The following is a 144,179-nucleotide window of genomic DNA, read 5'->3' as shown; positions in this document are numbered from 1 at the left end:
CTTCCAATTTTGATAGCTATTGGAATGTCTCAAAGAATGTTACACCAGTCTACATTCCCCTTAGCAGTGTATGAAAGTAGTTACAGGCTGAAACAATGGATGTGTTCAAAGTCCGTTATGAATTATTCAGATGGAATGTTCAATTTATACAAAATCATATAAAATGTAACAGGTAAGCTTACAGAGTATTTTCTGAGCACTTTGCTCATATGCTCTTATTTAACCCTTGCTCCTGTGAGGAGGAGATTCTGATTTCCATTTCACAAGTAATAATGCTGAAGCTAAACAAGGTTAAACTGTCCCAGGTCACAGAGTTGTCAGTGGCAAGCTCAACCAGTCTAGTTCCTGCGGTCATACTCAGAACCTTGGACCCCAGGGCGCCACATGGTAAATGATTGCAAAGAAGGGAGGATTGTAATAAAATGGTGGTACTGTAAAAAAATAACTTCTCTTAAGAAAAGGTGTGGCTTTTGTGCAAAAAGCTCCTTATAATAAAGCATATGAAAGAACTGCCAACAATGTGTGGTGTATATAAGAAGAACAGCTAAATAAAATGTTTTCCAAAGCTTTGCATGAGACATCAGCTGGGTTTTGATGCTCGCTAGTTGTTTAAAATGTTTATTCATGTTGAACAATGTTTATTTATTGACGGTATCATCTATTTAAATCAAATTATCTCCATAACTGAATATTTACATGAATGCTTTATTGGATATTCCTAAACATTTGCCCAAACCAAACGATTTATTCAGTTATAAATTTCACCTTTTAAAGTAAAAAAATTTGTTTAAAAGGAACTGAAAGCAAATTGACATTTCTTAGTTTGAGAATATCTGCAACGTTTTCCTGTGCGTTAACTCTTAGATATTTCTGTCTTAGAAAATGGCTAGATAGTCTAATTATTTCTGTTCAATAAAATATTTAAAAATTTACATAGCATCTCTTTTATTGTGTCATATAACAGCAGCAGTTCTTGGCTCTGGGACAGGCCAGTAGAGGGATTTTGAGATTTTCCAAACATCTCCACTTTGCGCCAGCATTTAATTAGCTGAAACCCCATTTATTTCACTGTATGCACCAGTGACATGGACATTAAGCCTTAAATAACCCTGGGCTGAACAGATACCAGTATGAGCTGTGAGAAAAGCAATAAACAAAAGTGACGTAGTGCTTCACAGTTTTATTCATTGTACTGATAGTTCCAAAGAACCAGATTTGGAAACCTCCTGATGTCATTGCCACCATCCCCACTGATGGACACAACTGTGCACTTACCTTGCTTAGCGGTACTTGAGCAGTCTGGAGTCTGGAGGCCTAGGTGGGAAGCCTTGGCGTCCTTATCTGCAGGAATGGGGTGCTGGGGAGGTAAGGATCCACAGTGCTTGGGATGCTGACTTCCAGGAGCCCTTCCACCCTGCACCTATGATTCCATGACTGTAACCATGAGTCCTAAGGCTGAGAGGGACTTCACTGCTACTGTCCTTACTTTATTCTTGTCTCCGTGAATGCTATTTGTTCATTGAGGTTTTTTTGTTTTTTTTGAGACAGGACTGCCTTGGGAGCAGGAAAGTAAGAGTAGGTGCAGGTCCTGCCTGCTCATGCCAGGTTAAGGTGGTTGGTGACAGAGGTCTCACTGATTTTGCTGTGGCTCACCTTGCTGGGAGGTGTGGCTTTGCTCAGCCACACCAGAAACTGGCAGTTTCTGGGACTGAGTGGGTAAAGTTGGGATGATTGGTTGAGTGGCTGTCTTCAAAGGAAAAGTTAATCCAGGTGCCAGTGGTTCATGTCTGTAATTGTAGCTACTCAGTAGGCAGAGATCATGAGGATCTCAGTTTGAGGTTTGCCCGGACAAATGGTTTATTATGAGACCCTACCTCAAAAATACCCAACACAAAAAAGGGCTAATAGAGTGACTCATGTGGTAGAGATCCTGCCTAGCAACCATGAGACCCTGAGTTCAAATCCCAGTGTCACCAAAAAAAAAAAAAAAAAGAGGAAAAATTAACTGAATATTACCCTACTCATTTGTTCTTTTCAGCTATAAGGGAGTTGTTAACTGCATGACCCAAGAGGGAATGTTTTGATTTTGGATTGAGGTTTGAGATTTAGATTAATTGAGAAAAGGCACTTTTTGGATAATATCTTCCTGATTTTAACTCATGTTTTTCTTTGTTGTCTTATTTTTATTTTTATTTTGAGATGGGGTCTGGCTATATCACCTAGGCTGGGCTTGAATTTGTGATTCTTCTGCCTCAGCCTTTCAAGTTCTGGGATTATAGGTACCTTTCACTGTGTCCAGCTGTTATTCTATTTAATTAAATGCTCATAAAAATTATAATATACAAAAGTATGTCTAGTAATGATTAAGTATCTCCTATTCACCATCATCTCTCTATAGTTTTGTATTTTGTTTTATAGTTTTTGGATCATGCCTTTTCTTTCTTTTTTTTTTTTTTTGCGGTACTTAGATTGAACTCAGGGCCTACACCTTGAGCTACTTCATCTGCCCTTTTTTGTGAAGGGTGTTTTCGAGATAGGGTCTCTTGAACTATTTGTCTGGGTTGGCTTTGAACTGCCATCCTCCTGATCTCTGCCTCCTGAGTAGCTAGGATTGTAAGTGTGAGCCACTGGTGCACAGCTTCAGGCCTTGTCTTATTAGTACATCTATAATTTACAAATAATTTTATGATGAGGGATGGTATACATAACTATAATCCCTGCAGAGGCAGGAAGATCATGAATTTGAGGCCAGACTGAGTTACATAGTGAAACCCTATCTCAAATAAAAAAGATGATACTTGGAACAGAATTAATAATAAAAAAACTACAAACTCTTCTTTTTTTGGAGGGGAGTGTTAGAAATATTTTTATTTTATCTTATTTTTCAGCCTTATTGGGATATAACTGAAAAAATTGTATATGCTCAAGGTATAAAACATGTTTTGATGTATGTGTACATTATGAAATGATTATCGCAATCAAGTATCATATCCATCATCTCACATAGCTATTTTGCTTTTGTAATGAGAATACTTAAGCTCTACCCTCTTAGCAAATTTCAAATATGCAATACATTAACTTTAGTCACTATGCAGTACTGTAGGTCTCCAGAGTTTATTCATCTTCTAATTGCAAGATTGTACCTTAAATTTCAAAAAAAACCAGGGTCATGCGTGTGGCACAGACTGGCCTCAAATTCACAGTCCTCCTGCCCCAGCCTCTCTTGTGCAGCTCTCTTGTCCACTACAACCTGCTAAGATTGTACCTTATGACCAGCATCTCCCCATGTCCTGTGTCCCACCAGCCCCCACCACTCTGCTCTCTGTTTATTATTAATAGATTTTGGAAATCTGTGCCATATATTCAGGTCTATCTTATTTTTAAACAGCTGTTTAGACTTCCTGGCTTATGGGTACATCATATTTTTCAAAGGTTACTTCTCTGTTGATAGTATTTAGGGTTGTTTCCACCTATTCACTTTTCCTACCTTTCACATCCTTGTATATACATCTTCGTGTAAATATACAAACATTTCTGTAGGGTGATTCTTGTTCCCTCCTGGTTGTACAGTTTTACCTCCCATCCTAAAGTTAAGTGATGGTGCTTACCACTTTATGTCCTATGACTAGGAGAGATTTTATGACTAAGGAGAGAAAAAGCTGCTGGTTTTTCTTGTTCATGCCTTGCAGCAAGTATTGCTAACAACCCTCAACCCAATAATGTTCTTCTGCATATACTTAAAAATAACCCAGACTTTTGCTTTAGGCAATAACAGAACAGTGTAAGACTGGATTTCTCAGCCTTTCTTATAGACAGAGGACAGAATTTTGGCCAATATATGTGCAGGAAAGCTTTTCCTGATGAAAGGGAGAGATTTGGCGGGCACACATCTTTTACCTTTAGGTTTTTGCCTTTCCTCCTCCCTGGGAAGAAAGACTCAATGACTAGAGTATAAACAGTTATCTTTTTATCCTGAGGACAAATGCCACATGCTAAAGATGGAGAAGCAGGAAGTTAGAAGCCTAGATTAGTGATTTCCTTGAGCAGCTGTGTGGGCCATGAATTTTGGTGGCATAAGGAAAATAAACCCTAATTTGGGAAGACAATGGAGTCGGGTTCCTACTGCATGCAGCCAAACAGAGTCCTGACAGAGCCACAGCTTAGTTGCTGAGCAAACATAATTCAGCTAGCACTTGGGGTTTAGCTCAGTAGTAGAATGCAAGTTTAGCCATCCCAGCCACCAAAACAATCACCCTCGCCCCCCCCAAAATTCCACAAAGACGTAACTCAGCTCAAATTAATGAATTATCAAAAGGATTCCTATAGCTGACCTTCAATGACTAAGGTTTTCTTGCATAGTAAAATATTCTTTTTTTTTTTTCATTTTTCTTTTATTATTCATATGTGCATACAAGGCTTGGTTCATTTCTCCCCCCTGCCCCCACCCCCTCCCTTACCACCCACTCCGCCCCCTCCCTATCCCCCCCCTCAATACCCAGCAGAAACTAATTTGCCCTTATTTCTAATTTTGTTGTAGAGAGAGTATAAGCAATAATAGGAAGGAACAAGGGTTTTTGCTGGTTGAGATAAGGATAGCTATACAGGGCATTGACTCACATTGATTTCCTGTACGTGGGTGTTACCTTCTAGGTTAATTCTTTTTGATCTCACCTTTTCTCTAGTACCTGTTCCCCTTTTCCTATTGGCCTCAGTTGCTTTAAGGTATCTGCTTTAGTTTCTCTGCGTTAAGGGCAACAAATGCTAGCTAGTTTTTTAGGTGTCTTACCTATCCTCACCCCTCCCTTGTGTGCTCTCGCTTTTATCATGTGCTCATAGTCCAATCCCCTTGTTGTGTTTGCCCTTGATCTAATGTCCACATATGAGGGAGAACATACGATTTTTGGTTTTTTGAGCCAGGCTAACCTCACTCAGAATGATGTTCTCCAATTCCATCCATTTACCAGCGAATGATAACATTTCATTCTTCTTCATGGCTGCATAAAATTCCATTGTGTATAGATACCACATTTTCTTAATCCATTCGTCAGTGGTGGGGCATCTTGGCTGTTTCCATAACTTGGCTATTGTGAATAGTGCCGCAATAAACATGGATGTGCAGGTGCCTCTGGAGTAACAGTCTTTTGGGTATATCCCCAAGAGTGGTATTGCTGGATTACTTACATGTGTATACATTATTTGGGCCACATTCTCCCCCACCCCCCATGTCAAATCTTGTGATTAATTTAAGTTCCACACAGATAATCCAGGATAATCCCACCATCTCAAGATTCTTACCCACACCTGCAAAGTCTTTGTCATATAGTGATAATTACAGAGATTCAGGCCTTAGAGTGCATTCATTCAGATCACTACAGGTAATACATATGACAGACATACTTGGATCCTCTCCACACTGGGCTACCTGTCTCGACAGGCCTAGTCTGAGAGGGTGGATACTCTCCTTGTTATTCTGAAGTTCTCTAGCACTCCCCCGGACAGTGGTGTGTTAGCACAGAGAACTCAGGAGATTGGTCTTCAAGTTGCCAGAGTTGTCTGATCTTTAATAAAGCCATAGTTAGCAACGAATGGCAGCCCAGAGGATCTTGGTTAATTGGCTCAGCCCATAGAGGTGCACCGAGGGGTGTGTGTGTGTGTGTGTGCATGTATGTGTGTGAGAACAGTGTCTTTATTAAAGAGCAGTGTACTGTGTTCTCTCTTTAACTTTAGAATTTGCTCTGGACCCAAGGATAGCAAGGTACAATAAGCTCACCTTATCATCGATTAATTACATGCGGTTTTGACCAAGAGCAGTCAAAAAAAATTGAAAGATTTCAAAACCAAAAACTTTAAGTTTCTGCCATGCATCACACAGCTCAGCTGATGTGGAGAAGCTTTCATTCAGTCTCGAGTGATCATCAGTTGTGTTTAAACCCTTGTGTGATCTGCTGAGTATTTCTCTGCCCTTAATTTTGTGGAAATCCCCTTCCCAAAAAAGCAAAGAGTGCCCCATGTCAACACGAATATGCTTCACTGAAGTGATCAAGTGAAAAATTGAGATGTGTTGAAAAGCGGCCTGTTGTTAGTAAAGTTGGGCGGCATTATGGGAAAAAATGAATCAAGCATCCTCAGTGCAGCACTGAGCCCTATGCATCCTGAGCATGTATGGATTTTTCTCAATGGCAGTCTCTTGGAACCATAGACCCAAGTGTACCAAGGGGATGCCTGCTGCCTGGAGGCCACAGGAGGGAGGATGAGGCCCCAGTCAGGGCTCAGGATCTTTGCTCTGGCTCTGAGGGGTAACCTTAGTTCAGTGCTGTTCTCTGTACGACCTTGAGGGAGGTTTGACTTGGCTTTAAGTCTTCCTTGAGAACTAGTATGTCTTGTTGAAAGCCTCAGGGACAGTGTTTCCCCCATCTTGATCCCTGGAATTTCCAATGCTCTTTGTTATTGATAAGGTTTTGGGAAAGCGGTGTAATTTAACAATGGTTATTGGTTTTACTCTCCTGGTATTTTTTTAATTAGGCTGCTAACACCAAGCAAGGCAGGGATTGACATTAAGAACAAGGGTTAGAGCTGTAGTTAGAGCCAAACTTTGAGCCACCAAGGACTTAGGAGGTAACTTTCCTGTATCCAATTAGCATTTAAATTTGAATTAATCAATTTGGCTCTTGGTATGAAAGAATTTTCTCTTCATTTTACATTTTCAAAACAGGGACCTCAGTGGCACCAAGAGTTATCAATATATTAACTAATATGTTGTTTATATGTGTTAATATGTTGTTAATATACATTAACTATGGTTAATAAAACACACCTCTCTTGTTTTGTTTTGTGTTAGTTCTTAAAGCCTTACCCATTTTTTCTGACCTGTCTGGGTTCTTGATCTTTCCTCCATTCCAGGAAAGTCACTTAATCCTTTGTCCTAGGCTATGTTTACAATGTAGCTAATACATTACGCACAGGCAGATGTATTGTCTTTTGAGGGTGGCTGCATCTCTCCAGGTGTACCTCTTTTGGGTTAAATATGGTTGGTCATTGCCTTACTGCATTCTGGACATAGTTTCCATTTGAGACATGTACCAAGTGAAGACAGTTAGCACATACACAAACAGCCATTGCTGCCATGCTTTGATCCTGTGAGAGCCTGGTGCTTTACCTCTGACAAAAGGCAGTGACCACAATAAATAAGTGGCGGATAGGATTATCTCTGTCTTAAGTTCTCCACCTACAGTTCTTAAATCATTGACCTCTACTATTGCAAGAATACTCCAGCACATAGCAAGGGAGAGATGGAGGAGCAGGCAAATGCTGACGGGAGACTCTGGGATTGCTGATAGACTGGAAGCTGAGCACTGATTTTCCGATGGACCCAGGTACTCAGAGCAGTATGTCAATGAATCAAAACACCTGCTACTTATAATGTGATCGTTTGTTTTTCTGTTGATTAAAATTCCTAAGTTGTGAGATGGAATAAATACATCTCATGGTGTCAAAAGTATTTAAGTGACTGAAATAGAGGACAAAGACTTACTCAGCAGGTGTGCATCAGGGAGTGCCTAGGACCAGGCAACTCCCCAGCTGAAGCAGGGGTGGGGGTAAAGTCGAGTTGAGTAGAAAAACTGGATTGTTAAGGCCACAAGTTGACCTAGTGGTTTTAATAGAAACTTGAAGTTGGGGATCGTTCTTACTTTTATGCCCCTTGTTTTGGGGTATAAACATTGTAAAGGTGTTTCAGTATTTTCCTGGGCCTTTTCTTTGTTTTTGGCAAGTTGAATTTCATGGGGTAAGAGAGGTGGTCACAAAAAAAACGACAGGGCAGAGAATAAGAACCCTGTCATGTATTTGGCATTTGTTTTCCTTAGACCTTTATATGGTCTGCAAAGGGTTGATCCCCTTGAATGAGAATTTGATGTTCTCTTCACTTTGGCATTGCTTAGCCTCAAGTGAAGCCATTTGTAGAAAGCAATAAAGCAATTTGTTAGACCTGTTAGGGCTTAATAAATTGGTAATCAGCATTCCATATCGTGTTCCTATTGTTAGAAGTGCCATTCCCAAACGGTGATCAAAGAAACACTCGGAGTCATTCAGCAAGGCAGAAAGAAAAGTTTCACTTCTGCAGAAGGGTGCAGCCACAGACCATAGTGTGATAGGCAGAACACACTGAGTCAGGAGTCAGCTCAGTTTTTCATCTCTCTGCCCCTCACCTGGTGGACGGGTTTGGGTTCAAAATCTCGCTAGCTATTGTTTAGGGGTAAGGGTGAGGTTTTCCAATGCAAGGACATCTTTACAGCTCAGTGAGAAAGCGATTTCTCAAAGTCCCCTGAAGATAGGGGATAGGGAGGGGGGAGGGGGCAGACATTTTACTCATCAAGCAGTTTGAGATTAGGGCATCTGGTAATAAATAGCTCTTGGTCTGACTGCAAGAACCTTGCAGGGTCAAGCAATGTCTCACAAAGTATGTAGACAGCAATTCAGTGAGGTTAGGGGGTATCTACACAATGATAGTTTTACATGAACTCTTTTGATAAAAAAGACCTAACTTTAGTTGGTTCTCACACTATCACTATAAGAACTTAATAATAATGTTTACTGAACATCTTCTTTGTGCCAGGAAACTTGCAAATTTTCTTTCTCTTGGGGGGTTTGAACTCGGGGCTTCATATTTGCTAGGCAGGTACACTACCGCTTGAACCAAGCCTCCAGTCTGAATTTACATTTTTATATCTTAAAAATGACTTATATCTACATAGTAAAAAGCCTGATTTTTAAAAATTTGAACAAATATTCTACTTAGGTGCAGATGGAACAAATGGTTTGGACGTGCTCACAGATAACAATGTCCACCTCAAGTTGGTGTTCATAGTGCTCATGACCCTTGTTTCAGTTTTCTGTATTGCATAAAAATTTATATTATTGTACAAGTTATTTCATAATTTATGGGCTTATTTTTATGTATTTATGACAATTCTATTGCACATGTTACAACTCAAAAAGTTATGTTTCCCTTCTGGGTTTGACAGGACACAACTTAGTAGGCTGAGGGGGTGCAAGTTGGGGTCCAGTTCCTTCTTTTTATAACCGGTTCCCTGATGTTATGCATCTGCTGTAAAGTGTCCGCCAAGCAATTGTTATTTTCTAAAGAGACCCCCACGGAATCGGTGACACGCTTTTATTCTACTGCTGTTGTTGCCTAAAACATAATGGGAATTCCTAGTCTACCCTCAGAACTAGTATCACGAGCTACACATATTTAAAAATTCAGTCCCATTGCTTTAAGGTCATTTTGGGTAGAAAAAGTCATTTTAACAAGCTTTGTTGTTCACATTACTTACCCACTTTAACTGAATTCTAGTAGCTGTTCTCAGTCATGAAATTCTTTCTTTAAAGGAAAAAAATTCCCACTACTTGGGACAGACAAAAGGCCATGGTCCTTTAATGGCAGTTGCAAGAAAGAATTTCCACAGTGTTTTGTGCATCAGCGTGCACTATTGTTTGAATAAGCACATAGGCAGGCTGCTCTGAAGTTCATGTATTTTTTAAAAATCACAAATGTACAGTGAATGAGGCGGCACAAGGCATAACATACATTAGAAGTGCTGGGTCATAGCACAAAAGGTCAAGATCAGGAAGCAAGTACAATAGGTGCCATTGCTGTCTTTGGAGATAGTAAACTGTGGCTTTGGGGGAGGGGAAACTGGGAGAGGATTGGCAGAGAAACAGTAACCTCTTAGGAGTAAGGCTATCTGAGCATAGCTATGGTGGCTCACTACCATATTTGCAAATTTGCACATGTCTGCATGTGAAAAGATTTTGAATGAAAGGGACTATTTTGCCCCATATGAAAATTGACTAAAAAAGCCACTTTAATAAATGTTATTTGTTTTTATTTCTAGATCTCTAAAGGAAATGAATGTCAGACATAAAATTTGAATTGAAAAAAGTGTAGTTCCACCTTCTCAGGATAGGTTGGAAACCTGGCTGTGAAGACTATAGTTAGTAAAGAGTGGTGACCACTTGCAAGAAGTCTTTGAACCTGAGAGGAAAATCCTCATATTTAGGAAATATTTCTGATTAATAAAAGCATTTCTTTTCCCAATATTTTCTGATACTATTAGGGAATTATACAACAAAACCAGTTTTGTTTTTTTTTTTTTTTCTGGGTCTGCTAGTGCAGGCCTACAATCATAGCACTGGGGAGGCTGAGGCTGGAAGATTTTGAGTTTGAGGCCAGGGCCTCAGCTACATAGTGAGTTCCAGGACAGCTTGGGCTAATAGTGAGACTCTATCTCAAAAACAAAACAAAACAACAATAACAAAACAAAAGCACACCTAAAACAAAACAAAACAAAAACAAATCCCCCAAAACTCAAAACAAAACAACAACAAAAAACCTCCAGTGTTCTTAAAATCTATAGCTGTGGTTAAAAAAATTTGTACTTTATATTGAAACATTGTGGATTTACATTCAGGTATAAGAAAGAATGAAGAGAGCCAGGCATGGCAGCGCATGCCTGTAAGCTACTTGGGAGGCAGAGGCAGAGGGATCTTGAGTTTGAGGGCAGCCTGGGCAAATGTAAAAAACAAAAATATGAACAAAAGGCTAGGAGCACGACTTAAGTAATAGAGCAGGGAGGTCCTGGGTTCAAAAAAATGGGCTGAGATAGCCCAGAGTGCACTCTGTCCAGTTTCATTCAAAGGTAACATTTCATAAAACAGTAAATATTACAGTACAATATTATAACCAGGATACTGATAATGATTCAGTCTATCTGGTTGTACTCAGATTTCCTAGCTTTGCTTTTGCTGTGGTAGTTTGTGGCTGTCTGTGCATGTAGTTCCAAACATCATCTTCATCACCTTAGTCACTTTAAGGTGTGTGATTTAGTAGTTTCGGGTTTTCACAATGTTTTACAGCCATCACCACTGTCTAATTGTAGTTGTGTGAAATTTCAGCACATGTGTAGGTTAGTATAGCCACCAGCCAGTCAAGAAACTAAACACTCACACTGTGGTGTTGCTGTTTTATATCCATACCTATTCCTTCTTCCTCTAGTCTTAACTCCGCACCATCACTACAGCAGTTTTGTTTTTTAGTTCAATTTTTTTTGATAGGACAGGAGTTTGAACTCTGGGCTTCATACTTGCAAAGCAAGCACTCTATTGCTTAAACCGCATACCCTGTCCATTTTGCTCTGGTTATTTTAGAGATGGGGGGTGTTACAAACTATTTTCCCAGGCTGACCTTGAACCTCTATCCTTCCGATCTCAGCTTGCCAAGAAGCTAGGATTACAAGCGTGAGCTACTGGCATCTGCTGTTTCTCAGTTCTTAAAAGGTGAAATCTGAGTGATTATTAAGAAAAATAATTTCATTTCGGCTCTGATTCTTAGGAACATACCTATTTGGGGTCTTGAAGCAATGAGTCTGGGTAGGGCATTTTGATCAGAGCGTTAAAAAATCAGACTGGTTTTGTCGATAATTTTCTAATAGTATTAGAAAATTGGGAAGAGAAATGCTTTTGTTTTTATTAATCATTCATTAATCAGAAATAGTTCTTAAACATGGAGATTTCCTTGTCAAAGCTCAAAGATTTTGTGCTATCTCAAGTTGTCAGACCTCTCAGGGTCTCAGGCCCTTTTGGTTTTTTTTTTGGTGCTGGGATCAAACCCAGGGCCCCGTGCTTGCTAGGCAAACAATCTGCCACTGAGCCAGATCCCAGCCCCCTCTTTGCTTTCTTTTGCTTTTTTGTTTTTGTTTTTGAGATAGGATCTTACTAGAAGCACCAGGCTGGCTGGGAACTCGGTATGTTTCCCAGGCTGGACTTGAACTCACAATCTTCCTGCCTCAGACTCTAGAGGGCTGGGAGTACAGACAAGTACCACTTCACCTGGCTCTTTCATAGCTTTCTAACTGCTTCAGTACCATTAGGGCTGCAAATTACTCTCCCATGCTGTAGTGACTGAGTGGACAAAGTGTAAAATTGCAAACGGACCTGAAGTCCACTGCAGGGAAAACAGCTCCTGGGGAGTCAGGCTGGGTATCCCTCCTAGGTGTAGCACCATGCACAATTACCATTGCAAAATTGACTCTGAGTGTGTGATTCACTCTTGACTCATCCATTTGCCCCATTAAGACTGTAAGCTCCAGGAGGTCAGGAATGCATCTCACTACTTACCACAGTGCTGCTACATAATATTAATAATAGCTGTGCCAGCGTGATGCGATGTTTACCGAGCCACCACTGGATGTCAGGCACTAGACTAATTATATTTCACTCCTTCCAGCACTGAAATCCCAAATTCTGTAAGGTATGTATCACTTTTACTGATTTTATAGGTAAGAAAACTAGGGCTTGGCGATTAAGTCACCTCCCCAAAGTTACTTGGCAAACCAGGAAATGAACCAGATTTCATTATTAATGTTATGCATATGAGCTTTCCTTTTTTTGGGGGGGGGGAGCGGGGAAGGGACCTACAAATTTCTCTAGGCAACTGAGACTTTCTTTAGAAACTACTACTGTTTATGAAAGTTGAAGCACAGTGTGATTCAGTAGCATTTGGAAATTCTTTCAGTATTTTTTTAGAAACGAATTTTCTATTAAATGTGTAACTAGGTTTGTTGAATTTTGAAGTATGAGCTTTATAATGTCTGAAAGACCATTTCAATGTGAACATGAATTTAAAATAATATAAATCAATTGGAATATAGTTTTATTAGAAAAATAAATAAGTGACTAAATATATACATTAGCATCTCATAGACTGCTGCACAACAGAAATGTGTGCCCTTAATTCATTCAAGAAAAATTGCATGAAGTTCCACAGATAGACAGTAGGCGGTGCTCTTGTAAGGGAAACTCAGGGTTTTTTAATTAAAAATAATAGTCTGGCTTTTGCTGGTAAAGCATCGTCACTAAGTTGATTTTCTCATTTAATAGCAAGATGTTCAATCTGCTAAGCATGAGGAATGGAGAAGAAATGATTTATTCATTTGCTCTAAAAGAAATACTACAAGGAGCAATCTTGAGAGCCTTAGGAATATAGGACTTAATGGAGCACCATATTTTGTAGAGTGGACCCAAAACACAAGATATCATCAAGCGCTTTGGTGGAAGTGGTGGGAGTGTGTTTAAAATAAAATTTTCTTGTTTCCAGTTTGTGCTTCCACGTCCTCCCAATGCCGTTTGGATAGAGTAGGTGCAAGTGTGTGAGAGCGAGCACAGGATGTGGGCTGAGAATCTCCCTTTCCACCTACACACAGTCACACAATTCCCTATTTTTGGAAAAAGCTAGTGCTGTGTTCTACAGAGTGCTGCAAAGGTCAGGGGACCCTGGTCCTCGCCCAGCTCTCCAGCAGAGTTGTGTGTTCTTAGGGACCATGAGTCTCTGGGCAGATGAGGAAGGTGCTCATTTCCATTTTCCTTCTCCCTCCTGCTGGTCATCCATATCTACATGTCTGCTCTTTCCTCGCTCTCACACTTGCCTCAGGAGCTGTCTTGTGTCTTTTGCAGTTAAAAGGAATGGACTTTGATGGAACTGGACATCATCATGTTAGGTGAAATAAGCCAGACTGAGAAAGACAAATAGCACCATGTTCTTTACCATATGTAGAATCTAAACAAAAAAAAAAAAAACAATGAGCCCAGTAGCCCAGTATGGTGGCCCAAGTCTGTAATCCTAGTTACTTGGGAGGAGGAGATTGGGAAGATCAGGGTTTGACGCCAACCTGTGCAAACAGTTTGGGTGACCTCATTGCAACCAATAAAAGCTGGGCACAGTGGTGAGTGCTTATCATCCCAACTATGTGGGAAGCATAAATAGGAGGAACATGGTCCAGGCCGGCCCAGGCGTAATGTAAGATCCTATCTCAAAAATAACCAAAACAAAAAGGACTGAGGGTGTGACTCAGGTGATAGTTCACTGAAGCTGGAGGAACTGAGTTCAATTCCCTAGTAATGCAAAACCAAAACCAAAAACAAGATACCAGTATAAAATGTGGATGAGAAATACTGGAAGAGGGGAGGGTGAAAGAAGAGGGTGAGGGAGGTGTATGTGAAAATGGTTGAAATACTTCATAAGCATCTGTGAAAACAGGATAGTAAAACCCTTTCAAATTGTTTCAAAAAGAGGAGAGGGAGATAAGAAAGAGTAATAAGGGGTAAATTTGATCAAAGTACATTATATGCATGTATGAAAATGCCACAGTGAAACTCCTTTGTACAATTAATGAACTCCAATGAAAAGGAAAAAAGGGAATAGACTTTGGTTTCTATTAATGGACATGGAAAAATTGTTACGTATTCTAAAGGTATAAAAGCAGAAGAGGAAAATCACACTAAAGTAACCACACTAGGTCTCAGTTTGTTTTAACAATATTGCTCTGGTAGGATCCTACTTAATATGAGAGAGAATTTGGGGGATCTTTTAGTGCCAAGTAATTTTGAAACTCAGAAAGAATTTGTTGTGATGCTAAGGGGATGTGTCTCTTTTCCCTGTCTTCATATCTTATGTAATATGTTGAGGAGCCTGGATCTTTCTGTTTTTTTAAACTCTCACTGTTTGTTATTTATCATCTGTCAGTCCATCCGTCCGTCCACCCATCCATCCATCCATCCATCCATCTCCCTTACCTCAGTAAGGGAGGTAATGCCTCAGTATACCACATACCACCACTGCTCCAGGTGAGATCTTCTTTTTAAATTGAGGTAGGGTCTCAATATGTAGCCTGTGTTGGCCTTGAACTCACCCTTTGACATGTGCCACCATACCTGGCTGTTTTTATTTTTTTTTAGTTCTGGGGATCCAGTCCATCACCTTCACATGCTAGGCGAGCACTCTTCCACTGAGCTACTCCCAGTCCCAGGTGAGATCCTATTGAAACAAAGATGAGTCCCTTCTCTTTTTAACTTTACACTCAAGCTTCTGACCAAGAATTAGATTCCCTTCATTACCAAGTTAACCACCAAGAGATCACAGGACACTCACTTTTCCAGAATTAAAAGCAAAAAGTAGGAAAAAAATTGTGTGTATTGTAAAGAATCATTTCAGATACATAAAATTAGCTTTGGAACTCACTGGCCAAATTGCTGCTCATGTCTGGCTTGGGAAGATTGAGGCTGTCACATGCACCTTGCCCTACACCTTCTCCCCCAGTCCTGAGCTAGATCTGAGTCTGTGGGGAGTTCCCATGATTTCCAAGTAGAAATGAGCCTCGGCAGACAGGACTTGGATTGAAGTAAATGGGATAGCATCTTTACTTTCCTGCTCATTTCTTCTGCAGTACTGTAACCTCCACACAATACCTAGCTCATGAAACTTAAAATTCCATGAGGTTTTGCTGTTCTTTAGCTACTTTGAGGAGATGGTGCTCTGTAATGCTCAGGGGACATAAGGTGTCCCCAAGTTCATGCTTACCTTAGATTCTGGCTTCTGTGGGTGTTTGTGCCTCTTAATCTGAATAGGTACTTGCAATGCTGAGCATTTAAGCCACAGTTTTTGGTCAAGACATTGATTCTGGAAGACCCTGTTAATGTGCAAGTCTCCTACTTGAAGAAGTTATCTTCATTATCACCCTTAACAGAAATTAGTTGATTAGAAAAGCTTGCTGTTAGAGAACAAATTCCTGGGGTAAAAAACAAGCCCAAAGCATACGTTGAACAGAGAAGGGGAAACTCTTCAGGGGATGGGGGCTCTGTGGTAGAAGGCAGGCTCAGAAGGGAGTGAGATCTAGACAGGGGTCAACGACAAACCATATCCACCCAGGCTGCCTTGGCTCAGTCTCAGGGATGCTTGGCCAGGTTCTGGGCCAGGATTGGACAAGTGCTCAGTCTACCTGCAGCTCAGGCTTCTGGACTCCCGTCACGGTCCATATCCCCCCAGAGCTCATGCTTATTTTTGTCTCTCTCTTGAATTCCAGCAGTATTCATTAGCACTTCCCATTGCTTTGGGATTTAGACTCTGTGACAATGACAGGACGGAGATGCTCCAGCTGTGCGTGGGAGTCACTGTGCCTCCAGAGGTGCCTTTGGGTGCATGTGCCTGACTCAAATGAACTCTGCCCTGCCTCTTAGGCCTCCAACTGCAGTCGCTTCACAGGTGATTTCCTCAACAAGCCAAAGCTCCCCTTCATGATGTTATTTTTCTTTTGCAATTCTCTCTCTCGTAGCTCCACAACTAATTTGGTCCTGGGGCTTTTGGCTGGGCAAGACCTCTTCTGGCAGGCAAGGGCAGGTTTAATTGGAAAACTCTTGCCTATGGTGACAATACTTATACCTTATCAAGGGGCATGGTCTTGACCCAAGCCTGCTCCCCAATTTTGGTGCATTGCCACAGAAACCAGGCCTCAAATCGCTGTTGTGGGAGAGGTTTCCTAGCTGCTGCCCTGTGGTTTGAAGTGGAAAAGTGACTCTCTCCCCACCTCCATCCCTTCAGCTAAACTAAATGGTTCTGAGAAAGGCTTTGCACAGGCGTTAAAACCACTCTACAGCGCTTCAGATGAGGTCGGGGAGAGGGTTTTTAGTAAGGATTTTATTAGCCCAAACTTGGAGGCCTTTCATTGCATTTACCAGGAAACAGAGCCCTTGAAGAACACCCTCTCTGGGTGCCTCTGAGGTCACAGCTGTTGAAGTGCATGGAGCCCTGGCTCAGAATTCCTTCTTCTGATTAAATGTAGTTTGCTGAAGGCTAAACATTTCTAAGAGATGCAGCCTGTATGGTTAATGAGAAAGGCTGGGCTGAACAGGATAGTGCAGATGTCTCTGGGTTTGGAAACTGGAAGTCATAGGTCCTGCCTCAGTCTTGCTTTTGTGACTTACAGGTTGTGTGTTTGGCTTGGGTTTGAATTTTTTTTTTTAAGACTACATACAAATTGTTGCAAAGGCAACTGTCTGGCTGCCCGTTGGCCCAAGCCAAGCTCCTCAAAGGTAGCTTAACTTCCAGAGATGCATTCCCCCCATGCCCTAGGTAGAGAGAAGACTGACAGGCCAGGTTCCCAGTCCCCTGGTGGGAGCCAGGGAGGCAAAAGCTTCACTGTCTCTTTGTGCCTCTCATTTGCAACCCAGCTCTGCAACAAATCTCCATGTTTGTAGAGTAATAAGTCTACCCAGGCCTATTTACCTGAACCCAGTCCTTTGAAAAAAATAAGGAGAGGATGGAGATGTATGTACAGGATTCAGTTTGCCCCAGAGTTCCTGAGGTTCTGGATATCTGGATATCAGGACAAGACTTTCAATTTTGAACATTCAAATTTGTGCCATCACCTACTGTTGAAGGGTCTGTTTTTTTTTTTTTCTTCTTCAAGGAAAGTGTCAGTAGTTCTCAATGTAGCTGGTTTTCAGGAGGAGAGAGGTCCTTTCACTAAATATCTAAAAGACATGTTTATCCCTCTCTCCCTTACAGGAGCTTTCATTTGGGTAAAGGAATTGCTTATCTCTGGGCTCCCTTTAAAAAATTCTTAAACCTCTGAGAGGTAAAAACATGCAGCTATTGGTATTCATGAACACATTAGCCTGAATTAGTTTGGCTAATAACTTGCTAATAGTAGCTAGCTGAGGACTCTCAGGGGCAGAGTGGTAGTGGTGATGGTGGTGGTGGTAGTGGGGTGTGTGTGTGTGTGTGTGTGTGTGTGTGTGTGTGTGTGTGTGTGTAGCTGCGGTAGATAAGGAAGGTCCTGGCACCTGGGTTGCGGGGATGGGATGCTCCAAAGATAATTTCTTCTCTGCTGTAGTTTTCCTCAGAGCGTTAGTTCTGTGCTCCCCACCCCCAAGACCACAAGCCATTGCCATCTCCCTGCTCATAAGACCAATCCAATTATTGAGAAATGTATCCAAGAAATTAGAATGAGATCCAGTGGGAAGTATTTCACTGTGCCCACTCTCTGTACTTTAAAATGGACCTGAAAGGATACTGGTTGTATTATTTTCTCATGACTTTTAATGTTTTTTGCTTGTACATGAATCAGCTATTTTTTTTGTTTGGAGCCTTTTTTAGGAGGAGGGTAGAAAAAAAAATCTCACATCTATGAAAGGCTTTATTTTTTTCTTAGTCTCTTCCTTGGCATATTACCTAAACTCAGGATTCCATCCAGTAAGCAGGCTACTATTAGCTGGTACCCACCCGCATGGCTTTACCAATTGTTAAAATATTATGAACTTTCTATTCAGGATGCAGTTGGCTGCTGCCCTGGAGCTCCTGTCTGCCCATTGGCCCCTTTCTTGGAAGTCCCACCCGGCCACAGTTTAGTAATCAAATAGGTTAATACTGGCACCACAAGAGACTCTCCCCCTGCCCCAGCTCCTTGGCCAGGAAGTTTCTGGGGGTGAGGTTTTGTTACCTGACATTCCCTTGCTGAGCACTGCTATTTAAGTGCCACCCACATTATAACCTAGGGGTCTTCAGGACAAATCTCGTCCCTTCCTTATTTTTATTAAAAAGTTTTATTTTAACCAAGTCACATTCAGGTAGTGTTTCATAGTGTCATGGCTGCATTCATATTATAAGGTAGAGTTGAGTAGTTGCAAAATACACACCCTATTGCCCCAAAGCCTAAAATATTTATTAGCAGGTCCATTTGCAGGGAAAGTTCACAGACCTCTGCTTATCCATCCTTAGCACCAGTACCAGTCTGAGACGATTACTTGCCGACTGTTCTATAAACATGGCACCTATGACCTTGTCAAAGGACCTCTTGCTTCCTGACTTGGCTTCTCCCATGTCCTCTCCTACCCATGCTTCTTGCATCACCCTACTGCTGATAATAAATGAAAAAGGCATGAAGAAAGGGGCGCTAGTAATTGTCTTTTTAAAGTAAACAAATGTTAACCACCCCCCCACCATGAATATTCCTGACATTTAAAAAGAAATGTTGGTGGTTCCTTATTTGCATGGAGCATTATGTGATTCAGAAAACCCGTCTGTAATCCATTTGAGTTAAAGTCCCATTTGTCACTGCTGTCAGGATGGTAAAATATATTTGAAACCTTTTTGCTTTAAGGAAAATAGAAGGCTTCACTGCACTTGACATTGAGCTGAGACTTTGCCACTCTCAGAGAAATGTCAATTCTGAGAAAGACTTGTGCAAAATGAGAGTTGAACAAAATAATTATCCTTGAAAAGGGGTGTTGCTTTTTGCTTAAACAGGACCCATTTTCCTAAAAGCTCACAAGTTCCCAAAACAACAGGAAGATGTTGAGAAGCTTGTGGTCTGCTGTCTTTACAAGCAGCACAGACTTCACTTATCCACTTAGTGGAGGGTACAGAGCATGAACAATCCAAGATGACAGGGAACTCCAACCACAGTCATAGTCAGTGCATTGATGTATTTTGTATTTGTAAAGAATTCATTTGTTCATTTAAGTAAAAATGGTGAGGCAGGATAGATCAGGGAAATTGAGGCATGAGAAACATTAGCCAGGAATTTACAAATAAGCATTGTACTAATGAATAACTCCATTAAAAACATGTAAATACTGCTTTCTTTGCTTTAAGCCTTATACCCCCTCTAACAAGCTGCAATATTTAGTAAAAAGAAAATCAAAGGGAAAAAGAGCAGCTCTCTCTCCCTGACCTTGTCCACTTGCCCAAAAATAATTAGTATGCTCTGAGAACTTAGCAAGGGTATCTTAAAGAAAAACACTTATCCTGGGAAAGAACTCTTGAGAAAATGACTCCTCTGGGCACATGGGAAAAATTACTATAAAGAAACAAATATGTTACAAGGATGGACACCTGTCTTGAAGGTAGCATCTGACAGGACTCATCCTTTGTTTAAAGGGATGTTCGAACATCTATGTCATAGTGACTCAAATTTAATTAGTGGGTCAACCTTGAAGTCTCTGGACCCAATTGACAACACTGTAACAGCAAAAATGATAAAACATACCAGGTGTCAGAACAAAGAGGTGCACTCCATCCTAAGATAATTGAGTTAAACCCCTAACACACTTTTCCTTTTAGCCATAAATACCTCTGATGTTAGAGCACTTGTTGCACCTGTTTTCTGATGTGTCCACACCCATGTCTGGGTTGTGTACTCTCTTTCTACCTTTCCTTTGCTTTGCTTTACTAATAAACTTTCCTGGTCTCTACCTTGAAGTGTCCTAAAATTATTTTTTGCAACATCATGAACTCTGCATCCAAGGGCCAGGTGGAGGTCTTCTCCCTTTTGGAGACATCCCCCCTGGAGTATCACTGGCTCTGGTAACATTCCATATTTAAAACACAGCAACAGCAACAAAAACTCAGCTGGGCATGATGGTGCATGTGTGTAATCCCAGCATTCAGCAGGCTGAGGCAGAAGGATGATGAGTTCTAGGCCCAGCCTGGGCTATGTGGAGAATTAAAGGCAAGACCCTGTCCAAAAAGCCGAGAAACAAAATGGAAAAAAAAAAAAAAAAGAGTGCCAGGTGCCAGTGGCTCATGCCTGTAATCCTAGCTATTCAGGAAGCAGAGATTAGGAGGATCATGGTTCAAAGCCAGCCAGGGCAAATGGTTTGAGAGACCCTATCTCAAAAATACCCAATTAAAAGAGAGCTGGTGGAGTGGCTCAAGGTGTAGGCCCTGAGTTCAAACCCTAGTACTGCAGAGAGAGAGACAGAGAGAGAGAGAGAGAGAGAGAGAAGAGAGAACAATTTATTAGCAGCAAAGTATGAGTATTTAAAATCCCTCTTGCACTTTTGAGAAAGCATGTCTGATGTTTTTGTGCTTCCTTAAATTGGGGTCCTTTTGCAGGTCTGTTAGGAGGAGCAGGAAATCAGGCTACCTCACTGAGATCTAGTCAACATACTCCTTGGCCACCTTTTTCCCATTCTGAGTAGCAACTGTCACAGAAGCAACCTGGTTAGGAAAAGCATGTTCCCCTGCACACTTGCTTTCCCCAGACTAGAATGGCTGCTTTGGTTTCTAGGTTTTCTTTCAGACTTTCTGCTTCGTCAGTGAAAGAAAGCTTCTGTTTAGGTCCACCCAGGAGTTTAGTTACCTGGCCAGAAGACAATGAATAAATAGCCAGGTAACTTAGAAGACCCAGTTTCAGGGGAGATAACCTTACCAGGAAGATGAGGCCATTGTGCCTCCTCATTGCCCACAGAGTACAAAATGGTGGTCAGCTTAGGGTGTCCAGGCACAAATGCAGGATCAATAAGGCCTTAAGTGCCTTCAATTTACAGATAATCTGACTCAGCCCAAAGACTCTTCTCAGGCAATTATCACATAATTATATTATTGCTTCGCTAATGTTCCCTATCATTTTCTTTCCCCACTTGTTCCAATTCACCCACTCTCTTGTACTCAGATTCTACACATGTGGTAGGAAGAGTCACGAAAAAAGGGAAAAATCAAGAAGAGATGGATGGGAGGAACATGGGATTAGAAGTGTAACAAAATGGCTGTGACTATACAAATCACTGAGTCAAAAGGGAAGAAAAGAAAAAGAAAGAACAGAAAGAAGATGTAGCCACTACCATTTTAAGAGACAAAATGACTACTAGAAGTCCATGTGAGGGCTGGTGGAGTGACTCAACTGGTAGAGTGCCTGCCTAGCAAGTGCAGAACTCTGAGTTCAAACCCCAGTACTGCCAGAAGGAAAAAAAAAAAAAAAACCAGTCCATGTAGTAGTACACCACGGGTTTATGTCCTGTCCTGAGATAGTCTGACAGGAGCTGTATCAGAAGGGATGTTGGGGGCTTGCAGAATCTTCAGGGAAATATCAGAATAGGCCATTTTTATAGGTCAGTTTGTTTCCATGAATGAGTTTTTACATGGAACAGAATTAGCTGATTTTTTTTCTTCCTAGAGAGTGCAGAAACTAAAAGAGACGAAGGAAACAGGTGTGTGTGTGTGTGTGAAATGTGTCCTGGGAGCAGAGGCTGGAGGCAGAGGAGAGAAATGGAAACCACACTCTAATACAAGAACAAGACACCAGGAAAGATGGGCCTGGGTTTAAATTCTACTTTTTTTCCTTTTTTTGCTGTATTAATGTTGGTGTCTCAATTCTTTCACATCTAAAATGGGACTCAAAATAAATACTACCTTGCATAGGACGTTGTGAAGATTTAATGAAATAAGCTACTTATAGTAATCTGAAGTATTGCTTCTGCAAAATAATGTGTTTGTGTGTGGTGTGTTCTCCTCCTTTCCTGTTTCCACCTAGTTCTGCTGTTTTCCTTCCTGTCATACTCTCTCTCTCTTAGCACATGGCAGACAGTGGATGGGCTCAGATCTCATTCATATCATACATGAAGCCGAACTTTTTATTGGACACATATAAAGCTGGACTCAAACTGTGATCCTCCCATTCTCTGTCTCCCATTGTGTCCACCTGCACTCAGTTTTTAATTGATTGAGATTTTTTGTCCTAGCTGGCCTCAAACCTTGATCTTCATGATCTCTCTCTCCAGATTAGAGAGTTCAATAGGCATGAGTCAAAGAACACAGCTTGGACAAAGAATATTGTAAATGAACATTTCCTTAGCATCTAGACAAAAACTGTTCTAAGGTCACCATACCACTAACAGTTTTGGTCACTGTGAACTCAAGTAAAAATTCAGTATATTTGAATTTCATGTTAGGTTTAAAATGAATTTACTTACTCAAAAAAGTACAATCTGTTACATTTACTTATTTATTTAGCAGCACTGAGGTCTGAATTAAGGGCCTCCCACTTGTTAGGCAAGCACTCTACCACTTGAGCCATACCCTCAGGCCTTTTTTGCTTTAGCCATTTTTCAGATAGGGGTTTTGCATTCTTGCCTGGAACTCGGTTTGGACCAAAATCCTCCTAGCTCCACCTCTGGTGTAGCTGGGATTGCAGGGTGGCCACCACAACCTTGTTTGTTTAAATGAGGTCTTGCTAACTTTTTGCCTTGGTTGGCTTCCAATCACTATCCTCCCAGTCTCTCCCTCCGAGTAGCTTAGATCACAGGTATAAGACACCACACCCCACCAATATCTTATTTTAGTAACAATCGTTTACTATCAACTGTACCTTAGTGTGTCCCATTTGGTCTTTGGCCTTTGATCTTGAAATCCGTACATTACATGGAATAGCCTTCAAAAGTCAAAAAAAGATCAAGTTAAAAAAAGAATGAACTGGCAAAAGATCATGTCCATGTCTCATTATGAAATGAAGTCCCAGTTTAAAATTGAAGACACTTGCTAACTTAAATTCCTATTTTTTCTGGTGCTCCCTGAATTTAAATAAAAGCTAGTAATTTTGAAACTTACTCATATTTCTCAGTGAGGAAAGAGAAGAAAAAACTTCAATTCACATTTTCCAGGTATTATATGATTAGCTAGACATATGTAGGAAAGGGATGGAGGAAGAGGTTAAAATAGTACGATATTTTGCTTTCTGTTTATAAAAAGATCTCTTTAAGCTTACATTCCTAGTCTTCATAATTTACTTTCAAATCTCATAGTTATATATTTTTCCACTCTCAGTAAGAAAATGGAGATTTGACCTCAAAATCCAGAAAAAAAATCTCAAGAAAAGAAGACTAAGTAGAGAGTGGTACTGTCAACTCCAAAATTCCAGTCTTCTCTGGGTGAGAGGCTGTTTCAGTTCTTTAAATCTCAGCGAAAGACTAGGCTTTCCTCTAAAAGGTGCAAAAAAGAAGCAAAACTCAGGAAATGCCATTATCTAATAACAATAAAAAATTATTACTAAATCTTGTTATTTACACAATGATGTGCCTCTGTTTCCCCTACATGCAACACTTTTTAAGTAGTTGTTTATAGTTTACATGACTGGCATCCTACATATTCTTAGAAAGTCAAAGTCAAGTAGGAGGGAGGGGCACTAAGAAAGAGTAATAATAGACACAGTGAATTTTCTCAAAGTATATTATGTTCATGTATATAAATATCACAACGAAACTCCTTTGTACAATTAATTTATACTACAAGTTTTTTAAAGTGAAGCTATATCTTATCCCTTCCAAGAGGTTTTACTGCTCTTTTAAACAGAAATAATCTCCCCTTTCTCTAATATATATAGAACTTATTCATCTATATCTTTCTACCTTGAACTATATCTATTAGTTGTGACTTCTCCCATATTATTCTACGGCCATCCTGTACATGAAATAAATAACCAAAGATTTCTCAGGTGAATTACGAGATTCATCAGGTTCGAAAAATAGACAATATATTGGACCTTTATCTTATTTAAGTCTTATTTAAATCAGGAATGCATATACAAGGAGATCTTTTAAATAAATTATTTTATTTTATTGGTGGTCCTAACAATTGAACCCAGGTTCATACCAATTAAGCTACTCTTCCAGCCCCTATAAATAAATTATTTTCAATGAGATCTGTTCCATGTCTTAGGCAATCACCAGTGTTCATGTAATTTACAATCCAACTGCCTCTATTCAAGCTTCATCTTTCGGGACTGACTGATCATGCTTCTTTCTAGGTTACTCCTCTTTAGCTTCTATCATGCTTCACTGTTTCTGCCACTCTGATGAGGCCTCCTCACACTGGTGCTTGTCTTCTACTCACCTGAAGGTGCTCTGTAGCCCTCACACATTTTCATAATTGTAAATATTCTTATTGAAGTAGTTTCATTGGTCTCACAGCTTAAACTCACCTATACTCTTTATATCATATCCTAACTCCACATCTTAAGACCCATCTCCATCCTGTTTTCCAAATTTTTATTTCCAATTGCCTGATACTAGATGGCCAAATAAGTTAAAAAAAATTTATAGGCATGCACCCACTCAAGCCTGTTCTGTTTCTAGTTCCCTCATCTCTTTTTGGTAACAGCATAAGTTACATGGTTGTTCAAACTAATAGAATCAGCATGATCATATCTCTGACTCTTAATCCCTTCACCCTTTCCCACCATTTTAGTCACCAGCCCAATCAAACATATACGGTTTCCTTTTAAAACCCACTTAGCTCACCTCTTGAATCATCTTCCTATCTATAAGTACTTTCCTTTCAAACTATAATCTCTAAAGACAGTGCAATTTTTCTGAATCATTAATTTGATAATGGCACTATGTCATCTGTAAGGCTGCCTTAACTCTCCAAAACTTACAGGATTAATGCCAAATCCTCTGGCATGGCATGGTTTGACCTGGCTCTGCCTGCTCTCTTTAGTTTTATCCTTTCTCTATTTATGTATCAAGAAACTTGATTTTCATTCCCCTGAGTTACTGTTAAGTCATTCCCACCTCCTAGCAACCAGTTAAATGAATAAAGGGACTAAGAGGAAAGGGGTAGTTTTACTCACTTAATCACATAAGCAACATTCAGTTAAAAGACATTTTTCCTCTGTTTCAAGTTAGGATCGTAAGTTTACCTTCTGCCGCTCAACTTTCATAGCATTCTGATTTGTTAAAAGAAAGTGAGGTGTATCAGGTCTATACACACCTATTTAAAATACTCCTTGTTTAGCTTCTTCTGTGTTCTTTCAGTTTTCTAAGTTGCTTTTCTTCTTTGTATTTTTGGAGCATTAGTTTTCGTTGATCACTTGCCATAGTTTTCTTTGACTCTAAACAGAAAGAAAAATCATCAAAACAGTATATAAAACATTTCAGATAAAAAGTATGGCAAATGTCTAAAACAACATGTTTGTGTACTTTGTGAAGAAATGTTTACTATCTTCTTGTTAATTCCTTAACACTCAAATCACAAGTTATTTCGACCTCTACTCTTGTTAAAATGTCTATTCCTTGTTTGTACCCTGTTGTTCAATACTAACTGCTTGTCATGTACTAGGCATTATTACTTCACTTTTACATCTACTAACTTGTATGACAGCCAGCCTCCAAGCTGACTTGTAGTGATTTTTACCTCTTGGTAGTAACGCCTTGTGTTTTCCCGCCCATACTGAATAGGGCTGGCCTGTGTGACCAGGAATAGCATTATGGAAATGATGGAGGGGGACAGCCATGGCCATGTGGAATACAAATGAGACTCAAACAGCCCTGTGGAGATGTTCGTATGACAAAGAACTAAGGCCTCCTGCCAGAAGCCAGCATCCACTTGCTGCTCATGTGAGCAGCAGACCCTCCAGTTTCAGCCAAGTCTTCAAGTGCATCTCAGAACTACTTAGCTAAGCTGCACTCCAATCCTTGACCCACAAAAATTATGTGAAGTAATAAGGGTTTGCTATTGCTTTAAGCAGCTAAGTTGTGAGGCAACGCTTATAATTACTGGTGTTATTCACTATAGATGCGTTCATTCCTCCCCATCTACTCAACAGCAGCCTTCCAGCAATGTACCCAGTCACTCATCTATTGTTTTCCTCTCAATTGAATTTTTGCCTCCATGAAATTATAAATGTGGAGTAACTTTTCTCAATCCACATCTCATTTTCATGTAGCTATTTGCTTTATCTCTCTAGTCCTGCTTACAGCAAAATTCTTTGAGTCGGCTGTACCGATTTTCTCACATCTCTTTACATCTACCCCTTAATTCATTTTTCAAAAATTATGCAAATATACAAACAAGCAGAAATTAATAATCCCTGTATACCCAAAATCCACATTCAGTAGTTAAATATGAAGATTTATTTACATTTTGAGGGGAGACAAATTCTACTTCCAAGACCTCATGCACTCTCCAAAATGAAATCCATTTCCATTCATGACAATAACGTCACACCTAATAACACTAATAATTCCTCGTTATTGCAGTCCCGATGTAATCTTCCTATTTGTTTTCAAAGAGATCTTTTTAAAACCATCAGTGTGTTCATCAGGAGCCAAGCAAGATCTACACATGTATTTGGTTGTCTGTCAACTCTTTTCATCTAAAACAGAACCTCCTCCCTACCTTATAGGCCTAATGTTAGAGAGGGTGATTTGGTTTTTCACAGGCAAAATGCCCTAAAGATTTTTGGGGGGCTGGGGATGTAGCTCAGTTGTAGAGAGCTGACCCAGCATGGGCAAAGTCCTGGTTTTGATCGTCAGAAGCACAAAGCAAAACAAGATTCTTTAGGACACTGGTAGTTAGCTCAGTGGTGAAACCCTTGCCTAGCATGCCTGAGGCCCCTAGGTTCAATCCTCAGCCACACAGAGATTCTTTTGGAATAGATGTCCTTCAATACAGAGACCAGAAAATAGCTTTCATCACCCCAGACTAAGGCTGCAATGAATCTAACAAACAAATTCTCTTCCATTAGCTTCAACACCCCCCTACCCCAAAACAGCATCCCTATGGTTTACTACCATTTGTCCTGTTATTCTTTTAGATTTATTGTCCTTCAGCCTAAAAACTATAAAAGCATCATGTTTTGTCATTTCTTTGGACTTTACTCTCTTATGAAGATCCCTATGTTCATGTCAATTTTATGTAACTTCATGTCTTTCTTGTATTATCTCTTATTAATTAACTTACTAGATCCAGCCAAAAAACCTGTAAGACCTGGAGGTGGAGGTGGCATGCAGATGGGCTCCTGTCCTCTATTTGTAACCAGATTTGCTTTCTCCAGTAGACTGGCTCAAGCGGTAGAGCACCTGCTACCAAGCATGAGGCCCTGAGTTCATACCACACAACCACCAAAAGCAAACAAACCCAACTCACACACAACATATCTGCTTTCTTGTATGTTTTACTCATTCGTCTAGCCTCTACGTCATTCTATGAACTGGAAGTTATATCTAAAGATTTAATTAGGCTCAATTTCAACTTTGGAGAGCAAAATTGCCAATTCCTATTTCTTAAAGCCATTCCTGTCTGACTTTTACTCCCAGAACTTCATTCCATCCAAACTACTCATCAAAATCACCAGTGCTCTCCAACAGTGGTAAAAGTTCAAATTCATACTTCTAATATTACAGCACTGCTGACTGACAGTTAGTCAGTGCCTCCTCTTTGATATGCATTTTTTCAACTGGGTTTCTAGGGTATTGCATTCTTCTGCACATCCTCTTACTTTATTTTGCTCTGCTCCTCAATTTTTTTTACTAGGTTCTCCTCATACCCTTACCCTCTAAAAGTTAGAGGGCTTACTTCTTTCCTCTCCTTTCTCTACATAGAACTCTGGACAATCACATCCAGTCTTACAGCTTCAAACACCACATAAAAGTCAACAACTCTTGAGTTTATATTTCCAGCTCAGACTTCCCCCGACTCATCTTGTATACTCAAATACCTTCTCATCATCTCCCTTACATGTGTAATATGCATCACAAATGCGCCATGTCCAGCTTTGAGCTCTTAATTCTACTATTCCCCCCAAACTATTCCCCAATCTTTCCAATTATTAGCCACTCCACACTTTCAGTTGTTATCAGCCAAAGAAATGCTTGGATTTTTCAAGCCTTTTCTGTATGTCTCTGTTTTCATTTTCTTCCAACTGCTAAAAGATTTTACTCTTTCCTTTCTCCCAGGACACCACCAGCCCATTTTCTTTGATCTTCAAACAGATACTGATGATCTCATGTCAACAACAAAAACAAGAAAGGGGATGTGGCTCAAGCAGTAGACGTGTGTCTAGCAACTGCCAGGCCAGTTCAAACCCAGTACCATCACCCCGAAAAAATCAAAGGAAATTTCAAAAACAAAAATGAACTGGACATCATGGTGCATACCTGTAATCTCAACACTTGGGATGCTAAGACAAGAGACAAGGATAACAGAAGTGAGCCACAGGCACCAAGCTCAGCCTTTATTTAAAAGGACAGGATTTAGTTGTAGAAAACACCAAGTTCTTTAGAACTACATTTTCAGTGTAATTCTCTTGCAGTGTCTCATCTGTGTTAACAAGAACTCTACTTTCCAAAGTTGGAATACTGACACCTTCCAAACCAAAGTATCTATTTTGCTCATATTCCTTATATGTGAATTCTTTCCAAAATAGTGATTTTCCATGAGCCCTTTCAGTTCTAATCACTGCAGTACTTAAATTCTTCCTTTGACCACTAGCAAAATGTGAAGACATTCTGTCACATTAAAAGAGAAAAAGAAACTAATTTACATGGATTTTCATTTCATTATTTTAAAAAATTAAGATTCCAGTTCACTGCCTCTCCCATCTCAGTCTCTTGAAATAAAAATATTAAAATGTGTCATGGAATAAATATGTGACAAGAACAGAAAAGAGTAACCTTTTTTCAAAGGACAAGACCTGGGCTGGAGGTATGGCTCAAGCAGTAGAGTGCCTGCCTAGCAAGTGCAAAGGCCTAGAGTTCAAATTCTAGTACTGACTCCCCCCAAAAAAGACAAGACTCTACTACCTATTTGAGGGTTCTAAATAGGAACTTGCTTGACAGATGAAGTGAAGCCCAGGAAAACTAAAGTCAAGAATACAGACAAGAGGCCCAGGGATTGCCATAGAGAACAATGGAAAAGAAGGGTATAAGTAAAGGTGAAAACAGGGAAAGTAAAGGACTGTAGGGAAAATAAAGAACAGAACAACTTCTTTAACCTTCCCCTGTGATGATTACACGAAGCCTGGCATTTCTTCTCAATTCAAAAAGAACAAAAACAGCTGGGTATGGTGGCACAAACCTACAGCCTGCAATCCCAGCATTCAGGAGGCTGAGGTAGGATGGTGAGTTCAAGGCCTGGGCTACATAGCGAAATCCTGTCTCCAAATTAAACAAAAACAAAATGAAACACGAGATGCCTATTAGACATGGAGGATAAAAAACAGGCAGTTGGATCGGATATACATGATGGAAATAACCGGTTATCAGGAAAACCCAAAAAGGTAAGTTAAGCAAGAAATCACATAGTTTACTTGGCACACAGCCTTTTCTTAGAAAGATCTGTGAGAATGTAGTCAAGCAAAACAAAGGAGGACAATACAGACAGTGTCAAGAGGTCTAGCAATGTGTCCAGCTGAGGAGAATTCAGCTGATAAAGTGAGCTGCAACTACTGAGAGGACTGGTTCTCCAGAATGAAAGTCTTGGCAGTTTAAAATATAAATAATCCAGGCACTGGTGGCTCATGCCTCTAATCCTAGCTATTTGGGAGAGATCAGGAGGATCACAGTTCGAAGCCAGCCCCAAAGAAATAGTTCGTGAGACCCTATCTCGAAAAAGCCCATCAAAAAAAGGGCTGGCAGAGTGACTTAAGCAAATAAAAATAAATAAATAAACATAGAAAAAGTGGGACAAACCAATATTACGAATTAAGCTCACAGAAAATGTTTCATATCATCAATGAGTATGGCAATTATAAATGTTAGTAAACTACGAGTTTGAACTCAGGGCTTCATGCTTGCTAGGCAGGTGCTCTACCACTTGAACCACACCACCAACCCTTTTAAGTGATGTGTTTTTTTGAGATAGTGTCTCGTGAACTATTCGCCAGGGCCTGGCTTTGAACTGCCATCCTCCTGATCTCTTGCTTCTGAGTAGCTAGGATAACAGGCGTGACCCACCGGCATTCAGCTTGATTTAAAAAAATCTAGATATATGCTGTTTAGAAGATATATTTGCAAAGCATAATCTTATAGTAGGGGAAGGATGGTGTATGTCATAGCAAGCAAACGCCAAAAGCAAACTGCAGTTGGACTGGAGGCATGGCAAGTGGTAGAACACCTGACTAGAAAGCACAGAACCCTGCATCCAAACACTAGTACTGGGAAAAAGAGAAGGAAAGAATGGTAGGGGGAGGAGAGAGAGAGAAATCTGGCGCCTGGTGTGGCACCACATGCCTGTATCCTAACCCTTAGGAGGCTGAAGATGGAGGATGCGGAGCTCAAGACCAGCTTGGGGACATAGTGAGTCTGAGCCTACATAGGGACCATCTGTCTAAAAACTGAACTAAAATCAAAAGTAAAGCTCAAGACCCTGAGTTCAATCCCCAGTACTGTTGGTGAGAGGAAGGAAGGAAGGAGGGAAGGAGAGAAAGGAGGGAGGGAAAGAGAGAAGGGAGGGAGGGGGGAGATGGAGGGAGGGAGGGAGGGAGGGAGGGACATTGTCAGGGTTGTGTGTCACAGTACAATGACAAAAGTTTCAACTGCCAAGCTAGGCAAATTAGAGCAACTTGGAACTTCTGCATCTAATAAAGTACTCTTGAGAGTAGATGAAGCAAAACTGACTAGAATGTCAGGGAAAAACTGGTAACTTCTCCATTATTGTGAGAGAGTGTATTGTCCATTGTCCATTAGTATAATGGACTACCTGAGGTTTATTTATCTCATACTTTTGGAGGCTGAAAGTCGAAACAAAATGGTACTGCTCTAGCAAGAACTGATATGGCACTGGGTGCTTGTGGCTCACACCTGTAATCCTAGACAAATAGCTCATGAGACCCTATCTTGAAAAAACCCTACAGAAAACAGGGGAAGTGGAGTGTGACTCAAGCAGTAAAAGCACCTGCCTAGCAAGCATGAGGCCCTGAGTACAAACCCCAGTGCTACGAAAAAAGAAAGAAAAAACCTTACCTGGCTGTATTACGTCATGGAGCATAGCATCATAGTTGGAGTCATGCAAAAGTAAAGGTCAGAGGGTTTGAGGGCAACCCAGTCAAAAATTAGCAAGACCCCATCTCAAGCAACAAGCCAGGCATGGTTGTGCTCTGCCACCCCAGTTAGGTAGAGGAACAGGTATGAGGATTATGGTCCCAAGAGTGCCCAGGTAAAAAATGTAAGACCCTATTTGAAAAACAACTGAAAGCAAAATGGGGTACAGGCATGGCTCAAGTGGCAGCAAGTACAAGTCCATGAGGTCAAACCCCAGTACCACACAAAAAAAGGGAGAGATAACAATGTAAGATAGAAAGCCAGAGAGAGACTGAACAGGACAGACTAATAGAGAAGTGCATTCATCCCTTCCAAGGGCATGGCCTCAATGACTGAGCCTCCCACCTTCTTTATTTTTATTTATTTATTTTTTTTTTTGGTATTGGGGATCGCACTCGGAGCCTCTTACTTGCTAGACAAGCACTCTAACACTTGAGCATTGCACCCTAGCTTTCCACCTCTTTTTTTTTAATGTAGTTAACCAGAAACAAGTTTATTCAAGATGGAAATTCAGCACAGACTATGAAGACAATCTTACCCCACCATGTTGTAATGACATACACAGAAGGCCGAAAATCAGAGCTATACAATAAGGACAAGATAGACCTGTTGGATTCTGTTGTATGTGTGCAAATATTATTTTCAGACTGGAAATAAAATTCTTATGACCACAATTGCTTACCATGGGCTGCAGAGAAGGAGCACACTTGAACAGATAAAGTCCACCTCTTAAAATGAACACTTAAAACATACTCAAATCATAGCACAGATTTAACACACTCTCATAGGCTAAACAGACAAAATTTTAGCAAGGATATAGAGAAGAAATCTGATCAAAACAACTAGTAATGAACAAACCTGGCCAAATGAACATCCAGCAGTCAGAGAATACACATTTTTCTCTAGCACACATGGGACAGTTACAGATGATCACATATCAGGCCATGAAGAAAGCACCAACAAACTTCAAAGAATAGCTATTCAATAAAGGCAGAAATTATGAGCAAAATGATAAATCTTAACTCCTTGTTAAATAACTCAAATTTAAAAAGAAATTACAATGAAAAAATGGAAATAACTAAAATTAAGTGAAAATGAAAAGAATGCATATCAAAACTTACAGGACACAGTAAATGTGGTGTTTGCTAATATAAACCTTACATGCTTACATTAGAAGTCTCCAGGTTAATAAACTATGTGTCTCTCTTAAGAAATTACAAACACAACAGAGGACACTCAAAGATTTTTAGAAAAAGATAAGAGAAAGCAGTTGCTATGATGTCAGTAAGTGTTCCCCGGTGGCCCCGTGTTAAAGGCTGGTCCCTATCTCATAGTGCTATGGAAAGATGGTGGAACCTTAACAGGTGGAGCTTAGTTGGAAGTCTTCAGGTTCTATGGGGCTTGTCTTAGGAGACCCTGGGATCTTGCGTTCCCTTCTCTCTTGCTCTTTGTTTCTCCACCACTATGATGTGAGCAGCTTGTTCTACCACCTGCCCTGGCTATAATATGGCCCAGCCCATAAGCAACAAGTACACCTGACCAAAGGCTGAAATCACTAAGACTTGAGCTCCAATAAACCTTTCCTACTTTTACCCTCATTATCTTGGGTATTTTGTTACACCATTGGAAAGCTGGTTAACACAGCAGTGAAACAGAAAGCAAAGATACAATAAGAAAATCAACAAAGTTAAACAAGTTTCCCTTTAAAATCATGTTGATTCTTTTCTTCCCATGAGATATGAAGACACTATATGCCCAATTTTAATATTAAAATAGTATGCCATCCCCAAATCTTTAGTGAAGGTAGATGTTCCAGGAGGGAGCTCCATAATTATCCTGTAGCTAGGTATTTCTAGTACAAGAATCACATTAAGATAATCTAATTTGTTTTCTTTTAATTTTTTAATTATTCTTGTTCTGTGGGTACACTGTGATAGTTACAAAAGTTCTTACAGTATATCATAGTTGAGTTCACCCCTCCAGCATTCTCCTTTACAGATTTCATGCAGACCCAAGGGAGGCCAGAAATGAAGAGATATTACATACTTTTCCCCTGTTACCTTTTTGTATCTTTTCATATTTTCTGCCTAGTCTAAGCCCCCCCCCCACCCAAAATCTGCTCCTGCAGGTCTGGGCAAAACCTGCATACTTATCTACAGAGGCCTCACAGTTCTGACTTCCTGACTGAAAACCCACTTCTAAGATATGTAGAATAGTCTCATTCACAGAAAGCAATCTATTTACAGGTGTGACTTTACTCTTTGAAGTACAACAAGAAAATTATATTTCACTATCATATAAATATCTCAGTTGTCATTCAAGAAAAATGCACAACAATAAAAGCAAAAAGAGACGAAAAGAAAACTGCATCACAAGTATGTGGGGTGTGCATGGGGACCTGCATGGGTCCTAGGTGATGTTGGGTCGTTGGCCCTCTCACAAGTGTGAAAGACTCTGGTTTCTTCCCAGTTTCTTGTGTTTGTGGGTAGGAGCACCATCTTTGGGAAAGGGTGCCAGTCCATGCCAGTGAAAAATCCTAAAGGTGAGATTGTAAGACAAGGAAATAGAAGCCATTATTTCAAAGACCTGTGTTATAGGTTCTTCATCAGTTTGTAGAATGAGTCTGAAATGGCCAACAGTTTGGTTCTGAAAAGATCTCTGAGTCATGTACAGTTACTTGAGTGAGTGGGTTAGAACTCTTTCAGCAGCCTGGTGGAAGGGAAAAAAATCTAGTCAACATTTTCTCTAGTAGCAAACAAGATGTGGCCATCAGGAGGACAGTGATCACTCACCAAATGGGTGATGCCAGTCAAATGACAACAAGGCACAAAGTATCAGTATTCCAGCCAGGCCATAGAGATGGGACATATCAGTATATGGAAAAAGGATCTCAAATTTATGTGGAAGGGAAAGTAGACTATGGTGAATACCTGGATAAAATGATGTGAGATGACAAGCAGCAGCAATCACAGCTGACATTACATGTCTAAGTGACCAGAGGAAAAAAGGTATAGAAAGGATGAATCTTCTTTCTTTAGCAGTCATTTGGTACAATCTCAGTTCCAAATCATGTATAGTTTTAAAATTTCTAAGGACAAAGATTAAATCCTGTTTGGTTTTGCTTTTTCTTTTTTGGCAGTAACTGGGGTTTGAAATCACTTGAGCCACTCTGCCAGCCCAAAATGCTCTTTAATATTAAAAAAAATGCCCAAATACAGTTAGGTGGAAGGATTCAGATATCCAGTATCATCTCTGTTATTGTAATAAAATGAAAAAAATTCCTGATCAAGGGGGAAAGCTGGATTTCAGACTTGATCAAATCACCTATTGTTTATCTTATCACAAATCACTTCATGGTGACCCTGAACCTTAGTGTGTGTGTGTATACAACTCATTCTCTCTCTCTTTCTCTGTATATATATATGTATATGAATATATATGTATACAATGAGATGATAATATCTGTCTACAGACATACCCAATGGACTTCCATTAAGGATGAAATGGACATATGAATGTGAAAATGTTCTGAAAATTGTAAAGCTCTATTTAAAAAAAAGTTATAGCTTTCTAAAGTATTTTTAGCTGAGGGCTGGTGCCTCTCACCTCTAATCCTAGGTACTCAGGAGGCAGAGATCAGAAGGATCATGGTTCAAAGTCAGCCTGGGCAAATAGTTCTCAAGACCGTATCTCGAAAAACCCAACACAAAAACAAAGGCTGCTTATGTGGCTCCAGTGGAAAATCTGCTTTGCAAGCGTGAGGCCCTGAGTTCAAGCCCACAAAAGTCTAAAAATAAAAATAAAGTATTATAATTGGGACTACAGGACAATATGCTTATAAATTCAGAGTAAATTGAAAGTTTTTTCCAAAATTATTAATTGACTTTTCATACAGGGTTTTTGCAAAACCCTATATTAGGGTTTCCTAATAGCGGGGGTAATTATTTCTTTTAACAAATTCATAAATCATGCTAGTGGTTCCAGCATATTAGATAGAAATTGAAGGAAATATAGAAACCAATTGAACCTACAGAACAAAAGGAGTTATTGGATTTCTATGGAATTTTATCTATCTATGTAATCTTTAAAATCTTCTAAGTTAAACCAAGCAGTGAAATTGAAGATAGCAGTTCACTTAGTTGAGATATTTTGCCATCAGAAGGACATGTTCTTCCCAATTAATGAAACATTCTAGTTAATAAGGATAGGTCTGCAGAATTATTTCTCTTTCTATAAAAAAACTTAACTACAAACTGGTGTTGTGGCTCAAGTGATAAAGCACCTACCTGGGAAGTGTGAGACTCTGATTTCAAACCCTGGTAGTGCCAAGAAAAATGAACAAAAGCATTATGATACATTCTATCCTAAAATAATGATGACTTAAAACTCAGACTGTACCTCAGTATTGAAAATCAATGGGTACTTAGCTGAGTGGTAGAGCACTTGCCTAGCATGCTCAAATGCTTGGGTTCAATCCCCAGCGGCACACTAAAAGAAAGAAAATTAATGGATCAACAGTTGTTGTAATTATAGAAATCCCAAATAAAAAACAGTCAAGGGCTGGCGGTGAGGCTCAAGTAATAGTTTGCCTGCCTAGCAAGCACAAAACCCTGAGTTCAATCCTCAGTACTGCACAAACAACAAAGACCAAGAAAGAGACAGTGCAAACGATGTAATAAAGCCACTTAACAATGTATAATGCCACCATATTCTTAGGGAAAATTGATATGTGTGAATAAAAGGAAGAATGACATAAATAAATGTGATTTTTCTACCTGGCAAGAAAATTATGTCAAGATTACATTTATGACATTTAACGCAGGTGTGTGTTGAGCTGTTTTTGCATAACTGTGACACAGCAAATTAACATAATCCTTTTTAAGAACCATTTCGCACTAGATGCTAAGAGCCATAGAAACCTCAGAGCATTTTGACCCCAAATGCTCTATCTAATGAGTTATTGTACCATCATATGCCTAAAGGTGTTTGCCAGTTTCCTTACAAAGAAAAACAACGATTGAAACATCAACAAAGGGAAAGTGGTTTGTAGCCATTTTTAATTTTCTAACAAGGTATTAATCAAATGGTAAAGAATGGTGAGTGATGTGGGGTTACAAGGTCCCAGCAAACTCACAACTAGTCAAACTGTAGCAGCAACTCATATGTGCTCATTACTGATGGAGATATATATTAGTATATGATATTTATACATATATAATACACATATTTTTTGGCAGAACTAGGGTTTGAATTCAGGTCTTGTGCTTGTTAGGCAGGTATTATACACATACAGTGTACTTTGAACAGGTTCACCCCCTTTTTAATCTTCCCCCCTTTTTAAACATTATCTGGTAGGGTTTCCTTACGCTATCTTCATATAAACATAAATATGGCATATATATATATTTATATATATATATATTTATATATATATTTATATACATATAAATAAAATACATATAATGTACTTTGATCTTCACCCTCCTTTCCCCCTCCTACTGATGTGCCACACACAGTCCCTCTTTCACACTCATGTCCCGTCATCATGATAGTCATTACGTTAGGTCTAGATTCTGCATATGAGAGGAAACATGCTATATTTGGCTTTAAGTGTGATGATCTCCACTTCCACATTTGTGTAAGTTTCAAAGCACAGAATAGAGCACAGCTGATGGACAGCTAATGGAAATGACTAAAGTGACACATGCACATTGATTTCAACACAGTAGCTGTGTCTGGGAAGAGACAGGGAAATGTTTGGAGATGGGTTTTTAATGTTATTTAAAAATATCATTTTATATTTTTAGACAGATCAAGGGACCTGATCCAAGTTTGACAAAACGTTAACATCTATGATAGTCAATGTTTGAAATATTTTACAATTCTTGAAAAACTGTAGGTGAGTAAAGAAAGAGACATGTCTGCTGATTTCCTGATGTAAGGCTGCCTCTTTGTGTTAGATGGCAGGGCCACTTTGGGAATATGGAATGCTCCACCTTAATTCTCTCCTTAAGGTCACCCTCGCTGCCCTAGGCAAATGTGCACAGGTGTTTCTGGACCTGTTTATGTGGGAAATCTAATTCTGCTGTTTTATTTAATCAGAGCTCCTATTTTCCTATGAAGATGGGGTAGCAACTACTGGAAATGAGTCCTTCCCCACTCAAGTAGGGACAAACATGTTTTCTACAATGTGTAACACGTGTCCTTAACACCTGTGTGCATGCACGTGTTTACAAAGGAATGTTTTCCTGCCTCAGAACGATCCAATCCCTCAAGTGAAGGTTTAAGCTTAAAAGATGTGAGCTTTAAATTTTTGATAATTGCTGCTCAATTACACTTAAATACTTACCCATCTCATTCACCAACAGTACCTGAGAATGTCTTTTCCTCCCAGTTCCTACCCGGTTATCAACTTTATCAAATGGTTATCAATACAATTGATAGCATTCGCAGCTCATTCTTTGTTCTCTTTCTTTCATGTGACAAACAGGTGAGACTGATATCCCAGGTGAAATGAACACAGGACTTCTTAATCATATATTAGTCCACGTGAATAGCAGCATCATAGCACAGTGAGCAGAACGTGCTGTTAAACGTCAGCATCGTCTTACCCAGCGTGCTCTTCTCCTCCTCAGTAAGAACTGTCTGGACTTCAGCTTTTCCACTCTGTCTTCCTAGACTCACCCCGGCAGCACCAGGAGCACCAGCAGCAGCACCATGATGCAAGCTCTGATCTTCCATTTCATTCCCTTCTCACTTTTTCCTTTTCTCCTGGTTCTGCAAATTTAATACCAAGGAGAATGGTTCTTTTTCAGTGAAAACAGCACCACCATGCCCGGCACAAATGTTAGATGCATTTTTCTGTCCCTTCTCACTCCGCTTCCTTCCCTTGTTGTCTCATTGTATTGTCTGTAAAAATACAATTAATATTCCTGCCAACAGAAACAAACACCTAGAGCTTACTACATGTTTTAGCTACTTCTTGTGTGCTTATCTTAGTTCAGGACACAGAAAAGGCTAGTGGAGTGATTCAAGGTAAAGGCCCTGAGTTCAAACCCCAGTTTCACAAAAAAATTTTAAAAAAAGGAAACTAGTACTTGGTTGAGTTATTGAAAAACAATGCAAAGAAAGTATTTTCAACAGAAATCTTATAAACTCAAAAAAGAGCTATGATATACAAGGGTTCATTGAGCCATTACAGACGCTAGCCACTAAAAGAATGGACTAGTCTTGGTACAAGTAGTAAGAAGGTAGGTAGCAGTTGGAAAAATGTCTGCTGGATGTTGAAACACAAAACAAAACAAAAAAAGAGTACTTTATTTGGAAAGTTCGTGGAAGCAAGGAACAAGTTACTTCCTTTGGACCTACCTTGGCTATTTAGATAAGAGGGGTGGCTTTAGGACAGATGGCCAATCTACAAGGAGAAGCAGCCAGTGCCTCTGGATTGGTTGGAGCTGCAAGCAGGATGTGATGGTGTCTAGGGAGTCATGATATCTGGTCTCCTGACAGAGGTTGAGTAAAAGCTTTAACATCCATTCAAGCATGCAAAAACAGTCTTTTATTCTTTTCAGCCTACAAAATGTTACTCATTAACCTCCCCGATCTCTCCTTCCATCCATCTTCTCCGTCCATGATTCAATATAGGACATTTTAAAATTCTTTTTCTTTTTTTTTCAGAACTGGGGTTTGAACTCAGGGCTTTCTGCTTGCAAAGCAGGTGCTCTACTGCTTTTTTTTCTTTATCGCTCTACAGCCCCAAATTGAGATCTGCTATATAGGATTTTGGATATTTATTTACTTATTTGCGGTACTGGGGCTTGAACTCAGGGCCTACACCCTAAGCCGCTCCACCAGCCCTTTTTTGTGAAGGGTTTTTTTGTTTTGTTTTGTTTCATTTTTCTTTTATTATTCATATGTGCATACAAGGCTTGGGTCATTTCTCCCCCCTGCCCCCACCCCCTCCCTTACCACCCACTCCGCCCCCTCCCTCTCCCCCCCTCAATACCCAGCAGAAACTATTTTGCCCTTATTTCTAATTTTGTTGTAGAGAGAGTATATGCAATAATAGGAAGGAACAAGGGTTTTTGCTGGTTGAGATAAGGATAGCTATACAGGGCATTGACTCACATTGATTTCCTGTGCGTGGGTGTTACCTTCTAAGTTAATTCTTTTTGATCTAACCTTTTCTCTAGTTCCTGGTCCCCTTTTCCTATTGGCCTCAGTTGCTTTAAGGTATCTGCTTTAGTTTCTCTGCATTAAGGGCAACAAATGCTAGCTAGTTTTTTAGGTGTCTTACTTATCCTCACCCCTTCCTTGTGTGAAGGGGTTTTTTGAGACAGGGTCTCATGGAACTGTTTGCCAGGGATGGCTTTGAACCACAATCCTCCTGATCTCTGCTTCCTGAGTAGCAAGGATTATAGGTGTGAGCCACCAGCACCTGGCTTATATTTACTTTTTTAATGTAGCTATCAGACAAATTTTAATGTTTATGCAGCTCACATTCTATTTCTATTGGAAAACACTGTCATGGTCTGGGTGACACTTTGCTGTTTAAACTTGTATCAATGAAAAGGGAACCTCTTACTTTTACTTGAAAGATTTGAGTTTTGTGGGTCACTTTGTCACAGGGAAGCAGCCTCAATTCCCAGTCCAGAGCTTCAGATAAGAGATTTTAAAATTGTAGTTTCTAGGGAAACAGGTGATATGGCTGGCATGTTTCTAAGAGAACATTTATAAAATGTTTCTAAGGCGAGTAGTCTAAGCTCGGGAAGAACAATATTTCTTCTTCAGCTTTGCAACTTCTCTCCTTTTCAATGTTCACTGTTCTTTCCCCTGATGTCCCCAGCTCTGCTTGTTCTGTCAGCTCCAGAACGAAGATTACCATAAATCCCAAGAGTCAACCTGCCCCTGCTTCACAACAATACTCATCCAGAGCTGATCCCGCTTCCACTGGTCCCTCAGCATCATTCAGCACAAGCCCACATGCTGTGACACCCTCCCCAACATCTGTTGTCCAGATTCCCGGCACCTCAGGATTCTGCAGGACGGTGGGATACTCTCAGAGCCCAGCAAGGAGCCACTCAAACTTTGCTGAACTTCAGGTGTGTTCCTGATGGTCATCATCTGATGGGCTTCCTCTGTAGACACAAGGAAATGGATCCTGAAATCTTGAAACTGGATAGCCAAAAGGAGCAAGAGGAATCATTCATTCATTCAGAAAATATTGGACACATAAAGGTTGAAAGCACAGTTTGAGTTGGACTTACCTGCTGTAGTTAGGATCCTGAATATCTTCCTAAGGCCCCTGTGTTGAAGATTTGGTCCCCAGCCTGGGGGAGCTCCTGGGAGGTGGTAGAACCTTTATGGGGCGGGGCCTTGTGGGAGGAAGTCAGGTCATTGGGGAAGGTGCCCCTGCCAGAGATAGTGGGACCCTGGCTCCTTCCTCTCTCTCTTTCCTTCCCAGTGATCATGAGGGGAAGGTGTCCTCTGCCATGTACTCCTGCCATGTACTATGCTGGCACAGGTCTGCTCTGGAGGCTGAGACTGGAGGTTCTGAGTTCTAAGCCAGCCTGGGCTATGTAACAAGATCCTGTCTCCAAAGATAAATAAATGAATGAGTAAATAAATTCATTCAATTAAATTAGTCTAGGCTAGGCCTGGTGGCACAGGTCTTTAATCTCAGCATGCAGGAAACACAGGCAAGAAGATCACAAGCTTGTGACCAGCCTGAAAAAAACAAAACCCTGTCTTAAAAAAAATTTAAAATAAAACTTTAGAGTCAAACAAGCTTAATGTCAAAAATAAAATCTCCCTCCTTTATTCAGCCACACCTTCTCCTTCCCAGTATGTAATTCATTTCCCCAAATCATCCCTGTTTAGTTTCTTTTTTTAGTTTAATATATTTTTCCTTTTCAAGTTTTAGCTGATCTACATAGCATATATTGATTTTCCACTATGAGAGGTTAATAATTTATCATGATCTAAACTACCTCTCCATCTCTGAATTTTTTTGTTTTTTTTTTTGAGACAGAGTCTCATGTAGACCAAGCTGGCCTCCAACTCGGAAGTCTCCTGCTTCAGCCTCCCAAGTGCCCCAAGTGCTGGCATTATAAGTGTGCACCACCATGCCTAGACTTTTTTTCTTAAACACACAAGCAGAAAGCTACACACTCAATTCAAGTATGAATATATGTGATGTCATTACCTACCTGATCTTAAATCCTCATTTTTTGGACTGTTGCATTTTATTAGTCAATTAATTTATTGGCAGTACTGGGGTTTGAACTCAGGGACTTGTGCTTGACAGGCAGGTATTGTACCACTTTAGCCACAACTCCAGCCCTTACATCCTCTTTTTGGAAGATAAATCTCTCACTTTATTTTAGAAGAAATACCACTCATCTGACTGAATTTTATTCCTTGTCATTTTGGTTTTAAAGTTTCTTTCATTTTTATTTTGATTTTGGTAGTACTGGGATTTGAACTCAGGGCCACACACTTTCTAGACAGGCCACTCTACCACTTGTGCCACTCCCCCCCCAGCCATCACTTGTCTTCCCTCCCCCCCCCCCCCCCCCCCCGCAGTACTGGTGCTTGAACTCAGGGCCTACACCTTCAGCCACTCTCTCAGCCCTTTTTTGGAAGGGTGTTTTCCAGATTGGGTCTCTCAAACTATTTGCAGGTTGGCTTCGAATCTCAATCCTCCTGATCTCTGCCACCTGATTAGCTAGGATTACAGGTGCCAGCCCTCTTGTCATTTTGGAAATCTATTGCCTGAGCCTTTCTTTAAAGGAACCAACTAGCAGTACAGCTTACTCACCAGGTGGTGGCACCCAAAACCCCAGAAACCAACAGCATACAGCCCCAAATTAGGTGAATGTTCAAAACTTACAGCAGATAGCTCTCTTGTAGTTGGCAGTCGGAAGTGGTCTGTAGTTATGAGACACAACTGTGTTAAAAGGAAACACAACTGGAAATGTTCTAAATTTCAATCTGGGTGTTGGTTCCATAAGGCACACGCATGTAGAAAATAATCCAGCTATAGACTTAAGACGCGCACATTTTCCTATATGCATGTAAACCTCCATAAGAACTTCAGTGTTCCAACCTCCAGCACTGCAAAAAGAACTGAGACTATGAGTGAGAACCACTGCATACACGCCATCATAAACTTTACTCTGTTGTTGAGCACAGTAATCAACATTTTCAGAGGGAGCACTCAGGGTCAGCACTTTTCCTGAACGGAATGAACTGGTTTTGGAATTGTATTTTAGCTTATTTAATACACTTAAAACATATGGATGAGTAAACCTTGAGCAGAATTGCATATTTGGTAGAGAATGAGAGTTAAGGACCCACACTTCTGTGTAATAACATGGATAAATTTCAGAACACAATATTAAGGGAAAAACAAGTCACAAAGATTACTTACATATATCCTTTTGTATAATGTTCAAAAATAAGCCAGGCTGAAGCGGGAGGAGTATGAGGCCAGCCTAGGCTGCCAAACCAAAGCAAACCAAACCAAAACCAGACAAAAGAAAACAAGATACAGAAAAAATAATGAAATAAAAAGCTGTATTGTTCCTCAATGCATCAAACTTGAAGAAATGCCAGAGAGTGACTGTCATGGAAGTCAGGACAGGGCTGACTTGAGGGGAAGTAGGAAGAGACCATGTGAAAAGAAGACAAAGGGCTTCTACAGTCCTGACATCCCTCCACTGTGGTTCTGAGCTTTGGTGGTTCCACAGGGCTACTTTATCATGACTCCTTAAGGATGAACGAGGAGGCTTAAAGACTAAAAGCACCACTGTCAGGCATTTTATGCTCCAGAGAGCCATTTAGCAACTAAAAGTAGTCACAGGTATGGGAAATTATCTACCAGATTTAGCAAATACAAATTCAGAGCTACAGAAAATAAAAAGTAGACAATGTCCAGGTAAGTGTGAATTTCAGATAAGTGACACACCATTTTTAGTGTAATCCATGCAATATCTAGAACATACTTAAGATAATCAAACAATTAATTGTATATCTGAAATTCACATAAAACTGGCATCCTATATTTTATCTGACAACTCTCATAATGGCCTGTTGCACAGGAGGAGCTGTTTGCAGTGACCCAGGAACTGGCTACCCAGGAAAGGCTACTCAAGGAAAAGGAAGAGGAGGAAGAAGTAAAGACTTACATTTTCCTGACCCTAGGCTCCTCTTTGAATAACAGTGTAAATGAGTTTTCTGAGTTCAATCATTGCTGTAATAGTTTAGAATTCATAAATTTATATGATGTGTTGAATAATTTCTATCAACAATATCTATCAGCAATATCAGCAAATGTTTCTCCTAAAAATGGTCTTCTCCCACTGCAGCAGCCTCTCTTCTATTCATTTTGGATGAAGATATTATGGGATATAGCCTTGATGGTGCTCATCCTACAAACAATTTGGAGCCAGTGAGCAGGAGTGAAGTTGCAAGATAGGTTGTTTGGTTACATTTTTACTTTGACGAATATTCTCTATTGGTCTATCATGTGCCTGGTATTGACTTAGGTCCAAAGGTTAGGGTAATGAATGACACCCATATAGACTACTCCTATGAAACTCGGAGTCTAAGTCCTAGGGAACTAGGAGATTAAGATGAGATGGGCCCTGGTGGCTGACACCTCTAAGAACATTGGAAATGCCACAATGTACACAATGTACCCTCCCTCACCCAGCACAATAAAAAAAAAAAAAATAGGTGGGAATGTCTCTCAAGTCATGGAGCACCTGCCTAGCAAGCTCAAGACCAATTTCAATTCAAGGAAGGAAGGAAGGGAGGGAGGGAGGGAGGGAGGAAGGAAGGAAGGAAGGAAGGAAGGAAGGAAGGAAGGAAGGAAGGAAGGAAGGAAGGAAGGAAGGAAGGAAGGAAAGAAGGAAGGAAGGAAGGAAAGAAGGAAGGAAGGAAGGAAGGAAGGAAGGAAGGAAGGAAGGAAGGAAGGAAGGAAGGAAGGAAGGAAGGAAATATAGAGTCTCTTCTCCACTTGATCTTATTCAAAAGCTGAGAATGATTAAAAATAGAAATTCTTCCCATACATGTCTTGAATATTTTTTTCCAAGTTTGTTGTTTTTCATTTGGCATTTCTTAATTTCCTCTTCTTTTAAACATTTCAAGCACAGAGAAAACAGGAATTATATGATGCACACACACACATACACACACCATGCTGTTTTGAGTGTTACCATTTTACCATACGTGCTTCAGCCTTTGTGTGTGTGTGTGTGTGTGTGTGTGTGTGTGTGTGTGTGTGTGTGGTCTGGGGGATTGAACCAGGGCCTGTACTTGCTAGGCAAGCTCCCAGTCACACCATGCAGGCCAGCCTCTCTCTCCCCGCCCTCTTCTCCCCCCCACAGTTCCTTTTACAGTATAAAATGTCACAGCTGGGTGCCAGTGGCTAGCTACTCAGAAACTGAGATCTGAAGGCCAGCCTGGGCAAATAGTTCCAGAGGCCACCCCCCATCTCAACCAATAGTTGGGCACCCTACCATGTGCCTGTCATGCCTGTCATCCAGCTGTGCAGAAATCAGAAGGATTGGGGTTTGAGCCTAGCTTGAAAAGGTTGGTGAGACCCCTATCTCAAGGGAAAAAGCTGGGCATGGTAACATGTGTCTGTCATTCCAGCAACAGCAGGAAGCTTAAAATACGAGGACCATGGTCTAGGATGGCCTGGGCAAAAGGTAAGACCTTGTCTCCAAAATAACTAGAGTGAAAATCTAAAATAACCAGAGTAAAAAGGGCTAGGGACCTGGCTCAAATGGTTGAGCAAGCCTAGCAAGCTCAAAGCCCTGAGTTCAAACCCCAATTCACAAAAAGAAAAAGAAAATAAATGTTACACATCAACTGAAGCTTCTTGTATAACCTCTGATCTTGTTCCTCTCACCTCGATAAGGAAATCACAACCTTAAAGTCCTGTGCAGTCATTTCTGGGGATCCTTTATATTCCCAAAACCTTTCTCAGATGCAGTAAAGTTTAAATAGATTTTTTTGTCCTTCAGGAAAAGAAGAGACAGAATAAGAGTCTGAAACAATAAATTCATTGTTAGCAAGGGTTTTTAAAAAGTAAGTCTCCACAGGATCTGCAAGCATCTTCCTAAAAGAGATTAACTTCCCATTATTACAATAGTAAGACTGCACACATCCTGTGAGAAGAGAAGCTCCTCACAGACTACCTCCTGATTAATGTTGCTAATAAAGAAGAGACAAGTCCTGTCCATTGAATTTGCCTCGAATAAGGTCAATGACTTGTGATCAGGTAGCATCATTATAACCTTCTTCAACCCCAGGAGAGATTCCTGATCTCTGCCTTCTGTGTAACTGGGATTATAGACATAAGCCACCGGAGCCTGGCTCATGCCAATCTTAAGAATGATCATAAAAATAGTTATCATCGTGGCCTTATGAATGTTAGACATTTTCTATGCATATTTGGAGGCTTAGAGATTATAAGATCTCAATTTATTTTGGTTGCAGAATTTGTTTTTCTGGTACTGGGGTTTGAACTCAGGCTCCCATACTTGCTAGGCAGGCACTCTACCATTTGAGCCACTCTTCCAGCCCTCTCTTGTGTAATTTGGGATATGGGGTAATGGTGCATCTACCTTAATTACTGTAGCCATTTTTAATTTTCCAGAAAGGTATTAATCAAATGGTAATTAATGGTGAGCAGTGTGGGGGTTGGAAAATCCCAAAAACTCACAACTAGTCAAACTATGACATTATCTTGTATGTTCATTTACTGATGGAGATATCTGCTAGAATATGTAATCTATATCTATAAATGTATGTATGCAATGTGTATATATTTTTGGCAGTACTGAGATTTGAACTCCAGGCTTCCCACTTGCAAAGTAGAAGCTCTACCACTGGAACCAAACCTCCAGTCCATGACACTTCATTTTGGTACTGACCAGGACTTACTATGTGACTCATGTAGAGGCCATTACTGGACTGGTGGAGTGGCTCAAGTGGTAGTACACCTGCCTAGCAAGCCTGAGTTCAAACACCAGTACTGAAAAAAAAAAAAAGTCAATGCTATGCTACATCTGCTGTTTTGAAAAAAGAGTTTGCAGGTGGGGGGAGGGGAGTACTGAGGTTTAAACTCAGGGCCTACACCTTGAGTCACTCTACCCACCACTTTTTGTGATGGGTTTTTATTGAGATAGAGTCTCAGGAACTATTTCCCCAGGCTGGCTTCAAACCTCCATCTGCTTGATCTCTGCCTCCTGACAGGATACAGGCATGAGCCACCTGCGCCCACTTGGAGAACATCATGTTAAGTGAAGTTAGCCAGGTTCAGAAGGTCAAAAGCCCTGTGTTTTCTCTCATATGCCAATATACACCTGATACAAATGTAGCAATTTTATGAAAAGAGGATGCATCAAGGGGAGGTCACACAGGAGTATAACAAAGGAAGCTACTGTGAATATGGTTGATGTACTCTCTATACTAGAATGAATACAGAATTTTTAAGCTGGTTGAAACAACCATAAGAAAGGGACTAAAATGGAAAGAGGAAAAACAGAAGAAATGAACCAAAGTGGGCTATTATACATATATACGTGGAAAATTCCCTGTGTAGCTATTTTAAACAAGCAAAAAGGTCATTTCTTTTTCCTTTCTTTTGCAAAATCAGAAAAGGAAGGAGGAACAAGTCCTTTCTGGGGAGCTGAAACCAGTTGGAGGGAGGAGGTGGGGAAAGGGTGTAGAAGGTGAATATGGTGCAAATACTGTGAACACACGAATATAAATGGAACAAAGATACCAGTTGAAACTATTCCTCAAAGGGGAGGAGTGGGGAAAATGGAAAGTGGTGGACAGGGTGACCTTAAGTCTGATATATTTGCTATACTTTAAAAACCTTTGTTAAGTACCATTATGTACCCCTACCCAGCATAAAATAAAAATTTTTAAACTTTTTGAAAAAAATTAAACTATGAAAAAAACCGATAGTAAAACTTACCAGTGAAGCCATTTCCTTCTAATTATATTCTTTCCTTCTAAATGTAGTGAGGCTTGTTTTACGTTTTAACTCTGAATTAATTAATGATCATCATGAATGAACTCTGTCCCCTTTATTTTTTTAATTAAGCATACAGCTGTTTTCACATTGGGTACGATTATAATAAGTACATTTCTTGGCATGAAGTCACAGCCTTGGAGTTTGAAAGAGCCCCACTGCAAGATTATGTATATAAAACTCCTATTATTTGCTATGTAATAGTGGATTCAATAATCAAATTACACTATCAAAAATAAAATGAAAATAAAATATATAGCTAAATAAATAAGAATTAAAATAAAATAAGATTCATATTTAAATCATATATTTATAAAATGCCACCCTAAGAATTTATTCTACTAAGCTTCAATTTCAGGTAAAGTATAATGACTAAATACCAGCAGTAATGTAAACTGAAAATGAGAGATTTTATTTTCACATTTGGCTGCAATTATAGCAAATACATTTCCTACCATAAAGACGAGCCTTTGGATTTAAAATACTCCACTGCAAGATTACATACATAAAACTCTAATTTTTTTAATTGAGTAGTGTATTAAATAATCAAATTAGAATCATTGTACTATTCTAATAAAATAAAATAAATTTGTATTTAAGTTGCATATATTTATAAAATACTGTCTTGTGTGTTAAAATTCAGTTAAGCTTCAATTTCACATAAAGTATAATAACCAAATAACAGTAGTTAAACTGAAAATGAGAGAGAAGTCAAAATATCTTAAAAAGAGGCATCACTTTCACATTGGACTACAATACAGTAAACACATTTTTTGGCATAAAGACACAGACTTTGGAGTTTAAAATAGTGCCACTACAAGATTACATCCATAGAAGTTCCAATTATTATTTATGCAATAGTGGACAAATAACCAAATTAAAATAGTAATACTGTCTAAAATTAAATGAAAATAAAATATATGATGGAAATAAAATACAATGGAAAAAAATAAAGATTCATATTTAAATCATAAATTTATCTAACGCCATCTGGACAATTATAATTCTATTAAGCTTCAATTTGAGGTAAAGTGTTTTGTTTCTTTTTGTGTGTGTGTGTGTGTGTGTGTGTGTGTGTTTTGAGGTAAAGTGTAATGACTAAGTAAGAGTAGTAATATAAACTGAAAATGAGACCGAAATCAAAACTATATTCAAAAGAGAACTTACTTTCACACTTGGCCTACAATTATAGTAAATCCATTTCTTGGCATGAAGACACAGCCATTGGGGTTTTACAAAGAGGTTTCTGGAAGAAAGAAGCTTTCACTGTTGCCATTGGTCTTGCTGTGCAAGGTGGCACGCCGTGGTTAGAGTCACTATGTCACTAACTGGAGGGAAGCCATCCAGACCCTCAGGGCTGTCAGGTGCACCTCTCCAGAGGGCTGCACTCACATATGCGAAGGATGCAGCCAACATCCGAAAAGGCGATTCTCCTGAGCTCAGCCTCCTGGGTAGTGGGTGGTCTCATTTGTCCTGAAGATAGAGATGTTCACACAACACTAAAGCATGGGTGTACACATTGGAAAACGTACTGATTTAAGTTATTTACTCACTGATTCATCATTACTTAGTGGCAGAACTGAAACATGAATGCAGATGTACTTCCCTATTAGATCACCATTGGACACAATCATACCTTGTCTCTAAATCAAAATAAGACCCCATCCTAAAGCACTATTGCAAGAAGGGGTTCACAGTGTGCCAAAGCTCTTCATTAACTCTAGACCCCATTAGTATTTTTGTTCCAAGAAACTTGTGATGGATCTTACTTGAAATGACATGCGTCCTTTTTTTTTTGGCAGTATTGGGATTTGAACTCCAGGCTTCCCACTTGCTAAGCAGAGCTCTACCACTTGAGCCAAGTCTCCAGTCCATGACACTTGATTTTGATACTGACCAAGGACTTACTGTCTGACTCACATAGAGGCCGTTACTGGACTAGTGGAGTGGCTCAAGTGGTAGTACACCTGCCTACCAAGCCTGAGTTCAAACACCAGCAATAAGAAAAAGAAAAAAAAAACCCAAAAATCCAAGAAATACTATGCTACACCTGCTGTTTTGCAAAAAGAGCGAGCTTTTTTATGTGGGGGAGAGGGGTTGGGGTACTGAGGTTTGAACTCAGGACCTATACCTTGAGCCACTCCAGCACCATTTTTTGTGATGGGTTTTTCGAGACAGGAACTATTTCTCCAGGCGTGCTTTGAACCTCGATCCTCCTGCTCTCTGCCTCCTGAGAGGATACAGGTCTGAGCCTCCTGTGCCCAGCTGGAGAACATCATGGTAAGTGAAGGTAGCCAGGTTCAGAAGGTGAAAAGCCTCATGTTTTCTCTCAAATGTGGAATATAGACCTGACACAAGTGTAGCAGTAATGAAAAGTAATGCATCACACAGGAGCCACGGAGTACACAAGAAGGAAGCTGAGGGGAATGTGCTTGATACACTCTCTATACCAGAATGAATATAGAATTTTTAAACTGGTTGAAACAACCATAAGAAAGGGACTAAAATTGAAAGAGGAAATGAAGCAAATTGGCCTATAATACATATATACATGGAAGTGCACAGGAAATTCCCTGTATAGCTATTTTAAATAAGCAAAAATGTCATTTATTTTTCTTTTCTTTTGCAAAATCAGAAAAAGGAGGGAGGAACAGGTCCTTTCAGTGGGTGGAGGGGGTTGAAACCACTGGAAGGTGGGAGGAGAGGTGGGGAAAGGGGGTAGAGGTGAATATGGTGCAAATACTGTGGACACATGAACATAAATGGAACAAAGATGGCAGCTGAAACTATTCCTTAAAGGGGAAGAGGGGGAGAACTCAAGTCTGATGTATTTCATGTGTTACAAGAACCTTTGTAAGGACCATCATTTACCCCTACCCAGCACAACAAAATAATTTTTTTAATTTGAAAAATAAAACATGAATACCAAAAAAAAAGCATAGTAAAACTCTCCAGTGAAGCTATTTCTTTCTAATTGTATTCTTTCCTTCTAAATGTAGTGAGTCTTGTTTTATGATCCAGAGTTTGTTTCTGAATTAATTAATGATCACCTTGAATGATCTCTATGCACTTTATCTTTTAATTCAATTTAAAGTTATTCAATTAAGCATAAAGCTACTTTCTCATTGGTCTACAATTATAGCGAATGCATTTCTTGGCATAAAGACACAGCCTTTGGAGTTTGAAAGAGCCCCACTGCAAGATTATGTACATAAAATGCCAATTATTTGCTATGTAATTGTGGTTTAAATAATCAAATTAAAATAAACTCTCTGGAAATAAAATGAAATTAAAATGCACTATCTAAATAAAATAGTGAAAATAAAATGATAAGGTTCATATTTAAATCATGTATTTATAAAATGCCATCCTAAAAATTATTATTCTACTAAGCCTCAATTTCAGGTAAAGTGTAATGCCTAAATAAGAGCAGTAATATAAACTGAAAATGAGAGAAAAGTCAAAAGTAATTTGAAAGCAGAGTTTTATTTTCACATTTGTCTACAATTAGAGTAATGCATTTTCTGGAATAACAACAAAGCATTTAGGTTTAAAATACCCCGCTGCAAGATTGCATACATAAAACTCCAATTTCTTTGTATAGTAGATGAAATAATCAAATGAGAAGAGTTATACTATCTAGAATAAATGAAAATAAAATGTATCACATGAATAAAATCGCATCATATATATTATATAATGTATTAAATTATATTGCATTTATTAATTAAATATTAAAAATCATATTTAAATATTAATATAATAATATTAATAATATTAATTCATTATATTATATTATATTATAATACATTATATTATTATATATAATAACATTATATTATAATGTATATGATTTTATTAATAATATAATATTATTAATAAATATTAACAGATATATTTATTAATAGTATTAATAAATATATTATTAATAATAATAATATTAATAGAATTGTATACATTATAATATAATATTATAATACATATAATAATATATTATATTAATATATTATACTACTATAATACATGTAATAATATATAATATTAATATATTATGACACTATTATAATACTATAATTATAATACATTAATATTATAACATTACGATTATAATATTAATATACTATATATAATAATATAATATAATACATATGATGATATTATAATATATTATATTAACGTATTATTATACTTTTATGATAATATTATTGAGATTATTATATTACATTAATATTATATTATATCATTATATTATGTATAATTTTATATTATTAATATAATAGTATGTTATACTATTAATAATTATTATATTATGTTAATATTAATAATATTATAATACTAATATTATCATATTATAAATAATAGTATATTGATAATATAATAGTAATATTATATTATCAATATACTATTACATTATAGTATATCGATAATATTAATAATATTATATTAATATTATTATAATAATATTATATTATAATATATATATTATAATATTATATATTATAATATATTATATATTATATAATTATAATATTATAATATAATATATATAATATAATTATATAATATATATAATTATAATATTATAATATTATATATTATATATTATAATATATTAATATATTATAATAATAATATATTAATATTATATTAATAATATTATATTATCGATATACTATTATATTATTAATATAATATTGTAATATAATATTATTCATACACAATGTTATTAATATAATTATATAATATAATATGTGTATTTAATATTTAAATATTGAAATTAATATTAAAAATAAAGACTTAATGAATGAAGTATTTATTATATTTATTACATTATATAATCATGTGTTATAATTCAATTAAGCGTCAATTTCACATAAAGTATAATGACCAAGTAGCGGTAGTTAATTTAAACTGAAAATGAGAGAGGGTCAAAATACCTTAAAAAGAGACATCACTTCCACATTGGTCTACAATACAGTAAACACATTTTTTGGAATAAAGGTACAGACTTTGGAGTTTAAAGTATCCACACTGCAAGATTACATCCATAAAACTCCAATTATTTATTTCTGCAAGAGTGGATTAAACAAGTAAATTGAAATAGTTATACTTTCTGAATTAAATGATAATAAAATAGAATTGAAGTAAACAGAGTCATATTTTTAGAAAGCATTTACAGTATCATGACTTCATTCATACTCATTTGCCTCATCATATGCAAAAAGATTTGTATTTAAATCATAAATGTATGAAATAGCATCTTGACAATTATAGTTCCATTAGGTTTTATTTTGAGGTGAAGGGTTTTTTTAAACTTTTTTTGAGGTAAAGAGTAATGACTAAAAGCAGTAGTAATTTAAACTGAAACTGAGACACAGTCAAAAATATTTTCAAAGGAGATCTTCCCTCCTCTCTGGTCTTCAGTTATAGTAAATACAATACTTGGCATGAAGGCAAAGCTGCTGGGGTTAAAAATATCCCCAGTGCAAGTTACATACATCAAACTCCAGTTGCTATTTATGTAATAATAGATTAAATAATAAAACTAAAATGTTTATACTATCTAGATTTAAATGAAAATAAAATATACCACCTCAATAAAATAAATGGAAATAAAATAATAGGATTCACAGTTAAATCATCTATACAATACTATCATGAGAATTATATGAAAATAAAAATACCACCTAAATAAAATAAATGGAAATAAAACAATAGGATTCACAGTTAAATCATCTATACTATACTATCATGAGAATTATAATTCTATTAATCTTGAAAACAAGAGAGCAGTCCGAAGGACTTTGGAAGAAGATCCTAATGTTGCCAGGTTTCTTCTCCTGGTTTTAAAGTTCAGTAGCAGGATCATTTCAAGGTGGAATCGACCTGCAGACTATTCACTTCCACTTTGACAATGTGGGTACAGTGGGGACATCCAGCTCTTGGGGGCAAGAACTGGGGAAACCACTCAGTCAACAGACATTTCTCACTGGGAGGGGAGGATGTGCTGGGCCAGGGAAATCCCCTGCTGAAAAATAAAACCAAGGTATCCCAGACCCTTTTCCTGGGAAGAACGCAGGAAAGGGAGGCCCTGTCTCCTGAGCTGGCGATATGCGTGCTTGGAGAACAGAAAAGAAGGGTGACAAGCTCCAGCCATAGTACCTGGTGGAGGCAGAAGAAAAGGAGGCCCCCTTCTTAAGAGCTGGCTCCACAGAGACTTGGTGACTACATCCCCTGGTGGGAAGGCTGCCTCAGGAGCTCCAGCCATGGTTCCTGGTGGAGGAAGGAGAAAAGGGGACCCCCTTCTTAGAAACTTGTTCCACAGAGACTTTGGGAATCCAGCTTCTGATCGTGAAGAAGCTTCAGGAGCTCGGGCTATGGTTCCTGGTGGAGCAAGGAGGAAAGGAGGCCCCCTTCCGCTGGGATGGATCCCCGGAGAATTTGGGGACACAGCCTCTGATGGAAACTTAGTTTCAGGAGCCCCACGCGTGTTTCCTCGAGGAGGAGGAGGAATGGCATTCCCGGCACTAGTAAAGGAGCAGCCGGGCTCCTCTGGGAACGTGTTCCCAGGGAGGGAGTTGTCTTCACGATGTCCAGTGAAATTTTCTGTGGCAGGTGGAGGAATTGACTCCCCTCCACTAACGAAATTGCTTTCTTCATCATGTGGGAAAACCTCCCCTGCTGGAGCGCTATCTTCAGGGGCTCCACACACATCCCCTGGAGGAGGTGGAGCAGGAAAATCAGGCTCTTTTCCCAGACACGGGCTTTTTGGATGGTTTGGGAAACTAGCTTCTGGTGGAAAAAAGTCTTGAGATCCATAGATGTTTTTTCTATCCACTGGGTGCAACGGACCTCTGAGTGGAGGAACAAAACCAGGGCCCACTGCCTTGCTTTCAACAGGCACATTTGAATTGTGTGCAGGAGGAGCTGGGTCAGTAAGTGGTTGTCCTGATGGAGGGACCATCACCCTTTCCTCCTGTTTGCATGGGGGACACAGGGACCCATTCTCAGGAGGTGCTCCATGGTGGCCAGTCAACCCATCACAGCTCGAGTCCCCTCTTTCCTTGCCAGTGTGATGCTCCAGTGGATTATCGGGGCTTCTTGAGTCTTTTCCTCCTCCCTGCTGAAGCAAAGGTGGAGATCTGAGTGGACCTTCCAACACAATAGGAGAGAGGACACTCTCCTTTCACATGAAGGTTGAGCCACTGGTGAGGGACCACGTGGAAAATGCTCCCTGCCGCATGCTGCATTTGAAACCCCAAATGCATTTGGGTCTTCTTCTAAACATTTCAGTTCAAACTCCATTTCCATTACCTTTTGTCTGCTGTTGGCGTTGACTTGCCTAAGATACTGCAGATGTTCTTCAGCATCCCGGGCCTCCAGCCAGTTAAAGTGAGCTTTCTTCTCGTAGGAAATAATCTCCCTTTGGTGATTAAGTTTGGTTCTCTCCAGTTTTTCTTCCAGCTCTCTGGCTACCTTTTTATAGGTCTGCAGCTGTGCAGTCTTGCGGCTGATGTTTTCTTTTACTTTGGGAAGTTTCTCCTCTGTGTCTCGCTGGCGGTGATCCTCGACCATTAATTTCCTGTAGAATTTCAGTCCTTCTTCAAACACTTCGGGAATGATTGTAGCTGTGTGCCGAAGCTTCTCCTTCTCAATTTCCAACTGTGCATGTTGAGACTGTAAAATGACTTGTTCGCTCTGGACATTTTTAATGCGTTCTGTCAGGTCTTTGCTTGCTCTCTCGACTTCACGCAGCTCAGTGTAAACTTGGTCTCTTTCTCGTACCAGGGATTTTAAAGACGCATTTAACGTCACAGCGTTCATCAGGTGCTGCAGAGCTCCTTTGGTCTGAGTATCTAAGTGAGCAGGATTTTCTGGGCTAGGGTTCGTCGCTGTGTCCAAGTCACCGTCATGTGTTCCGTGTTCTTCCAGAACAAAGGCCCAGACTTTCAGCTTTTGAATGCCTTCAGTTAGCCACCTGAGGTGATCGTCTTTGTCTTTTAGAATTCGTGCTGCAGATGTCGCAGGCTCCTCAAGTGTTACTTTGTGTTTATTAAGGTGACTCACTTGTTCCTTCCACACTGCAGCTTCTTGGAGCAGCTGTTTGCAGCTTTCCTCCAGCTGGATATTTTCACTCCGAGCCTGTGCTGTTGAGTCCTTAAGATTCGCTTCACTGACTCGAAGTGTGCTTAAGGTTGTTTTGGCTGCAGCTACTTTGGGTGTGAGAGATTTTAGTTCATCTTCTAGGGTCTGTGTGGTTTTTGACATTTCCACATTCAATTCAACTTGTGTATAATGCTTGCATTTCTCTTCTAGCAGCTCCGTTTCCAGCAGGAGTACTTCCTCCAGTTTACACTTGGAGATGTCCAGCTGTCCACAGGCTGCGTCTCGCTGTTTCTCCACAAGGCTAAGTTTGTCAAGTAGCTCACATTTTTCTTCAATCAGTGTAGAAAGCTTTAGAGCAAGCTGTGTTTCTCTTCGAGCGTAAAGCCGGCTTCTAACCGATTGAAAACTTCTCCACAACAACAATGGGATAGAGAAAAGTCCAATAATAGTCACACACATCACAGTTCCCATGGGAAATCATGGGGCTTTTGCCTCAGTTCTGCAGGGTCTGTTGTCATAACCCTGCCAAATTCCTGCAGGACCAGCCCCAAGTGCATGGGAGGGACAGCTTGGGGCACATCCATAGCTTCAAGGCTGCTTTGGCGGTTGCCAAGGCCAGGCTGAGCCTCGAAAGACAACAAACACTCAAAGTTCTGCCTAGAACACTGACACCAGAGCAGACCACTGTGGAGCTGGGGGTGAGGGGTGCATGGAGTGTTGGGTAACCGCCCCCCAGGGAGATTTACATGGTAGTGGCCAGACCTTGGCCAGGAGTAGACACTGTCTTCCATAAAATGGACAGCGACACCTCAGATGTCCTAAAGCTCATCTAGGCATCCTCATAGATAGAGCCAAAGGAAGTACTATTCTTTTTTTGGGAGGGAGGGGGGCAGTTAATGTTGTCTATTCCTGAATCTACACTTAGATTTCATGGTAGAAAAGTCAGTTTATTCACACCTAACCCACCAGGGTTAATTCCTCTTGCACCACAACACAATTCGCCTGTTTCCATCAGACCAGTTCCATTGGTACTTCCTCAAAATGCTGAAGAGAGACTTTCCTTTTTATTATTCTATCTTTCATATTTTCCTCTTATTTTCACTTCATTAGGACATTGCCCAAGCCCTTTGTGGGTATGCTGCATGAATCTGACTAAGAGCATTGGGGAATGAGAAATAAAACACACACAGAGTATTGACATAAAACAGAAAAGCTGGGGATGGGAAGACTGCATGTTCCTGATGGGAAATGTGAGCGCCTACCTGAGCCAGAATGGTTATTTTATAGGTCAGCACAAAGAAAAGACTCAGGCAAAAATCAAGCTTTAACAATTCTTTGATGCAAGGTGAAAGGAATGAGGTTTGGTGGGCTAATTTTCCTAAGGATATAGAAGCTTAATCACAACACATCAGTTCATCAGTTCGGGAATCATCAAGGCATGCAGGACACCTTATCTAAGGTATTGATTAATGTGGCATCAGGGAGTCTCCTAACAGTTCTGGTACTTTATCTGGTTTTGCATCAGGGGCAGGTATGCAGACACAGCAGGTTGTATTCTTCAAGGAGATGGGAGAACAAAGGTGAAGACACCAGTGCTGGGAAGAATGAGCGTAGGAGAGGTTGTGCAAACTCCTACCATGGAGAAGCTGTGCAAACTCCATTATTTCCCAGTCTAGGGTCCATGCCTGGTCCCCAACAGGAGATATGATTGTACAGGGGGGATTCACTGTGCTAGATGCCAACAGCCTTACATTGTACATTGCTTAGGCCATTCTCACCATCTCCCCCTACCTTCTCTGCCCACTCACATCACTTGCAAGAGGTTTCATCGTTCTCTTTCATGTATGTATATTCCCTCACCTGCACCTCCTTCATTCACTTCCCCCTCCCACAAGTTTCCCGCACACACACTCTATCTATTTTACAATCCTATCTTTCATTTTGAATTCAAAGTCAATGTTCAAAGGGGTTTCCTAATGTGCCCAGCTGTGAGTATACTTTACTTTGTTCAATTCAACCCACTCTATATGGTTTCTTTCCTCTAAATGTATTGAGACTTGTTTTATGATCCAGAATTTGACTCTAGATTAACAATCATCATGAATGATCTCTGTGACCTCAAAAAGAATTTTCTACCCCACCATTGGGTGGACTGTTCTCTAAGTTGGTGAAATGGCATTGTCAAGTATTTAGAGGATTACCAATTTCTACTTAACAATTCTGAGAAAGGAGTATGAAAATCTCCAACTGCAATTACGAATTTGTCTATTTTTCCTTACACTTGTGCAATTTTTACTTATGTGCTTTAAAGCAAAGTGAAAGGGGCCATTTGCATTTAGTTTGTTGCAGTCACTTGATGAACTGACCTCTTTAATGTCGTCAAGTGTCCCTCTTTATCTCTTATAATCTGATAATTTTTTCTCTGACATTTACTCTGTGTGATACTAATATAGTCATTCCAGGTTATCTTTGCACGGGACATCATTTCTAGCATTTTACATTTAACCTATCTGTGACTGTATACATGAAATGGGTTCATGAAGAGAGGCTGTGGCTCTCTCACTTCTTTTTCAATATGAAAATATCTGCATTTTAACTAGTGTTTTGATCATGCATATTTTTGTTATGTCCTTGCATTTAAATATTCCATCTTTTCATGTATTTTTGTCTGATCCACCTGTTCTATAGTCTCCTTATCTGCCATTTTTGGATTAAGTATTTTTAATCATTCCATTTCATCCTCATTTTGGCTTATTGTGTATGTGTCTCTGCCTTTTTTCTGCTTAGTCTGTAAGTTACAATGCACACCATGAACTCATCATTGTGTGTCTTCAAGAAATAGTAAATCATCTCATATAGAGTTTAGGAATGCTACAACTGTTTATTTCCATCCCTTCCATTTTCCATTCTTTATTCTCATATTGTCATACATTCTAGAAGCTACTCAACATATTATTTTCCCTTTTTTTTTCATTTTTATTTTATTATTCATATGTGCATACAAGGCTTGGTTCATTTCTTCCCCCTGCCCCCACCCCCTCCCTTACCACCCACTCCGCCCCCTCCCTCTCCCCCCCTCAATACCCAGCAGAAACTATTTTGCCCTTATTTCTAATTTTGTTGTAGAGAGAGGATAAGCAATAATAGGAAGGAACAAGGGTTTTTGCTGGTTGAGATAAGGATAGCTTTACAGGGCATTGACTCACATTGATTTCCTGTGCATGGGTGTTACCTTCTAGGTTAATTCTTTTTGATCTAACCTTTTCTTTAGTACCTGTTCCCCTTTTCCTATTGGCCTCAGTTGCTTTAAGGTATCTGCTTTAGTTTCTCTGCATTAAGGGCAACAAATGCTAGCTAGTTTTTTAGGTGTCTTACCTATCCTCACACCTCCCTTGTGTGCTCTCGCTTTTATCATGTGCTCATAGTCCAATCCCATTGTTGTGTTTGCCCTTGATCTAATGTCCACATATGAGGGAGAACATACGATTTTTGGTCTTTTGGGCCAGGCTAACCTCACTCAGAATGATGTTCTCCAATTCCATCCATTTACCAGCGAATGATAACATTTCGTTCTTCTTCATGGCTGCATAAAATTCCATTGTGTATAGATATCACATTTTCTTAATCCATTCGTCAGTGCTGGGGCATCTTGGCTGTTTCCATAACTTGGCTATTGTGAATAGTGCCGCAATAAACATGGATGTGCAGGTGCCTCTGGAGTAACAGTCTTTTGGGTATATCCCCAAGAGTGGTATTGCTGGATCAAATGGTAGATCGATGTCCAGCTTTTTAAGTAGCCTCCAAATTTTCTTCCAGAGTGGCTGTACTAGTCTACATTCCCACCAACAGTGTAAGAGGGTTCCTTTTTCCCCTCATCCTCGCCAACACCTGTTGTTGGTGGTGTTGCTGATGATGGCTATTCTAACAGGGGTGAGGTGGAATCTTAGTGTGGTTTTAATTTACATTTCCTTTATTGCTAGAGATGGTGAGCATTTTTTCATGTGTTTTTTGGCCATTTGAATTTCTTCTTTTGAGAAAGTTCTGTTTAGTTCACGTGCCCATTTCTTTATTGGTTCATTAGTTTTGGGAGAATTTAGTTTTTTAAGTTCCCTATATATTCTGGTTATCAGTCCTTTGTCTGATGTATAGTTGGCAAATATTTTCTCCCACTCTGTGGGTGTTCTCTTCAGTTTAGAGACCATTTCTTTTGATGAACAGAAGCTTTTTAGTTTTATGAGGTCCCATTTATCTATGCTATCTCTTAGTTGCTGTGCTGCTGGGGTTTCATTGAGAAAGTTCTTACCTATACCTACTAACTCCAGAGTATTTCCTACTCTTTCTTGTATCAACTTAAGAGTTTGGGGTCTGATATTAAGATCCTTGATCCATTTTGAGTTAATCTTGGTATAGGGTGATATACATGGATCTAGTTTCAGTTTTTTGCAGACTGCTAACCAGTTTTCCCAGCAGTTTTTGTTGAAGAGGCTGCTATTTCTCCATCATATATTTTTAGCTCCTTTGTCAAAGACAAGTTGGTTATAGTTGTGTGGCTTCATATGTGGGTCCTCTATTTTGTTCCACTGGTCTTCATGTCTGTTTTTGTGCCAGTACCATGCTGTTTTTATTGTTATTGCTTTGCAATATAGTTTGAAGTCAGGTATTGTGATACCTCCTGCATTGTTCTTTTGACTGAGTGTTGCCTTGGCTATTCGTGGCCTCTTGTGTTTCCATATAAATTACACAGTAGATTTTTCAATCTCTTTAATGAATGTCATTGGAATTTTGATGGGAATTGAATTAAACATGTAGATTACTTTTGGGAGTATCGACATTTTTACTATGTTGATTCTACCAATCCATGAGCATGGGAGAGCTCTCCACTTTCTATAGTCTTCCTCAATCTCTTTCTTCAGAAGTGTATAGTTTTCCTTGTAGAGGTCTTTCACATCTTTTGTTAGGTTTACACCTAGGTATTTGATTTTGTTTGAGGCTATTGTAAATGGAATTGTTTTCATACCTTCTTTTTCAGTTTGTTCATTGTTAGTGTATAGAAATGCTAATGATTTTTCTACGTTGATTTTATATCCTGCTACCTTGCTATAGCTATTGATGATGTCTAGAAGCTTCTGAGTAGAGTTTTTTGGGTCTTTAAGGTATAGGATCATGTCGTCTGCAAATAGGGATATTTTGACAGTTTCTTTATCTATTTGTATTCCTTTTATTCCTTCTTCTTGCCTAATTGCTCTGGCTAGGAATTCCAGTACTATGTTGAATAGGAGTGGAGATAGTGGGCATCCTTGTCTGATTCCTGATTTTAGAGGGAATGGTTTCAGTTTTTCTCCATTAAGTATAATGCTGGCTGTAGGTTTGTCATATATAGCTTTTATAATGTTGATTAACTTTCCTTCTATTCCTAGTTTTCTTAGAGCTTTTATCATGAAATGATGTTGGATCTTATCAAAGGCTTTTTCTGCATCATCACTTGAGATGATCAAGTGGTTTTTGTCTTTGCTTCTGTTAATGTGGTTTATTACGTTTATTGATTTTCGTATGTTGAACCACCCCTGCATCCCTGGGATGAAGCCTACTTGGTCGTGGTGAATAATCTTTTTGATGTGTTGCTGAATTCGGTTTGCCATTATTTTGTTGAGGATTTTTGCATCAATGTTCATTAAGGAGATTGGCCTATAGTTCTCCTTTTTGGAGGTGTCTTTGCCTGGTTTTGGGATCAGTGTAATACTGGCTTCATAAAGTGTGTTTGGCAGTTTTCCTTCCCTTTCTATTTCATGGAACAGTTTAAGGAGGGTTGGTAGCAGTTCTTCTTTAAAGGTCTGATAGAATTCAGCAGAGAATCCATCAGGTCCTGGACTTTTCTTTTTGGGGAGACTCTTGATTGTTGCTTCAATTTCATTTTGTGTTATAGGTCTATTCAGGTGATTAATTTCCTCTTGGTTCAGTTTTGGATGATCATATGTATCTAGAAATCTGTCCATTTCTTTAAGATTTTCAAATTTATTTGAATATAGGTTCTCAAAGTAGTCTCTGATGATTTCCTGGACTTCCATGGTGTTTGTTGTTATCTCCCCTTTTGCATTCCTAATTCTACTAATTTGGGTTTTTTCTGTTCTCATTTTAGTCAGGTTTGCCTTGGGTCTATTGATCTTGTTTATTTTTTCAAAGAACCAACTTTTTGTTTCATTAATTCTTTGTATGGTTTTTTTGGTTTCTATTTCGTTGATTTCAGCTCTTATTTTTATTATTTCTCTCCTTCTATTTGTTTTGGGATTTGCTTGTTTTTGTTTTTCTAGGACTTTGAGATGTATCATTAGGTCATTGATTTGGGATCTTTCAGTCTTTTTAATATATGCACTCATGGCTATAAACTTTCCTCTCAAGATTGCCTTAGCTGTGTCCCATAGGTTCCGGTAGGTTGTGTTTTCATTTTCATTGACTTCCAGGAGCTTTTTAATGTCCTCTTTTATTGCATCAATGATCCATTCTTCATTAAGTAATGAGTTATTTTGTTTCCAGCTGTTTGCATGTTTTTTGTCTTTACTTTTGTTGTTGAGTTCTACTTTAACTGCATTGTGGTCAGATAGTATGCATGGTATTATTTCTATTTTCTTATATTTGCTGAGGCTTGCTTTGTGCCCTAGGATATGATCTATTTTGGAGAAGGTTCCATGGGCTGCTGAGAAGAATGCATATTGTGTAGAGGTTGGATGAAATGTTCTGTAGACATCTACTAGGTCCGCTTGATCTATTGCATATTTTAGATCTTGGATTTCTTTATTGAGTTTTTGTTTGGATGACCTATCTATTGATGATAATGGGGTGTTAAAGTCTCCCACAACCACTGTGTTGGCGTTTATATATGCTTTTAGGTCTTTCAGGGTATGTTTGATGAAATTGGGTGCGTTGACATTGGGTGCGTACAGATTGATGATTATTATTTCCTTTTGGTCTATTTCCCCTTTTATTAGTATGGAATGTCCTTCTTTATCTCGTTTGATCAATGTAGGTTTGAAGTCTACTTTGTCAGAGATAAGTATTGCTACTCCTGCTTGTTTTCGGGGGCCATTGGCTTGGTAAATCTTCTTCCAGCCTTTCATCCTAAGCATATGCTTATTTCTGTCGGTGAGATGAGTCTCCTGTAAGCAACAAATTGTTGGATCTTCTTTTTTAATCCATTTTGTCAAACGGTGTCTTTTGATATTATTTTCCCTTTTACCAATCAACTATTGTTGAAGAAATTTAAAGTATGGAGGGAATGTCTTCTATAGTTTACCCTTGACAGCCTGCTTTGTTCCTGTGTGGAAGTGAATTGCTATTTGTTGTCATTTTCCTGCAGCCTGAGGAAGTTCCTTTAATCCTTCTCATAGTGCAGATGTGCTGCCAATGAATTCCCTCAGCTTTGTTTATCAAATGAAAATGATTATGATGAAAAATGAGAATGTTAAAATTATGTTCAAATAATTTAGTATGTGTAATAAATTTTAACATATGCTTTAGACTAGGATCATAAAAATTGTGTTCCACACTATTTACAAGAAATATCCCTAGAACATAATGGCACCAATATGTTCCCAAAGGAAAAATGTTAAGTAAACTGCTCAAGTAATATTAATAAAAGATAAGATACACTGAAAAATCCTCTTAAGAGTAGAGTTTTGTTACATAATGATCAAAGGAAAAGATGACACAAAAGAGAAGAATTCTCAAATTTTATTTTATTACATCCTTTATCTTGTATCTTTTGAAATCTTTATTATCATATGCTTGTTGTACTATGGGTACATTTTGGCATTTGCAAAAGTGCTTGCAATACATCTTAGTTAAAGTCACCCCTTCCATCATTCTCCTTTATCCCCTGATACCATTCCTGGAATACTTTCAACAGGTCTCACTTTTCCATTTTCAGATAGGATCACACAATATTTTCACCATATTCACCCTTCTATACCCTTTCCTTATACACCCTACCACTGGTACCAGCCCCCAGACAGAAAATTGCAAACATTTAAATGCCTGGTAATTTAACTGAAATTTATATATTCAAAGGGGAGTATTAAGGAAACATTTACAAATTTACAATCTTGGTACGGAATTTAAAAGACCTTTCTGGAAAAAAAAAAGCCATCATGAAAATGGGCTGGTAAAGTGACTCAACATGTAGGCCGTGAGTGAAAGCCCCAGTACTGCAAAACAAACAAACAAACAAACAAAACTTAAAAACCTTTTCTGTAGTCATGAATAGATGAAATAGGCAAAAACTAAAATGATATGGGAATTTGAATGGTATAATGACAATTTTATCGTACACGATAATTGTATAATCTATGCTTATATGACCATAGTCAGTATCACAAGGAAACAAAAATGCACACTGGTACATTTTTAAATCAACATCTAACTACGGGCCATGGGAATAAAGCTAGAAATTTTAATTAAGCAAACTTGTGGGATCGAGTTCACTTTTGGAAATAAATCTGAAACTTTGGTTAATATGATCGTAATGAAGAAATATCCTTGTTAAGAAATACAACAGACTATTGAAAGAAAGTGTAAGAAGGACACAGTCAATTTGGAAACAGGAAATGATAAAATATGAAACAAAGATAAGATGGAAAAGAGTAATGAAGCCAACATCTCCTTCTTTGAAAAGACTAACAGAATAAAGAAATCTCTAGAAAGCTTCAGCCAGAGAAAGAAGAAACAATAAGATGTGGTGGAGATTTCGGAAATCTTAAGCAAATCCTATGAACAAAAATATGACAATTGAGATTTCACAGACCCTAGAAAAATGATGACTTCACAAAAACTGACTCAATACTAGAAAAGCTACTGCATCTATAGCCCATAAACAAATTGAGGTAGAAGATTAGTATCTGCTTCCCTCCTGTTCTTTTACATGAATGAAACCCACTGAATTCTACCAGCACTTTAAGGGACACATATTTTCTAATTTTTTTTCAATGTTCCCACTGTAGAGGGGAATAAAAGGAAAAACCCACTCCAGTTCATTTTATAAGGTGAGTATAACCCTGATACCAAAACTCAGAGCAGAATAAGATAAAGACATTGGCCAATCTCAAAAACATGAATACAAAATTCTAAGGAAAATATTGGCAGAGTAATTCAAGCAATACACAAAATCCATCATTGCCGAACTCTGAGATTTTTCTTAGAGTGCAAGGAAGACCCACCACAGTGACAGATTAATGGAGAAAATAATGCGATCATTTCAGTAGAAAGTAAGGGTTATGTAAGTCACAACTTTTGGTTTTTTGTACCACTAGAATTTGACTTCAGGGCTTTGAGCTTGCTGAGCAGGCACTGTGCTGCCTTTGCCATGCTTTATTGTCCCGTCCTGCAGGACACATCAGCGTGGGTAGCGAACCTAGAAGGGGAAGAATGAAGGGACAAGAGACACAAAGGAGACAGCAAGACAGGAGTTCTGATCAAGCTGCAAAATTTTATTGTTCACACAGGGGTATTTATGTGCTGAGGGAGTGAGGGGTATGACGAGGTGCAGGCTGGTTGGCTGGTTCTGCTATAGGACTTCTGATAGGGTGCACGTTCGCGCCGGCGGCAAGGTAAACTCCCAGAAGAGAAGCAGGGACGGCGCCATCTTGTGCTGGAGATGGAGAAGTTGGGACAAACAACCGCAAAATGTTCCAGGGCAAGGTCAAGACAGAATGGCTCACAAAGGGAGCCTTGTCTCCGACATTTCCCCCTTATTCTTATACAAACATGACCAGAATATGTTGGCTTATTGAGAGGGGATGACAGAGGCCCAGTTCCTCAGGGTGGAGATCATTTTGCTTTGTAAGCAAGCATCCTTGCTAAGTTCTCAAGAGAATCTCCTCGGCATGTTTTTTGAGGAGGCGGATTTTTTAGTAGCATGCCAACCGCCATGCACCAGGGCATGTCATACAGAGGTCTTGGGTCTGGGGATCCTAGGATCCACCCTCCTGCAGTCTTACCTGCACCCTCATTTAGAAAAGCCTTTATGATCACTCTCCCTGGGTGCTGCCTCCCCCAAGCAGAGGGGCCCAGTGGAGGAGGGCCCAATGGGCGATGAGTGGCCAAGAATGTTATATAAGAAGAGGGGATGGCAGAGAGAAAATTTGGAAACCCAGATGGAGCATTTAGCGAGTTTCTATTGAAAGGAAGGTCTCAGGAGCACGGTCTTCCATATCCAGGCGATGATAATGGACCTGTATAGGCTTAGAGGCTAAGGTGTTAATTTGTTCTTTAATGAATTGTATCAGCCTGTTTATAATGCAGGGCCCTATGATCACAATTAAAAGTAGACCTAGCAAGGGGCCTAATAGTGGAAGAAGGTAGGGTAGAATTCCATTAAGCCCAGTCCAGAGGGGGTTTTCAAATAGCTCCCTTCGTCTCTTTTCTAAATCTTCTTGAAGCTGTTTAATTTTGGTGCGTACTATGCCTGATTTATTGGCATAAAAGTAGCATCTTTCCCCTAAGGCCAGGCAGATACCTCCCTGGTTGGCTGTTAGCAGGTCTAAGCCTCGCCTGTTCTGAAGGACCACTTCTGCCAGGGAGTCTATTTGGTCCTGTAAATCCTTAATGGTTCCAGATAGAGTTTGTACGTCATCTATAAGTTGTTGAGATAGGCGACGGTAAGAGTGTATAGCCGTGCCTAAGCCAGCTGTACCTGTGCCCAAAACTGCTGTTATTCCAAGGCTGGCAAGGAGCGGTAAGGCTTGTATTGCCCGTTTATGTCTTTTAATTAAGGTGTCTAAGCTAGGAATGGGCAGAGGTTCATCTCCTGAGACAACAGTAATATCTGGGAGTAATAAGGCAACAACACAGCCACCAGTCCAATTTGCTGGAAGCCTGGGGAAGGCTGAGTTTCCTCCACACAAAAAAACTGTACCGTTGGGGGGACAAAGAGCTGGGGTGGGTGAGGAATAATTTAGAACTGATGAGCAATTTCCAAAAGAACTAACCCCAACATCAATATCACAAGAATTATTTTGCATCCTGCCTTGAAGACATACTGTAGGTGCATCCATAGGCTGTACTTTAAAGGGAAGTCCAGATTGGCAGGTATCCTGATTATTTACGGTGGAGTTAACAGGTATTGCCATGGGCATTATTGCTCCTGTGGTCATGCAAAGCCAGCAATCCTTAGCAAGGGTGGGGTTGGAAGTGTTAAGCAAGGAGAAGGTACTTCCCAAAATATCTAATGTATTGGGATCTAAATCTGGAATCTGAGATTTAGGCAACATTAAGGGGTGATATGTGAGTTCAGGGATTTGGGGTTTTAAAAGCTCGATTATTTGAAGATGTTTGACAGCATCCGTGGGTCCTCCACCGTCAGAGACCCCTGTAGGAGGGCGGGAAGCCGTCTGCATAGCATTTTGCCCAATTTTAACAAGTTTTAAAGTACCATTATCAAAGGGTGCACTTTTGAGAATGTCATTAATCAAGTTCCAATAAGAAAAGGCGGTCACAGGGACCTTTTCGGGGCCAAAAGATTCATAATAGTCTTTTAAACAGTCTCCGACCCAGAGCCATCTTTTACCATCAATGGTTCCTTCGAGAGGAAACCAAGGACATAAATCTCCTATGTAACAAAAGAATGACCTCAAGTCTTTTTTCTTAACACGCGCCCCTCGTGTCTTGAGGGCCTCCTTGAGGCCTGAAAGAAACAAATCATGTGACGACACTGCTTGTCCCAGGGTGGGTCACTCACCGTTCGCTGTCCTCACTCTCCTCCTGGATCTGTCTCTCGGTTGCGTTTGCCGAGGCGATCGCGAACTCTGCTTGGGCCCAAGCCTTCCCGGAGGACGGTGTTCTCCCCGCAATCAAAGGAATAGCTACAGCCACGTTGGGCACCAGATGTCCCGTCCTGCAGGACACATCAGCGTGGGTAGCAAACCTAGAAGGGGAAGAATGAAGGGACAAGAGACACGAAGGAGACAGCAAGACAGGAGTTCTGATCAAGCTGCAAAATTTTATTGTTCACACAGGGGTATTTATGTGCTGAGGGAGTGAAGGGTATGACGAGGTGCAGGCTGGTTGGCTGGTTCTGCTATAGGACTTCTGATAGGGTGCACGTTCGCGCCGGCGGCAAGGTAAACTCCCGGAAGAGAAGCAGGGACGGCGCCATCTTGTGCTGGAGATGGAGAAGTTGGGACAAACAACCGCAAAATGTTCCAGGGCAAGGTCAAGACAGAATGGCTCACAAAGGGAGCCTTGTCTCCGACACTTTATGCCTCAGTTTCCAGGTAGATCTCACATTTTTCTCCTCCCAGGGCTGGTCTGGAACACCACCTTCTTACTTACCTCTAGTCCCATGTAGCTGTGATGACAGGTGTTTGCCACCACACCCACATTAATGAAAGAAAAAAAAAATTTTTTTTGCTTTGTGTTTGCTGCACACTCTCTTACATGAGCTACACTTCCAGTCCTTGAAACCCATTTCTAGTGAATTTCTTAGTAAACTAGCTCTAGCAAGAATTGATCTGGCTGGCACTAGGTGCTGGTGGCTCACACCTGTAATCCTGGGCAAATAGCTCCTGAGATCCTGTCTTGAGAAAACCAACACAAACAGGACTGGGGAAGTGTGGCTCATCCAGTAAGAACACCTGCCTGGCCAGCATGTGGCCCTGAGTACAAACCCCAGTGCCACCAAAAAATAACTGACTCTTTTACTTTACAGAGGCCAGCATCATAATTGGAGTCATGCAAAAGTGAGAGGTCAGGCAATTCCAGATCATCCCAGTGAAAATGTTAGGAAGACCCCATCTCAAGCAACAAGCCAAGCATGGTGGTGCACCACCATGCCTGTTAGGCAGAGGAATAGGTAGGACATTGTGGCATGAAGCCTTGCATTGTAAAAAATGTTAGACCCTACTTGAAAAATAACTAAAAGCAAACACGGGGTACAGGTATGGCTCAAGTGGCAGCAAGTACAAGTCAATGAGTTCAAAACCGAGTTCCACAAAACAGAGGGAGAGAGAGAGAGAGAGAGAGAGAGAGAGAGATCCAGGTGACACAGAAGGCCAGAGAGAGGCTGAATAGGAATAAACTAATGGTAAATGTAAATTAATCCCTTCGAAGGGCATGACCTCAATAACTGAGCCTCCCATCTTTTTTTTTCAGTATTGGGGATTGAACTCAAGGCCTCTGATTGCTAAGCAGGCACTCTACTGCTTAAGCCATGCCCCCAAGCTTTCCACCTCTTAAACTGCACACTTAAACCACACTCAAACCATAGCAGAGACTTAACACACTCTCATAGGCAAAAGAAAAATTTTAGCAAGGATATATACAAAAAATCTGAGCAAAACAACTAACAATGAACAAACCTGGCCAAATGAACATCCAGCAGTCAGAGAATACACATTTTTCTCTAGCACACATGGGACTGGTATAAATGATCACATATCAGGCCGTGAAGAAAGCACCAACACACTTCAAAGAATAGGTATTCAATAAAGACAGAAATTATAGCAAAATGATAAATCTTAACTCCTTGTTAAGTAACTCACATTTAAAAAGAAATTACAATGAAAAATGGAAATAACTAAAATTAAGTGAAAATGAAAGGAATGCATATCAAAACTTACAGGACATAGCAAATGTGGCATTTGCTAATGTAAACCTTAAATACTTACCTTAGAAGTCTCCAGGTTAATAAACTATGTGTCTCTCTTAACAAATTAGAAACACAACAGAGGACACTCAAAGATTTTAGAAAAAGATAAAAGAAAGCAGTTGCTATGATGTCAGTAAGTGTTCCCCGGTGGCCCCGTGTTAAAGGCTGGTCCCTATCTCATAGTGCTATGGAAAGATGGTGGAACCTTAACAGGTGGAGCTTAGTTGGAAGTCTTCAGGTTCTATGGGGCTTGTCTTAGAAGGAGACACTGGGATCTTGCCTTCCTTCTCTCTTGCTCTTTGTTTCTCCACCACTATGACGTGAGCAGCTTGTTCTACCACCTGCCCTCGCTATAATATGGCCCAGCCCATAAGCAACAAGTACACCTGACCAAGGGCTGAAATCGCTAAGACTTGAGCTCCAATAAACCTTTCCTACTTTTACCTTCATTATCTTGGGTATTTTGTTACGCTACTGGAAAGCTGATTAACACAGCAGTGTTAATCTCATTTTCATAACATGTATAGTTTTATAATTTCTAAGAACAATGATTAAAATGCCCCTTTTTTCTTTTTTTGGCAGTACCTGGGGTTTGAACTCAGGGCCACACCCTTGCTAGGCTGGTCCTGTACCACTGGAGACACTCTGCCAGCCCAAAGACTTCTTGTATGTTAAAAAATGCCCAAATAAATTTAGTTGGAAGGATTCAGATATGCAATATCATCTTTGTTATTTTAATAAATGAAAAAAAGTTTTGGCAAAGAGTTAAAAGTGGATTTGTGTCTTGATTAAATCACTTATTAAATGTTTATCTTTTGACAAATCACATCATGGTGGCCTGAACCTGAGTGTGTGTGTGTATACATATATATGTTTATATATTGTGATGTATATGTATATATATAGTGATATATATATATGAGATGATAATATGTGTCTATAGCAATATCCAATGGAATTGCATTAAGGATAAAATGGAAATAATGAATGAGAAAATGTTCTGAAAATTGGAAAGCTCTGTATAAATGAAAGCTATTATCATTGTTAAAGTATTTCTAGTTGGGAGCTGCAGTGCTCACCTGTAATCCTAGCCACTCAGGAGGCAGAGATCAAGAGGATCATGGTTCAAAGTCAGCCTGGGCAAATAGTTCTCAAGTCCCTATCTCCAAAAAACCGAACACAAAAACAGAGGCTGGTGGAGAGGCTCAGTGGAAAAACCTGCCTAGCAAGCGTGAGGCCCTGAGTTCAAACCCACTATAGTCTAAAAATAAAAATACAGTATTATAATTGGAACTAAAGGACAATATGCTTATAAATTCTGAGTAAATTGGAATTGGTACTATTTTTCCAAAATTATTGACTCTTCTGATACAGGGTTTTGAGAGCTTGTTTGGAGGTTCTAGCAGGGGAGCGCAGCTACTCGTATACCCTTGACCGAAGAACGGTCCTCCTCTATCGGGGATGGTCGTCCTCTTCGAGCGCGCAGCTTCCGGAGGGACGCACATGGAGCGGTGAGGGAGGAAGGGGACACCCGCCTAGCCAGCCAGATCAGCCGAATCAACCCTGGCGATCAATGGGGTGACAGATGTCGCAGCCAGATCGCCCTCACATCCTGATACAGGGTTTTGGAAAACATTTTTCCTAACAGTGATTGTGTTGGTATAATTATTTCTTTTAACAAGTTCATAACTCATGCTAGTTGTTCCAGCACATTAGAGAGAAATTGAAGGAAATAGAGAAAGTAACTGAACCTCTAGAACAAAAAGAGTTACGGGATTTCAATGGAATTTTATTTATCTATGTTATCTTTAAGCTCTTCTAGGTTAAACCAAGCAGTGAAATTGGCGATGACAGCAGTTAAGTAGTTGAGACTTTTTACCATCAGAAGGACACATTCTCCCCAATTAATGAAACATTTCAGTTAATAAGTACAGGTCTGCACAATTATTTCTCTTTCTATAAAAACTTAATTACAAGCTGGTGGCATGGCTCACGGGGTAGAGCACCTGCCTAGGAAGTTTGAGACCCTGAGTTCAAATCCTGGTAGTGCCAAAAAATGAAGTACGGCATTAATATACTTTCTATGCTAAAATAATGATGACTTTAAATCAGACTGTACCTCAGTATTGAAAATGAGTGGATCAGGGGCTGGGGATTTAGCTGAGTGGTAGAGCTATGGCCTAGCATGCTCAAATCCTTGGGTTCAATCCCCAGCGGCACACTAAAAGAGAGAAAAGTAATGGATCTAATGATTATCATACAATCACATGCCTAAAGATGTTTGCCAGTTTCCTTACAATGGAAAACAGAAAGTGATTTAAATGTCAACAATGGGAACGTGGTTTGTAGTAAGAATCTCATCTATTTGATGGCATATTATGCAATCACTAAAAATAATCATGAAAGCCAAAGAGCAGCATAAAATGCATATTTTGTAGTATTTAATGAAAAGTAAGGGTTGTGCACTGTTGAGAAGAGTAAAAAGAATGATCCAAAATTACATCAGCCATGTTAACATGAAGAAAGACTTTTTTGGTCAGTAGTGGGGTTTGAACTCAGGGCCTTATGCTGGCTAGGCAAGCACTCTTCCTGCTTGAGCCACTCCACCAGCCCAAGACATTTTTCTTTTCTCTTTCTGTGTAAATATTTAACAGTGGACTAGACTTGTAATTCAGTGGTAGAGCACTTGCCTAGTGTGTCTGAGACCCTGGGTTCTCCCTCCAGACCTGCAAGAAAAAAAAAGGTGCTGTTACTTTAAAATTATGTGATTAATTGTGATCATAATGCCAATCTTAAGAATGATCATAAAAATAGTTATCATCATGGCCTTATGAACTTTAGACATTTTCTGTGTGCATTCAGAAGCTGGGAGATTATAAAATGTAATTCACTTAATTTGCATAATTTTCTTATTTATTTTTTTGTGGTCCTGGGGTTTGAACTCAGGGCCCCATGTTGCTAGAGAGGTAGTCTACTACTTGAGCCACTCCACCAACCCTCACGTGTGTAATTTGGGATATGGAGTAATGGTGCATCTACCTTAATTGTTAGAGTCTTTTTTAATTTTCTAGAAAGGTATTAATCAAATGGTAAAGAATAGTGAGCAGTGTGGGGTTGAAGGTCCCAATAACTCACAACTAGTCAAACTATAGCATTAACTTGTAAGTATTCATTTACTCATGGAAATATATACATCTATAAATGTATATATGTAATATGTATATATTTTTGGCAGTATTTGGTTTGAAGTCAGGGCCTTGTATTTGGTAGACAGGCATTCAACCACTTGAGCCAGGCGAGAGCCCTTAACCTGTTCATTTGGATAACTGGTTGTTTCACAGTTAAGTCTTTTGTGGCGTTTCACTCAACATGCTTGAGCTCTATTAAGTTCCAAGGAACGTGTTTGGCTGTGGAACCAACACAAGTAAGTAAGAGACAGTTCTTGGCCTCAAACAGTTCTAATGGGGGACTTGGAAGCAAACTTTGGTATTTTATAATTGTTTTGTTTTTTAAAAGAAACAGTTCATTAGGAAGACTAAAAAAGAATTTTAGAACTGAGAGCAGTTCCAGGATCTTTAAAATACTTACAGGATTTGCATTCTTTTTCCTTTTTAATTGGCAGTACTACGTGTATATGGGGGGGGAGGGGGTTGAACTCAGGGCCTCACATTTGCTAGGTAAGTGCTCTATCACTTGAGAAATTCTTCCAGCTGAAAATCTGATAGTTCCCACTGAGATGTGAACTCCCTTGATTCTTTTGAGACAGGACTTCACTATGAAGCCCAAGCTGGCCTGGAATTAGAGCTCCTCCTTCCTCAGCCGGCCCAGTGCTGGCATAACAGGTGTGCCCCACCATGCCTGGCTCTTCATAAACATGTTCCATCAAGCTTGAAAGAGATGTGCTGACCCCATTCAGTGTTTGTGTAAATGCTTTCTCTTTGATCCCACTTATTCTTTTTGTGTGTGTGGTATTCACATGTGAACACAGAGGCTCACACTTGCTAGACAGGTGCTGTACCACTTGAGTCACACTCCCAGCCCTTCTATGCTTTCAGTATTTTTCAGATAGGATCATGTGTTTTTGTTTTGATTTGCCTGGGTCTGTCCTTGGACCAAGATTCTCCTACCTATGCCTTCCTCATAACCAGGGTCATAGGCCCACTTTTTGCAATGGGGTCTTGCCTACCTTTTGCCCACTCTGACCTTGAACCCTCAGTCTCCTGAGTACATGGGTGGTCTCATTTGTCCTGATGATAAAGATGTTCACACACTACTAAAACATTGGTGTACACATTGGAAAACGTACTGATTGAAATTATTTCCTCACTGATTCATAATTACATAATGGCAGAACTGAATCATGAATATGGATGTACTTCCCTATTAGATCATCATAGGACACTAACATACCTTGTCTCTATATCAAAGTAAGACCCTATCCTAAAATACTAATGGAGGAAGGTTGCTCACTTTCCTCCAAAACTCTTTATTATTAACTCTAGGCCCCATTATTATTTTTGTTCCAAGAAACTGGGGATCTATCGTACTTGAAATGACATTTAACTTTTTTGGCAGTACTTGGGTTTGAACTCAAGGCTTTCCACTAGCAAAGCTCCAGTCCATGACACTTCATTTTATGCTGACCAAGGACTTGCTGTCTGACTCATGTAGAGGACATTACTGGACTGCTATAGTGGCCTAAGTAGTAGTACACCTGCAAGCTTGAGTTCAAACCCAATACTGAAAAAAAAAGAAAAAAAAGTCAATACTGTGCTACACCTGCTTTTTGCAAAAAAAAAAAAAAAAAAAAAGAGAGAGAGAGAGCTTTGTCCCATGGTGGGGGGAGGTGGGTACTGAGGTTTGAACTCTAGCACTGCACCTTAAGCAACTCCACACTGTTTCGTGATGAGTTCTTTTTGAGATAGGGTCTTACAAACTATTTCCTCTGGTTGACTTGGAACTTCGATTCTACAGATCTGTCTCCAGAGTAGCTAGATGGATTAATCCATGGCTGAGTGGGCTATTAGGAGGGGGTGCCTATTGGAGGCAGTGGGTCACTGGGGACATGTGCCCCATCCAGACTCCTGGCCTCCATGAGGGAAGCCACTTTGCTCCCCAACAAACTCCTGCTACCTTGATGTTCTGCCTCACCACAGACTCATAGCAAAGGAGTAAGCTGACCATGGTCTGAAACTGAGCCAAAATCAATCTTTCCTCCTATAAGGCATGCTCTCAGATACTTTGTAACAGTGGTGCAGAGCTGACTAACATAAATGCCAGGAGTATTAATCAATCCTATTTTTCACCATCCTCAGGCACAGCCTGACATACAAACACTCACTTTTGTTTTGTTTTGTTTTTTGGCTAATGCTGTCTTCACTGCCAGGTTGGTTTTGAGCCAAATGTAATTCCCATGTCTTGGTGTCAACCTGCCAAGGTCATGATGTTCAGTGGTCTTTATGGGACACTCTGGACTCCCATCTCAGAACATGGGTCTCAGAGCATCTCAGTGAGGCCTGCCTTCCCAGTGACTGAAGGTACAAAATATAAAAAGACAGCAATCTAAACTGTTATATCTCTTCACTTAATTTGGAAAATATACCTTCTAAAGTTTGAGACCCTTGCCTAAATATCCCCTTAATTAATATTGGTAATGAAGTGAGTGTTTTCTCCTTTTTTTAGAAAGCAGAGGAAATGATTTTTCTTTTGTGGTGATAATGTGGTTTGAACTCAGGACCTCACTCTTGCTAGGCAGGAGCTATACCACTTGAGCCAAACTCCTACTCCTAACCATCTTGTTAAAAAATTTAAATAAATGCACACAATCTGTGAGAAACTCTCCTACAAGACAAATTGCACATATTACAACACAGAGAGAAAGCTAACTGCTGATGACAGCTTTCTCCTAACTTTGGGTACTTTTAGAGGGGGCCTGCCCATTGAGCCTGCCTCTATTGAGTTAGCTGAGGGGCTTCAAGTGCTGTCTGTCTCATAAAACTCTTTCCAACTCACAAAAGCCATTGCCTACTCACAATTACTTGCTTGAATTTGTGTTCTTCTGTTGCTTCATTTTCATGTCTTTAACTGCTTTGTTTAGCAATCTTTTTTTCCTCCAGCAAGAATTACCGTGTTATGTAAGGGAAGGGTTAAATCAAGAGTCTTTACAGTGTTAGGATGTATGCCAGCACTTCAGTATTAGTCTAATGAATGAATGGATGTTATTTTGTCTTCCTTCAAAGATTTTTGTTATGAAAATGTTCAAACACACACCCAAGAAAATCAAAGTGGCAAAATAAATCCACATATTGTGCAACAAATGACTTCACACTCTTCACTGTACAACAGGTTGTTTTTCTTCCCCCCTACCCCCACTGTGGCAGGAAGTATGGGAGGAGAAAGGGAGGTGATGACTCCTACAGTAAAACAAAGACAAACTGGAGTTGGGGAAGGTCACCAGCAGACCAGAGAAGGGTCACCTCGCCCCAGAGATTAGAGCAGCCTATGAAATGACATGTGATTATGTATGGGACAAGCTGTACCCCACCCATTTCTGTAATCTTCTCTAAATGGTATAAAAGGAAGGCCTCCTTTCTTGTTGTGGCTTAGCTTTGGTCTCCAGTGCACTGAGTCACTGCCGGTTGCTTAATGTACTTGCCCACCAAAAGCTCTGGTACCCTCTCAGTCTCTGCATGAGTTCTCCTGCAACATTTCTGGGGGCCCACCCAGGATTTGAAGGGTAGTGTTATCACCTCCTTGTCACTGGTTCAATATCCCTGGCTTGCCAGGACGCCATCCATGCCATGCGCCAAAGGACCATGTTGATCCAAAGGGAGGATCCTCTCTCGTGCCAAGCAAAGAAGTGAGTTCTGGTTCCACAAAGGAACCTGGAAAGGCTCAGGAACCAACCTGGGAACCCTGGTCACCAGAATGGTAGGAACCCAGCTTCAAATTCAGGCCTGCCTTAGGAGGCAGAAGCAGAGACTGATCACCTCCCAAAGACACCTCAGTAAGGCACTGTTGGGAGGTGCAACCATGTCTTTCAGGTTCAAGGAGCGGGGCAGAAGTATTGTGCTGTGTGAGTGTATGAAAGTGTGAGTCTGAGATTTGCCTGGTTACCGAAAGGCTGATAGGGAAGCGAGGTGAACAGCCCTCAGAGGAGGACAAACACCAGCCTCACTGACTGACAGCTGCCTCGTTCCCATACCCCTTATCTAAATGGACCCATGGTTACTTCACAAGAACAGGCTTTGTTTGAGATTAAAGGAGGAATTTTCTATTGAATGGATGGTGGAAGTTTATTGATGACCACATTGTCATACCTGCATCACTGGCTCCCACATTTGACAAACAGTTCCATGAAGGAACTCACTCAGGATAGACAGCTCTTGAGACCACCTTGGCCAGCATTTTTATGTCCCCAAGCTCTCCAACATTTGTAAGACTGCATGAAAAGTACAGGGTGTGTGCCAGAAACAAACCCCAACAAGGACGAGTTGTAAATATTTGCTGGTATTTGTCTACACCTTCTCAGGATGGATGAAAGCCTTCCCCACTTGACTGAGAAAGTCCAAGATGTGGCCAGGTGCCTGTTAAACAAAATCATCCCATGATTTGGAATACCTGTGTCTATTGGCTCAGACAATGGGCTAGCCTTTGTGACTGAGGTGGTACAGTTAATGACTGAAAGATTAAAAATAACTTAAAAGCTACACACAGCCTACTGCTCCAGAGTACAGGAAAACCAGAATGCATAAACAGGACTCTGAAATTACAGTTGAAAAAAGTATGCCAGGAGCGCCACCCAGTGAGATCAATTACTGCCCATAGGTTTGCTCAGGATAGGTCAAGTCCCACCAAATGGATGGGTCTCTCCCCTTTTAAAATTCTTTTTGGGTGTCCACCCCCTTTAGTGAAGGTCCTGTGAAGAGACCTTAAGGAAATAGGTGACCTCACCCAGAAACAGCTGATACAAGCCCTTGAGTTGATGTTCTAAACAATCAATGACTTGGTAATAGAGACACTCCTTCTTAGCCTGACAACTCCATGTACTCTTAGAAACCAGGGGTTACTGTTTGGGGAAAGGAATAAAATGTTCAATCACTAATGCCCCATTGGAGGTGCCCTTTTGTGGTTGTGTTGTTGGGGCCAGCTTGGCTATTTTTCTGGGATTTACTGTGCCTGGTATTCACCTTGGTTTCCCCACTCTGAGTCTACAAAGAGCTTTCTGCTAGCTCTGCAAAGTTGCAAGCCTCCAGCTAGCCTGCAGTGTTTCCAGTAACTGTGACCACATTCTACGGGGAGATGAGGGGCAAACTCTGTAAGTATTTAATCCAATTTCTAACACTGTTTGGGGCTTAGGGCTTTGAGAAATTATCTCCCCTGAGTCTGCCAGCATAATAAACTTCCTGCTTCCTGTAAAAATGGTCTTGGTGACATTTGTTTCCCTTGTTGTTCCCACAACATTTCTGGTGCATTGGCCATGAATGGGAGAGACCAAAGTTGGCATTTTTGCCTCCCTGGCTGTGGGGCCTGTGGCTAGGCTCCTGGGGACACACCTCTGCCATGTGTGCCTCTGGACACTTAGTCCAGATGGCTAGTGAAGCCTCCCACAGTCTTAGGCCTCCGGTCTGTACACGGCAACAGAACCTGGGTGGAGACCTCAGGAACCAGGAAAATTTGGAGCAGCACCCATCTGAAACAGGTAGGATCTGGGTCTATCAGAATAGGCCCCTCCATGAGAGGAGGGAGGAGGGGCTTGATCACCCCTTAGGTACCACTAGTGTTCCTGAACCTGGTTCTTTGGTTTTCGTGATTATTCCCAAGGAAGGTGGGATACCTTCCAGACTAGGTTTGTTGGGTTGGATGAATGTGTGATGTGCAATTGAGTGCATGAAAAAAGTATGACTTCAGTTGTCACATGGTGTGCGGAGTTCACTCCCAGAGGCCAGGGACATTCTCATTTGGCCTAGGGCCCCCCTTGGGGCCCATCTGGGGCTTATCAGACTTCCTATGGCCAAAAGGCATCTGAAATCTCTGCAAGGACAACAGCTAGGGACAGATGAAGCAAAAGCTGTCTGTCTCCCCTTCACGTCAGAAATTGAGGACCCCCTCACCTCATGTCCAAACTCCCTGATCCTCTTGTGCTTTGTCTCAATATAGTTGGGAACCACAGTAAATGGACTCCTTTACAATGCACCAAAGTAAACAGACTGCTTTATATTACATGATTGACAACTTTAAAAAAGAATGGAAACATATAGCTTTTGTTGTAGGTTAAACATCAAAACTATTGTTAACTTAATTCCTCTTTTATATGCTACATTGGCCTAAGTTGAGGGGTGCTAATTTAAACTTTATTAATGGTAATTTCATGTTTTGTTATAGCCTGAGTATATATTCTTCACAGTTCAGATCTACATAGGGTCTAATTATTTAACACCATTTATAAAAATATATAAACGTAATAAAAGGATATACAGGTGATTACAGGGTAAAGCTCACTCCCCAAGATCTTGAAAAATTCTGTCAGATAGATTGTGTCCTTTTAAAGTAGGATGGCTTTCTGAGGGATCTGTAGATCAAGAAATCATCATTCATAGAGTTTACCAGGTAGTGACAGGGTCACCAGGTCACCCTGATTAGTTCCCCTACATAGACATATGGCAGTCATTGACAGCTCATCCTCTTCTCTGGCCTACAAAGTCTTGGAGGACAACTGCAAAATTCTTTTGACTAAAACAATGACTACTGGGACTGTTGAAATAAAAAGAAGCCATTAAAGTATAAAATCTTGAGACCATGCCAATCTGCCTGGAGTACCTCCTTACTGCCAGTCCAGAAGACAGGCACCAATAATTACTGCCCAGTGCATGATCTCCAAACAGTCAATCAAGCAACAGTGTTTTGCACCTGGTGGCTCCAAACTTGTTCACTTTGTTGGCCCTAAAACTAAGAGAAGCGACCTGTTTCTCATGTTTGGACTAAAAAGATGCATTCTTCTGCATCCACTTAGCAACTGTGAGCCAATCCATCTTTGCTTTCCAACGGGAGACTAACAATGAGAGATTAGCCATGCTCTACTCACTCTGGAAGCTGACTAGTCTATGCACAGCGAAAGCTTGAGGAGTCGCCCATCTCACCTTTGAGGATGAGTCCGTTCAGTATATTCTTCTTGCTAATCTTGGTCAGTTCTCTACCTGTGGACCCACAGGCTTTGGACTGTGACACATGTATGTGCACTACCCAAGTGGGGAGTGCTGTTACGAAAACTCTGGTTTTTCATACTTTTTCTTTCTGTGCAGGGACCATGGCTGGGTCATGCCCCCACAACCACACCACCTACTCAGTGTGCTTTCATGATGGTCAGTAAATCTCTTTTAACCCCATCTATCAGCCTCAGGAGCAATGGCTAGAGGTCCGACACTTCACCAGCACTGGGAAGCTCATTAACCACACCTGGGTTAATGACCCCAACAAACCTGTGTCCTTATGCTTTGATGTGTGTGCCACAATAACTGAAAACACCAGGCCTTGGGGCAACTGTGGGGGGCTAGCCTGGAAAAGGACCTATAGGTTAAATGACAAGTATATATGCCCAAAAGATGACAGTGGAACATCCAGTTGTGTGTACTATGAACAACTCTACTGCCCTTATGGGGGTTGTAAAAGGTACACACCTTGGCTTAAAAGGGAGCTCCATACCTTACATGGAAAATGGGAGCAACCCCTGACTGCACTCTTGGTGCCTGTAACCCTGTAAATTTCACCATTTTTAACCTGAATGAAACAGGCTGAGAAGTTGTGAAAAAGTTTGCCATGTTAATCAATGAAAAGCAAACAGGCCCTGGTACTTTGCAACTCCTGAGAGCTCCTCACACCAGGTGTTTCACTCCTTTTATGAGGAGATACAAAGTTTCCTATCTCGGTTAAAAACAAAAACCTTTTCCTCTCACTAGCTGAGTCTCCAAACGTAACTTTGTGTTATGTTTGTGTGGCAACAAAGATGAGAGACCACTGGCCATGGGGAGGCAAAAGAGCTAAGAAACGCACAGAGCCCTTTAATGAAACCTCTTTCCCCAGACTCTGGGGGAGTGTCTAGCTCCTAAAAACCTCTATTATTGGGAATTACTGTATCTCCCCGTCCAAGAGGCCAGCTCTCCACCTGGTAGGGGACTTGATCTCTTTGGGACAGAAGTTTTACAATGAGGCTACTCACAAGACTCAATGGTGGGGGCTCCTAGTCACACAGAGCCCCAACCTCACCCGAACTTCCCTGAGCGTGCAGTAGCCTGGGATAGTCTGACTGCGGGCAGAGCGCTGGGGTCTAGGGGCGATGTGGGATCTGTGGGGACGAGCGTACGCGGGCCTTCCCAATGACTGGTTTGGAGCTTGTGTGCTGGCCACCATCGGCCTTCTTTCTTCAGGCAGGGTTTAAAATTATAACTAATGAAACAGCTAAAGCCCTCAACATATTAGCCAAACAGCAAACTAAAATATGCCAGCCACCTACCAAACCGTTTGGCTTTGGACTACTCGCTAGCCTCAGAGGATGCAGTGTGTGGAAAATCCAATCTGAGTAACTGCTGTTTACAATTGATGATGAGAGAAAGGTATTTGAAGAGATTACCAATAAGATGAAAAAGCTCGCCCATGTCCTGTGCACACCTGGAAGGGATGGAATCCCAATGACTTTTTCAGGGGCTGGATCTCAAAGCTAGGTGTGTTCAACACCTTATAGGGGCAATACATATATATATATGTATATTGGCAACTATATGTATATATATATATATGTATGTATATAGTTAGAGAGAGAGAGAGAGAGAGAGAGAGAGAGAGAGAAAGTCATGGGGTTTGAACTCATGGCCTCAAGCTTGCTAGTCAGGTACTCTACCACTTGAGCTACTCCACCAGCCATCTACTTTGCTGGGTGCTAGTGGCTCACACATGTAATCCAAGCTACTTTGAGGGTGAGAACAAGAACACAAAGGTTCAAGACCAGCCCAGGCAAACAGGTTTTTGTTATTGTTGGGTTTTTTTGGTGCACTGAGGTTTGAACTCGGGGCCTCACTGTGCTTGCTAGGCAGGTGCTCTATCACTTGAGCCACTCTACCATACTAGATTATTTTCAACAAATCCCAGATACTATATCATGTCTTCCATTTATATGTATGTGCCTGCTTAAACAAGGCATTCTTTCGGTTTTATGTAACCACCATGTTGTTTCTCCTAAATATAAGTATACCAAAAGACATTCTTAATTTCCTTATACTTATTAAACTTAATATCATCTCATAGACATTCAATATTCAGATTTCCCAATTGTCTCAAAAGTGTTCCTAATTTACAGTTGGTTTGTTTGAATCAGGATCCCAGAACATCCACTCCTTGAATTTTGTTGGTAGGTTCTTAAAGCTTTCTTTTCATCTGTAACAGTTCCTCTTGAAGGTCACTTGTCCTGTAAAGGTGCCCCTCTTCTGGATTTGTGAGTTAGGTTCTGAGGTGGCGCTGTGAATTTCCTGTGTATTGCATTAGGAGGAACACAGTGGCTCTCTAAGGTAGTGTGAGGATTGATCTGTAGGTCTAGGTATTGTTAGAATAATTCATTCATTATTCTTTCCCCTTCCCATTTTAGCAGTGAATATCCATTATTTTGTTAGGGGTGATATTCTGATCACTTTTGATTAATTCCTTCTGCATGTACTGGATGGAATTCAGTTCACATGGAGAAGGCAAAATAAATGCTTGCTTCTATTATTTCCTATCTCATATTGAGTTAGTGTTTTAGCATTCTCCAAAGGTGATCATTGATTTTTAAAAAAATATTGTAGGCTCAAGGGTTTTACCACATGATATTTCAAACATTGCTCAAATTATTACTATTTCTTTTTTGGTGGGTCTGGGGTTTGAACTCGGGCCTTCCTGCTTGCAAAGCAGGCATTCTTCTGCTTGAGCCACACTTCCTGCCCATTTTGCTCTGGTTATTTTGGAGATGGGGGGGGTCTCGTGAACTATTTGCCCAGGCTGGCCTCAGACCACAATCCTCCTGATCTTAGCCTCCCAAATTGCTATGGTTACAGGCATGAGCCACCAGTGCCATGCTTCTCAAATAATTTTTGATGCTCAAGCTGGTCAGTCTTTAGAAATCTTTTTGATTTGTCTCTACTTTGTTTCCTTCCTTCCCAATATGATAAGATATTCTGGATTATAAAATATTCTTAATTTTTCTTCTGACTTTCCTGCCTCAGATCTGGAATGTGTCACATATCCAAGGAGTTCTAGTTTCTTTCATGAGAAATGTTAGTGACAATGCTAGCTGTTCTCCATTCCATGAGTGGAATGAACATTGCCTCTAGGCCTTTGGAGGACACATGAATGGACAAAACCAACCTAACTACCCTCCCTATTTTTAAATGAATGGAAATTCCCTCCTCCCCATGATTTGGCCACCTTGTTGGTTTTAGGTGATGCTGGATGAAATGACTGGTTACAGTAAATGACTCAATAAAATATACAGAAAAACTCACAGAATGAATAGAGCAAACTCTCATCTAATAAAATATAGATTAATTGGTGGTATAAACAAAGCCATTGCTAAAACAAGTAGGAAATTAGGCAAATTAAAGAGACAATTAGCACAGTGTCCAGTTCATATTAATTTAATAAGTGGTCAGTTTAAAAATTCATATTAATTACCAGTAAGACACATTATCCTAGCAAGCAGTACCTTTGTGGGATGCTATGGATGCATGCATTTTTTGCTTTACCAACAAGATCTTGATCTCTTGAATATCTTGATGTGTGTGTGTGTGTATGTGTGTGTGTTGGCTCTGGGGTTTAAACTCAGGGCTTTGCACTTGCTAGGCAGGTGCTCTACTGCTTGAGTCACGCCTCCAGTCAGAACATCATGATCCTATAGACTTTTCAAATGGAAACTGAACCCTTGTCTTGCACACGTTTGGTATCTGAGCACGGAACCGCAAAGCCTTCCTAGCACCCAAAGAAATAATCACATTAGGTATTTGCAACCAAAATGTCAAACAACTTCACAAAATATGTATGTGCATAAACCTTACCTTTGACAGTCTGAATCTCACGTTTTACCTTAGCTTGTGTGACTACTTTTTATTCAAAAATACTTTTCTTTTACCTCCAAATGAGTGAAAATATAATATGAAAACCAAAGTTCACTGCCCAGGGATGGATCATTTGATCTATTTCATCAGTCTACAGATTACTCATGACATTAAAGATTTGTTCTACTCTGACATTTCCTATAGGAACGGAAACAAGATATTGAATTATTTTAGCAACTTTGAAACCACAGCCTTTCTACTACAAAAGTTATTCTCTTTATTTAGAAGTCATCTCAAGGAAAATGAATTTCATGTTCAAATTACCAACTTCCTATTCAAGAGAATTTGAGGGGATTTTTAACGTGGTTACAAAATCCAGATGTGAATGAGTACAGCCTTTGAAGAAGAATTCCTGGAGCTGACCAGACGCAAGGTCCTCAGAGGGCCAGAAAGTGAATTTTCAAAAGAAAAACTACTTCCCCAGACACAGGACCCAAGCAGAGAGCCAATGTTTCAGAAATATTTGTAAATAGTCCTTTTTGGATATAAAAGTGATTTTTATCTTCAAAAGCTTAATTTGTCAAGAAACATTGAGACTTAACAAGGTCATATGAAAATCACAGACGTTCCTAAATTAATCATTTTACCTCTTGAAGGCAGATAGTTGAGGTTTCTTTAAAAACATGTCAAATCTTTCTTGCAAGAAATGAATATCATGAGTCATGAAAAAGTAAAGGCAACACTGTATCAAATATACGTTCAATTGTTTGGCTGTGCTCTGCCTGGCTAGGAAGCATTAATTCAGAAGTGGACCACTGACCATCTTCTGTATCTTCAGAGAAGTCCCCCATCCACCAGGCCCACCAGGCAGAGGCGGGCCATCCCCAGAGCCAGAGAGCCCAGGAGCACAAACAGCAGACCAGAGTGTGTGTGTGGGGGGGGGGGGGACTGCCCAACACAAGAAACGTTATTTGTGGTTGCTGAAAACTCAGTTCTTTTTCTAAGTGCATATTTTAAATCCGGTCCATTATGTAAAGATATACCTGTCTTTCCATATAATTAGGTTTATAGTGGTGTCTTCAACTGCTTGTGGAAAGAACTACATTGCTTAAAAATTGAACGTGGCTCTCAAAGTCTTCCCTCCTGTTAGATAAACACAGGGATGAAATCAAAAGCCCATTTTAAGTGACACAAACCCTCAGCAGTTTGAATTACAGCTCTAAGGACTCACAGAGTTAGGCAAGCTGTCTGTCCTTTCTCAGGATCTATAAATCTTGACAGTGATGCTATTTGTACTTACGTATTATCAGACCAGAAAAAACAGCGTTGCCGGAAAACTTGTGCTACTTCAATACAAAAGCCAGTATTAACTATTATCCCCATTTTACTTAAACCAGCACGTCTGTCTTTTTCACAACATCCAGACATAAAAAAATAGTCCTAACAAATCTGGACTTAAGGCAAAGCTTGGAAAGACAAATACAGCGTGGTTTTGCTGTATTTTTATATTTAAAACAATAAGATGACATGATTGTAAAAGGAGACTGTTGTGGGAGAGGGGAAAGGGGAGGGGGAAGGCAAGCGAGTATGAAAGAAGTACATATGTTTGAAAATGGCATCGTGAGAGCCCTAAAAACATTAAAACAGGGGAGAAAAGACATAGGTTAAGAGAGAGTGATGTAGGTGGGGTGCATTTGATCAAAGTACATTACATGCATGAATGAAAATATCATAATGAAACCCTTTGTACTATTAATTTACGCAAATAATTTTTTACAAAAATTGAGTTTTCAAATATTTTCCAGAATTCTTCAGGAATATATGTCTTTACATTTAGTTAACAATCACTTTAAGTGATTCAAAGGAATAGGATTTCACTGAAATAATTAGAAATCTATTAAAAACATTTCATCATTGCCATTAACTACATCCAAATGTTCGGTAGGTATTCATTTTTAATATGATGTCCGAATGTTTTCAGATTCCACTATTAGGTCTTAATCATGAATTCTGTAGGACTGCACTCACATTTCTACATGATTTGCTCATCTACTATGCCATCATTGATTGCTAGTTGTATTGACTAATGGAGAGAATTTGTTACTGCTGTGGTCTGAATGTGACCTCCCAAGCATGTGTTGGGAGGCGGGGTTTAATGGGATGTGTTCAGGAGGTCAGGGCTCCAGCCTCAGGCCCTGATTGTGAAAGAAGTTCAGGCTACAGGTTCACCCTCCTACTGGCTCACTTGGTCTGTCACCATTTCACACTCACCTGGGAAGACACGGCAGTAAGACCTCACCAGATGTGACCCTCAGCCTCCAGAGCCAAAGACATTTTTGTTCATTATTTTTTAATAGGTTTATTATGTCTATTTCCTCATAGTAGTAAACAGGCTGGAGGGAGGGCAAGGGGTGTGGCTCAAGTGGTAGATCACCTGCCTAGCAAGAGCAAGGCCCAGGTTCAAACCCAAGTACCTCAGCACAAAAAGTGTATTCATAATAGTATATTTACTGTGGCAAAAGGATTTTAATAAATTAGCTTTTTACTATTTCATTTGCAATTTAAAACTTCTTTGATTAAAAATTAAATAATCTAATTTTCATGATATTAAAAGCAAATTGTAGGGAGTTTCTTTTGTCCCTTAGTGGTCAGGAGCCACTGTCCTGCACTTCCATGGTCTTCTTCTTGGGTCTGTGAACTGCCTGACTCTCCTTTTCTCTTGTATGGCTTCTGTAGCCTTTTCCCTGGCTTAGCATATTCTTATTCCCATCCTACAAGGGCTAGAGGCCCACAAAAGAAAAGACCAGGGAGGAGAGACACACAACTCCCCTCTGCCTTCCTATATAAACCCCCCTCTAATGCCCCCTGGTCTCTCCATTCTCTTCAGTCCTCTGGGCACTCCCCACCCAAACAGCCTGCCCATTTCCTCTCCCTGCAACACCAGATCCCTTCCTTCTCTTCATCTCACAGATACACCAACGCATGTGGGCACCACTGAAGTACTGAAAACCGTGCCTAGTATGGGCTGGAATATGTCACCCCTTCCCCATTCTTACATTGCATTCCTATCCCTGCTGACCCAGAATGTGACCTTATTTGGAAATAGGATCATTAAAGATACAACGAATAAAGATGAGGTCATACTGGAATCAGCATTAATTCAATACAATGGGTGCTTTAATGAAAAGGGGCAAACGTAGACACAGCGACTATGTGAACACAAGGAAACATGGTCTTCCACCAGCCAAGGAATATTTGAGGCTACCAGAAGCTAGGGGAGAGGCCTGGAACAGATCCTTCCCTCAAAGTCCTCTGAAAGCTCCAACTCTGCTGGCACCTTGACTCTGAACTTGTAGCGTCCTGAGTGACAATGTGAATTTCTGTTATTTGAACATCAGCTTGTGCCACTGCCTATGGCAGCTCCAGCAGACTGATAAAGAAAGGCCTCTGCAGAGGAACGCCCCTGAAACATTCTCTTAGGGAAGGTGACGCCAGCTCCCACTGAAGCAGGATCTGCTTGTGTTTCTCCTGTAATGTGCCAGGAGTGTGCCTCAGGGCTGGTTTAGGCCCGATGCCCAGTTTCTCATGTAGCTCTTCCCATCCACACGTGCTCTCTCAGGGTCCCGCTGACCAGGAATTTTTTCTGTTTACACCAGATCTTCTTTTTCTTGGAATTAGAGATGAATATTCTTTTTAGTGCTTTTTTGTAGAAGGGTTGCTCTCAGCAGTGTCTGGCCAATCAAAATCATCTTAAGAGCGTTATAAAGACACGCACTTTGGGTCCCAGTCCTGGAGTTTTAAGTCAGTATGTGGAGGAAGGCAGCCTTGGCATTTAGTAAAAGGCCCCCAGGGGTCATTACGCATAACCAGGGTTGACAGTACAGGAAATGAGATATGAGATCCTCTGTCTTTCTCTACCTGGTCTAAATGAAAGACAGAAAATTGAGACAAGGAAGAAACAACACTGTCATTGTGTTTATTCCAGACTACCTTCCTTTGGTTATTAATACAAAAAAAAAAAAAGAAAGACCAGTAATCTTTAACCAATCTCAAAAGACAGATATAATCCCAAGAGAGAAGAATGGTAGGATCATTGTTGAACAGAGAGTAGAAAATCCAGCGAGAAAGGTGAGAAACAGGTGTGGACAGTGGGAAGACAAGCAGCATGGTGGCCAGTGAGAAACATCAGAGCAGCAGAGCTCTCAGCCACCTTTCTTTCTAGGGATGGGGGTGGCCATGAGAAGCACCAGCGGCACATTGGTGGTGATGGCCATGATTATACCGTTTCTTATGAATGTCTCTCGTTTTCCCTCCCACTTCCTCCTCGCCTGCTTCCTGACCCCCATTAGGATCCAGTTTGGATCAGAAGAGATAAAGCACAGGCACTGTAAGGCAGGCCAGCACGGCAGGGTGGTGGCTGTGCGTGACTGGCAAAGCGAGAATGGAGAGGGAGCTCTGTGATGTAGGTCATGATGGGATGGAGATAAGGCCACAAGGACCAAGATCTGGAGCTGAAATTATTTTTAAAAGACCTCCCCAAATACAAACATAATGCTCTGATTTTAACATGAAATGAAAATGCAAAATGTCCTAGGAGCAAAGGATATGTTTTTGACTTCTTTTTCTTTCTTAAATCCTTATAAAAATACCTGTGAATCTAAGATTCTGAGGAACCCGAACTTAGACCTGCAGGAAGGAAAATGAAGAACCTTTCCTTTCTTTGCTGTTCTGGGAACAAGGGGATGGTGACTCACGTTAGCTGAAGTACTGAGAAAACATAAACCATGGAGAGGCTCAAGTGGTAGACCCCTGCCTAGGAAGCAAGAGGCCTTTGAAGCAAGAGTTCAAACCTGATGCTGCTTTTTAGGAAGCAACACTCATTAGTGTGCCAACAGTGACCCAGGGATTCACATCCGTGGCTGCGCCCGGAGAACAAAGGGGCCTGGTGTCATACACCCTTGCAAGCAGGTTACATAAGCGAGAAGCAAAGTTTAACACATATGTGGTTAATTGTAATTTCATTGGCAACTTCATCAACAGAGCTACATGACTGTTTTCAGGTCCAGTTTTAGTTTCCTACCATGTCTTCCCCTCCTCCCCAGTACAATACTCCCGGCCCTTTTTCTGCTTTAGTTATTCTACAAAAAGGGTTTTGCATTCTTGCCTGGAACCGCTTTGGACTGAAATCCTCCTACCTAAACCTCCAATGTAGCTGGGATTGCGCAGTGACCACCACACCTTGTTTGTTGAGATGGGGTCTTGCTAACTTTCTGCTTTGGTGGCTTCCAACCACTATCTTCCCAATCTCTCCCTCCCAAGTAGCTGAGATTACAGGCAAGGGACACCCCACCCCACCACCTGTTATTTTAGTAACAATCATTTTCTATCAACTGTACCTTAGTTTGTCCCATTTGATCTTTGGCCTTTGATCTTGAAATCCGTACATTACATGGAATAGCCTTCGATCAAGTTAAAAGAAGAACGAACTGGCAAAAAAATCATTTCCATGTCTCATAATGAAACGAAGTTCCCAGTTTAAAGTGAAAGATACTTGCTAACTTAAATTCCTATTTTTTCTTGTTCCTTCTGTATTTCAATAAAAGCGTATTTCTCAGTAAGGAAAGAGAAAAAAAACTTTTAAATCACATTTTCCAGGTATTAGAATCCTCATTATATGATTAGCTAGATATATGTAGGAAGGGGATGGAGGAATAGCTTAAAATATTAGGATCTGTTGTTTTGTGTTTATAAAACGATCTCTTTAGCTTACTTTCCTAGTTTCCATAATTTACTTTCAAATCTCATAGTTATATATTATCCACTATCAATAAGAAAATGGAGATTCGACTCAAAATCCAGAAAAAATTCTCACCAAGAGGAGACTAAGTAGAGAGTGATACTGGTCAACTCTAAAATTCCTGACTTCTCTAGGTGACAGGCCATTTTAATTCTCCAAATCTCAGTGAAAGCCTAGGCTTTCCTCTAGAAAGTGCAAAAAGAAGCAAAACTCAGGAAAATGCCATTATCTAAGAACAGTACAAAATTATTAGTGAATCTTCTTATTTACACAACAATGTGTAACACTATGTAAGTAGTTGTTTATAGTTTATGTCTCTGGCATTCTACAGAGTCTTAGAAAGTCAATCTCAAGGAGGAGAGAGGGGCATTAATAAAGAGTAATAGACAGACGTGGTGAATTTTATCAAAATACAGTATGTTCGTGTATGTAAATATCAAAATGAATCCCCTTTGTACGATTCGTTTATACTATAAATTTTTTGAAAGTGAAGGTAAATCTAATCCCTTTCAAGAGGTCTCACTGCTCTTCTAAGTAGAAATAATCTCCCCTTTCTCTAATATATGTAGAACATATTCATCTATATCTTTCCACCTTGAATGATATGTGCTAGTTTTGACTTCTCCCATATTATTCTACGGCCATCTTCTACATCAAATAAATAACCAGTTTACTCAGGTAAATTAATGAGATTGGTGAAGTTCAGAAAAATTGACAATATCTTGGACCTTTATCTCACTTAAGTCTTATTTAAATCAGGAATGCATATACAAGGAGATCTTTTAAATAAATTATCTTATTGGTGGTACTGAGGATTGAAACCAGTTTCATATCAATTAAGGTACTCCTCCAGACCCTGGAAATAAATTATTTTCAATGAGATCTGTTATGTGTCTTAGGCAATCACCAGAGGCCTTGTAATTTACAATCCATCTGCCTCTGTTCAATCTTCCTCTTTCTAGATAGACTGATCATACTTCTTTTTAGATTACCGCTCTTTTAGCTTCTATCATGTTTCATTATTTCTGCCACTCTGATCAGTCTTCCTCATACTGGAAACTTGACTTCTACTTACCTGAAGGTGCTCTGTAGACCTCATACTTTTTTCATAATTTTAAATAACCTGATTGTAGTAGTTTCATTTAGTCTCACAGATTATACTCACCTAGATTCTTTATATCATATCCCAAGTCCACATTTTAGGAACCGTCTCCATCCTGCTTTCCAAATTTTTATTCTCAATTGCCTGATACTAGATGGCTGAACAAGTGGGGAAAAAAAAAAGTTTATAGACATGCACCAACCCAAGACTGTTAGATTTACTGTGTTCATCTCTTTTCGGCTGGAAGTATGGCTCAAGCAGTAGTGTCTGCCTAGTAAGTACAAAGGATAAGAGTTCAAATTCTAGTACTGTTTCCCCCAAAAAAAGACCAGACACTACTACCTTTTGGGGGATTCTACATAGGAACTTGCTTCACACATGAAGTGAAGCCCAGAAAAACTATAGTCAAGAATATAGACAAGAGGCCCTGGGATTCCCATAGAGAATCTTTTTCTTCTGGAAACAGAAGGGAGTAAGTACAGGTGAAAACAGGGAAAGAAAAGAACTGCAGGGAAAATAAGGATCAGAACAACTTCTTGAACCTTCCCCTGTGATGAATACAGGAAGCCTAGCATTTCTTCTCAATTCAAAAGAACAAAAATGGCTGGGCGTAGCAGCACAAACCTACAGCCTGCAATCCCAGCATTCAGGAGGCTGAGTTCAAGGCCAGCCTGGGCTACATAGTGAAATCCTGTCTCCAAATTAAAACAAACAAACACAAAAACAAAACGTGAGATGCCTATTAGACATGTAGGATAATAAATAGGAAGTTGGATTGGATATACATGATTGAAACAACTGGTTTTCAGGAACACCCCCAAAGGTAAGTGAAGCAAAAAATCACATCATTTACTATGCACACGGCCTTTTCTTAGAAAATCTGTGAGAATGTATTCAAGCAAAACAAAGGAGGACAATACAGACCATGTCAAGAGGTCTAGCAATGTGCCCAACTGAGGAGAATAAAGGGAAATGGAAAGTTTGAAGGACTCACCTACACAGCTGCATACAGTGAACCACAACTAGGAAGAAGACTGATTCTCCAGAATGCAAGTCTTGGCAGTTTAAAAAATCAACAAACCAGGCAGTAGTGGCTCACGCCTGTAATCCTAGCAACTTAGGAGGTAGAGATCAGAGGGATCCAAGTCAGCCCACGCATGTCTGAAAACACCCAACACAAAACACAGCTGGTGGACTGGCTCAAGTGGTAGAGCGCTTGCTTAGCAAGCATGAGGGCCTGAGTTCAAACCCTAGTACCAACAAAAAAATAAATAAATGAATGAATGAATGAATGAATGAATGAATAAATAAATAAATAAGAGCATAGACTTTGTGTCCAAGTTACAGAAGTTAAAGGCACTCTGAGAACAAAGATAAACAACCTTATCTTCTACCATTATATTCTAACACACTTGCTATCAGGCAAGCAAGTAATTAATTTTGCAATGAACACCAGCTGCATGTCTTATTCAGTCAACCCAAGGCTGATTCTCTCTACCCTGAGATAGCATCAAATCCCACAGGTTAAGGGTTCAGTTGCACAAGACTGGCCTCCAGGCCCAATGCAAATCACAAGCTCCAGGTGGTTTAACCTGTGCTACTTACTGACCAGCTACATATCAGTGTGTGGGTTCCCATGACACACCCCCTCAGGGTGTACTAATTTGCTAAAGCAGCTCACAGAGCTCAGGGAAATGCTTACTTACATCTACTGGTTTGTTATAACAGATGTTATAAAGGATATAGAGGAAGACATACATGTGGGAAGTAGCACGGAGCTTCCACATCCTCTTCCAGCTCACCAGCCTCCATGAACCTCAGATGTTTCTATAAGAAGTCTCTCAAAACCCTGATCTGTTGGGTTGCTATGAAGGCTTCATTACATAGTTATGACTCATTACATAGTTATGGCCAACGTTGATCAACTCAAATCTCCAGCCTCTTTCCCCACTCTGGAGGTTGAGGGTGGGGTTTAAAGACCCTCTTTTCTGTAACAGAGCCTCAAGTGAAGCTACCTACGGGCTGTCAGCCATCAGTCAGTCAATTCAAAAGCATATAAAGGATTTATTACTTGGGCAGCTCTATCAAGCATGATGCCTGGTGTTCAAACCCCCGTGCCACCAAAAAGAAAACAAGTTTGAGCTCTAGGATTTTAGGAGTCGTTTGCCACAAACAGGGACAAAGGACAAATACATACTTTATAACATCACAGTCACTCTACACTCTTCAACAAGCACACAGAAAGTACGCTAGAAAACTCCACATAGCTGGACATTGGAGACTCATCCCTGTAATCCTGGCTTCCTGGGAGGATGGAGGTTGTGGGCAAGAGGGGGGGGAAGAATAGTTTTCCAGATCTCAAATAATCAGAGCAAATGGACTGGGGGTGTGGCTCAAGCAGTACTCTGGAAGCCCCAAACCCTGTGTTCAAACCCCAATCCCACCTAAAACAAAACAAAATCTACAGATAATAGAAAAATTGAATCAGGCATGGTGGAACACGCCTTAATCCCAGCACTAGGAGGTATAGGCACGGGAGTTCCAGCCCAGCCTGGGCAACAAAATCAATACAAATTCACCTAACCTGGATGCTAATAACATCTTCCTAAAGAACCCCGGGGAACTGGAAATGGATTGTGCTTTTCATGAAGTTCTTCATTATGTAATGTTACCTCCTGCAAGTATCCCTTTGCTAAATGTTAAAGAAAGATAAAACTTATGTACATACTGGGGAAAAAGAGAGAGGGAGACCATTAAAGGCACATTTAATTATCACAAGGTAAGCACTAGTTACCTTTTCGCCTTCCTACAGATGAGGTAAATTAACTGCCCCATTTGCACCGCTAAAAGCTGGCGGATCCCAAGCCAGGCAGCCTGGCTTTTACACACATAAGGTTTTTAGGCTCCCTGCAGTTTCTTCCAGCTGGAAAGCCTAGAAGGCGTTGTTCTTGCTCGCGTACTTTCTCAACCTGGGCGTTTTGAGGGGTTCCAGGCTCTGGGACCAGGGATGCTAAACGTCCCGCACGTGAAGCACTGTGCACCCCAAAGCCCAATAACGCCCGGGTGGTGAAATGCATGACAGATATGGCAGCAAACATTTGCTCTTCGGGAGGATCGTGCCAGTGGACGAGGAGAGGACAGGTGACAGGTCACCTGCGCGCAGCCCAGGTCCCCACACTTTCCTCGCCAGCCTCCGAAGTGCGCCAGGGTCTCCCCCGGACCCCAGCACTCACCTACCTGGTGAACCATCTCGCGCGAAGCCTCAAGTAAAAGTAAAGGTGGGGGAATCCTCTGGACCCGGACGACCTGCGTCGCCTCCTAAGAAGGAACCCCTACCAGCTGAGCCGGCCCAAAATTCAAACTTCCGGCAGGGGCCTCTGATTGGAGGGACTTTAAGCAACACTACCGGGCCAAGCTCCCGCCCCTTCCCCTCGACGAAGCTTCCGATAGGCTCGCTGCGGCCGACATTTCAATTGATTGAAAGGGAAAGGGATGGCGCCCAGGACGTGTGCTACGACTAAAACAGTCCGGGTAGCCGCCGGGCAGGAGAAGAGCGGAGCGTTGGAGCTGCTTGGGTCGGTTGACCGGCGCGGGCTGTGCGCTGCATTCGGAACCGCCCGGTATCCCGCACAGGACTCGCAGAGCATCTCCAGGTCCCGGGTAAGGAGAAGGACCAGGGCAGGGGAGGCACGGATGCTCGGCGCCTCCCGGTTGCAGGAGTTTCAATGTGGTGTTTAGTCATCGAAGTCCGCGGACCTTACTGGAATAGTAATTATTATTCATGTTACTATTTATTCGTTATTATTGTTATCATTGTCGTTCTTAGTAGGCGATTGTGAGGTTTAAGATCAGAGCCTCCTCATTGATAGACAGGCAGGCTCTACCACTTGAACCACGACCCCAGCGCGAATTCTTTTCCTTTTACTTAACATTTTAACGAACGGTCTAACAAATTCCTCCTAACATTGGCCTGTGTTTTCATAATCTCCACGCTTATTTTACCTGGTGATGTACGTTTGGGTTAAATTTCTTTCTTTCTTTCTTTCTTTTTTATGGCAGTGGCAATGGGGATTGAACTCAGGGCTAGCAAACTCCTCACTACTTCAGCCACGTCTGCAGCACTTTTTGCAGTAGTTATTTTTCACATACGGTCTCCTGCTTCTGCTCTGGGCTGGCTTCAGACCAAGAGCCTGCTACCATGCCTCCTGCATAGCTGGGGTTACAGGTGCGAACCGTCACACCTGCCTTGTTCTTTCAGATAGAGTCTCAGCAACTTTTATTTTGCCCAGGCTGGCCTTAATTGTGCTCGTCCTATCTACCTCCCAAGTGGATGGGATTATAGGTATGAACCAGTGTGCTCAGCCTATTTCCTGTTTTTGGTTGTCATAAAGAAGTTCCTATGATCAGCTGCCCAAGTTTTTGTGGGGGTATTTTATTTCTCTTGGGAAAATCTAGGTATGGAATGTCTGGGAGGTTCCAGGAAGGTACGGCTTGGAAAAAAATTGCCAGTTTTCCAAAGTCGCACATGGTACAGCTCCAGGGTTTCACGTGCTTTCCAACATTTGGGGTGGTCAGTCTTATGTTCATCCTTGAAGGGGATGTAAAATGGTATGTCCTTCTAATCTTGCAACTGCAAGGACTAATGATGATGATTTTTTTCCTCATGTGCTTACTGACTATTTTTTGTTTGTTTTGTTTTGCAGGTGTGGGTCTCTAACTCAGCCTGGCACAAAGGAAGCAAAGCACTGTACCACTCAGCTATACCACAGGTCTCTTTTACTTTATAAAGTGTTTTTAAAATTGGAAATTATCATTGGTTGAGGGTACTGGGATTTGAACCACTCCAAGAATCCTTTATTCTTTTGGGTGTTTTTGAGCTAGGTCTCAAAATAGGGCTTGAACTGGCCTTCAATCTTGATCTGCCTGACTTCTGTGTCCCAATCAGCTAGGATTACAGGTATGAGCCACTGGTTCCTGATGCTCTCACTTTTTTTTTTTAAAATTAATTTTACAGCAGCACACCGTAGATATGAAACTGGTTTGTGTGACTGTAAGTAAACCTTCAAATGGTTGTCGCAGTTAAAAAACTATAGTACTGATCATACTAAGAAATACAAAGCGAAAATAAAGTATAAAACAAAAAACCCAAAACATTGCCATCTGTATTGTATGTGGAAAGAAGATAGCAGCCTTGCTGAAAACAACTGCAGCTGAGTGATGGCGGCAAAAACCGTAGCAGAGTACTTGCTGAAGCAGAGTGTACTCAAGGAGCCAGAGTTTAGTGATGGAAGGTGCTGAAGATCCATGAGTTGTTCAAGAGCCCACAGGTAACAAAGTGGCAGAGCCAAGGCTGCAGCTGTGGCTCAAGCAGTAGATCGCCTGCCCACTGAGTGCAAAGCCCCGAATTCAAACTCCAGTGCCAGATTAAACAAATAAAAGCAGAACCGGAGGGCAAATTCATGTGTTTTAATCTGGCTGGACTCATGGGTTGGTGCCATGCTGATTTGACACTGGAAAATAGCATAGGCTTTGGAGTCCCATCCATGTGACTTGAAATCGTCAGTTTAGTGGGCAAGTTTTCTCCATCTCTTATTTCCTCATGCACATTTTAGGATTATTGGGAAGATTAAATGAGATAATCAGTTCCAGTTCTTCCTAGTAACCTGTGGAAGGGGGGAAGGAACAGCTAAAGAAAGGAGGACAATGTTAGGTTTGTGGTCACAGTATAATGATAAAATGTTCAGTTGGCAAGCTAGAGAAACTAGAGCAAATTGGAACATGTGTATCTATTAAAGTACTCTGAGAATAGATGAAGCAAAAATGATTAGAAACTCAGGGAAAAAGTGGTAAATTCACCGTTACTGTGAGAGAGCGTATTGTCCATTTTCCATTAGTATAATGAAGTACCTGAAGCTGGATAATCTGTTTTTAAAAAAGGTTTTGAAGACTGAAAGTCGAGGTAGCATGGTATTGGGTCTAGCAAGAACTGACCTGGCACTGGGTACTGGTAGCTTACACCTGTAATCCTGGGCATATAGCTCATGATACTCTATCTTGACAAAAAACAACACAAACAGGGCTGGAGGTGTGTGGCTCAAATGGTAAGAGCACCTGCCTAGCAAACATGAGGCCCTGAGTACAAATCCCAGTGCCACCACAAACACAGACCTGACCTGGCTGTTGTACTTCATGGAGGGCAGCATCATAGTTGGAGTCATGCAAAAGTGAGAGGTCGGGCGATTCCGGGTCATCCCAGTCAAAAAGTTAGGAAGACCCCCAACTCAAGCAACAAGCCAGGCATGGTGGTGCTCGACCGTGCCAGTTAGGTGGAGGAATAGGTAGGAGGATTGTGGCCTGAGCCTGGCCAGGTAAAAAATATGAGACCCTATTTGAAAAATAAGTAAAAGCAAAAACAATGAGCAGATGTGGTTCAAGTGGCAGCAAGAACAACTCAGTGAGTTCAAACCCGAGTTCCACAAAACAGAGAGAGAGAGATCAAGGTGAGACACAAGGCCAGAGAGAGACCGAACAGGGAAAGACTAATGCAGACATGCATTAATTCCTTCCAAGGGCATGGCTACAATGTCTTTGCTCCCTGCCCCCCCCTTTTTATTTTCTAGTATTGGGGATTGAACTGAGCACCTTTTGCTTGCTAGGCAGGCACTCTTTGGCCTCAGCCATGTCCCCAACTTTTCCACCTCTTAAACTGCGCACTTGAACCATACTGAAACCATAGCACAGATTTAACACATTCTCATAGGCTAAACACACAAAATTTTAGAAAGGATATATCTAAGAAATCTGAGGAAAACAATTAAGAATTAACTAACCTTGCCAAGTGAGCACTAGCAGTGAGAGAATACACATTTTTCTCTAGCACGCATGGGACACTTACAAATGATCAAATATCAGGCTGTGAAGAAAGCACCAACAAACTTTAAAGACTAGGTATTCAACAAAGGCAGAAATTATGAGCAAAATGATAAATCTTAATTCCTTGTTAAATGACTCAAATTTAAAAAGAAATAACAATGAAAAATGGAAATAACTAAAACTAAGTGAAAATGAAAAGAATGCATATCAAAACTTAGAGGACACAGCAAATTTGGTGTTTGCTAATATAAACCTTAAATCCTAATAGTGATTGTGTTGGTGTAATTATTTCTTTCAACACACTCATAAATCATGCTGGTGGTTCCAGCACATTAGATAGAACTGAAGAAAATAGAGAAGGAAAGTGAACTTGTAGAACAACAGGAGTTATTGGATTTCTATGGAATTTTATTTACCTATGTTGTCTTTCAGTTCTTCTAGGTTAAACTAGGCAGTGAAATTGGTGATGATAGCAGTTAATTAGTTGAAATTTTTTGCCCATCAGAAGGACACATTCTTCCCAATTAATGAAACATTTCAGTTAATAAGTACAGGTCTGCACAATTATTTCTCTTTCTATAAAAACGTAACTACAAGCTGGTGGCATGGCTTACGGGGTAGAGCACCTGCCTAGGAAGTGTGAGACCCTGAGTTCAAATCCTGGTAGAGCCAAAAAAATGAAGTACAGCATTGTTATACTTTCTATCCTAAAATAATGATAACTTTAAATCAGACTGTACCTCAGTATTGAAAATGAATGGATCAGGGGCTGGGGATTTAGCTGAGTGGTAGAGCACTGGCCTAGCATGCTCAAATCCTTGGGTTCAATCCCCAGTGGCACACTAAAAGAGAGAAAAGTAATGAATCAACAGTGTTGTAATTATAGAAACCCAAAAATAAAAAACAGTCAAGGGCTGGCGGTGAGGCTCAAGTAGGAGATTGCCTGCCTGGCAACCACAAGGTCCTGAGTTCAATCCTCAGTACTGCACAAGCAACAAAAGTCAAGAAAGAGACTGCAGAAAGGAGGTGACAGAGCCACATAAAAATGTGTAATTCCATCATGTTTTTATGGGAAATTAACATGCATAAATAAAAGGAAGAATGTTATAAATTAATGTGATTTTTCTACATGAGAAGAGAATTGTGTGAGGATTACATTTACAACATGAATGCAGGTATGATGAGCTATTTTTGCATAACTGTGACATAGCAAATTAATATATCCTTTTTAAGGACCATTGGGCAGTAGGTGCCAAGAGCCATAGAAATCTCAGAGCATTTTGACCCCAAATTGCTATATCTAATGAGTTACCATACAATCATATGCCTAAAGATGTTTGCAAGTTTCCTTACAATGGAAAACAGAAAGCGATTTAAATGTCAACAATGGGAACGTGGTTTGTAGTAAGAATTTATTTCATCTATTTGATGGCATATTATGCAATCAGTAAAAATATTAATCATGAAAGCCAAAGAGCAAGAGAAAATGCATAACTTACAGCGTTAAATGAAAAGTAAGGGTCTGTGCGCTGTTGAGAAGAGTAAGCAAGAATGCGCCAAAATTACAACAGCCATATTTACATGGAGAACGACTTTTTTTGTCGGCACTGGGGTTTGAACTCAGGGCCTCACACTTGCTAGGCAAGCACTCTTCCTGCCTGAGCCACTTCAATAGCCCAAGACATTTTTCTGTTCTCTTTCCTTGTAAATATTTAACAGTGGAGTAGAGTTTTAGTTCAGTGGTAGAGCACTTGCCTAGTGTGTCTGAGACCCTGGGTTCTGCCTCCAGCCCTGCCAAAAAAAAAAAAGAAAGAAAAAGTGCTGTTTTTTAAAAATTATGTGTATGTGGTTAATTGTGATCATAATGCCAATCTTAAGAATGATCATAAGAATAAGTATCATAATGGCTTTGTAAATTGTACACATTGTCATGTGTATTTGGAAGCTAGATTATAAGATCTCAATTCACTTCACTTGCATAATTCTTTTTTGTAGTACTGAAGTTTGAACTCAGGGTCCCATGCTTCCTAGAGAGGCAGTTTTCCACTTGAGCCACTCCACCAGCCCTCAGGTGTGTAATTTGGGATATGGAGCAAATGGTGCATCTACCTTAATTGCTATAGCCATTTAAAATTTTCTAGAATGGTGTTAATCAAATGTTAAAGAATGGTGAAGGGTATGAGGTTGGAAGGTCCCAACAACTCACAACTAGTCAAACTGTAGCCTAAATATATATATGTCATATGTGTATGCTTTTGGCAGGACTGGGGCTTGAACCCAGGGCCTTGTGTTTGTTAGGCAGGTGTTCTACACATACAGTGTACTTTGAACAGGTTCACCCACTTGTTTATATTCCCCCTTTTCAAACATTATTTGGTGGGTTTCATGACAGTTTCTTCATATAAACATAAATATGCATGTATATGACATATATATCTAAATAAAATATATATAATGTACGTTGATCTTCTTCACCCTCCTTTTCCCCTCCTGCTGATTCTGCCCTACACAGTCCCTCTTTCACACTCATGACCCATCATCATGATAGTCATTATTTTAGGTCTAGATTCTGCATATGAGAGGAAATATGCAATATTTGGCTTTTAAGCTGGGCGTACTGTACTCAGTGTGATGATCGCCAGGTCCACATTTGTGTAAGTTTTAAAGCACATAATAGAGTGCACAGCTGATGGACAGCTAATGGAAATGCACTAAAGTGACACATGCACATTGATTTCAAGACAGTAGCTGTCTCTGGGGAGAGAGGGGGAAATGTTTGGAGGTGGGTTTTTAATGTTATGTAAAAATATCATTTTGTAGTTTTTTAGACAGGTCAAGGGACCTGGTGGAAGTTTGACAAAAAGTTAACATCTGTGATCTTGGTTTTTGAAATATTTTACAGTTTTTGAAAAATTATAGGTAAATAAATAAAGAGGAGACATGTCTGCTGATTTCCTGATGTAAGGCTGCCTCTTTCTCTTAGATGGCGTGACCCCTTTGGGAATATGGAATGCTCCACCTTAATTTTTTCTTAAGGTCACCTCTCGCTCACTGCCCTAGGCAAATATGCACAGGTGTTTCTGGCTGTGTTCATGGGGAAACCTAATTCTTCTGTTTTTTTTTTTTTAATCAGAGCTCTGATTTTCCTGTGGGCATGGAGCATCAACTACTGGAAAGAGTCCTCCACAGTCAACCACAGTGTCCTGTCCACTCACCATGGTGGGGAGAGCAGGCAGAAGCATCCTTTTATCAGATGGTGAGTGTAGACCAGACCAATCTGCTCCATGGCTGGAGCAGACAAGTCTAAGAGGACTTTTCTATTTCCAACCTCCATCTTCATCCACTGGAGGTGTTCACTGTTATGTTTCTCCCAGACATAACATATGAAAACATATATAATATATTTCCTCAGGTTTTTGTTTTGTTTTGTTTGTTTTTTGGTGGGTCTGGGGTTTGAACTCAGGGATTCAGACTTGCAAAGCAGGCTCTCTACTCTTTGATCCACACTTCCAGTCCCCCTTGTTTTCTTTATGGATGCATAATATTCTGCAAGTTGGATGCATCACTGTTAACTTATCTTCTAATGTTGGAAACTCTTTTTGTCCCCCAATTTTTCGCTGTGACAACAATGTCTATTTGCACATATCTTTGTGTATTTGTTCACCTACCTCCATAGGAAAAGCAATCCTAGAAGTTTCAAAGAATATGCACTTAAAATTTTGCCCTCCTGAAAGACCACACCAACTCACGCTCTTCTCAGAAACACATGGGGATACATTTGTCTTCACCAGTGCTAACACTGTACCTCATCAAATTTAAGGAAATTTGCCAGTAGCATATTGTAAAGCCTATTGTTTTCTTGATTTTCATTTTCTTAGTGAGATAAATACAAACACATATAAATACACATAGAGACACACATATTTAGACTACTTTATAATTTCCCCAATTATTTTTCTAATTTCCTCTTTCATATACTGTACTGATTTTGATATTAGTTTGCCTTTTCTTTATTGATTTATCTTTGTATATGAAGAAAACAGGCCAGATGTGGTGGTTTACACCTGAAATCCCAACTACATGGAAGGCCCGAGATTAGGAGGATTGCTGTTGAAGTCCATCCTGGGGGGCAGGGTTTAGGAATTTAGGAATTAATGAGACCCCCCATCTCAATGAATAAAAGTTGGGCGTGGTGGCCCAAACGACTTGGGAGGCTTTAGGTAGAAGGATTATCTGTGAGACAGCTCCCAAGGAAAAAAAAAATTTACCTGTAAAATAACTAAAAGCCAAAAAGAGCTAGGAGTAAGAAATTTTGTAAATGTCACAATGTACCCCCACCTAGCACAAAGATAATACTAAATGAAAGAGCTAGGAGTGTGGCTAAAGTCAGGCATAGAGCACCTGCCTAGCAAGCTCAAGGCTCAGATTTCAATTCCCAGTAGCATACGCAAAAAAGGAAGAAAGACAGAACTATAGTTCAAGAGAAAAAAAGGAGAGAGAGGGAGGGACGAAGGAAGGAATGAAGGAAGGAAGGAAGTAGTGTAGGAATCTCAAGCTGAGATATGGGACACTGAGGCAATTTCTCAGGAAGCAACATATTATTGTGCTGACACAGACCCAGGGGACTCTTCTCCAAAGGCTGAGCCCCAAGAACAAAGAGGTCTGACCTTATATACCCTTGCATGCAGGTTACAGAAGCAAAAAGCAAAGCTCAACCCATATATGGCTGCATGTAACTATTGGCTATTTCATTTCCCCCTTGCTGTGTGACCTTCATGTTTCAGTTCTTGAAGTTTTATCTCTGCTTTGCCATCCTGTCCCCCTGCCTCATTATCTGAACACAGCCTGTCTGTTTCTCTTCTGACCCTCCTCGCTGCTACATCACTCTCCACCTTTGATGCTCAGACCCACCTAGGGTCAAAGAGTATCATCTTGATCTAGGGGTTTGTATTTTTATAGCATCATTATATGGGCAGCTGTTTTTCTTTTTATATCTATAATGGTCCTGATAGACCGCAATACCAGGGGAGCCAGGCAGGGTAATATTAAGCATGCTCCCAGGAGAAGACCTATTACCCCGCTTTTATAACAAATGTAGTCTGTATTGTTTTCTTTACTCTGGGACTTTTAGTATCACTTGCCAGCCACCTCATTAACCTGGAAGTAGATGAGCAGATTAAACATCTGACCTGTTGGTGGGTGCGTGATAGAAAGTATGGCTCTGTGCAGGTCCCAACAATGGCTCTCTTATAACATTTAGTACATGGGAACAACCTTACCAGAGTCCAAGAGTATAGAGGAGAGCTGGGCATGTTCCATGTTTGAGCTTCCTCTATGTGTAGACTAGTCAGCTTTCAGAGTGACTAGGCCAGGGCTGTTGTCTCAGTGTTCGTGGTCCCCTTTTGTCTCCTGGCAAGTGGAGTCCTGCTGAGGAAGGGCACAGATGTTCCGAAGGGTGAAACTGGATGGTGAGGCTGAGTCAGAGATGCACTCCCACTCGGGAGAGGATGGCTTTATTTGCCTGTGGTGGATCCAGAAAGCAGTTTTTGTTATTTTGACTGTAGTAGGGATAGACAAGACAACAACAAAAGGACCCCTCTAATCAGGCTTTAATGGTTGGACATTTATTATTCTTTTACCCAGACAGTATCTTTTTTTTTTTTTAACTGAGTAGAATTACTGTGGCAACAATATACTATCAGTATATATGTCCAAGAAAACTCATTGTTTAAAAAAGTTAAAACCACCACCTTTAAGTATCAGAGGACATGTTTAGAGCCAGTAAAAATGGTTGTTTTGTCTCTAAGTAGATGGCCTTGTCTAAAAATATGAGTTTCTATCTGGAAGGGCTTCTATGCCAGGTGGCCACAGGTGTATAAGAACCACTTCTTCAGTCCTCTCGGCCTTGGTTATTTTGAGAGGTCGAGTATGAGTGACTCCATTTGAATTTTAATGCCATTTCCCTCTTGCCTTTAAATTGTTTGTCTCTGAGCAGTCTCTTTTGAAGATTTGTCTTTCATCCAAGTACTAATCAGGCTCTACCCTGCTTAGCTTTTGAGACCAGATGAGATTGGGCACATTTACAGTGGTATGGCCATAGACTGAAGATCTTTCTTGATTGGTCATTTTTTTTCTTTATCTTGAAGATTTGCTCTTTCCTGGATTTTGTTTGTTTGTTTGGTTTTGGTCCTATGACTGGAGGGTGGGGGGGGGGGTGGAATAATGAGCAGATCAGTTGGAAGTCAGTGACAACTAGACTCTATTGGCCAAATTTAAGCAACAAAGAGGCCTAGAAAGAGTGGCCCTTAGTCTATGGGCTTCTAGACAGGGACAATATAAAACCACATCCAACAAAAGCAGATATCTAAAAAGCTAACCTGGTTGACACATAAGCAGTTATTAGAGTTATTTTTATGGACTTGATTGTAAATGCCCCAGAAGGATCTGAACTGTAATGACAAAAGCTTAAAAGAGCCGTGGTTAAAATTTTGATGGACCATTTAGCAGCTAACAGAACAATATATCAGTACCACTAACTTTTTGTTATTGTGTTTATCTAAATTTTGTATTTTAGAAGGCTTGATATACTGAAAGAAATAAAACATATTTAGTATAAGGAACGAGCAATAGCATCATAGCTCTGTAGAGGTTATATGTACATATTAGTTTAGTTGTTGTTCTTGAAGTAAAACCTTAGATTTTTATCAGTTGTAGGGGGGAAGAACAGTTTTAGTAAACCAAAATAGCCCAGTCACAGACACATACAGGATACCAAGTGTATTAGAATCACCCAAGACAACAGTTGTTTAACCATGAGGTCATCTAGAAAATTTTACATAAACTGTTAGAAAATAAGAGGCATGGAAGAAGCAGAGAGATGACTCAAACACCAGCACAGGGTTTATTGTTCAGGCAGGAGCCCTGTGGAGGGGGACCCAGCAAGAGAGCTTGAGCCCAGGGCCATACATAGGCTTGGGTAGATAAAGGGGGTTAGTGGAAAAGTAACATGAAGGTCTCTAAGGGATACTGTTGCTGGGCAGCCAAGAAAGATAGGTTGTAGTTAGGTCACTGTCTGTCCAACTGTCCTTGGCAGCCATCTGGGGAGATAAAGATTAACATTTGTCTCGTTGTCAGTCTTTGGGGTTGAGTAGGGTGTTTCTAGTAAGCCATCTGTAAGTGGGGAGAGGGTCTGGTCGTAACATGACTGTCCTCATTATTAACCCCAACATAAACCAACTCTTCAATGAACATGACTCAGTTAGCTTAGTAGTTAAAACCCTGACAAAAATCACCGGAGAACACAGGTAAATATTTATGGGAACTAAGTGTGGAGTTAGGAATCATCATGGCTCAGATGTTGATAAGGGATCATATGTCAGATTGTTGACATTATCATATCGCTCATACCATAGAGCAGGATCCCACCAACCTGTAATCAGTGGAGGCCCCATAAAATAACTGGCCCAATCTGGCCATCCCAGGCCAAAAATTCCCTCAGCCTGCCATGTGGAAGGAGTAAGAGTAATATCTCCACTCTTTTGACTCCAATAAAAACTGGATGTCTTGATCTCCTGTAGAGTGCTCTTTTTTCAGTTTTTATTTCTCTATCCTATGTGGAGGGTGTACTTTTTGCTTAGGTTTTTTTTTTTTTTTTTTTTTGCTTTACATAAGTAAATTAGTTCCACACCTCATATCAGTACATCAGTACTCCCTGTGCGCAGCTGTCTTTGCTTTTTTGTGTTTTAATAAACTTTTGTTGTTTTGATAAATTTGTCAATTAACCAGTAGCACCAAAATTTTTTGACAGTTATCGTGACAAAACAGAAAACCATTTTTAAGACACATTTACTTTTTGTAAATGTTATTAAGAACAGTAGTTTTAAGATAGTCTTACTGTTATGAGATTACAGAATTAAGTTTTAGTTTAACATTAGTACATTAAATTTAGACCTTACAAAATGTTTAATGTAACTGGATCTTAGTTAAGTCAATCACTTACATAAGCATTTATAGGCTCCATCTTTTTATACCAACTTATTTTGTACCTTTATGACAACTTATTTTGTATCCCCTGGGGGAGCTTGTTTTTATCCTTTTTTTATGTATTTAAAACCTTTTTATTTTTAAAACCCCTATCTTTAATATCATACACACACACACACACACACACACACACACACACACACGTTGTTTATTGAAAATAACTCATAAAACCTTTTAACTTAGAACCTTATATTTGTATGGAAAAATCCATAAAGAAAGCAACCTTAAATTTATTTTTTGTACCCCAGTCCTACCAATTGCATAACAATATTTTAACAGCAACAATGATAATTTTAACATATAAGGTCACTCACTCACCTATCAATTAAAGCCATGTCAAAGGGTTTATTAGGGAAAGTAAAGTTTGTTTAAACAGTACACAAAAAGTACTAAGCAAAAAATAAATATTAATAAAATGGGTATCATTAAAAATTATTTTTTGTATAAAAACAATTTATACAAAGACTATTTGTTAATAGACCCATGTATTATAAGAGAGAATTAAATCCCAGATTTTATTTATGAAAATAAATAAAACAGCCTAAGGTCATTTTTAACTACCCAAAGTTTAAGATTCCTGTTGCAGGCTGTGACCCCCTTTTTCTCTCTTTTTTTCTCCTGTGGTCTATGCCAGAGTGTTAACCCCTGAATGCCTGCATCCTTGTGAGACCTGATTGAAATATGTTTGAAAACCTGTTTTTTAAAAAGTGGCAGTAGAACCGAGTAATAATTTTTATATTTACTTTATAATTAGAACCATACTCAAGATGATCACATATTTATATGTAAAATCCTTAAGCAGTTTGTAACAGAGATCTTTAAAACAAACACCCCATTTTTTTTTTGTTACCTTAAATATCACATTAACCTTACAACAGCAGTTTAAGAACCATTTTGAAGATGTTTACATATACACACACACATAAAAGTTGTATAAATTAAGTATGCCAGGAAAAAATGTCAACTTAAGCGTGCATAAGATGAGCTGGAATTACAAGAGCAAATTAAGTTTTTCCCAGTGCTTTAATTCTCTGTCTCTCTCTCTCTCTCTCTCTTTCACACATACACACACTCTCAATTCTCAAAAAAAGAAAAAACTTTTAAATTATACCCAGAGGGTTATCCAGTGGAATGGTGGATGATGCATCTGTTCTCTTGGGATTCTCCCCCTTTGGAAATGAATTTTTTGTTATCCATCCCTTAACGTCAGTTGTGACTATTTACCAGGAACAGCTCAAAACCCCGTTAACTCTCAGAGGTATCTTACACACTTTTGCATAACACAGAACTTCCATCCTGCTCCCTGAGCCTGAAATACATGGCTTCACCCCATTCGGTAGTTGCTATTGGTCTCTGGGAGGTGATCAGTCTCCCCTTCTGCCTCCTGGGGCAGGTCTGAATTTGAACCCAGGTTGTTACCAATCTGATGAGCAGTGCTTCCAAGTTGGTTCCTGTGCCTCACCAGGTTCTGTTGTGTATCCAAGGCCTTCACCCTGACTAGCCGGGAAGACGAATCACCCTCTGGATCAAGCTGCCCCTTGGCACCTGGTGGGATCTTCTCCTGGTGGTCTGGGGCATGACCTTGGTGACAAAGGAGGTGACAAATCACTGTCTCCACAATCCCGGCAACAAGCCCCCAAGAAATGTTGCGGGATTCTCAAGCTGAGATACAGGACACTGAGGCAATTTAGCAGGAAGAAATGTTTTATTGTGCCGACACAGACCCAGGGGACTCTCCTCCAAAGACTGAGCCCCGAGAACAAAGAGGTCTCAACCTTATATACCCTTGCATGCAGGTTACAGAAGCAAAAAGCAAAGCTCAACCCATACATGGCTGCATGTGATTTTATTTGCTATTTCATTTCCCCAGTGCTATGTGGCCTTCTTCATGTTTCAATTCTTTCAGTTTTATCTCATTGCTTTGCTATCCCTTCCTCTTGCCTCATTTTCAGAACACAGCCTGTCTGTTTCTCTTCTGGCCCTCTTCCCTGCTACAGAAGGACAGAAGGGAGGAAAGGAGGGTAGGAAGGATGGAGGGAGGGAGGGAGGGAGGAAAGGAGGAAGAAAGGAAGGAAGGAAGGAAGGAAAGAAAAATAGTCTCTTCTCCATTTGATCTTAGCCAAAGGCTGAGAATGATTAAAAATAGACCTTTTTCCCATACATAGCTTGTTTATTTTTTCCAAGTTTGTTTTTTGTTAGGCATTTCTTAATTTCCTCTTCTTTTAAATCTTTCAAGCAGGGAGAAAACAGAAGGAAATTCTATTATGCACACACACCATGCTGTTCTGTTACCATTTTACTTTATATGCTTCAGCGTGTGTGTGTGTGTGTGTGTGTGTGTGTGTGTGTGTGTGTATATGAGATATGGGGGATTGATTCAGGGCCTGTGCTTGCTAGGCAAGCTCTCTCTCTGTCACACCATGCAGTCTGGCCACTGTCTCTGTCTCTGTCAATCTGTCTCTCTCTCTCTTTCCCTCCTTCTCCCTCTATTCCCTCTTTCTTTTTAAGAATAAAATGTCACAGCTGGGACCTTGGTGGCTACTTACTTGGGAAGCTGAGATCTGAAGGATCACTATTGGAGGCCAGGCTGGGGAAATGTTTCCAGAGACACTCCCACACCCATCTCGACCAATTCTTGGGCACACTACCATGTGCCAGTCATCCTATATATGCAGGAGCCTGAGATCAGGAGGATTGGGGTGCCAGGCTATCTCAGCTAAAAGAAAAAGGTTGGTGAGACTCCCATCTCAAGTGAAAAAACCTGGGCATGGTAGCATGTGTCTGTTATTCCAGCAACAGGGGCAAGCTCAAAATAGGAGCACCATTGTCTAGAATAGCCTGTCTCCAAAATAACCAGAGTAAAAAGGGCTGGGGCCTGTCTCAAATGGTTGAGCACCTGCCTAGCAAGTGCAAAGTCCTGAGTTCCAACCCCACTTCACAAAAGGAAAAAGAAAATAAATGTTACAAATACAACTGAAGCTCCTTCTATACCCTCTGATTTCACTCCTCTCCACCTCGCTAAGGAAACCACCACCTTGAAGTCCTGTGTAGTCATTTTGGGGGTCCTCGATATTCCTGAAACCTTTCTCAGATGCATCAAAGGTTGAAATATATTTCCTTGTCCTTCCAGAAAAAAGAGACAGAAAATAACAAAAAGCCTGAAACAATAAATTCATTGTTAACAATGTCTTTAAAAAAATAAACCACCACAGGATCTGCAAGTTGTCTTCCTAAAACAGATTAACTTCCCATTATTACATTAGTAAGACTGCAAACATCCTGTGAGCAGAGAAGCTCCTCACAGATTACCTCTTGATTAATGTTGCTAATAAAGACAAAAGAAGACCTGTCCATTGAACTTGCTTCGAATAAGGCCACTGAGTCATGATCAGGAGGCATCATTATAACCTACTTCAACCCCAGGAGAGGTTTGTTTTGTTTTACTGTGATACTGGCGTTTGAACTCAGGGTCTCAGGCTTGCTAGGCAGGCATTGTACCACTTGAACCACTCCACCATCGAAGACATTTTTCTTTTCCTTTCCTTCTAAATGTTTAACAGTGGATTGGAGTTGCAGTATAGTGGTAGAGCACTTGTCTAGTGAGTCCGTGACCCTGGGCTCTGAAAAAAGGTGGGGGGGGGTGCTGTTACTTTAAAACTGTGTGATTAACTATGGTCATTTTGTAATCTTTTTTTTTTTTTCCAGTACTAGAGTTTGAACTCAGGACCTACAACTTGAGCCACTGTACCATCCCATTTTTGTGTGATGGGTTTTTGGAGATAGGGTCTCGTGAACTATTTGCCTGGGCTGGCTTCACACCTTCCTCTTCCTGATCATTCTGCTTCCTGATTAGCTAGGATTACAGGCATTAGCCATTGTTGCCAGGCTCGTAATGCCTATATTATGAATGATGATGAAAATAGTTATTATAATGGCCTTATGTATTTTAGACATTTTCTGTGTGTGTTTGGAAGCTTGGCGATTATAAGATCTCAAAATACTTCACTTGCGTCATTTGTTTGTCTGTTTCTTTTGTGGTACTGGGGTTTGAACTCAGGGCCCCATACTGGCTAGGCAGGCAATCTACCACTAATGCCACTCCTCCAGCCCTTGCTGGTATACGGGGTAATGGTGCCTCTACCTTAATTGCTGTAGTAATTTTTAATTTTCTAGAAAGGAATTAATCAAATGGTAAATAATGGTGAGTGATGTGGGGTTGCAAGGTCCCAATAACTCACAGCTAGTCAAACTATAGTATTAACTTGTATGTATTCACTTACTCATGGAAATATATACATCTACAAATATATATATGTAATATGCGTATATTTTTTGGCAGTACTGAGGTTTCAACTCAGGGACTTGCATTTGGTAGACAGGCGTTCAACCAACTGAGCCAGGAAATAGCCCTTAACCTGTTGGATTTGGGTAACTGGTTGTTTCACAGTTAAGTCTTTTGTGGAGCTTCACTCAACATGCTTGAGCTCTATTAAGTTCCAAGGAACGTGTTTGGCTGTGGAAACAACAGAAATAAGTAAGAGACAGTCTTGACCTCAAACAGTTCTAATGGGGAACTTGGAAGCAAACTTTGGTATTTTATATTTGTTTTGTTTTTACGAAAAGCAGTTTTATTAAGATAAAAGAAGTTTAAAACAGAGCAGTTTCAGGATCTTTGAAAATACGTCTAGGATTTGCTCTTTTTTTTAAATGGGCAATACTGGGTAGGGGAGGGAGGAGGTTTTGAACTCAGGGCCTCACACTTTCTAGGCAGGTGCTGTCCACTTGGGCAGTTCCGCCAGCCCTAAAATCTGGTAGGTCCCACTGAGATTTGAACTCCCTTGATTGTTTTGATACAGGATTTCACTATGAAGCCCATCCTTGCATGGAATGAGAGCTCCTCCTGCCTCAGCTGTCCCAGTGCTGGCAGAACAGGTGTGCCCACCATGCCTGCCTGTTCGCAAATATGGCCTATCAAGTTTGAAGGAGATGCGCTGACCCCATCTACTGTTTGTGTCAGTGCTTTCTCCTTGATCTCATTTATTCATCCGTGTCTGTAGTATTGGGGTATGAACACAGCCTCACACTTGCTACACAGGCGCTGCTGTACCACGAGTCACACTTCCAGCCCTTCTGTGCTTTCAGTTATTTTTTGGGTAGGAGAGAGTTTTGTGGGACCTGAAGTTTATATAATAGTATACCCTTGTTTTAGGAAAAACTGTTTTTAAAATACAAAATTAGGTACAGATCTAGGGCCTCGCAGCTTAAACTTTAGAATCTGCCCAACTCCAGGTTGGGTACATGGAAAAGAGAGATGTGCTTCACTTGATGGCTTTCCATTTTCCTCGTATGCGTTATTTTTTATGTTTTTGTTTTTACAGATAGTCATTAAATGTATCTTACATCTTTCTGCATATAGCTCAGTCCCTTTTTCTGTCCCTCGGCTACTGGCAGTTTGATTAAGCTGAATGGTTTTTCTTGAGACGGGGTCTCACTGTGTTCTTGAACTTGTGGACTCACGTGATCCTGCCACCTGAGCCTCCTAGGTGCTGGGACAATGACACACACCACTGTACCTGGCAAGGCTGATCTTTTAAAATACATCGAGAGATTTCATGGTCTCACTATTTTGCAAAAAATACCCTGAGCTAAATACATTCTCTTCTTTTGTCCATGCTGTCTAACCTCTAAGCCTTTATTAATAATATTGAGTAATTTCATAGCTATGCTGAAACCCGAAGACAGAGTTCAAAGTTTCTGAACACAAAGAAAAGACAAATATTTAAGGAGATGTAAGTGCTAGTTACCCCGATCTGATTATTACACATGTGTACATATATTGAAGTATCACACTGTATCACTCCATAAATATGTACAATTGTGTCAATTAAAAAAAAAACAAACTCCAAGCCAAGAGCAGCAACTCCTGCCTATAATCCAAACTACTTGAGACAAAAAAAAAAAGTTAGCAAGATCCCATCACAACAAATAAGCCAGGTGTGGTGATACACAGCTGTAATGTCAGCTGTTTGTAAGGCATGGTGAGGAGGATGGCAATCTGAGGCTGACCCCAGGCAAAAATGTGAGACAATGTCCAAAAGAAATAACTACAGCAAAAAAGGGGCATGGTTTTGTGTTTCAAGTGACAGAGCGCATGCCTGACAATCACAAGTCCCTGAGTTTAAAACCCCTAGTACTGTCAGAAAACCAACACCAAAAAAACGCTCTGATTAACTTGCATCACTAACCACCTATTTTGTCCTAAGTGAGGCACAGAAAACCAAAGGAGGGCTTTGGCTCATGGTGAACAGCATCCCATCTTCACGGTGCCCCGCCCTCACTGAAGACATGTTCCACGTGGGCTTACAAACATGACCAAGTGATTTCTGCAGTGTCAGCTCTGTGAGCTCATCCTGAACTGCTCCTGGGCAGGCAATGGCTGAGTCACCTTGACGTTCCCTGTGGTCAGGCCTGACCCTGCATGGCGCCTCAGGCATTTGCTCTTCAAGTAAAGGGAGCACTCCTTGTTTTAGATGGTGGAAGTGCAAGGGGAGTCTGTGTAATTCCGGGTTATGCATTCAAGTAACCCCTCCTCCTCTTTCTCCTTCTTTTTTCTTCCTTCCATCTTTCCTTATTTCTTTTCTTCCTTCCCTTCTTTCTTTCAGAGAGAAGGAGTGGATGACAGAAATACACTGAATGGCTTATTGCTGGAAAAAATGTGTCCTCATAATCTTGATCTACAAATGTTGAATTGCCTTTGATAATTAAAAACAACTGTCTTTGACTTGGCATGACACAGGCACCTCATTCCCGCACCTGCCCTGGTGTTGAACAGTAGCTAGGTCTTCATGACAGCAAACATGGAAGGTGCTGGCTCTCTCAAGGCATGTGTGTTGGTGTCCTGTGCAGCATACTTCAAGACACTATTTTTTTCTGCAAGGCATTATTGAATTTTATTTGTGCTAGGTTGACTTCTTGAATTCCTGAATTATCTTCTGCTCTGTGTTGTTTCCCTATGTGCCGATTCTGTACTTTGTATCAGATATCTGAACATTCCCTGTGTGATTCCTCCGTTGATTAGTGTTGGTCATTGTTGACCTCTGCTACTTTTCTTGGCTCCCTATAGACTTCTGGGTCTCACATGGTTAAAATCACAGTAAATCTGCCTGAAGAAATATTTACGTAATAGAAAATTAGTGAAGAAAACGTCTGGCAATTTTCAGGGACGATAAGGCAGCCATGATGGAGGCTAGGGTTGCTTAAGGAATTAAGCAACAAGCAGTGGAATTTCATACACAAAGTCATTACAGCATAAAGGAAGGTCACAGAGGCATTAGAAGTGGATGGGGGAAGAAGAAGGGAGAGGGACGAGACAGGAGAGAGAACCGCTCTTGTCAATCTTTATCCCCATCTACCTGAACACAGGGATTTAGGAACTGCCTCCTCAGGTGCTCAGCTTGTTAATTTAAGAAGAAATCCAACCTGAGTGGTAGGTATTAAAGAAGCTGTTTGAACAAAGCAAGTCTTAATACTGTAGTCCCCCCTTATCCGCAAGGGATGTGATCCAAGACCCCCAGTGGATGTCTGAGACCACAGTAGTACTGAACCCTAGATCTGCTACATTTTGTCCTATACATACTATGTAAGATGAAATTTAATTCATGAATTAGGCACAGTAACAGAGTAACAGTTAATATAAGGTAGGACAATGATAACAATATGCAATAGGAGGGCTCCTGCTCTGTGGCCATTCTGAAGTGAAATCGGGTTGTCTGAACACAAGAACTGTGATACACAACAGTTGATCTGACGACCAAGAGAGATAGTAAGGGACTAATGGGCAGGTGATATGCAATATGGATATGCTGGACAAAGAGACTCTTCTCGTGCTGGGTGAAAATAAGTGGGAGGCAGATAACATGCTACTCAAAATGATTCACAATTTAAAATATGAATTGTTTATTTTTGGAACTTTGACTTTAATATTTTTGGACTCTGGTTGACCTTATCTAACCAAAACCACAGAAAGTAAACCACAGATAAGGGGCGATTATTGTGCTACCTTTGTAGTAACATTTCCAGCCTGGTGAGATGAAAATTCACCAAATGAATGTACCTAGTTTGCTTAGATATATTCTTTCCTGGTTTTTGTGATGGTACTGGGGTTTGAACTCAGGACCTTACACTTGCAAGGAAGGTGTTCTACCACTTCCACCTCATTTTCTGGGAGGAGTTTTGTACCTAGAATCCATAGCTTACCAAAATTGTGAAAAGTGTTATTTTCAAATACTATAAATATTTGGCAGTTCCTAGCAATTATTTTGACAAGATTCCTTTTAAATTTTTGGCCTCTGCAGACTTAGAATTATAAAGTGTTGTAATTAAGGACCGCTAGAAAATGTGCTGTTTGGAAGTTTGATTATTGAGAAATAATCATCTAGTGATAGTTCCTCTTTTTTTCATAGGCCTTTTACTGTTGATTATGATGCATAAAACTTTTTGTACATCCTATATTCCAGGATTTATAGCTTTTACTTTCTTTTTTTTTTTTTTTTTGATGGTACTAGTGTTTGAACTCAAGGCCTCACACTTGCTAAGCAGGTGCTGTACCACTGGAGCCACTCCTCCAGTCCTAGCTTTCACTGTCTTATAAAAATAGATGACAAAGTTGAAACTCTGTTTCCTACTCATTTCATTTGTATTATGCAAATGAAATATTTTATTGAAAGACTCATGGAGTCAAGTACCTAAAAATGAAATCTAATTCCAGTATGTTATTGTCTAATGTTAGAAATGAGGGTATACTAAATAATTCCACAAAACGATAATCATAAATAAATTTCTATAACTTTGCTTTGCACTATTACTTAATTTCTCATAAATACTTATTATTTCCAAAAACTATATTTTATTTCTTGATATTGTCCAGCTAAAGCGTCTTCTCTGAATGTTCATCTCAGTGCTGATCTATTTCCATGTTTCACTGTTCACAATTGTGCATTGTTGCAGCATCTTGCTTTGGCATTAGTAACATGTAGACTGAAGTATTTCAATAGACAACGTACATAAGGAAATCTACCTCATATTACATCTGCATAATTAGGTAATCAATTAACTAATAAATTAATTTTGATAGTGCTGGGGATTGAACTCAGGTTTCTGTGCTTGCTAGGCAAGTGTTCTACCACTAGAGCCAACCTCCCAATCCTTTTGCTTTTAGATTTTTATGTTTTCAGATAAAGTCTCACCTTTTTGCTCAGGTCAGCCTCAGACAGTGATATTTCTACCTCTGCCTCCAGAGTAGCTGGGGTTATGGGTGTGCACCACCTGCTTGGTTTATTAAGCTCAGTAATACGAACAAGATTAGTTATTTAGACCTATGTTAACTCTGAATATTCACTTTAATGCATGGAGATGTCATGGGGTGTTACCCACCTATCATTCTAGCTTCTCAGGAAGCAGAGATAGGAAGATCACAGTTCGAGGCCAGCCTGGGCAAAGTGAGTAAGATTAATGAGTCACCTGACCATTTATCACACACCTTTCCCTAGAGAGATTTGGAGAATAGAAAACTCTGTAAGGGAAGTGTGAGTTGTGCAGAGGTTATGAAGAGGTTGAGGCAGACACTTGAACATGCTGTGTGTGATTGCTCCTTGGATTAGTGGTGGTTACTGTTGAGCTCTGCTTCTACTTTCACATGGCTGCAAGAAACTGGGGTTCACGTGGTTAAAGTGGCAGTAAATCTGGTTGAGAGGTGTAATTAGTAGAGGAATTAGTAGAGGAATCACTGTACATGCTGGTAGAGACATGCCGGCATAGTTTAATGATGGGGTGAGGGGAGCAGCGTTAAGATAATAGGAGGAAGGTCTGAAAAATGGAGTGTCTCGATAGGGTGTCCTATCTGGATGCCTGGAACTAGGGTTGGATTCTTGTTCCTGGTGCTAACTGCAGAGGCAAGGGATGTAGGAAGAGAAGGTCTTTGCAGGAGGTCAAGGTGATTACTGCCTTGAGCAGTGTAGGTTCTAATCCCTACAATCACTCCAGGGACCTTTCTCTACCAAGTTTTCTTATCTTCCTCATCTTCAGCCCCCTTGCCCTGTCTCCTCCCAGTTCCACACTGCTCCGTGTTCCATTTCTTCTCTAGCTGCTGTCTTTCCTGAAGCCCCACCCATTCCACACTGGGTACCACGCTCATTTCTTCATTTCCCCAAAGACTCATTGACAAAAGATTGTGGTTATTTACAAACATTTTCAGAAATATTGAGGAGAAACATATATCTCCTCAATATTGAAGCCTAAGGAAGGAAACAATTGAATGCCATCATTACTATTGCAAGAGTTTGAAACTGATACTCCACCAGAAGCTTTCTCTCTGGCCTTACCTACTCTTTTCTGCTCTTTCCTGTGAGCTGCTCCCTCCTTCCTTCTACCCAGTGATCTGAGTCCTGTTTTTGCTTTGTTTTTCTCATGGCCATCCTAACAGATGTGAAGTGATCTCTCATTGTATTCTGACTTGCATGTGTCTGGTTATCAGTGACATTGACCACCTTTCCATACAACTCTTACCCATTTGTTGTCTTCTTTGAAGAAGTATCTTTTCAAATGTTTTGACCATTTATGTCAGGTTACTTATTTCCTTGCTACTAAGTTGTAGAGTTCCTCGTAGGTTTTAGACATTAACTCATTATCAGTTTAAGGTTTGTAATTATTTTCTCCAATCCTATAAATGCCTTTTCACTCTGCTGATTGTTTCCTTTGCTGTGAAGAATGTTTGTAGTGTGACATAGGGACACTTGTCTGCTTTTTACTCTGTTGCCTGAGCTTTTGGTGTCATATCCAAGAAATCATTGCCAGAGCCCTAATATGAAATTTCCCTCTGTTTTTCTCTAGGATTTCTAGACTTGGGATCTTATATTTGAGTCTTCATCCATTTTTAGTTGATTGTTGTGTATAATAGAAGACAAAGGCCCAATTTAATTCTTCTTTTTTTCGGTGATACTAGGGTTAGAAATCAGGACCTCCTGCTCCCTAGGCAGATGCTGTGCTATTTCAGCCATGTCTCCAGCCCTTTTTGTTTCTAGGTTGTTTCTTCAGCTAGGATCTTTCTTTTTGTCAGGGACCAGCCTCGGCCCACAATCCTCCTATCTCTGGTATGACAGGCACATATCATCACACCCAGGGTTTTAATTGAGATGGGGTCTTGCTAACTTTTATCCCAGGCTGGCCTCTGACTGCTGTCTTCCTGATCTCTGCCTCCCATGTATCTGGAATTGCAGGCATGAATCACACCCATGCCTGGCCTTCAATTTGCTTCTTTTGTATAGGAATATCCAATTCTGTCAAAGAGACAGAGGAAAGGGCCAGGGTCCCCATATCTGCTTCAGTGGCACCCTCCCCTGTGACCTTACTTCCTCCCACCAGGCCCCACCCCATAAAGTTTCTACCACCTCCCTGGAGCTCCCCAGGCTGGAGACCAAACCTTCAACTCTTGAACCTTAGGAGGAGTCAAGATCCAAACTACAGCAGGTAAGTCCAACTCAAACTCCAATCTCAAACTTTATGTGTCCAATATTCTCTGAATGAATGAAGATTCCTCTTGCTCCTTTTGGCTATTCACTTTCAAGATTTCAGGATCCATTATCATTGTGTCTACAGAGGAAGCCCATCAGATGGTGACCATCAGGAACACACCCGAAGTTCATCAAAGGTTGAGTGGCTCCTTGCTGGCCTATGAGAGTATCCCACCGTCCTGCAGAATCCTAAGGTGCCGGGAGATCTGGGGCACCTCTGTGGGGAGGGTGTCACAGCATCTGGGCTTGTGCTGAATGATGCTGAGGGACCAGGGGAAGCAGGATCAGCTCTGGATGAGTATTGTCCTGAAGCAGGGGCAGGTTGACTCTTGGGATTTATGGTAATCTTTGTTCTGGAGCTGACAGAACAAGCAGAGCTGGGGACATCAGGGGAAAGAACAGTGAACATTGAAAAGGAGAGAGGGTGCAAAGCCCAAGGAGAAACACTGTTCACCTGAACTTGGCCTCTCGCCTTAGAAACATTTTAAAGGTTCTCTTAGAACATGTAGCCTTATCACCTGTTTCTCTAGAAACTCCAGTTTTTTTGTCTGTTTTTTTTTTATTCATTTATTCAGATGTGCATACATTATTTAGGTCATTTCTCCATCCTCCCCCCCACACCCACTTTCCCCCTCCCCCGCTCAGTTCCAGGCGGGTCCTGTTCTGCCCTTATCACTAATTTTGTTGAAGAAAAGACACAAGCATAATAAGGAAGACAAAGCATTTTTGCTAGGTGAGTTAAGGATAGCTTTACAGAGAAATTCCTACTATTGCTTTCATGTACCCATGTATTATGACCCATGTTGATTCATCTCTAACTGATTTTTACACTAGTTCACAATCCCATTCTCATGTTAACCTCTGTCACTGTAAGGTTTCTGTATTACTTCCTCTGGAGTGGGGACATCAAACGCTTTCATGTTTTGGGTTTTCTACCTATTCCTGTATCTCCCGTATGTGCTCTCCCCTTGTCATGTGATCCAAGTCCAACCACATTGCTGCATTTGCCCTAGATCTAAAGTCTGCATATGAGGGAGAACATACGATTTTTGGTTTTCTGAGCCTGGCTGGCCTCGCTCAGAATGATGTTCTCCAGTTCCATCCATTTACCTGCAAATGTAAGATTTCATTCCTTTTCATGGCTGAGTAAAATTCCATTGTGTACAAATACCACATTTTCTTGATCCATTCATCAGTAGTGGGGCACCTTGGTTGTTTCCATATCTTGGCTATTGTTAATAGCACTGCAGTAAACATGGGTGTGCAAGTGCCTCTGGAGTAACCTGTGTTGCATTCCTTTGGGTATATCACCAGGAGTAGGATTGCTGGATCATATGGCAGATCTTTGTTTAGATTTTTAAGAAGTCTCCAAATTTTTTTTCAGAGTGGTTGCACCAGTTTGCATTCCCATCAGCAGTGGACTAGGGTTCCTTTTTCCCCACATCCTCAACAACACTTGTTGGTGGTGGTGTTTTTGATGATGGCTATTCTAACAGGGGTGAGGTGGAATCTGAGTAAGGTTTTGATTTGCATTTCCTTAATGGCTAGAGATGGTGAGCATTTTTTCATGTGTTTTTTGGCCATTTGAATTTCTTCTTTTGAAAAAGTTCTGTTTAGTTCAGTTGCCCACTTCTTAATTGGTTCATTGATTTTAGGAGAGTTTAGTTCCTTAAGTTCCCTGTATATTCTGGTTATCAGTCCGTTGTCTGATGTGTGGCTGGCAAATATTTTCTCCCACTCTCTGGGTGATCTCTTCAGCTTAGAGACCATTTCTTTTGTTGTGCAGAAGCTTTTTAATTTTATGAAGTCCCATTTATTCATCCTTTCTCTTAGTTGCTGGGCTGCTGGGGTTCTATTGAGGAAGTCTTTGCCTATTCTTATTAGTTCCAGAGTATAGAAACTACATTTTAAAACCTCTTAGCTGAAGCTCTGGGCTGGGAACTGAGGCTGCTTCCCTGAGTCAAAGTGACCCACAAAACTCAAATCTTTCAAGTAAGAGTAAGATGTTCCCTTTTCATTGATACAACTTTAAGCAGCATAGTGTCACCCAGACTAGGACAGTATTTTCCAATAGAAATAGAATGTGAGCTGCATACACATTAAAATTTGTCCGATAGCTACATTAACAAGTAAATAGAAACAGATGAAATTAATTTTAATAATACAGGCTAACTCAGTGTATCCATGATATTTCAACACAAAATCAATATTAAAATCAATTACATTATATATGCATATATATTACAGTAAGTATCAGAAATCCAATATACCAGATCTCAACTTGGGGCTTTAGATTGAGAAAGAAAAAAATTCTGAGGAGCCAGTGGCTGATGCCTGCAATCCTAGCTACTCAGGAGGCAGACATCTGGAGGATCGTGGTTCAAAGCCAGCCTGAGCCAACAGTTTGGGAGACCCTATCTCGAAAAAATCCTTTATAAAAAAAGGGCAGCTAGAGTGACTCAAGGTGTAGCCTTGAGTTCAAACCACAGTACTGTGAAAAACAAAAGAAAGTAAAAGATAAAATCTGAGAGTTAGAGGTATGGCTCAAGCAGTAGAGCACCTGCTTGGCAAGCACAAAGCCCTGAGTTCAAACCCCAGTGCTGCACAAACAAACAAAAAATTCTCAGATGTCCTGAATTGAATTTGGGAGGAAGAGGATGGAAGGAACGAGATAGGGGGAGGTTAGGCAGTAACACGTTATGGGCTCAAAAAGAATGAAAGACTGTTTTTGCATGCTTGAATGGATGTTAAAGCTTTTACTCAACTCCTGTCAGGACATTTCAGATATCATGACTCCAGAGATACCATCACATCCTGCAGCTCCAACGAATCTAGAGGCACTTGTTGCTTCTCCTTGTAGATTGGCCATCTATCCCAAAGCCACCCTTCTTCTCTAAATAGCCAAGGTAGGTCCAAAGTAAGTAACTTGTTCCTTGCTTTCACAAATTTTCAAAATAAAATACTGATTTTTGTTTTGCTTTAGATTAAGCAGACATTTTTCCAACTGCTACCAACCCTTGTTGCTACTTGTAACAGGACCAGTCCTTTCTTTTTCTGATAGCATCTATAATGATTCAATAATCCCTTTTATTTTACAGCTCTTTTGAGTTTACAAGATTTTTGTTGAAAATACATCCTTTGCATTTAGTTTTCCAATAACTGAACCAAGTACCAGTTTCCTTTTTCTCTCTCTCTCTCTCTGTTTTTTTTTTTTTTTTTGTGGTACTGTGGTTTGATCCCAGGACCTTCACCTTGTTACTCCACCAGCCCTTTTCTGTGACCCGAACCAAGATAAGCACACAGGAATTAGCTAAAACGTATAGTAAGTGCTGGGTGTTTGTTTCTGTTTGCTGGAATATTAATTGTGTTCATACAGAAACATACAATGATACAATATGAGAAGGAATCTGAGTGAGAGGGGACAGGAAAAGGCATCTAACATTTGTGCCAGGTATGGTGGTGCTGTTTTCACTGAAAAAGAACCATTCTCCTTCGTATTAAATTTGTAGTAAAGGACAAGCAGAAAAGGAAAAGGTAAGTAAGGAATGAAATGGAAGATCAGAGAGCTTGCGTCATGGTGCTCCTGGTGCTGCCGGGGTGAGTCTAGGAAGACAGAGTGGAAAAGCTGAAGTCCAGACAGTTCTTACTGAGGAGGAGGAAGAGCACGCTGGGTAAGACGATGCTGACGTTTAACAGCACGTTCTTCTTACTGTGCTATGATGCTACTATTCACATGGACTAATATATGATTAAGAAGTCTTGTGCTCTTTTCAACTGGGATATCAGTCTCACAAGTTTGTCACCATGAAAGAAAGAGAATGAAGAATGAGATGTGATTGCTACCAATTATATTGATAGCCATTTGATAAAGTTGATAACCGGGTAGGAGCTGGGCAGAACAGACATTCTCAGGTAGTGTTGGTGAAGGAGATTGGTAAGTATTTAAGTGTAATTGAGCAGCAGTTATCAAAAATTTAAAGCTCACATTTTAAGCTTAAACCTTCACTTCAGGGACTGGATCGTTCTGAGGCAGGAAAACATTCCTTTGTAAACACGTGCATGCACACAGGTGTTAAGAATATATGTTACACATGGTAGAAAACATGTCTGTCCCTCCTTCCTACTTGAAGGAAAGGCAGCTCTTTCAGTTGTTCTGCCAAAGTAATGTGCTGTCATTCTTGACTTACCTGCCTCCCTTTCCCCTCAGGAAATCTGCTCATATTTCCCTACAAAGCTGTCCAGAATGTTGTCACGTGTTCCGTGTCCACGTTCTATCATTTGCTGTCTACATTAGTGAAAAGTCTGCTGATTGGTCACCTAGTTTCTGTTTTTTTAATTTAATTATTTTGTTACTTGGTTTTGAACACAGGGTTGTTCCCCTTGAGCCACTCCACCAGTCCAATTTTTTGTGATAGGGTTTTTCTTGATAGGGTCTCACAAACTAATTGCCTGGGTTGGCTTCGAATGGTGAACCTCCTGATCTCGGCCTCCTGAGTAGCTAGGATTACAGGCGTGAGCCTCTGATGCCCTGCTTAGTTTCTGTTTTACAAATCCTTGTTTCCATCAGCTTTTAACACTGTGGTAGACCTAATAAAATCCAAGTCAGATTATGTCATCTCTCCACCTAGAACCTTCTGCTTGCCTCCTCTTCCCTTAAAGTCTATGCTAACATATTTAGTAGTATCCACGATCTGACCCCTGTACAGGTCTAAGGTTGCCTTGCATTTTTCTTTCCTTTTCACTTACCCCAGCCACACCGCACCTCTCAGTGTTCTACAAACACCCCGGCATCCTTCTGTGCTCTCAGCTTTTCTATCAGACAGCGTCCTTCCCTCAGTTCCCTGCTGAAATGTCTCCATCAGCAAGGCCTTTCCTGGCTGTCCTGATTAAGATTTCCACTGCCCTCCATACAGCCCATTAAAATCCATGTTCCTCTGACGTATGATGTGTTTTCCCATCTGTTTTGTGAGTCTCAGAGAATGGAGTTGGCACTTTTCACATCCGTTCAGTTCCCTGTTGCGTGGTGTTGTCTCTGGTAAAATGGAGGCTCTTGCACAGAGGGCTGGCTGTGCACTTCCTCACTCACCAATGCTCTGGGAATTGCTGCATCATCCTGATCCATATCTGCATCACTTCCTGCGTGTGCCCACCAGCAGAGGACTGACATGTCCATGTCCCCACATACTTGCCCGTTCTTACCAGATGTCCAACCTCTGACACGCTGGGAGTGTAAGTGTAACTTGTGGCTGTTTTAATTTTTAGTTACCTGGTTATTAGGATGGCTGAATATCTCCGTAGGAGTTTTCTTTCTGGAATTGTGTGTTCACAGCTTTGCCCATTTTTTTATATAGGGTTGTTTGTCTTAATTTTCTTCGTGATCATAATTAAACTTCTATAGTGTGAGTCAGTCCTTTTTCACTTATGGGAATTGCAGACATATTCTCCCACTTTGTAACTTATGTTTTTACTTTCTCTGTGGTATTTTGCTGATCCAGGATTAACAACAATGCCATCAAAATGATCAAGTCTGTCCTTTGTTATTTGTGTTTGATTTCTTTTTATTTGTTTTTTTTTAGTGTGTAACAAAATGATGTTCAAAATAATGTGTTTCATTCCAACATTTTCATCCATTTATATAATGTCCTTGAATCACATTCCCCCCTGTATTTTAATTCTAAATAATTATCTTTCTACATCATAAAGATGGTTGCCAAGTTTTTCTAATGGTTTTACTGCATTTCATGCAAGTCTGTACTGTGTCCATAATTCAATGTCTGTGAACAAAGACAGAAAACTCCTTCTTTTTCTTCATGGATAGCCAATGGCCTGAGCTCTGTTGCTTGACCACCCGTGTGTTTTTGTGTTTCCTGTTAGCATAATGAGACTTCGGTCAAATGGCAAGTTAGCTAAATGGGCCTTTTCGAAATCAGTGTTCTTTCCCAGTGGCCTGTGTCTACCCCTCGCTTAGTTCTGTCATTTTCTTATCATCAGGGCTTTTCAATAAATCTTGGTATCTGTTGTACCATCTCTACCACTCCCCTTATTAGCCTTCCATAATACTGTCTTGGTATCTTGGACCTCTCTATTCCACAGTAATAATTTTAAGATCAATTTGGAAACTTCCCACTCAGGAATGGCATTGCCCTTATAAATTCATTTAGTAGAACTGATAACTTTACCATATTCCATTCCATCATGAATATATCCCTTTATTTATTTAGGTCTTATTTTGTATCCTTTATAAAAAACTGTAAGACTTGTAAAAGTCCTGGCACATTTCTTGTCATATTATATCCTATGCTACTTCTTCTTGCTATAGAGAATGGTGTTTGTCATTGCATTTATTAAAAATTGATTGCTGCTGTATTGAAGAACTGTTATGTTTTAAACATTGGTCTTGAATCTACCAACCTTGCTGAATCCTCCCCTTAGTTTATTTGCAGTTTATTCAACTTAGCTGATAGTTTATCAGGAGATACACATTATCTTGGAATGTGACTAGTTAGGATTTTTTCTCTTCTAGTCATCATAGTTGTTTATCGTATCTTATGCAGAACTTGAAGAGCATTATTAAATAGGAGTTGCAAATGTAAGTATCTTTATCTTCACACTGATGTACAGAGGAATGCCACCAATGTTTTATCAGTAAGTATAGCATGTATTGTAGGTTTTTGGTAGGTTACTAGGTTAAGAAAAGTACCTTGTATTTGTAGTTTACTAAGAAATTCCATAGAAATGGGTTTGAAGAACTGGAAGTGGGGCTGATGTAATAGGGTGTGTAGCAAGCACAAAGCCCTGAGTACAGATCACTGTATTAGCAAAAAAAAAAAAAAAAAAATTTCATTAATGTAGGCATAGTGGCCTACATTTGTCATCACAGCTACATGAGAATAGGAGTAAGTAAAAAGGTGGTGTTCCAGACCAACCCCAGATAAGAAAATGTGAGATCTACCTGAAAACTGAAGCATAAAAAGCTGGGGGCCTGGCTAAGGTGGCACAGTGCCTGCCTAGCAAGCTCAAAGCCCTGAAGTCAAACTCTAGTACTACAAAAACAAAAGTTGTGAATTACATAACCCTTACTTTCTACTGGAGTGATTGCATTATTTTCTCCATTAATCTGTCAATGTGGTGGGTCTTCCTTGTACTCTAAGAAAAATCTCAGAGTTTGGCAATGATGGATTTTGCATATTGCTTAAATTACTTTGCCAAAATTTTCCTTAGAATTTTGTGTTCATGTTTGTGAGATTGGTCAATGACTTTATCTTATTCTGCTCTGAGTTTGGGTATCAGGGTTATAGTCACCTCATAAAATGAACTGGAGTGGGCTTTTCCTTTTATTCCCCTCTACACTGGGGACAATTGGAAGACATTAGAAAATATGTGTCCCTTGAAGTATTGGTAGAATTCAGTGGGTTTCCTTCATGTAAAAGAATGGTATCTCTTCTAGAGATTTCCTTATTCTGTTAGAATTCTTCTTTTCAAAGAAGCAGATATTGGCTTCATTAGTCTTTTCCATTCTATCATTGTTTCCTATTTTGTTATTTCCTGTTTCTATATTGACTGTGCCTTTTCTTTTACTTTGTTTCAATGGAATCTGTAGTATTTCTATTTTTTTAAATTTGAATATTAATTTTGTTTTTTATTTTTTGTTTATTTATTCATTTATTCTTATGTGCATACATTGTTTGGGCCATCTCTCCCCCCACCCTCTGCCCCCTCACAATCCCTCCCATCCCCTGTTCTGCCCTCTTCTCCAATTTTGTTTGAGAGAAGACATAAGCAATAATAAGAAAGACAAAGCGTTTTTGCTAGTTTGAGATGAGGATAGTTATACAGAGAGATTCCTAGCATTACTTCTGTATATATGTGTATTACAACCCAAACAGGTTCATCTCTATCAGACCTCTTCACTATTTCCAGGTCACCTTAACATAGTGACCTCTGTCGTTTTAAGATTACTAGATTAGCTCTTCTACAGTGGGCACATCAAACACCTTTAAATTTTGGGTTTCCTACCTTTCCCTATTCCTCCTGTATGTGTCCTCCACTTAGCTTGTGACCCATGTCCAATAATATTACTGCATTTGTTACAGGTCTAGAGTCTGCATATGAGGGAGAACATATGATTTTTGGCCTTCTGAGCCTGGCTAACTTCTCTTAAGATGATGTTCTCCAGTTCCATCCATTTACTTGTGAGTGATAAGATTTCATTCTTGTTCACAGCTGAGTAAAATTCCATTGTGTATAAACAACACATTTTTGTCATTAGTGAGGTGTCTTGGCTGTTTCCATAACTTGGCTATTGTGAATAGTGCTGCAGTAAACATGGGTGTGCAGGTGCCTATGGAATAACCTGAGTCACATTCCTTTGGGTATATCTCTAGGAGTGGGATTGCTGGATCATTTGGCAGATCTGTGTTTGTTTTTTAAGAAGCCTCCATATTGTTTTCCAAAGTGGTTTTACTAGCTTACATTCTTACCAGCAGTGTATGAGGGTTCCATATTCCTTGCCTCCTCGCCAACATTTGTTGGTGGTGGTGTTTTTGATGATAGCTATTGTCACAGGGGTGAGGTAGAAGCTTAGTGTGGTTTTGATTTGCATTTCCTTTATGGCTAGGGATGGTGAGCATTTTTTCATGTGTTTTTCAGCCATTTGGATTTCTTCCCTTGAAAAAGTTCTCTTTAAGAAAAGGTTAGATTAAAAAGAATTAACCTAGAAGGTAACACCCACGCACAGGAAATCAATGTGAGTCAATGCCCTGTATAGCTATCCTTATCTCAACCAGCAAAACCCCTTGTTCCTTCCTATTATTGCTTATACTCTCTCTACAACAAAATTAGAGATAAGGGCAAAATAGTTTCTGCTGGGTATTGAGGGGGGGAGCGGGAGGGGGTGGAGTGGGTGGTAAGGGAGGGGGTGGGGGCAGGGGGGAGAAATAAACCAAGCCTTGTATGCACATATGAATAATAAAAGAAAAATGAAAAAAAAAAAAAAGTTCTCTTTAGTTCAGTTGCTCACTTCTTTATTGGTTCATTGATTTTAGGGGAGTTTAGTTTTTTGAGCTCCCTGTATATTCTGGTTATCAGTCCTTTGATGTCTAGCTAGCAAATACTTTCTCCCACTCTGTGGGTGGCCTCTTCGGTGTTCAGACCATTTCTTTTGTTGTGCAGAAGCTTTTTAATTTCATGTAGTCCCATTTGTGCATCCTTTCTCTTAGTTGTGGGCTGCTGGAGTTCTATTGAGGAAGTCCTTGCCTATACCTATTGTTTCCAGAGTATTCCCTGCTCTTCCCTATGCTAACTTCAGAGTTTCAGGTTTGATATTAAGGTCCTGGATCCACTTTGAGTTGATACTAGTATAGGGTGATAGACATGGATCTAGTTTCAGTTTTCTGCAGGTAGATAACCACTTTTCCCAGCAACATTTGTTGCTGTCTTTTCTCCATTATATGTTTTTGGCACCTTTGTCAAAAATTAGATGGCATAGCTGTGTGTATTCATATCCAGGTCCTCTATTCTGTTCCACTGGTCTTCATATCTGTGTTTGTGCCAGTACCATGCTGTTTTTATTGTTTTGGCTTTGTAATATAGTTTGAAGTCGGGTATTGTGATACCTTCAGCATTGCTCTTTTTGCTGAGTATTGCCTTGGCTATTCGTGGTCTCTTGTGTTTCCAAATGAAGTTTAGAGTAGATTTTTCAATCTCTGTGATGAATGTCATTGGGATTTTGATGGGAATTGCATTGAACATGTAGATTGCTTTTAGTAGTATAGCCATTTTTACTTCTTCAATCCATGAGGACAGGAGATCTTTCCACCTTCTGTAGTCTTCCTCAATCTCTTTCTTCAGAGGTTTGTAGTTCTCCTTATAGAGGTCATTCACATCCTTCATTAAGTTTACTCCTAGGTATTTGACTTTTTTTTTTTGAGGCTACTGTAAATGGAATTGTTTTCATATATTCTTTCTCAATTTTTTTCATTGTTGGTGTATAGAAAAGCTAATGATTTTTGTAAGTTAATTTTGTATCCTGCCACCTTGCTGAAGCTGTTTATGGTGTCTAGGAGTTTTTGGGTAGAGTTTTTTGGGTCTTTGAGGTATAGGATCATGTCATCTACAAGTAGGGATACTTTGACAGTTTCTTTACCTGTTTGTAATCCTTTTATTTCTTCTTCTTGCCTTATTGCTCTGGCTAGGAATTCCAGGATTATGTTGAATAGGAGTGGGGAGAGTAGGCACCCTTGTCTTGTTCCTGTTAAATGGTTTCAGTTTTTCTCCATTAAGTATGATGTTGGTTGTAGGTTTGTCATGTATAGCCTTTATAATGTTGAGGTACATTCCTTCTATTTCTAGTTTTCTTAGAGCTTTTATCATGAAGTGGTATTCAATCTTATCAAAGGCTTTTTCTGCATCTATTGAGATGATCAAGTTTGCTTCTATTAATGTGACGTATTACATTTATAGATTTGCATATGTTGAACCACCCCTGCATCACTGGGATAAAGCCGACTTGGTCGTAGTGAATGATCTTTCTGATGTGTTGTTGGATTCGGTTTGCCATTATTTTATTGATTATTTTTGCATCGATGTTCATTAAGGAGGTTGGCCTATAGTTCTGCTTTTTGGAAGTGTCTTTGTCTGGTTTTGAAATGAGTGTAATACTGGCTTCATAGAATGAGTTAGGCAGTTTTCCTTCCCTTTCTATTTCATGGAACAGTTTAAGGAGCGTTGGTATCAGTTCTTCTTTAAAGGTCTGATAGAATTCAGCAGAGAATCCATCAGGTCCTGGACTTTTCTTTTTTGGGAGATTCTTTTGCTGCTTCAATTTCATTTTGTGTTAGAGATCTATTCAGGTGATTAATGTCCTCTTGGTTCAATTTTGGATGGTCATAAGTGTCTAGAAATTTGTCCATCTCTTCAAGATTTTCAAATTTATTGGAGTATAGGTTCTCAAAGTATCCTCTGATGAGTCCCTGGACTTCTGTGGTGTTTGTTGTTATCTCCCTTTTTGTGTTTCTGATTTTACTGATCATTTTAGTCAGATTTGCCAGGGATCTGTCAATCTTTTTCAAAGAGCCAGCTTTTTGTTTCATTGATTGTGTGGTTTTGTCATCACTATTTCATTAATTTTGGCCCTTATTTTTATTATTTCTCTCCTTCTGTTTGCTTTGGGATTTGCTTGTTCTTGTTCTCCTAGGAGTTTGAGATGTAGCATTAGGTCATTGATTTGAGATCCTTCTGTCCTTTTAATATAGGTAAGCATGGCTATGAACTTTCCTGTTAGGACCACCTTTGCTGTGTCCCATACATTCTGGGAGGTCATGTTTTCTTTTTCTTTTAACTTCCAGGAAAGTTTTAATTTCCTCTTTTATTTCATCAGTGACCCACTGATCTTTGTGCAGTGTGTTGTTCAGCTTCCAGTTGTTTGCATATTTTCTGCTCTTGTTTTTGTTGTTGAGTTCTAGTTTTAATGCACTGCGACCAGATAGAATACAGGGGATTATTTGTATTTTCTTATATTTGCTGAGGCTTGCTTCGTACCGTAATATATGATCAATTTTAGAGAAAGTTCAATGGGCTGCTGAGAAGAATATACATTGTGCGGAAGTTGGATGAAATATTCTGAAGACATCAGCTAGGTCCATTTGATCTATGGTGTGATTTAGAATTTACTGATTTTTTTTTGTTTGGATGACCTATCTATTGGTGATAGGGGGGTATTAGATTCTCTCACTACCACTGTGTTGGAGTTTATATATGTTTTTAGGTCCTTCAGAGTATGTTTGATAAAATTGGGTGCACTGACACTAGGTGCATATAGGTTGATAATTGTTATTTCCTTTTGGTGTATTTCCCCTTTTATTAGTATGGAGTATCTATCTCCTTTGATCATTGTAAGTTTGAAGTCTACTTTGTCTGATACAAGTTTTGCTACTCCTGCCTGTTTTCGGGGGCCATTGGCTTGGTAAATCTTCCAGGCTTTCACCCTGAGCCAGTGTTTGTTTCTGTCAATGAGATGGGTCTCTTGCAAACAACAGATTGTTGGATCTTCCTTTTTAATGCACTTTGCCAAACAGTGTCTTTTGATGGGGGAGTTAAGTCCATTGGCATTCAGTGTTAGTATTGATAGGTATGTGGTGATTCCTGCCACTCAGTTGTTTTTGTTGTTTAAGGGTTTGATTGTGTGCAGCTGAATCAATGCTCCTCTCTGATTCCTTGTGTTTTCTCCTCCTGTGGTTTGATACTGCCCATCCTCTCGTGGTTTTGTTTGCTTTCATCTTCTGTATGCAGAATTCCTTGGAGAATCTTTTATAGTGGTGGCTTGGTGGTCATATATTGTTTTAGTTTTTGCTTATCATAGAAGATATTTTATTGCTCCATCTATTTTGAATGACTGTTTTGCTGGGTAGAGTTCCTAGGGTTGAAGTTATTTTCATTCAGTGCCAGGAATACCTTACTCCATGCCCTTCTAGCTTTGAAGGTTTCCAGTGAGAAATCCACTGTGATTTTGATGGGTTTACCTTTATATATTAGTTGTTTTTTTCTCTCTTGCAGCCTTCAGTATTCTTCTATTCTATTCTCTGTGCTTGTTGTTTTAATGATAATATGTCTTGGGGAGGTTCTATTTTGGTCAAGTCTGTTTGGTGCCCTGGAGGCTTCCTGTGCCTGAATGAGCATAACTTTCTCAAGATTTGGGAAATGTTCTGTTACTGTTTATTGAATATATTATGAATCCCTTTTGCTTGGACTTTTTCTCCTTCAATGCCCATGATTCTCAGGTTTGGTCTTTCGATGGAGTCGGTGAGTTCTTGTATATTCCTTTCTCAGGTCTGAATTGTTTGACTAACAATTCTTCAGTTTTATCTTTCATTTCTATTTTATCTTCGAATTCTGAGATTCTGTCTTCCATTTGTTATAGTCTGCTGGAGTCGGCTTTCACTGTGTTTTGTGTTTTTGTTTGATTCTTTTATCTGAGGTTTTCCATATTATGGGTCACTTCCTCTTTAATATTTTCTATTTTCATCTTTAATTCATATATCTCTTTATTTATAGTGTTCTGTGTTTATTTAGGGCTCCTATGAGTTCATTTATTTCTTTTTGTGTCTTCTTATAGTCTTCATTTTTCTTGTCTTGAAATTTCTTGAGTGCATCTTGTACATTTTGGTTAATGGTGTCTACTGTCTTCTCCATGAAATTCTCAGTGATTACTTGCAGGATTTCTTCTTTGAGGCTGTTTTTGTGGGCTCCGCTGGGTTCCTTGGTGTTGGTCATCTTTGGTTTTTTGGGGGGTCAACCACAGGGTATCTATTTTGTTCATTTCACTGTGAATCATGTATTAAATTATTTTTTTTGAGGAGAGTAGTTTTGATCCCTTTTTCTTCTTCCCATTGCTCCACTTGGTGCTGGACAACTGTGTTCTTTATAGGCTAGGTGGTGGTTTTAGTCACCTGTTTTCTTTCCCTTGATTTAATTTTTGTTTTGTGGCTGTCTGGGATCTTAGCTAGGTTGGTGTGCTATTTCTGTCCCTAATCTGGGTGTAATTTAGTAATAACTAATTCACAGGTTCAATACCCAACCAGTAGTTTATATGTTATATAGAAAACCCCTTGGTGGTAATATCTATAAGCAGTGGGAGTTGGGGGGGTTAACATTTGTTAAGTCAGCTATAAAAATTTGGGAAGTTGGATAGGGTGGCACTAACAGGTGAGGTGAGAAGTGGGGTGGGTGAGTGGAAGAAGCAGTGTGGGGGCTGCTGGTTTTTTTGGTCCTTGTGTGTGCTGAGTGTATTTCTGTTGTTATAGTGGAGGGTTCTCTGTCAGGGATTGCAGGGTTTGGGACTGTGTAAAGTTGGTATACTAGGTTGGTCAGCAGGCGATGAGTGTGTAAGAGGAGGGGTAGTCTGGTGACAGGTTGGGGGTAAGTGGGGAGGGGAAGGTGATGGCAGGGGGATAGAGTGGATTAGAAGGGGCAGAATGAGTTGTTGGAAAGGACAACAATGGATTTTAGCACAGAAGAAAGAGGGAGAGTGAGGGGGTTGAGAGTGGTGCTGAGAAGATGATTCCTAGTCTGTAAAACAAGGCTGGCAATATTTTCCTCATGAAAATTTTAAGATAAGGATGAATAACATGAGTACATGGAAAATAAAGATTTTCAACAATGATGGTGTCCTTAGATTGTTAACTAATGTCCTTGGATTGTTAATCAAAATATTGAGAAATAAAGGAAAAAATTATCAAGAATGAAGAAAAAAAAGTTTTATATTAGCTGCTCACCACTATGAATTGTTGGAAGTTCCCTGGAACATTACAGATGAGTCCCAACAGGTGCTATTTCTTGAAAGGGTGGTCAGATTTCACATTATTCACAACACAGGTCCAGGGGTCTGAATCATCCTTTTTCTTCCCTAAATGTTTATTTTGTGATGTTGAGAAAGTAGAACTCATGCAAATTTAAAAATAAAATGCACCCACTTATTGTTGTTTTCTTCTGCAAGTCATTTAACTGGAGATCCTGAAGATAATTCTACACCTGAGAATGTGTTCCCAGAGGAGCCAGGCGGCTACTTCAACAGTGCAGGGCATCCTATTCCTCTACCTCCCCACAAAAATATGTTTGGAGATCCTGAAGATAAATCTCTACCTGGGAATGTGTTCCCAGAAGATCCAGGCAGCTACTTCTCTAATGAAGAGGGTCCTATTCCTCCATATCCCCCAGCGAATATGCCTGGAGATCCTCAAGATAATTCTCTACCTGGGAATGTGTTCCTAGAGGATCCAGGCAGCTATTTCATTAATGGATTGGGGCCTATTCCTCCACCTCTCCCAGAAAATATATCTGGTGATCTTGAAGCTAATTCTCCACCTGGCAGTGTGTTCCCAGAGGATCCAGTCAACTACTTCATTGATGGAGGGGGGCCTATATTTGTCCACCTCCAACCTCAAATATGCCTGGAGAGCCTGAAGTTAATTCCCCACCTGGCAATGTGTTCCCAGAGCATCCAGGTGGCTGCTTCATTAGTGGAAGTTGTCTTATTCCTCCACCTCTTGGAGGTGATATGGATGGAGATGCTGAAGGTAATTCTCCACCCGGGAGTGTGTTCCCAGAGGATCCAGGCAGCTACTTTATTAGTGCAGGGCATGCTATTCCTCCTACTCCTCAAGGAAGCACGTGTGGGTCTCCTGAAAATAAGTTGCCATCAGAGGCTGTGTCCCCAAATTCTCCGGAGATCCATCCCAGGAGAAGGGGGCCTCCTTCTCTTCTTGCTCCATCAGGAACCATAGCCAGAGCTCCTCAATCTTCTTTACCATCAGAAGCTGTATTCCCAAAGTCTCTGTGGAACCAGTTTCTAAGAAGGTGGTCTCCGTTTCTTCTTCCTCCACCAGGAACCATGGCTGGAGCTCCTCAACATCTTTACCATCAGGGGATGTAGTCACCAAGTCTCTGTGGAGCCAGTTCTTAAGAAGGGAGCCTCCTTTTCTTCTTCCTCCACCAGGTACTATGGCTGGAGCTTCTCAAGCTTCTTTTTTACTCCCAAAGTACGCATATTGCCAGTTCATGAGACAGGGCCTCCCTTTCCTGCGTTCTTTCCAGGAAAAAGGTCTGGAATACCTTGGTTTTATTTTTCGGCAGGGATTTCCCTGGCTCAGCACATCCTCCACTCCCAGTAAGAAATGTCTATTGACTGAGTGGTTTCCCCAGTCATCTTGCCCCCAAGAGCTGGATGTCCCCCACTGTACCCACATTGTCAAAGTGGAAGTGAGTGTTCTGCAGGTCGATTCCACCTTGAAATGATCCAGCTACTGAACTTCTAAAACCAAGAGAAGAAACCTGGCAACATTAGGATCTTCTTCCAAAGTCCTTCAGAATGCTCTCTTGTTTTCAATTTAAATTCCTGCTATTACTTACTCATTATTCTTTACCTTAAATTGAAGATTAATAGAATTATAATTCTCAGTATAGTATTGTATAGATGATTTAACTATGAATCCTATTATTTTATTTCCATTCTATTTTATTTAGGTGGTATATTTTATTTTCATTTAAATCTAGATAGTATAAACATGTTAATTTTATTGTTTAATCTACTATTACATAAACAGTGACTGGAGTTTGATGTATGTAACTTGCACTGGGGATATTTTAAACCCCAGCAGCTTTGCCTTCATGCCAAGTATTGTATTTACTATAATCGAACACCAGAGAGGAGGGAAGATCTCCTTTGAAAATATTTTTGACTTCTGTCTCAGTTTCAGTTTAAATTACTACTGCTTTTAGTCACTACATTTTACCTCAAAAAAAAATTTTTTTTAAACTTCACTTCAAAATAAAACCTAATAGAATTATAATTGTCAAGATGCTATTTTATAAATTTATGATTTAAATGAAAATCTTTTTGCATGTGCTGAAGCAAACGAGTATGAATAAAGTCATGATAGTGTAAATTCTTTCTAAAAAATATGAATCTGTTTACTTCAATTCTATTTTATTTTCATTTAATTCTAGATAGTATCACTAGTTTAATTTGCTTATTTAATCCACTATTGCAGAAATAATAATTGGAGTCTTATGGATGTAATCTTGCAGTGGGGATTCTTTAAACTCCAAAGTCTGTGTCTTTATTCAAAAAAATGTGTTTACTCTATTGTATTGTGTTTCCAATGTGAAAGTGATGTCTCTTTTTAAGGTATTTTGACTCTCTTATTTTCAGTTTAAATTCACTACTGCTATTTGGTCATTATACTTTATGTGAAATTGAAGCTTAATTGAATTATAACACAAGATAGTATTTTATAAATATATATAATTTATATATGAATTGATTTTATTCATGTCATACATTTTGTTTTCATTTATTCTAGATAGTACAACTATTGTGATTTGATTATTTCATCCACTGTACAAAAAAATTGGAGTTTTATGTATGTAATCTTGCAGTGGGGTATTTTAAATCCAAAGGTTCTGTCTTTATTCCAGGAAATGCATTTACTCTAATTGTAGACAAATGTGAAAATAAAACTCTCCTTTCAAAGGACTTTGGAATTCTCTCTCATTTTCAATTTACATTACTGCTGTTATTTAATCATTACACTTTACCTCAAATTGAATCTTAGTAGAATAATAATTCTTAGGATGGCATTTTATAAATATATGATTTAAATATGAATCTTATAATTTTATTTTCACTCTATTTTATTTAAATAGTACATTTTAATTTCATTTTATTTCCAGAGAGTTTATTTTAATTTGATTATTTAAACCAGAATTACATAGCAAATAATTGGAGTTTTATGTACATAATCTTGCAGTGGGGCTCTTTCAAACTCCAAAGGCTGTGTCTTTATGCCAAGAAATGTATTCACTGTAATTGTAGACCAATGAGAAAGTAGCTTTATGCTTAATTAAATAACTTTTAATTGAACTAAAAGAAAATGCACAGAAATCATTCAAGATGATCATTAATTAATTCAGAATAAAACTCTGGATTATAAAATAAGACTCACTACATATAGAAGGAAAGAATACAATTAGAAAGAAATAGCTTCACTGGAAAAGTTTTACTATGCTTTTTTTGGTATTTATTTTTTATTTTTCAAATTTAAAAAAAATTATTGTTGTGCTGGGTAGGGGTAAATAATGGTCCTTACAAAGGTTCTTATAACACATGAAATACAAGAGACTTGAGTTCACCCCCTCCACCACTCTTCATTATCCCCCCTCCTTCTCTTTGAGGAATAGTTTCAACTGGTATCTTTGTTCCATTTATGTTCATATGTCTACAGTATTTGGACCATATTCACCTCTACCCCCTTTCCCCACGTCCTCCTCCCTCCCACTGGTTTCAAGCCCCCCTGCCTCTGGAAAGGAGTTGTTCCTCCCTCCTTTTTCTGATTTTGCAAAAGGAAAGAAAAAGAAATGACATTTTTGCTTATTTAAAATAGCTACACAGGGAATTTCCTGTGCACTTCCATGTATATATGTATTACAGGCCAATTTGCTTCATTTCCTCTTTCAGTTTTAGTCCCTTTCTTATGGTTGTTTCAACCAGTTTAAAAATTCTATATTCATTCTAGTATAGAGAGTGTATCAAGCACATTCTGCTCAGCTTCTTTCTTGTATACTCCCTGGCTGCTGTGTGACCTCCCCTTGGTGCATCCTCTTTTCATTACTGCTACACTTGTGTCAGGTCTATATTCCACATTTGAGAGAAAACATGAGGCTTTTCACCTTCTGAACCTGGCTACCTTCACTTACCATGATGTTCTCCAGCTGGGCACAGGAGGCTCAGACCTGTATCCTCTCAGGAGGCAGAGAGCAGGAGGATCGAGGTTCAAAGCACGCCTGGAGAAATAGTTCCTGTCTCAAAAACCCATCACAAAAAATGGTGCAGGAGTGGCTCAAGGTATAGGTCCTGAGTTCAAACCTCAGTACCCCAACCCCTCTCCCCCACATAAAAAAGCTCTCTCTTTTTGGAAAACAGCAGGTGTAGCATAGTATTGCATGTTTTGTTTTTTTTTTTTTCTTTCTTTCTTTCTTTCTTTTTCTCATTGCTGGTGTTTGAACTCAGGCTTTGTAGGCAGGTGTCCTACCACTTGAGCCACTCCACCAGTCCAGTAACGGCCTCTACATGAGTCAGACAGTAAGTCCTTGGTCAGTATCAAAATCAAGTATCATGGACTGGAGGTTTGGCTCAAGTGGTAGAGCTCTGCTTTGCAAGTGGGAAGCCTGGAGTTCAAATCCCAATACTGCCAAAAAAAAAAAAAAGACGCATGTCATTTCAAGTAAGATCCATCACAAGTTTCTTGGAACAAAAATACTAATGGGGTCTAGAGTTAATGAAGAGCTTTGGCAGACTGTGAGCCCCTTCCTGCAATAGTGCTTTAGGATGGGGTCTTACTTTGATTTAGAGACAAGGTACGATTTTGTCCAGTGGTGATCCAATAGGGAAGTACATCTGCATTCATGTTTCAGTTCTGCCACTAAGTAATTATGAATCAGTGAGTAAATAATTGAAATCAGTATGTTTTCCAATGTGTACACCGATGCTTTATTGTTGTGTGAATGTCTTTATCTTCAGGACAAATGAGACCACGCACTACCCAGGAGGCTGAGATCAGGAGAATTGCTGTTCAAGGTCAGACTGGACAAAAAGTAGGCAAGACCCCATTTCAAGAAGTGAGTCTATGACCCCCGCTACAAGGAAGGCATAGGTAGGAGAATTGTGATCCAACATCAGACCCAAACAAAGCAAAATAAAAAACCACACAAGATCCTATCTGAAAAATGACTGAGAGTGTGAGTGTGACTCAAGTAGTACAGCACCTGTCCAGCAAATGTGAGGCTCTGTGTTCACACCCCAATACCACACACAAAAAGAATAAGCGAGGTCAGAGAGAAAGCACTTACAAAAACACTGAATGGGGTCAGCACATCTTCGAACTGGAAAAAACATGTTTGCCAACAGCCAGGCATGTTGGGGCACACCTTTTATGCCAGCATGGACGGCTGAGGCAGGAAGAGCTCTAATTCCAGGCCAGCTTGGGCTTCATCATGAAGTCCTGTCTCAAAAGTATCAAGGGAATTCAAATCTCAGAGGAACCTATCAGATTTTTGAGCAGATGGAGTTGTTCAAGTATAAGAGCACCTGCCTAGCAATTTCAACACCCCCCCACACACACACACATACCCAGCCCATTATAGAAAAAATACAAATCCCAAAAGTACTTTCAATGACCCTGGAACTGTTCTGAGTCCTAAAATTATTTTTTATCCTCTTAATTAAATGGTTTTCTTAAAAACAAAAGAAAAACAAATACCATGTGCCTCCAAGTTCCCCATTAAAACTGTTTTGAGGCCAAGAACTGTATCTTAATCACTTGCGTCATTTCCACACCCAGACACAGCCCTTGGAACTTAACAGGGTTCAATGCATGTTGAGTTATGCGCCACAAAAGACCTAAATGTGAAACCAGTTACCTAAATCCAATAGGTCATCAAAGTGATAAAAAATAGGCATTAGTAAGGGCTGAGACCTGGCTCAAGTGGTAGAACGCCTGCCAAGCAAACACAAGTCCCTGAGTTCAAACCACAGTACTACCAAAAAAATTATATATAGATATATATATATTTATAGATAGCTATTACATATACTTATCTATATCTCCATCAGTCAGTGAATTCATACATGGTAATGCTACTTTGACTTGTTGTCAGTCGGTGGAATCTTCCAATCCCACATTGCTCACCATACCTTACCACTTGATTAATACCTTTCTAGAAAATTACAACTCACCATAGCATAAGGCAGATGCACCATTAGTCCCATATCCCAAATTACACAAATGACGGCTGGTAGTGTGGCTCAAGTAGTGGAGCAAACATGAAGTCCTGAATTCAAACCCCAGTACCACCAAAAAATAAATAAATAATGATAATAAATTATACAAGTGAAATGAATTGAGATCTCCAAGCTTCAAATACACAGGGAAAATATCTAATGTTCATAAGGCTATTATGATAAGTATTCCTATGATCATTCTGAAGATTGATCATAATAAATCCCATAATTTTAAAGTAACAGCACCATTTTTTGCAGGGATGGAGGCCAAATTCAGGGTCACTGACACACTAGGCAATGCTCTACCACTGAATTACAACTTGAGTCCACTATTAACCATTTAGAAGGAAAGAAAAAAAATATCTGGGCTGATGGAGTGGCTCAGAAAGTAGGAGAGCCTGCCTGGCAAGCCTGAGGTCCTGAGTTCAAATCTCAGGACTGCAAAAATAAATAAATAAATAACCTCTCCTGGTGTTGGAATAGGTTATACTGAAGCCATCTGATCAAAAGTCAATGACCTTATTAGAGGCAAATTCAATGGACAGGTCTCTGGTCTTTATTAGCAACATTAATCAGGAGGTAGTCTGTGAGGAGCTTCTCCCCTCACAGGATGTGTGCAGTCTTACTAATGTAATAATGGGAAGTTAATCTGTTTCAGGAAGATGCTTGCAGATCCTGTGGTGACTTATTTTTAAAAACATTGCTAACAATAAATTTGTTGTTTCAGCGTTTTTGTTATTTTATGTCTCTTTTTTCCTGAGGACAAAGAAATATATTCAAACCTTTGGTGCATCTGAGAAAGGTTTCAGGAATATAGAGGATCCCCAAAAATACTGCACAGGACTTCAAGGTGGTGGTTTCCTTAGCGAGGTGGGGAGGAATGAAATGGGAGGGTATACAAGAAGCTTCAGTTGTGTTTGTAACATTTATTCTCTTTTCCTTTTTGGGAATTGGGGTTTGAACTCAGGGCTTGGAGCTTGCTAGGCAGGTGCTCAACCATTGAGCCAGGTCCCCAGCCCTTTTTTCTCTGGTTGTTTTGGAGACATGGTCTTATTTTTGCCCAAGCCATCCTAGACCGTGGTCCTCGTATATTAAGCTTCCAGTTGGTGCTGGGATGACAGGTACATCCACTGCACCCAGGTATTTTCCCCTGCAATAGGGTTTCACTGCAAGCTGGTTTAGCACCACAATTCTCCTGATAATCAGCCTCAAGCAATCAATCAGATGAGTAATATTTCTACTAAAAACAGTGAGAGATTTACCTTCTAAAATTTGGATTTAAGGGCTCAAGTTGTGGCTAAAGTGGTACAGTAGCCACCTAGCAAGCACAAGGCCCTGAGTTTAAACCCCTGAACATCCAAAAACTAAAAAACAATAACAAAGTAGAGAAGGGAAATGCATGCAATTAAGTCAGATGGCCGGGTGCCAATGGCTCCTATCTATAATCCTAGCGACTCAGAAGACAGAGATCAGAAGGATCAGAGTTCAAAACCAACTCTGGGCAAATAGTTCACCCGACCCTATCTCAAAAAATCCATCACCAAAAAGTGCTGGTGTTGTAGCTCAAGGTGAAGGCCCTGAGTGTAAGCCCCAGTACTGACAAAAAAAAAAAAAAAAAGTCAGGTGGAAATTTAGTGTCTAAGAGTTGAAATGGACTGAAAATACATTTCTTTGGACAGTAACTAGCATTTCATACATAAGTAAACATTTCAATAAAGAGAAAAATGAGAGCAAGAGGTGAAAGAATTCAACAAAGTCCTGAAGGAATTCAACCTCTGTTAACCCTTTGTGGTTAATGACTATAATTTTTTGAGATAGGGTGTCATTATGCAGCCCTGGTGACCTGGAAGTCAGCATCCTCCTGTGTCCACCATGGGAGTGTTGGGATTACAGAAGTGTGCCGCCATGACAATCGACTATAGTGTATCTTCCTTTATTTGGGGTCTGGATTCATATAATTTAGATTTTTTTACTAAATGTGCATATCATGTGATAGAGATTACATACAGGATCTGTGAGTTATCTTGGCAAAGTGTTGGAAATGGTTTTAATAGATCAAAGGACATTTCTTTGACTCTGAATGATTTCCTTTACTGAAAGATCAAATATTCATTAATATTACTTTGTAACACTTGCTAATAATTGTTAGTGTTTCTGTCTAGCTATTTTCAAAGTATCTTTTTGTTGGGTAAATTCCTTGTTCATCTAAATACCTAAGGGGCTTGTTTGTTTTGTGGGTCTGAGGTTTGAACTCAGGTCTTTGCACTTACAGGGAGTTTTGGTTTTGTTTAATATTTTTAGTAGGTGTCTATGATATAGGAAGAGATTTAATAGTGAATTTTAAAAGTAAAGACCTAATGCTCAGGTGCATCAGGTGAGTTCTTTAGTAACTGCATCTTAAAATATCGATATCAACCACATCTTGAAATATCTATGTTAAAATAGACTTCTTTTAAAATCATCTAATTTTTGTTAGAAAATATCCCACTCACATAATATAAGACTTTGAATAGGACTAACATGATGGCCCATGGCATTAATCCAGCACTCTGGAGGCTGAGGCTACAGGGTCTGATTCTAGGCCAGCCTGGGCTACATAGGAAGACCCTGTCTCAAAAAAAAAAAAAAAATGAATGAGACACGGCTTGGGAAGACATGGACCAGGTGAGCTTCACGGTACCGCGGTACTCCCACAGACAAGCCTGGGCCAGAGCAGCATAGTCCCCTGGACAGACCGACCTCCACCCAGGGAAAAAAGAGAAACTGACAATAAGCAATAAGAACAATAAAGACACATGGGAAAGAGGGTGGGGTGCACTGAGCGCTGAAGATTGGGGGAAGGGAATCCTTCCCGGGACTGTAAATAAGCCAGGTGGGCCGGAGAGCCTCTGGCGGAGCGGGGGAGCGCGCCCAGCAACCAGGAGCAGGAAAGCTTATGAGAGTGGAGGAGGGAGGAAAACTCCACAGGAGAGGAAGGAAGACCCACCTCCCACATGAACTGTAAACAAACATGGCGGCTGGCAGGAGCAGCAGCACCGCCCAGTAATCAGGAGCAGGAAAGCTTGTGAAAGTGGCCGTGGGAGGAAAACGGCACAGGAGAGGAGGGAAGACCCACCTCCCACATGAACTGTAAATAAACATGCAGGTGCAGTGTCACCTTTCCCAGTGTGCTTGGAAAGGGGAAAGCTTGTAGCAGAGGCTCCCGCACAGGAGAACTCTGAGCAAACAAAGCCTGAAGGGCCAGGTGAGTGCTAAGCTCACCCCTGAGATCTGCATAAATAACGCAGCCGGCAACAGCAGGCTGACAGCAGCGGGCAGGCAAGACACAGCCGCAGATAGCAACTCACAGAACTGTCTCCAGACTCTTTTTTTTTTTCTTTTTCTCTTTTTCTCCCTACCTTTGATGAGAGAACAAAGGGTTAGAACTCATTGACTTGTATTTGCAGCCACTATAGTGATGGCTGCACCCTGTTTTTGCTTTTAGTTATTTTTCAAATAGGGTCTCACATTTTTTACTTAGGCAGGCTTCGGACCATAATCCTCCTACCTATTCCTCCACCTAACTGGAATGGCAGAGTGCTACCATGCCTGGCTTGTTGGTTGTGATGGGGTCTTGCTAACTTTTTGACTCTGCTGGCCTTGAACCCCAACCTCCCACTTTTGCATGACTCCAACTATATACTATGCTCCATGAGTTAATACAGCCAGGTCAGTTCTTTTTTTTTTTTTTTGGCAGCTGGGTTTTGTATTCAGGGCTTCATGCTTGCTAGGCAGATGCTCTTACTGCTTGAGCCACACTCTGGTAGCCCTGTTTTGTGTTGAGTTTTTTCAAGATAGAGTCTCACAAGCTATTTGTCCAAATTACAGGTGTGAGCAACCAGCACCCAGTGCCAGATCAGTTCTTGCTAGAGCCAGTACCATGCTGTTTCAACTTTCAACCTCTGGTTTTTTACAGATTACCCATCCTCAGGTAATTCATTATACTAATGGAAAATGGACGATCAGCTTTCTCACAATTATGGTGAATTTATCAGTTTTCCCTATCATTATAATCAATTTTGCTTCATTTATTCTCAGAGTACTTTATTAGATACCCATGTTTCAAGTTGCTCTGCCTTGTCTAGCTTGGCAATTGAACTTTTTATCATTATACTGTGACCCACAACTCTAACAATGTCCCACCTTTCTTTAGTCTTTTCCTCCCTCCCTCCCTCCCTCCCTTCCATCAATGGTACTGGAGATTGAATTCAGGGCCTCAAGTTTTCCTTTTGGTTTTAATTTTTTTAGGCAGACTCTCCCTATGTAGCCTCAAACTCACTATGTACCCCAAGCTGGTCTTGAGCTCTGCATCCCCTTTCTTCAGCCTCCTAGGGACTAGGATTGAAGGCATGTGGTACCACACCAGACTCTGGGTTTCTTTCCTTCCTCCTTTCTTTCCTTCCTTCCTCCTTTCTTTCCTTCCTTCCTCCCTGTCTCTCTCTCCTTCTCTCCCTCCCTTCCTTTCTTCCTTTTCTCTTTCTTTCCTTTATTTCTCAGTACTAGTGTTTGAACACAGGGTTCTGTGCTTGCGAGGCAGGTGCTCTACCACTTGCCATGCCTACAGCCCAACTGCAGTTTTCTTTTGGTATTTGCTTGCTATGATACATACCATCCTTCCTCCCCCACTACATTCTTTGTAAGATCATGCTTTGGAAATATATCCTATAAATAGCATAGATCTAGATTTTTTTTAATCAAGCTGGGTGCTCATGCCCGTATTCCTAGCTACTCAAGATGCAAGAGATCAGGAGGATCGCGGTTCAAAGCCAGCCCTGGGCAAATAGTTCATGAAACCCTATCTCGAAAAAGCTGGTGGTGTGGCTCAAGTGGTAGAGCCCCTGCCTAGCAAGCATGAAGCCCTGAGTTCAAACTCGTAGTTCACTAACATTTATAATTACCATATTCATTGATAATATGAAATTTTTTGTCAGCTTAATTTTTAATTTTAGTTTGTCACACTTTTTCTATGCTTACTTTTTTTTTTTTCCTTACCACTTGAGCCACTCTACCAGCACTTTTTTGTGATGGGTTTTTCGAGACAGTGTCTCCTGCACTATTTATCCAGGGCTGGCTTTGAACTGTGATCCTTTTGATCTCTGCCTCCTGAGAAGCTATGATTACAGGTGTGAGCCACTGGCACCTGGCTATGTTTTTTTTCTTCCTTCCTTCCTTCCTTCCTTCATCCCTCCCTCCCTCCCTCCCTCCCTCCTTCCCTCCTTCCTTCCTTCCTTCCTTTCTGTCTTTCTTTCGTGGGACTGATGTTTGAACTCAGGCTTTATGCTTGCAAAGTAGGTGCTCTACCACTTGATCCATACCTTCTGTTTTAAAAAAAGTTACATATGTAAAAGTATCTAATTAAATAAGAATTTTTGTACATCCTCTTATCCTTTGTTTTCTAGTCCCACACAAATATCTAAACACATTGACTCCAGGTTTTTATAAATATATGTTCCCTTTATCCTTTGGTCTTAGCATTTTTTAAACCACCTCAAACATTGCAAAAGTATTTGCTCCCCTTGCAATACTATTTTTATTTTTCTATCTGTATCTCCTGGAGATCTTAGCTGCTGCTCTATAGGAGCAGGTATAGTTTGTACAAAGGGAATGGCAGGGAGAAGCAAAAGCCAAACTCTTACAATTTCTTTCCTAATTTATTCTCCCATTGCTTCCTACCTCAGGATATCCATTATGCTATAAACACTAAGTCAGTACAACTGCATTGCCACAGAGTTTTGTTCTCTTGATATCTTGCTGTTTGCCCCAAAACTTGGCATTTTTTTTCTTTTTTGCTCCTCTGAAGTTGAACTTGTAGGAGACAGCTGGTAATTTTAGTACGAAGAATTGGAACTAATTATCTCATTTAATCCTCCCAATAATCCTAAAATGTGGTTAAGGAAATGGAGATGATGGAGAAAATTTGCCCACTAAAGTGGTACTTTCAAGCTACATTGATTTGACTCCAAAACTTATGCTATTTTCCAGTCTCAAATCAGCAAGGAAACAAGCCATGTGTCCAGCCAGTTAAGTAAAAGATATGAATTTGCCTTCTGACTCTGCTTTTTTTTTAATATGGCACTGGAGTTTGTACTCAGGTCTTTGTGCTTGGTGGGTAGGCGATCTACTGCTTGAGTCACAATTCCAGCCTTGGTTCTGCTACTTAATCAGCTGTGGGATCTGGAACAACTCTTTAATCTTCAAAGTGCTTCATATCACTAAAAGTCTGATTCCTTGATTACACTGTTTTAATAAATCCTAATGAAGCTTTAATCCACTGTGGTATGGTTTCTACCACTATCACTTAGGTGCAGTTGTTCTCAGCAAGGCTGATAATCTTCTTCCCATATGTTATGCATTGTTTTATATTTTTAATATGGCATTATAGTTTGATAACTCAGAAAACCATCTGAAGGTTTACTTACAGCCACACAAACCATTTTCATGTCTATGTGGAGGAGTTGCAGAATGTGTTAAAAAAAAAATTGAGAGAGTAGGGTGCCAGTGGCTCATGCCTGTAATCCTGCTACTTGGGAGGCAGAAATCAGGAAGATTGAGGTTCAAGGCCAGTTCAAGCCCCTATCTTGAGAGCCTATCTCAAAACTACCCAACACAAAAAAGAACTGTGGGAGTAATTTAAGTGGTAGAGCACCTTCCTAGCAAACATGAGGCCCTATACCCAAGTACCACCCCCAAAAAATGGTAACTTCCTATTTTAAAAAATAAAACAGGGATGGGGTGTAGCTCAGTGGTAGAGTTCTTTTGCCTAGTTTCTGCGAGACTCTGAGTTAGAGACCCAGTACTGCATAACAAAACAAACAAACAAAAACAAATAGTCAATAAGCACATGGGAAAAAAATCATTAGTCCTTGTGAAACTGCAAGATGAAAAGGAGATACCATTTACATCCTCTTGAAGGAAGAACAGTATGACTGACCACCCCAAATGTTGGAAAGCATGTGGAACAACTGGAGCTTTTATATGTTGTTGACAGAGTGTGACTTTGGAAAACTGGCAACCCTACCTGGAATGAGCCAGACATTCCACACCTATATTTCCCTTAAGAGAAATAAAATATGCCCTCAAAAAAGACTTGTACAGCTGTTTATAGAAACTTTCTTATAACCGCCAAAAACTGG

The 144,179-nt window shown here is 40.1% G+C and overlaps 1 protein-coding gene, 1 long non-coding RNA gene, 1 other non-coding gene and 1 pseudogene across 6 annotated transcripts; 2 read left to right on the top strand and 2 right to left on the bottom strand.

The window, feature by feature from the left end:
* The first annotated feature begins 29,588 nt into the window (after positions 1 to 29,588).
* LOC109678779 (single-stranded DNA-binding protein, mitochondrial pseudogene) lies at positions 29,589 to 34,567 on the top strand (annotated as a pseudogene).
* An 18,067-nt stretch (positions 34,568 to 52,634) lies between these two features.
* Positions 52,635 to 52,698, bottom strand: LOC141422240 (small nucleolar RNA Z39). Its single transcript, XR_012446840.1, has one exon. It is a non-coding gene; the product is annotated as a small nucleolar RNA Z39 (small nucleolar RNA).
* A 12,342-nt stretch (positions 52,699 to 65,040) lies between these two features.
* Positions 65,041 to 93,557, bottom strand: LOC141421572 (uncharacterized). Of its 4 annotated transcripts, XR_012446164.1 has the most exons (3): positions 93,430 to 93,557; positions 90,256 to 90,350; positions 65,041 to 88,779 (listed from the first exon to the last, which is right to left on the bottom strand). It is a non-coding gene; the product is annotated as an uncharacterized lncRNA (long non-coding RNA). The 4 variants fall into 4 exon arrangements; XR_012446162.1 differs by having other exon boundaries at positions 90,256 to 93,557; XR_012446163.1 differs by having other exon boundaries at positions 65,041 to 87,216; positions 90,256 to 93,557.
* A 171-nt stretch (positions 93,558 to 93,728) lies between these two features.
* LOC109693952 (uncharacterized) lies at positions 93,729 to 133,704 on the top strand. The gene is made up of 4 exons (XM_074067974.1): positions 93,729 to 93,852; positions 94,896 to 94,961; positions 100,199 to 100,321; positions 131,167 to 133,704. Exon 4 carries the CDS (start codon positions 131,282 to 131,284, stop codon positions 131,951 to 131,953), a length of 672 nt encoding a protein of 223 aa, XP_073924075.1. The 5' UTR covers positions 93,729 to 93,852; positions 94,896 to 94,961; positions 100,199 to 100,321; positions 131,167 to 131,281; the 3' UTR covers positions 131,954 to 133,704.
* Positions 133,705 to 144,179: the final 10,475 nt, after the last annotated feature.

The sequence above is a fragment of the Castor canadensis genome, chromosome 3 (assembly GCF_047511655.1).
Source record: "Castor canadensis chromosome 3, mCasCan1.hap1v2, whole genome shotgun sequence".
Lineage (NCBI taxonomy): Eukaryota > Metazoa > Chordata > Mammalia > Rodentia > Castoridae > Castor > Castor canadensis.
This window is presented reverse-complemented; position numbering and strand designations above follow the sequence as displayed.

Bases quoted from the DNA above. Each gene is read 5' to 3' on its own strand.
- LOC109693952 (XM_074067974.1), top strand. From the start codon at position 131,282: ATGTTTGGAGATCCTGAAGATAAATCTCTACCTGGGAATGTGTTCCCA.